Genomic DNA, 113,034 nt, shown 5'->3' on the forward strand with positions numbered 1-113,034 from the left:
GCATTCCTATTTTATCGCTTTTGAGGAAGTGTGATTAAAATATCTAAAAGTTCATGTGGAAAAATCCAGCATCCAAGAATAGTTTTTAAACCTTGTGTGGGTGTGTGTGGTTCTACCAGGAGGGTGAAACTTGCCTTGCTCATTATTAAAACTGAATTTTAAATCTGCTGAATCAAGAAAATATAATTAAAAAAATAAAAAATTAGAAAAGAAAACCCCAAATAAGAAATTTTATTGTGTGTACCAATAGGCAAGTAGATGAATGGATCATAATCGTTCAGAAATAGACTTGACTTTTTTGTCTGTTCAGTGGGAAAGGATGGCTTACTCAGTAAATGGTGCTGCCATTATTGCCTGTCCATCAGGAAGAAAATAAACTGGGCCTATATTACACTATGTAAAAATATCCACGGGGGTTAAAGACAGATAATACAAAAGCATTAGAAGAATAATTAGGATAATAATTATACAACTTTAGGGTAAAAGAGGCCTTCCTAAGCAAGCAAGACAGGAAACCTGGAAATCAAAAAAGAAAAGGTGTGTATACTTGACTACATCAAATTAAATTTAATTAATTTAAATAAATAGGGAATTTAAATTAAGTATTGAATTAGTAACTGTTATACAGTGCAAATAACAACAAACAAAAAAGCAAAAGATAGAAGAAGGCATTTTTTTCAGCCCTTCCTTTGGGTCGCTAGTTTGTGCGCCCCCTTGCCTTCAGCTCCCACCACTCTGTTGTTGATCCTGTGTTTCAGAAGGGGCCTCGGTATCTGGGGACAGGACCCAGGCTCCTAGAATGAGAGGCAAGGGGTAGAACACCCCGGCGCTGTTGTACGCTGTTGTACGCTGAGTCTCAGTGGAAAGGGGAGGAGTATCTTACCTCCGCCTGCACCCGCACACGGAAGAGGCGCAGTGTCCTGGTGAGGCCCACAGAATTTGAGCTGGGTCCAGGAACTCGGAGTAAGGCTTCTCACAGTACCTCAAAGGTCAGCATCACTATCACCAGCAATGAATCTAAATGCAAATAACACTCCTTAGAACGTGAAAAACCGCATAAAGAAATGAAGTGCTCTCAGGCAAAGGATCGAAGTCTTTACTGCAAGAGCTAGTCTGGGAAGTTGGGGCTGTTCCAGACAATTCTATATGATGGGGTGTTTGGAAGAGGATCTTGGAGGCTGAACCGACACTTCTGGCCCCTCACAAGGGCCAGTCCAGACCCTTCAGGCTTCGCTCGTAGATCAGCTCCAGCTCTCAGGTGACCATTGCTCCCTGGGAGTGCTCTGCTGGTGCTGAGCTCACTCACTCGATCAGCAAACATCACTGAGAAATGCAGCAGGAGGACTCAGATGCTTCCACTGCATTTGGTGAGGAAGCAGCGAGGCAGGTGTTAAAGCTCAGCCTCAAGCCTTGCCTCAGTCTGTGGCCTGTGAAGAAACTCCTCCCCTCTGGGAGCTGACTAGAAATAGGATAAAGAAGGTGTGCATTCTGGGGAGCCTTAGCCTTACCTTAGGAGCAATCCTGCCAAAACTTTAAGGAAGTAGAAAAGAAATTCTAACTAGATTTCCAGGAATAGTCTCTCCTTAAAGTCTGCACTCCCTACACACTCAAGCAAACCCAAAGATCCTCTAAGTAAAGGTGCAGTAGAAAGAGAAGAGACAAGCGGGGCGGGTGGTATAAAGGTCAAACTGAGTATTTCAAAAAGGTGGGTGTGATTAACAGTATCCAACGCTGGCGAGGCTCCAAGTAAGGTGATGTCTGAATTTTGGACATTCTGAATTTTCAAAATTTTGCTGATCTGATAGGCAAACCCCCCCCCCCCGCAGTAACATTGTTTTAATTTGCATTTGCCTAATACTGTTTCAAATGTTTATTGGCTACTTTTATGAAATATCTATTTATGTATTTTGCCCATTCTTCTATTAGGTTGTTGTCTTCTTCCTATCAATTTGTATGATTCTTTGTATAATAGGAGTGTAAACCCTTTTTCTATTATGTGGGTTGCATTTTTCCTCTTAGTAATTTGTTTTAAATTTTGTTTACAAATATCCTTTAAATTGGAAGTTCTCTGACTTCAATTTTGTCTTAGGTTTTAACTTGCTTAGTAGTGATGGAGGATTGACTGACTGGTAATCTTCACCTTTTTAAAAAGACTTTATTTCTTTATTATCAGAGCGAGGGGAAGGGGGGAGAAAGAGAAGGGGAGAAACATCGATGTGAGAGGGAAGCATGAGTCAGCCGCATGTGCACCCTGGAATCAAACAGGTGACCTTCCGCCTGTGGGACGGTGCCCAGCCCACTAGGCCACACGGGTCAGGGAGTGACCTTCCCTTCTTGACTGAGACGGTCAGACTAAGATGGAGGCTCATCTAGAAGTCGTGCTGGGGGAAGGAAGCTGGAGTCCTCAGGCCCTTCAGAAGGCAACTAAATAAGCCTTTGATGTACAATAAAGTTTTCTATTTCTTTTAAAGAAGACTTTGCAATGTTTAGGTGAATCTGGAGATATCTGGATCTTAAGACAATTATTATGCTAATTAGAATATTTAACTCACAAAGAATGCAAACTATAGGGCACAATATACATTATGAAAATTTAATATTGAAAACCAAGAACATCTAAGAGCAGTTGCATTTTCTTTAATGTATGACCAAATCTAAATTATTTCGTTACTGGGTTATCAACAAAAACAATGGAATGTGACATGTAGGATTATTCTTTCTTTTTCAGTAAAACCTCAGACGAGTTTGTCCATCGACTCTACCAGGGACTTTTTCATACACTAGACGCCGTTTTTTGAATTGTAGTTGTTCTGAGCATGTGGACTCTGTTAAAAAGATAAAAAGGAAAACCATTTTATTGCTGATAATAATACAGTGTAGCTGTTTTCTACCGCTATTCAAATGGATCCTGTCTCTTTATCATCTATCTACAAAGTTTAAAATTTTCCAACTGGCATAAAATAGTGACTATTAAATTATATTTTAGCATAAATGTACCTATACCTAATGATCCATTAGTAATCGTGTTATAGACACATATCCATATGCTCATACCTTGCACAAATAAGTAAATCTCCCTTGATTTCAGATTCTTGCTTTTAAGTTTTCCCACAGTCAGCCTGCTTCTTAACCTATATCTGTGATGTTGTAGAATTTATCCTGACCTCTATTACATGATAGGTGGGATGATGTATGGATTCACCTTAAAAAAACTGTATTATATATGTTATATTATATGTTAGTCTGAAATAGCCTAGATTTGAATATTTAGAAAGGTCAGGGATTAAGTCAGTAAAAAAAGAAGGCTAAAAATTTAAAGCCATTTTAGTAATTATTCCTGGAGATAAAGTCTCATAATTGCAAGAGTTGGATGTAATTATAAGCAAATTTAAAGAAGATGATGTAGTAGATAATTTCATGGTAGATATCACAAATGTACATCTATTGGACAAATGGAAATTATATTGAGGTTATGCCAAAGGCTTTGGATAAATTTTCTAGAGCTGCATCAGTACGAATTCAAAACATGTTATATCTGAAACAACACATTTGGAGGTAATAATGTGCTATGGAAGACCACAGTAAAAACATCAGAAGTTGCCATAGTGATAATGAAGATACTAACATCAAAGATTTATGTGAACCATTTGAGTAAAATTATTTTATGGAAATAATGGGAAAGTGGAAAAAAATTAATGTATTTAAAAATATATTTTCAATATTTTTAACCAACATTACTTATTTGATTTAAAAATACATATTTATAACTAAATTAATGAAGAAAGTGGGTAGATATTTGATTATTCCATCTATATTTCTAAAGCTTAAACATTAAAACATATTTTAATGTATTTTCTGAAATCTCATTGAGAAAATGGGAGGATTATGCTATATTGGGGCTCTATGTTCAAGAATAGGAATTTGCATGCTTATTTTGTTCCAAGGTGAATAAAGATGAAATTTTCATCCAGTTCATTTATGAGGCTGGAATAACCTTCATATCAAAATGTGAGTGTACAAATAACAATAATTTCATTATGAATGTAAGAAAATCATAAATATTAGCAACCATGTTCTACAACATATTTTAAAAATCACTCCTCAAAAGCCAATTAGGTTATTACAGAAATGGCAAAAATGATTTAATATTACTAAACTTGTAAATATAATCCTTGACACGAATAGGTCAATGGAGAAAATATGTTTGATTTTCACCGATAGGTGTCAAAAAGAGTTTGGATAAAATTCAGCACCTATTCCTCACAACAGTTCTTACAAAACTAGGAATAGAATACTTTTCATTAAAATCAGGAACAAAACAAATTATAACTGTTGAAAGGGACCCAGCCCAAGTTTTGTGGACCCTGGGGCTTATCCAGTTTGGGAGGTCCTCTTTTAATAAAGAATACAAGATTTTCTGGGTCCCTCTCAGGCCTCCCAAAAGGGCCTATACAAAAGAGGAGCTTTGAATCATGAGCTTCTCTCTCCTTTTTTTTCTTATCTTGTATGACCATTAAAACTTTATATTTTGTTCTAGATGTTCAGGCCAATGAAATAAGTAATGACAGAAAAGAAATATATAATTACCAGAAATGAGAAAATAAAGTTGTCCATCAAAAAACTGATATTATTAGATGTTCAGAAACATCAACTGCACAGTAGAGTTAAGGGTTAAGTATCTGTTTAATAGGATTGTCATAATTAAATAATCCACATAAAGAGCTTAGAATGGCACCTGGCATATAATAAACTCTTAATAAATCTGAGCTCATTAAATATCCCTGCCTGACAAATAAATTAATTTTCTGTCCTGGCTAGTGTGGCTCAGTGGATTGAGTACTGGACTGTGAATCAAAGGGTCACGGGTTCAATTCCCAGTCAGGGCACATGCTTGGGCTGTGGGCCAGGTCCTCAGTATGCGGCACGTAAGAGGCGACCACACATTAATGTTTCTCTCCCTCTCTTTCTCCTTCCCATACCCTCTCTCAAAAATTAAATAAATAAAATCTTTAAAAAATTAATTTTCTAATTCACTGTTTCTCTGTTTAATCTTTGTTAATTTTAGTCTTCTGCTTTATTTAGAGTTGTTCTGTGTTTTTCACTTCTGAAGTTGAATGCTTAGTCCATCTCAAGCTACCTCAGTTTGACATATTTTCTTTACATTTATTTTCTTAGATATCTATAATTAGAATTTTGGTTTTCTCTTTGAACCAAAAGTTATTGAAGATTCTTCAAGTATAGTAATCAAAACAAAGAGAAATTAATTTGGAGATGATTATATTATTTTAAATTACATTTGAAAATATCATCTACTGAATTTATCATCTACTGAATAATGTTACCTGTTAATGATTTCTGGTCTCCTGAGTGAGATGGAAATTCAGCATGCCTTTTCTGTCCTAAACATGTTCCATCTCTTTGGTGGAAATAAAGACTGTTGAATTCTTTTTTATTTACATTAGAATCGGAAGCACAAAATAAATCCAAGCTGGGGACAGATGGTAATTCTTTCCAGAAAGTCTCTTGAGTCCCAGCACTTGAACTTTTGCCTGTGGAGCCTTCTAACTCATCTAATAGACATTTTTGCTGAATGGTGTACAGGTTTTCTTTCTGAGAGTACCATTTGTCACACATAGTCTGCTCTGCATTGTACTGTAAATTGAAAGAGTGCTTCTCTTGTTCCCATACATTTGTCTTATAGTTCCAATGAGGAGGAGATTGAGAGTACTCTAATGAAAGCACAGGGGCAGATACTTCTTTACTTAGAGGTCTTTTTGCTTCATGTGTTCCCTTTTGCTGAGAATTTATAAAATTAGGGGCAGCTCTCTTTTGAGTGTTGATTGGTGATATTCTGGTTTCATAATTCATTTGTGTTAGACCCAAAGGAAGGACATCTGTCTGTGAGTCATTCTGGTTTAGAAAGGAGTTACCAGCTGAGTTCCTGGATTCCATGTTAATCAGGAAGGGACTATTCTGTACCATGTCAGGGTTAGAACTGGAGTGTTCCCAATAGCTGGTCTGTCTGTAAGAAGTCACAGATGGTAAAAGGTGTGGCATTTCTCTTTCCCTTAGTTCCGCAAAGGAAGAGTTGTAATTTGAAGTGGTGTTTGTGTCTTTCTGCACTGTGTCTTCTAAGTCTGGGTACTGGCAATATTCATTATGTTCTTGGATGACAGAGTATGAAGAGTCAGAAGCTAAACTCTGAGGAGGGAAGGTTCTAGTCTGATTCCTATTTTCCCGAGGTGATGAAATTCGAGGTGATGTTGTGGAAGAAGAACTAATCTTGAATAAGGAAGTGATGTCACAGAAATGCTAAAAATATTAAAAATGAATTAATGCAATACAAATATGAACATCAGTCAAGTAAATGTAGATAAAAATGCTTATCTATATGGAAGGGAAGCTAAATATAATTAAGTAGTTCATTCATGAGTATTATATTGACCCATGTAATAACAACATAATTAGTCTACATTAAAAGAAAAAATAATTGTAATTTGCATCTATGTTCTAATCAGTTATAATAGAATTTTTAGTTACACAAGTTATACATGAAAAGTTAAAAATTTTACCAATAAGGCTCTTTTCATAATAAAGTTCTCTTTACTATTATAATGAAGGGTATCAGGATTGTTTGGAAGAGATTATGTAAACTAATATGAATAAAGTGTATAATTGAATATTTGGAGCACAGCAACACTTCAAAATGATTTAAAGTGTGATAAATTGACTGTACTGAATTATCTATATAAGATAGCTTTAAAATGTATAATTCAATTGACAGTCAATGGGAATTCTATGTAAAATTTAGGTCAAGTAAATTATTTCTTTGCTGTGTGAAGTCCAAAACAATTATACTTGGATACTTTCATTTTGAAAACCTTATGGTAAAAATAAATACTCAGATGGAAAGGAAATAAACCTATGTAAGAATAAAGATCTCAAGTAACTAACCTTTAACACTTTTTCTGGAACTTCAGGTAGGAGTTCCTGAAGCTGACAAAGAGTTGCTAATAATATCCAGTGAAGAGAAGGTCCTTTATTTAACATGAGCTGAGCCACCAATGGATTAATACATGGAAAATCAAGTAAATACATTTCTTCCTAGAAAAGAGTTTTAGGAATTATAAGCCAGTGGTCTTTTGAGAGTGACTCATTTTTTTTTTTTTTTTTTTTTGTACGCAGTAAAGACTCGTACACTCTCAGAACTGGGCAGGATCTGAAAGTTTGTTCAGTCTCCTCACTCATCCAAAAAAGACTGGTTCACCTTCTTCACATGAAAATTGTTTTAATTAATGCTACATTACCTAAAGAGAAATCTTTTGGAGGACTTAGTGTAGGACCTCCCTTTGTAGACCATATACTATCACTGTTTGACTAAGATGAATCATATTTATGGTATTTAAGAGATGTTATAATTTCAGGAAAGTCTTGTGAACAGTATATAAGAACTTCTGTCAACCAGAACTGACCTTGACAGTCTAAAAATGTGTGTTTTTAGAGATATATCATAAAAAGTCTAGAAATATAACAGCCATCTCTACTATTTCCACATTCCCTTTTTTCCTGGACTGCACTGGCTTTTTGCACCCTCTTGCATTTTTATCAATTGACAGATGTGAACATATTGGACATACCTTGGTAGGAGGGAAATTGCACACATACGCAATAGTTAATTTTACCCACACTTGCTGATAGTACTGAGATCTGTTTAAGCATGTAAAAGGTCTGTGATTTAGTATATATGAATATTTTATTTTATTTGTTTTTTAATTTTAGTTTTTGAATAGGTAAAAGAGTCACATGGTTCAACATTGTATAGGTACTGAAACGTAAAAAGTCTCATTCCCACCCCATTACTCCACTTCTCTTCTCTGAAAATAACCAATGTATCTTCTTGTCATCCTCCCAGAGGTATTTTATTAACTTATAAGCAAATATATATAAATATTAATTTCCCTTGTTTTATACAAATAGTAATATACTGCTTACTCTCTGTCCTGCAACTTTCAGTTTTCACTTAATAATCTATCTTGGAGATTATTCCATGTCAGACACAAAGAGCCTTGTCATTTTTTTTTATGGTTTCATGATTTGAATATATTTAAAAAATAAAGGTAATAGAAACACTGAGTTGGTATGAGATCTTGGAAGTATTTATGCTCAAACAAAAATTTCTAAAAATTAACAAGTATTTCACAGCTCTACTTTGGGTTACAATTCTGTAATTGAATTATTGACAAATCATGAAATAATAAAATGTTGTTATTCTCTTAATAAATTTACTATTTTTAAATGTTTAAATTTAGGAACTATAAAAATAGTTATGTTTTTTAAATATTAGGAATTGGAGTTATTAGATCACCCTATAATAACTTAGGTTTGAAAGTTCATTATAAAAATCCCATTAAAAAGTAATGTGAAATTAAAAAGCACTGATGATTCTGGGAAATGATCTATGTAAATATTGTATATTATAGTTATTGTCATACATGCTCATATAATCATTAGAGGACAAAAATAGGCTACCAGAAAGAAAATTCAAATACATGTATTTATATTTGCTTTGTAAATATCTAATTTATTAATTTAGGAAATAAACTACCTTAGATGGTGAAACTTCAAGCCAGGATTTATCCAACCATTCATGAGGATCTCTCTTTGAGGTCATTAAATTGTGGTCAGCAATTCGTCGAATCATCAATGCAGTCTCTTCTACTCCAGGGGCAATTATAAGCTAAAAAAAAAAATTTAATGGTAGACTGTAGGAAATATTAGGAAGCAAAATATATCATTCAAAATGTATTTGTAATTAGAAGAAAAATAAAAAATGGCAGATTCTAATCTTTGAGCACTAATTTAGATTAATTTATTGATTTCTCTATGTGAAATCTAGGATATTTTATTCATAAGGATAAGCAATTTTCTCTCTTTAAGTTTGATATCCTTGTAGTTTCCAATTTTGGAACTAAATTGGTTTTCTTCACTCCATTGACATTTATTAATAAAATATTTTAAATATATTTGTTATATTTATCTCTACAGAGTAAAAGCAATTTGGAAATCACTAGTAATGTTTAATATTAAGCTTTTTCTACATTAACTTGATAGTTCTCACTAAAAACAAGAACTTTAAAAAATATAGTGTTATATTTTCCAAAAACGAAGTAAATTTGCAGATGAATTTCAAACTCTATTCAAAAAGAAATAAAGTACGGTTTTGATTTAGAGTAGCCATCACCAGCATTTTGGGAATTTCTCAACCAGTCTTACCATATTTAACACTAAGATACTCCTGCCAAAAATGTGTTTGTGTATTAAACTAAATGCTAAAAAAAGAATTTGTTTTCCTCTGCTTCATGTCTGTCACTTGTGTTTCCCTCCTGGCCCTTCTCTCTTTTGAAATGGCAGTCTTTCTCTTCCTCTTTCACTTCTATCTTTATCTACTTCTCATAACTTCGGTTGAAGGAAAGATAGCTCATAAGTTAGCAGTTTAATGTGGGCAGAGACATACCACCCTAAACAATCATATCTTAGAAATATAAATATCCTGTCCTGTGGTAGAAACTTAAAAAGCAAGGACTGTACAAATCTCACAAAATAATTATAACAATATTTTCTTTCAGAAGTTTCAAATATAAAACTGTTAGTACATACCTGGGGAATGAATATGTATATTCTAAAGAAGGATTTTCTTTCAATTATAGTAAATATGTATAGAGTGCACAGAAATATACTGTTTGAATCCAAGTTTATTTCATTGCTAAGTTTTGGATGTTTTGAGACTATCTCATATTCTTATTTGAATATAAACTTTATTTTAAAAGGCATAATTTTGTGATGGTGTTTATCACATTACTTTATTAGAGCAGAGCTTATGGCTGGCTAGACTTCAGCAAATTCAGGAATTCCCTAATATTGTTTTACAAATTTTGCATATGTGTGCATCTATGCATTTTTTGGAAAGACAGGCCATAACAAATTTAAAGAATTTTTTGAAATTAGAATAAAATAAAGCATAAAACTACTAGCAGTATTTTCTTTTAGTTTAAAAAATTTACTTAAACTTCCTAATACTTGGTTTATGGCTAAGCTCTTCAGATGCCTGAAAAAAAATCCACACTAATGCACTCTAAAAGGCCAAAAGCCATATTAGTAAATAAACTATGGTAAAGTGACAGTATACTCTAAAACAATGTATACTCTAAAAACAATGTATGAATGTAGGGAATCCTTTCTAATGTAATAGTGTCATTAAGTCAGGAGAATGGGAGGTTTGAGTGTTGGTGACATACAAGGTCTGTGTGGAAAAAGTCCAGCCATTGTAAATATAATGAGAACGGTTTGTGTGACATCGATGTGATCTGGCAGCCAAGGAGAGTAGACTGGAATGTGTGTGTGTGAACAATGATGACTTCACTGTACTAGTCAGTGGGGGTGTTAGATGCCACTGAGTGAGCATGTGTACTGTGTAGCCGTCACATTCAATATGACCGAGTGAGTAGGGCAATGAATTTGCCTCAGATTTGTGTTAAGCTTGAACATTCCTCTGTGGAAGCCATTCAGATGATTCAGAAGGCTGCAGCTATGGGCAAATGGTGACTGGAAGCTTCATCACAACAACGGACCTGCCTATGCATCACGTCTTCTACAGAGTTTTTTGGCAAAATATCAAATCTCCCAGGTGACTCAGCTCCTCTGTAGCCCAGATTTGGTGCCCTGTGACTTCTGGCTTTTCCCAAAACTAAAATCACCTTTGAAAGGGAAGAGATTTCAGACCATTGATGAGACTCAGGAAAATATGATGGGGCAGCTGATGGTGACTGGAAGAATCACCAACTGTGTGAGGTCCCAAGGTGTGTACTTTGAGGCATCATTGTCCTGTGTACAACATTTCTTGTATCCTGTTCAATAAGTGTCTATTTTTCATAGTATGCAGCTGGGTACTTTCTGGACAGACCTTCATATTTATAGTAGAGTATGAATAAATTGATCACAGCTGTTTCTCAAATTCTGTGGAAAAACTAACCTAGTTTTAGATTATGTAAAACTTGAAAAGCTTTTGAAATAGTTTGATCCAGGTGGGAGCAGACTTCCATTTGGAATGGATCATGCCTGGGCAGGGCCTCCTATTTCATCCCCAAATGCCCTCCTTGGAACATATCCTCTACAAGCCATGTCACTGTATCTGAATACAGTACCGCTCTCTGGTGTCATGTACTCAGTGCACAGAGGAATGAAATGACACTAAGCATATTTTACATATAACTGTTTGCCTTGAGCTGGGAAGAAAAGAGGCTGATTAAGTGGTAAAACTTCACTTGAATTAATAAATGAGACAAATTTACATTTATCATTCATTTATTTAGATACCTTTTCTAAGGATTTTATTTCTATGTTTAATATGGATCAAAATTATCTGGATCTTATTTCAAATAGATCATTTATTGACTTTCTTAACAGTTTGTGCTTTGATTTAATTATACTTAGTTGACGTTGAGTATTTTTCCTCTGTACAAAGTGCTGTGCTAGATACTATGGGTTTCACAAAGAAGAAGGGTCCTTCAGGGTTAAGGGTACATGAATACTATAATGCTATAGCAATACTCTAATTATGAATACCTCATACCATTACAAAGGGACAAAGTGTTATTGGGAGAAAGGGACAAGGGGAGATTTATCCTGAGAGGGTGTAATGGGGCAAATTTCTTAAAGGAAGTAGTGTTTGAGCTGGGAAGAAAAAGACAGAACAATAAAGGCTGGCAATAAGGAGATGGGGAATAGTATTCCCAGGGAAAGACAGGCCAGAATGACGTGTTTGTGCAGTGGCTGAGAGGTGACTGAATGGAGGCTTATTCAGGAAATGGTGAGTAGAATGATAAAGGAAGGATCACTAGGGGCCAAATTGTGAAGTTTGAGTCTTTCTGAGTTTGAACTCTATCTTGAATCAGATAGGAAGCTATGGGAGGTCTTCTGTGCAAGGAAAATCAACTCAACAACAAATATTACAAGAGCCTGGCACGTACTTGGCACTTGCACTGTACCTACTTGTACTGTGCTGGGTGCCAGGAATACAAAAAGGAATAAAGATGTTCTTGTTCCTTCAGAAGCTATTATCTAGGAAGCGAATATTTACAGGCACATTTCAAAATGTAACTGGTGTCAACATATATGATACACTAGAGTGGGAAAAAATAGAAAAGAGATTAGTTAGGAAGTTCCAAGTGAGAGGTAATGCAGGCCTGATTTTAGGGAAATGGCAGTGGGAGCAGAAAGGAGAGACTTCTAGAGAAGGCACTGCAGAGTTTTTTTAAAAAAAGAATTTAGCTTAGATTAGATGAAAATCCTAATACCATGGACTAAATCTGGGAGAGGATGAGAAGTTGCATTCAATACATGCAGAGTCTGAGGTACCTTGTGGGATATTTCAGTGGAGCTTTCCAGTAGAATGCTAGACTCAAGATGCAGACCTTAACAAAAGTGAGGAACATTTTATGGATTATAGCCAGAAATGGAAGTTAAATTTGTGAGAATGATTGAGTTTATTAAGGGAGTCTCTAAAGTACTGAAAAGTACTGAGTCCCAAGGTTGGAGGAGTGTCTAAATTCAGAGCAAGGACATTGAGAAATAGAACTAAGAAAGGAGACTAATTAGAGACTACCAAAATGTTACTGTATTCATATGTCATAAGATGTCCACTTTATAGAAGATTAGAACTTAGTATATCTTTCATAAGTGAGCATTTTTATTCAAGGGATATATTTATTTTTATTTATATCCAGATAATGTTTCAAAAAAACACACTAAGCAGTAGTTAAGAGATAAAATATGTTCAATTTATTAAACTAAAGGCTTTTCAGATAGAAGCTTAGATAGAAAGAATATTCATTAATTTGAAAACTGTTCTTTATTTGGCCTTTAAGCAGTTTTGGTTTGACTGTTTAATGCTTCTTCTTACTGGGCTTATGAGTCTGAGTACAATTCTGGTTTATGAAAAATACTTATGAACAAACATATAGGAAAAGAATACCTTTACATCCAGTTCTTCTGATTTTAGCCCAAATGAAACTAAAGCCGCATAAATCAGTGCTAGGTGATGAAGTGTCTTTTCTGTAAGATAGTACCTAAAAAGAATCATATTACTATACTTCCACTCATTTGATATCTAATTATACTTACTAAAAATTCATTTTGTTGTCCACATTTCATAATGTTCTTAGAATAACCTGGCTAGGAAAATATTAGTATGGCAGACCCATGTTTCTTTGTCTACTCAGCACTTTTTTGATTAAAAACATTTCCACCTCCATTTTTCAATAACACTTAAATCTGGGGGTGTGCTGGGGTTGGAGGAGCAGGAGAGAAATTTAACTCATCCCCTTACTGCTCTTGGCATGGATTTTTTTGGTGATTCTTCAATAATGCACATTCATGAAAGAGTATAGCAAGATGCTAGTTAGTTGGCGTATTTAATAAAATTTTAGAGAGAAGTAATTTAAGAATGACTTATCTAGGCCCTGACCAGGCACCTCACTTGGTTGGACCATTGTGCCTATATGCCAAGGCTGCAGGTTTGATGTCTGGTCAGGGCACATATAAGACGTAACCAATGGATGCATGCATAAGTGGAATAACAGATGGATACTTCTTTCTCTCTCTCTCTCTTCCCCCCTTTCCTCTCTCTCTATAATCAATTAAAAAAAAAAACACCTATCTTTTAACAGATAAGTCCAGAATTTAAAAGTGATAAGAAGCGAAACACTTAAAGCTGCAGTTCTTAGGAAGGTAGAAGAAGGGAGGACGATTGCACAGAATGTCCAGGGGATATTCTGTCCAAGATTTTGATTTGTTTTCTTCTGGGAACACCTCCATCATAAGAACCCCTGACTTAAATCAAATTAGATGAGCAAGTGGAGAATCTGCATGGCTACTTCTGTTTGCAGTAGAGGACTAAAAAACTTAAAAATATAGATGAATGTGACTTTAGATGAAGAAATGTTTACTTACTCTGAGCTTAATGTTTTCCTGGCATATAAAATTACCCAACAAGAGCTGTACTGGAATGACAATGCCATCAGTCGCATAATCATGTTGTCTGATGCCTTTTCACAATTCAGTTCTTCTAGGTCCTACCAGAAAATACATAAATAAAAAGATTCACTAGATTAATAGTTGTTATGAAATTATTGCTATTATATTTCAAGAATCTATGATATGTAAATTATAACTTGAGAAGAATAGTGGGTATGGGCTTCTATTTTATGAAAAAAATTAAAATCACGCTGGAAGTAGTAGGGGAAAAGCTACAAAAGATGTAAAAGAGCTAGTGGTAGTTTCAGCAAGAAAGGCTCACGAGTCCCCCGAAGTCCTAGACATGAAGAGAGCAGCCTACACACAGAGTGCCCCTATTTGGGTGAAGTCCTTTGTAGACGGGGATCTCGCTACTCCTAAAGGCAATAGAAAATATGTTTAAAATAGATAATTTGCTCCAAATGCTTACTTAAGGAAGATGAGAGCGCAGCAGTTCATGGACTTCTAGGAATCTCTGTGTAATGGTCTAGAATTCTCTTTTCCCTTTCACACAATTTTTCATAGAGTAAATAATTCAGGAAGTGCCTTACTCTAACAGTAATTTATGTAACTATGAACTAAAAGTTTTCCAAAATGATATTTCTCCCCAAGTAATTGTTTTTTTAAGAACCTTAAATATGTAAGACACAGTATCTCTTAAGAATCCCTCTAACAGAGCTTCGTGTTTCCATTGTATAATTTTTATATTGTTAGCATTTTATCTTAATAGTTGTCATTAATTCATACTCCATAACATCAAACTGGTTTCTGCTTCCCATTCCACCTTATTAAAATACTTTTTTTGTGATTTGTACTCCAATCAAGCAAACGTTGGGGAGATTCAGTCAAGAATTTATATATTTTAAATTCTAAGCTATATGGGTTTTTTAAGACAATTTCTCACTCTTTTAAAAACCAACTTATTTACAGGTACTCCCTACTTATCTCACAGGAAATCCCATATTACCAATCATGGGTTAACTTATCACCCCCCTTCAGGAAACATAATGGGTAGGATTTAGTTTTTAAAGTTTTTGACACTCTAATTATCCTATAAATATATTTAACAATAGGTCCATATACAATATTAAAGATTCTATATTTGCTTTGTCTTAAAGTATGTTAAAAATTATAAGGCACCAAAGAAACTTGGTAATAGGCATTTTCCACCGTGATGTTTTGGCACTTGTGACTCACTTGCAAAGTTTTGGAAGAAATCATAATAGATGAAGGTTAAGCTGTGTCTATAGTAAAGCTAAAAATAAATTACATGGGTATACATATATTTTAATTTATTTGATTTATATTTTTTACTGTATAGCTTTACCTGCAAAAGTATGGCAGTGTGTTCATCAACTGTCACTACTACATAGCACTCCGTCCCTCCAAAGAATTTCAAAGACTCACTGCAGAATCTCTCCACTAGGGTGATATTATAGCTGTAAAATACAATATTTTGGGGTGACATAATGAAATAGCTAAGAAAAATTTTTTGAGAAAAGCTGTATTGTCCTCCTACATATTAAATTATTTGAACTGTGCTTTTTCTTTTATACATCAATTTATTCTACTTTACAAATTTAAGGGATGAAATTATGATTTATTCAGTATATATAACAAATTAGTTAGCTATTTGTTGCCTTAGGTACCTTGCTAAGTATTACTGTGCCTAATACTATTACATATGTACTGACCAATTTGTTCTGCTCTTTAAATAATAATTAATGAAACCAAAACATCATGCTATTAGACTAAATATTTTGCATTTATCAGAATTTTCTCTTTCTCCTTAAAACTCTTAAATTTTAACTACCTTTTTGTAGCTCAGAAGTTTCTGTGACTGTCCCACAGCTTTAAGATATAAATACAAAAGCAGGAAAAATAAATCTGCATTTTAACTAAGGTCCATAGCATCATTATTCCTCCTTGAGATATAGCCCACCATCCAATATTCCTGTGACAATTGTGTGCTTTGGTAAAGTTTTATATGATCTTAAAATGCTCAGTGCTGGTATGATCTTAGAACTAAAGGTCTAAAAACTGGAAAATTCATTTAGACCTTTATAATCCTGTTTCACAGGCAGTGTTTAAAGACCTCTAAATGAGAACAGTCACACTCTTTTCTCAGAATAGTCATTCTCTATATTATCAGTGACTCAAGATGTAACCTAACCATGTAATTCACAGAATAAGCCCACATAAAATGTTCTTATTTGCTAGTAACAAAAGAAATGCAATTAAAATATAAATTTAAACAATGAAATATTTTTTTAAAGATTTAATTTATTTATTTTTAGGGAGGGAAGGAAGGGGGAGAGAGAGAGAGAGAGAGAAAGAGAGAGAGAGAGAGAGAGAGAGAGACATCAATGTGCAGTTGCTGGGGGTTATGGCCTGCAACCCAGGAATGTACCCTGGCTGGGAATCGAACCTGGGACACTTTGGTTCCCAGCGCGCGCTCAATCCACTGAGCTACGCCAGCCAGGGCTACAATGAAATATTTTATCCACAAAATTGATTTATCTTTTAAGTATATTTTATTTATTATGCTATTACAGTTGTACCATTTTTTCCTCCCCTTTATCCTCCTCCACCCTGTACAGCTCTCCCACCAGCATTTCCCCCCCTTAGTTCATGTCCAGGGGTTGTACATGTAAGATCTTAGGCTTCTCAATTTCCTCTACTATTGTCATCCTCCTCTTGTCTATTTTGTACCTGCCAATTATGCTTCTTATTCCCTGTACCTTTTCCCCCCATTCTCCCTCTCTCTCTCCTCACTGATAACTCTCTATGTGGTCTCCAATTCTGTGACTCTGTTCCTGTTCTAGTTGTTTGCTTAGTTTTTTTTTCTTTTTAGGTTCAGTTGTTGACAGTTGTGAATTTGTTGTCATTTTACTGTTCATAGTTTTTGATCTTCTTCTATTTTTTAGATAAGTCCCTTTAGCATCTCATATAATAAGGGCTTGGTGATGATGAACTCCTTTAACTTTACCTTATCTGGGAAACACTTTATCTGCCCTCCCATTCTAAATGATAGCTTTGCTGGATAGAGTCATCTCATCTTGGATGTAGGTCCTTGCTTTTCATGACCTTTATTATTTATTTTCAGCTCCTTCTTGCCTGTAAGGTTTCTTTTGAAAAATCAGCTGATAGTCTTATGGGAATTCCTTTGTAGGTAACTGTCTCCTTTTCTCTTGCTGCTTTTAAGATTCCTTATCCTTAATCTTGGGCAATTTAATTATGATGCATCTTGGTGAGTTTCTTCTCGGATCTAACTTCTTTGGGATATTCTGAGCTTCCGGGACTTGCATGTCTATTTCCTTTGCCAGATTGGGGAAGTTGTCCTTCCTTATGCTTTCAAGTAAGTTTTCAATTTCTTTTTCTTCCTCTTCTCTTTCTAGCACCCCTATGATTTGGGTGTTGGAATGTTTAAAGTTTTCCCAGAGGTTCCTAAGCCTCTCCTTAATTTTTGAATTCTTATTTCTTCATTCTGTTCTGGTTGAATATTTATTTCTTCTTTTTGTTTTAAATTGTTGATTTGAGTCCCGGTTTCCTTCCCTTCACTGTTGGTTTCCTGTATATTTTCCTTCATTTCACTTTGTATAGCCTTCACTTCTTTCTTTATTTTGTCTGTACTCAATCATTTCTGTGACCATCCTGATTACCAGTGTTTTAAACTCTGCATCTGATAGGTTGGCTATCTCCTTAGCACTTAGTTTTTTCTTCTGGAGTTTTGATTTGTTCTTTTATTTGGGCCATATTTCTTTGTCTTGGTGTACCTGTTACATTGTAAGGGGTGGAGCCTTATATATTTGCCAGGCAGGGCAAGCCGCTTCCTGAGTTGTGGTGCTGTATGTGGGGGAGGGGTCAGAGAGGGAACAATGCTGCTTGCTTGGCTTTCACCCCAGTTTGAAGAGACTGGCAGTTCCTCCTGCTGCCACAGCTCCCACAGAATTTTATAGCCAGAGGTTCTGAGGCTTTATTTTGCCAACGCTGAAACCCTGGGTTGCTCAGTCTGTCTCACTCCACAGTTGTTCCTACCAGTTTATCTGCATGCTAATGTGAGACTTCCCAGTTCATCAGCCACCACCTTGCCACATGTCCTCTCTGCTCCTGGTGCCTGTCTCTGCCCCTCCTAGCAGTCTGGACAACTGTTTCTTTAACTCCTCAGTTGTTAGACTTCCATACAGTTCGATTTTCTGGCAGTTCTGGTTGTTATTTGTTTTTAAATTGGTTGTTTCCTTCTTTTGGTTGTGCGAGGAAGTGAACCCTATCTTTCTATACCTCTATCTTGGCCAAAAACCACAAAATTGATTTATATTAACAAAAAATAACATTTAATAATTATGATGGTATACTAGAAAGAGAGCAATGTATGCTGACATAAGCTTTCTGGGAAACTTCCTGTGTAATATAATACCAGGCCTGAATCCAAGACAAATAGTGCCATATATTTAGCATATTGTTTAGCCATTAGGATATATATATATACCTTTGCTAAAGTTATGAAATCAATAACTTACTTGGATTCAAGCAACTGAAGTATTTCTGGAGTATTAAGAAGTCCTTCAGATGCAAAAAACACATAGGGAATCTGAATATCCAAAAGAAAACCACCAAAACTATCCGGCAAATTGCTTCCTAAATAAGAGAAAATTTATAAATATTTCTCTTTTTTCTCATCCCTTGGCTCTTTCTATTTTTTTATTAAACATGAGAATAACAGATATATCCAAGGAATAATATAAAAAATAATACATATTCATTGTAAACAATTAGAAATCGGAATAATGAAAGGACTGAAGAATAAAATAAAAGCCATATTTTATCCTACTACCTAGACATAAACAGAATTAACAGATTTACTAAAACTACCATATACTAAAAACAAAGTTTAGTACATACTTCCAGACTTTTTTCTATATCTTTGCTTATATATACTCATACATGTACACTCACTTAAAAAGAAAAAGAAAAAACAGGATAATAATATGTGTGGATGTTAAAATCTGCTTTATTCACTTAAGTGAATATTGGGCATTTGCTATGTAAATATAAACTGATCAAAATTTGAAATTATGCACAATAACCCATAAGGAATGATACAGCTCAATAAGGAAAGAATAAATGCCTCAAAAGACAATGGATATAAACAAGCAATTTACAAAAGAATGGCTATACAAGATCAATTCACATATGAAAATACATGAATAATCACCGATGTACAGATACACACAACTATAAAATGTTTTCTAACTATAATTTTGTCAAAGATTTAAAAGATTAGTGCCGCCTACTTATTGTAAAGATAAGGGAAAAATATCCTCTCACACTTTCTGTGTAAATATAAATTGGAATAGTATTTCTGGAAGGATATTTGGCAATATATAAATGTGTCTAGACCTTTGAGCCAGCAATTAATTTTATTTCTTGGAATTCTAATTTCTTAAGACATAAAACTACTTTATCTTACAGTATAATAGTGGAGAATTAATTGTAAATGTTTCAAATAATGAATTGGTTAATTAAGTTCATCTTTGAGAGAATGAATGAAAGAAGCCTCTAAATATAAATGAGAATGCTTATCTTTTATCTTTTCTTGGGCCTGTGTTTCAATTATTTAATCAATTTAGCATTTAATTCCAAATATCAAAGATTCTAAACAATAATTATGGTATATTTTAGAATTGGGTTGAGATGACTCAATTCAAACTTCCCACCCATGCTTGAAGAGGATACAAAGTAACTTATGACAACTGTTGAAAGAGAGATGTGCTGGGAGTAAACATCTACCTGCTTTTTAATTTCAATGGTCTGAGAATTCACAACCTCAGGCATGTGAGGTGAGAAACACCAAGAAACCAAAGGATATATGAAGTGGTTTTAGACTCTTTCCTAAGTACTTGTGTATAATACTTTGTTGCTTATTAAAACTTTTCTGAATCAATCAATATATTATTATATAATTTTCTCTAAAATGTAATAAAATATTATATAAAATAAAAGTACCAAATTGATATTAGATAAAATTGTAATAAATTTTGTTATTACAGGTAAAATTTAGAAGTTAAAGGGATGAAGATAAATATAATCAGTATAGTTTACTTTGCAAATGATAAATATGAAGTAAGAGATAATTAGAGAACTTGTTCAATGTCATATAGATAGTGGTAAAATTAGAACTGAAACTCAAGTCTTATGTCATAGCTTATTCTCTTTCCATTGATCAGAAACAGAAAACAAAAATTTTACATCCTGGTGGAACAAAAAATTTTTTGGTTTATATTCTTACTCTTTAAAACCGTGTCTGGAAGAATCACTTTAAAGGCCATGAATGGAATATTCAATTTTTCACAGTGTTTAGTCCAACAAGAGTTTTCTCCATGGTTGTATTCCACCACAAATGAGAAATTACTCCAGGGGAAATCTGCTCCAATACATTGATTATGTACTACTACACAGGAACTTGTACTGAAGACAAAAGAAAGCCAAGAAAATGGAATTATATTTGTACCATTATTTACTTAGAATGCTAAAAGATAACTGTTTTTGGTGTATTTTATTCTTCTCTAATCTATGCCTACTTATCTTAGAAAAGCACTGGTGTATTTGCTGTTGATTTGTTCTCCACTTGTGTTAATCTCTTTTATTTTTATTTTTTGATGGTCACACTTTTTTTAACCCAAATATGAAAAACTGTAGATTACTCCACATTCTCAAATGCAAGGGTCCTTAATATTATTATTACCTGAGTCTTATCCATAGCATATAAATCACCAGGAGAAATCAATCCCATTTTCCTACAAATGTAAGGGTTTAATCTTTGAGAAGCTATGTAATACCATATTATCTAACAACTGTGAAATGGGGATACTTTTTTCTCAATGGGCTTCATAAGTGATTTGACAACAACAAAAAAGATGGATATTTAATTTATCTTCACCATGTTTGAATTTCATATAACAGCATGTACTAAAATTAAAGTTCTCTACCACTGCTTTCTGCCCTGAGTAATCTAGATAGATAAAAGGTAAAAGGTTATCCATGTATAGCTTTTATGAACTTCTATTTGATTTACATCCTCTTTTTTTTATTATTTAGATCCAATATTAGAAATAAATAATTTCTAGATAAAAGAAGGCAAAATAAAAACAGTTTTAGACAAGTCAACACTAAATTTATCACTAGCAGGCCTCACTGAAAGAATTTGTACTTTTGTACTTCAGGATGAGAGAGAACCCAAAACAAATGAAGGAAATATAAGAAACAATGCTGAGCAAAAAAAAAAAAAAAAAAAAAAAAAAACCTAGTAAAATCTTGTAAGTCTAAACAAGCACTTTCTGCACTGACAATGAATGACAATAATAATGATTGTCTAGGGATATTGAAGCAAGATTGAACTAAAATTCTGGACAACAGCAATATATAACACAAGCCAATGAACTAAATTAAAATGCTCTATGTAAAGCATTTTTCGGGAAGAGGGAAGAGACATTGATTAACTTCAGATTTTATTGACGCTTTTATAAAGGTTAAATTCTAGGAGAAATTGTGCTTTTCCTGTGGAATTTGTGTGTTTGCTCCCCATAGATGAAGAAATACATTCTTACCCATCTAAAACATCTTCAGATTCCAGATAGTCTCTTCTTTTGTTTGAATGTAAGACAGTCAATGTTAAACCTATCAGAAAAAAATAGTAATGAAAGAAAGGGGTATTTTTTCAGTTTTTCTTTCCATTCTAACCCAAGGACATGCTTATTGATTTTTTTCAGAGACAGGGAAAAGGAGGGACAGACAGAAAAAAAGTCAATTTTAAAGAGAAACATCAATCAGTTGCCTCTCATACATACCCCGACCAGGGACCAAACCAGCAGCCTCAGCATGTGCCCTCACTGGGAGTTGAACACATGACCTTTCAGTTTATGTAATGATGCTCCAAACAACTGAGCCACACAGGCCAGGGCTTTCAGGGGTTGCTCATATGTAATTTTTAGATGCGTCATATATTTCACTACTACAAAAATGAATACAATCTGAGGGGTTATTTTTCTAGGTCTAGGGAGCAGAAAGTCTAAACTGTAGAAAATATTTCTGGTATGTGTGTATATTGTGTGTAGTATGAGCATGGGAGTTCTGAATTTTTTATGTAAAACAATAAAATGGATCAAAAACTTAATTTTAAAATGACCAGGTAAAACCCACTCACCAATTCTGTGCAGTTATTTTTATTTTGCTAAAAATCATGGTAGACTTTACCTTCTTTCTCTAGTAAAAATTTAAGTACATAACTAAACATCAAGAGACTGCATTTCAATTTATATTTCATGTTACTAATTTTTAAGAAAATATAATAAACAACAAAAAATTCTGTATCCACACATATAGTTAATTTTTTACAGATATAATTGATTTAAGAATAGCTAATTCTAGTTAAAATAAATTCTACACTCCATTAGTGTACTCTTTCGACTGGAAAGTTCACAATGGTATGATGTAGTAATGACCAAGTAGTACTTAATAATTTCATGGTTACTTGAATTGATATGACAAGTTTTAGGAGCAATAAAAAGGGAGAGAGTATGATTTCTCTTTTATAATTTATAAGGTTATATTTTTAGAAGCTAATCTCCTTTTAAATAATAATGATTTGTATTAGCTATGATTCCAAAGAAGATTCCTTGCTGAGGGCATTACGAAGATCTGGCAAACACATAAAATGATGGACCTAGCTTCTACCTGAGAAAGACACAGGGGAAGCAGTTATCATCTGGGGAAAGCTGGGTTTCACTTAAGATACGGAGGTGAAGAAGAGTTTACATATAAGCAATGGGTTCCACAGCACAAGGTGCAAAGGGCTGGCAGAGGGGGCAGTAGGGGGCAGAAGATGAACTGAAGAATGACAGTGGAACAAGAGAGACCTGGGTTCGAATTCTGATTCCCTCACTTAGTACCTATGAGACTTGGCATACTACATCACCTTTATGAACTTTAGTTTATTTGTGAAATAGAGTTAGTAAGACCTATTCATAGAGCTGTTGTAAATAGTATTGTTTAGCAACTAGTAGATAGTCAATAAAAGATATCAATTGATAATAATATACACATTATTTAAATTTAGCATACATTATAGCATATTTATATTGCAGATGTATAGTCCAGATTGACTGAAAAACTTGTTACATACTACTGAGTTATTTACTTTTAAAGGATACATTTTATGGTATGTCAATTATATCTTAATTTTAAAACTTGGTTTAATCAGTACATTTTTATGTTCAAGAATGTTATCAAATGATGCATGATTAAAAACTGCCTACCTTCCATTTTGTTAAGGATTTCAATGAGCAAATGTTTTTCACCATCTGAGTCCATTCTTATTATAATCAGCACCTGACCAAACATAAGAATTTCTCATATATATATATATATATATATATATATATATTTGAATAATTATTCTTTTCCATGGTTTTGCTACAGTGACAAAATAAACTTAATTGGTTATATGAAACTAATGGCAATAAGATCACAAAGTAAATATTTGTGTTGTAAAAGATATCATGCTGAAATACAAAGGAATAAATTCTGCTAAGATCAAATATTAACTAGAAAAGAAATTTGCAGTAGGACATTCTTAGCATTCTTCAAGTATTCCCATACAGGTGATTCTATCTAGACATAAGTTGTCTCTCCCTGTATTATGTGAATTTGTTGGAGAAAACCAATGATTTGCTGCTATACTTTCCTATCCACCATTGCAGTTTTTCTTTTTGGTGGGGCGAGGGGAGAGTGGAAACAACAAATCAATTTCAAATTTAAATTTTTTACCGATTGTTTTACTTTATATTAATGACTTAAGCAAGTTACCAAGTAACCTAAAGTTGGGGATTAAAATATCGGAGGGCCAGAGAGAAAAAAAAAAGGCCAATTTGTAACCATATTTTATGTAAAACATCTGAAATGCTTTTGTGCTTGAAAAGATTTTAAAAAGCATTTTCCCTTAAATAATTATGAATGCCACCATCATGTACTTGAGGCCAGGTGAGCAAAAATTTCCAATATAATCCAAGGCATAAAATAAGTGTTTTTTTTTTTTTTTTGTAGAATCACATCAGATGAGATTTTGGCTCAATATCTAAAGATAAATTATTGTAATTTTTGATATTTGGAGAAGCAATCCATAGAAAACTGTGTATAATAAAAATTACTTTTAAAGTCAAGACATATGAATAATGACACAAATCATCCTTTCTCTGGGTCTGATTTTCTTCTGTTCACTTAGTTAAGAAGAAAACTGTCAAGGGACCAAACAGTATAGACTATCTTATAATTTCAAAATTAAGTGCAAAAAAGTATCTGACATTCAGTTCTTATTTAAGCTAAGTACTGTTGTCTGCTTTATTCTAGTACTTGCCTTCATTTGCTGTTCACTTTGCATCCAATTTAGTATCTGACATTGTAATTCTTGTATTTTGTAGTTGGTTTCAGGCTTTCTTCCTTTAATAAATTGTACAATCTCTAGCTGTCTCCAAATGTCATCCAAATAGGAAGCTAAAATGCTTTTGTACACATCTTTTGCATTTGACAAATACCCTGTTAAAAACAAAAGTTAGGGGGAGAAAACATGACTTTTTGTTCCTTGAGAAACTCCATAGTAAAAACCAGAAAGGAAATAACAGTCATAACACAGACAAAAAAAGAATGAAAACTTCCTTCAATCCTTTTCTGATTTTGAAACGGTATCTTAGCCTTGAAACTTGCAGTTTGCAAGCTTGGGAGAAGTAGCAAACACAGCTTGGACAAGATACAGAATTCTGGAAGGGACCAGGGCAGGCAGCCAGACCCCCACAGGCCTTTCTTCTGCACTGGAGAGAGGGAAGGAAAGGAGGACAAATAACTTGCTCTTTGATTTCGGGAGGTTTAGAGGAGTAAAAAAAGCCCTACACTAAAAAATGTCTAAGGCAGTTAGGCTATTCATTATGGCTTGGCACCTAGGGCTTAAGAAGTTAGCTTTCTCACAAGGATTTTATTTTTATAATATTCTTCAAGGTAGTCAAATAGTAATGCCAAAGTTTAATTTAGTAAATGCATTTCTTTGAGGAGCAAAAACAATTCTAGTATAAGCTCTCTGGTCTCACTTAATCCTAGGGTAAACTGTACAGTACTTAAAGGTGAATATGTTTCAAGCAATCCTTCTACTATTTCTCTAATTCAAAGTTTTGATAAGTATTGAGCAGAAGTAAATAACAAATGTACTCTCTCTATAGCACAGGGGGCTCAGATATGCTAGAATCTGATATTCTGCCTTACTATTATACTTTAACATCAGCCTAGCTGTTAGCAGGGCTAACAATCTTTTATGGAAGCCAAAAAGTCTAATGAAGACAGGTGACTAAATACGCAGAAGGGCATGTGACACTATACCCTTATACTAAGTCCAGGTACTGTAAATGAGAGATATAGCTCCCAATCCTTACTGGTCTGGGGATGAAGATAAGAAAAACTGATCCAGCATCAACACCCAGGTGGTTTAATTGGCAAAGAAAGGAAAAACACCATGCTGGACTTTCTAAGAGTAGCTGTAGTTTAGTTATAATACTTGGCTAGATGACATAATAGTTAGCCAAGTGTTATAACTCCTAGTGTTATAGAGGGAGTATAATTATAACTCACTGCTGCTCAATAGTTATGTTTAGAGCCATGGGTTAGAGAAATAATATTTGTCTGGGTTACAGATAAGAAGAAATGCCTGGGTCAGAGATCAGAGAAAATTATTTTCACTTTATATTTGAAATAGTTCCTAAAAACTCTAAATTATAAAATAATCCTATAAGCATACCATTACTAAACAAGTCTCAATAATTCTGTGATAAGGGGCTAAAGTGGTAATGTAGTAAGATATTTTAATGATTCTGATAGTTTAGAAAAGATTTCCAGAATCATAAAATTGTCAATAATTGAAGTCAGTTTTAATCACTCAAGTAGTTTATATCCTCATTTACATACACAACCAAAAAATGCAAAAGATCTTACTAATAATTTAGTCATATTTCATCCAGCAAAGATTAAAAGCCACAGACATTCAATAAGGGCCTAAAATGTATATGGCAACATGTCATCTTACACTAAAAATTAATGCATGATAATGATTATACTATCAAATATGCTTAAAGCTACCAGGACTCTGTAATTCAGGACTAGATGAGGGAATCCTAAACCTATATTTTAGGTGATGATAGTTGTTATAATTAATTCCTTTTAATGAATAGAAACAAAGTAAAATATCTATTTCATTAAATTATGTTAAAATGTATATAATATTTAACACAGAAGTAAAAGAAGCTATGTAGTTTCTTATAAGTTTCATCTTTTTTAGAAAATTTAAAGTTACTTTGGATAAAATATTTCAATAGGAAGAAAAGGAAAATTGAAAATTTCCCCCACCGACCCAATGCTGCGTCCAAGCTACAGGTTAAAAGGATATCGCGAATCGTGACCAGAAGGTGTAAGAGACCTGCGTGCTTGAATGTCATTTCTCTGTCATCATTTGTACCTAAGTAATCAAAAACAAATTTAAAAACATAGGATATATATTAGAATTTTAGAATATGTATCATAATGTTTAACATAATAGCTAATATTTATTATGGAGTGTTTACTATGCCAGGCTGTGTATAAGGTGGCTATTTCATTAAATTTATACAATAACCCTATCAGGCAAGTTTATTATGGTCCTTATTTTATGGGTGAGGAACTAGTTTTAATGACATTAAGTAACTATCCAAGGTCAATTTGTGAATAAATGGTGGGGCTAGCATTGAAACCCAGTCAGCTAACTTCAGAGCTCATAACTCTTTTTGCTTCCAAAGAATATTTAATTATTTCTACTCTCGGTAGGAAAAAAGGTCAATGACTTCTAGTTACAAAACAAGAAAAAAAAATTAAACTCATAGCTTGCCAACTGGTTAAACTAAAGGTAAAGAATCATAACCTAAAGCAATACCTTTGAATGGAAGTAGACACCTGAGAATATTTGTCTAAAGATATGACTTAAAAAAGAGACGTATTCACAGGGACAAGCCAATTGTCTTCTGATGAAGACAGCTTGAATTTCACTGTGTACAGAAGTAAGGGCAAGAAGACAAGATTCTAGACCCACTGCCCCAATTTAACCAGAGAAACTCTGGTTTTATATAGTTGGATCCCGTGAAATATTTAAGAGAATTCTGCTACAACATTTGAAAATTGATGATCTAATCAATAAAGATAAGGAAAATATGTAGTAGTTAACTATTGGGTATCAAAGGCAACAGAAAAACTGACTATGGGTAATATATCCATCCCTGGGAATGACCTGTGGAAGCAAATCAATCATCACCTGGATGGGATGAGAACAGAACAGAGAAACCAGATTTGATTTTTTTATTCTACCCTTAGGAGAATATTTTTTACAGTGTAAGTCTGCACCTGATGAATTCTTCCAGCTTTAGTATGTCTGAAAACATCTTTATCTCACCTTGTTTCTGTGATATACAGGGTCCAGCAGAAGTAATGCCTGTGTGAGTGTGGTTCACAGGGTAATAATATGGGTGTAATAATTTATAGTTTTAATTCGAAAATTTCACTTAAAATATCATATGGCATGCTTGAGTGTGATATTGTTATGTTACAGAATTACATGCTTATGACTTTGTAATTAAAAAAGTGGGCTATATTTGTGCTGGACTCTGTATTTTTACCTAGTATAAAAAACTAGGTTGACAGTTTTTTTTTCTTCCTTGGTATTTTAAAAATGTCACTCCACTGTCTTTTTCACTTGCATTATTTCTGATGAGAAATATGATGTCATTCTTATCTTTGTTTCTCCAATGCAATATAGTTTTTTCCTGTGGCTGCTCCTACAAATTTTCTATTTATTACTGATTTTGATCAATTTGATTATGATATGCCTTGGTGCAGCTTTATTATGCTTCTTGTCCTTAGGGTTCATTGAGTTTTTTTGATCTGTGGGTTTGTAGTGAAATTTAGAAAGCTTGTGGTCATTATTTCCTCAAATATTTATTCTTCTGTTTACCCTTATTTTGCATCTTATTTGAGAACTATAATTGATAGTATGATAAAATATTTGAAATCATTTCGCAGCCCACTGACACCCTTTTGTTTGTTTCTTTTTGAAAATTTTTTTATCACCCTGGCTGGCATAGCTCAGTGGATTGAGCGTGGGCTGCAAACCAGGGTGTTGCAGGTTCGATTCCCAGTCAGGGCACATGCCTGGGTTGCAGGCCATGGCCCCCAGCAACCGCACATTGATGTTTCTCTCTCTCTCTCTCTTTCTCCCTCCCTTCCCTCTCTAAAAAAATTAAATAAATAAAATCTTAAAAAATTTTTTTTTATCTACCTGTGTTTTATTTGGGTGTTTCTATTGCTATAACTTCAAATTAACTAACATTTTCTTCTGCAATATTTAATCTGCCATTAACCCCATCCAGTGCATTTTTCATCTCATACATTGTAGTATAGTCTCTGGAAGTTTGATTTGGGATACAGTTATAAGTTTCGGTGTCTTTCTCTGGTGATGCTAACATCTTTGTCAGTTCTGAGTTTGTTTTGATTGATTAACCTCATTACGGGTAGTGTTTTCCTGTCTCTTACTAAGCCTGATAATCTTTGACTGAATGCCAGACATTGTGGATTTTACCTTGTTGGGAGCTACATATTTTTGTATTTATATAAATAATCTTTAGCTATGTTCTGGGATGCAGTTAAGTTCCTTGGAAATAGTTTGATCCTTTGGGTCTTGCTTTTATAATTTGTTAGGCAGATCCAGAGCAGTGCCAAGTCTAGAGATAATTATTCCCCACTACTGAGGCAAAATTTTCCTAAATACTGTACTTAATACCCCACAAAGTATGAGTTTTTCTAGACCAGCTGGTGGCTTATTCTTTGCTCTGTGTGAATGCACAGTGCCATTCCATCCAGCCTTTCAGATGGTTTTGTTTCTGCAAGGTCAGATAGTTCCCCAACCTCGCATATACTCTGTGATACATATTTTGCTGAATACTTGAGGGAGATGGAGATTCTCTGTAGATCTCCAAGACTCTGTGCAAAGCTCTCTGCTCTAATACTCTACTCTTTTAACTCTAGCTGCCTTGGTCTCCCTGGCTTCCCTGTTCTGTTTCCTTAACTTGGTCTGCCCACTGGCTCTGCCACAGACACCTGTGTCTTGGCCTGGCAACTCTTTCGAGGCAGTATCCTAGAATGATGGTAGGACTTGCCTCACCTGTTTGCCATGTGTCAGGAGCACCTGTTCTTCATTGCTTGATGTCTAGGCTCTTAAAAGTCTAGTCTCATGTATTTTGTCTTTGTCATTTTTTTTTCTGTATTTCTGAGAGGGGGTTAAATCTAACCCCTGTTACTCCATCTTGGCCAGAAGCAAATGTTCAGAATTGACTTTAATATGATTTTTTTTTAACCTCCCTCCCTTTTTTGGAAGGAAACTAGGTGGTTCAGATGCTACCATTAATAGGGTTAATTTTGTTTCTGTAATAAGACTCTGTCAAGTAACAGTACAGGGCAAAAGTAGGTTTACAATTTTGAGTGTGTGAAGCACAGTTTATTTTTGTATTATTACTTATTAGTTATTGTATTATGTTCCATAAAAACAACTGTGAACTTACTTTTGCCCCACCCTGTATATGTCAATGGAGCTTCACTAGGAAGCAACAGCAGATGATATCTCTTACCCTTTGCTCTTTACTTAGCTGATTCTCCAGTTTGGGTGTGTGGGTGCCATATGCTGCCCTCATCCATTATTAATTTATGCATATTATATGTATTTTTTATTAATTTGATACATAATCTATAAATATATATTTTCAATAGGGTAACTTATAGTTGCACTCACCTTGATGAATAGCATCACTTACTACTTTTTCTTGTTCCTTTAAGAGGAATCTTGTTTGGTCAAAAATAACAGTGGCAAATTTCCAGTTAGCAACAGGGAGAGTACAGAGGCACCCAAGTTTGTTTAAGATAGGAGTAGCTGCTGCTTCTAGGACACAGTATGCTTGGCACTGGCTCTCTGTAAAAATAAAAGCATTAAAGGCAGTATTTTTATAAAGACTGTGTACTCTCTTTGACAAACCAGTTTAACATATAACTCTATGGAAAACTGAACTCTAAATTCTTTACTGAGTTAAAAACCATGATATTGTACATAAGATTATATTAAAGCTACTTTAAGATGTTTATGCTGAATAAACTAGTAAAAACAAAACACCTTCCCTATACAATTAGTATAATTACATGGCTACCTTATTTATTAGAAAGGATTTATTCAGTAACTAACAACATGACAACTATGAAGAGCCATATAAAGAGAAATGAACATTTTTTCTCTCAACTATTAGCTTTCAACCATAAGCCAAACAAATTTATAACAACGAATTGTTTCTGATTTTCACCAGAATATCAAATTTTAAAGACTTGTATAATCACCTAAAGATCATAAGTAAAACTGAACCAAAGGAATGAAAAAATATTCAAGAACTACCATCGTATTTCTTACTGACTTTAATAATGACCATGATATTCTGAAGCAGGCTGCTCTTTCAGAGTCAAAGAATATTCTTCTTTATAGCAGAACAAAAAGTTTAATCAGCAGAGGAATCAATAACAGCTTATTTACAACACTCTCGTCGTGGGTGAGGGAATAGAAAAGGCAACCATTAGCAGATCATTTTCTAGACTGGGCACAAGAGCCTGAATTGTTTCCTCTTCCCTGTTTTAATGTAGGGAAGCAGCAGTTTCAAAGAAGAAATAACACGTAGTGGACTGGAGTAGGGTGAAGGGGAAGGCAGAGGCAGTGAATAGGGCCTTGCAGGTTGGGAAATAACTTGAAAGTAGAAGTGGAATAAAGAAATATCTGAAACAAGTAAAGAAAGTTACCTGGAAAATTAGGTATATCCTAGATACCCAGGAAAGGGCTTTCAAATTTACTTAATTTGAGTGTATCTTAAAAGCATATACTGTATTTTTCAGAATATAAGATGCACCCCCACCATTTGGGAGGAATAATGGTAGTTAATGCTGCTGCTGAGTTCTGTTTACATTTACATTGGTGAAATATTATGTTATTTATGTTATTAAATATTTTACCACATTTTTTGCTTCAAATTTTTTTCCTATTTTCCTCTTCTAAAACCTAGGTGCATCTTATGGTCTGAAAAATATGGTAATATCACAATTTAAGTCTTTTATCTGTTTTGAGTTTATTCTGGTATATAAGTTGGTGGTCTAGTCTCATTTTTTTGCATGTACCAGTCCAGTTCCCCCAACATTTTTTATCAAAGAGGCTGTCTTTACTCCATTGTATGCTCCTGCACCCTTTGTCAAATATTAATTGACCATAGAGACTTGGGTTTATTTCTGGGTTCTCTATTCCTTTCCATCGATCTATGTATAGCCAAGTGCTGGAAACAACCTAAGTGCCCATCAGTACATGAGTGGATCAAAAAACAGTGGTACATTTATACAATGTAATACTATGCAACAGAAAGAAGGGACTCTTACCCTTCATGACAGCACAGATGGAACTGGAGAATACTACACTAAATGAAATAAGTCAGTCAGGGTAAGGCAAATACCATATGATCTCACCTATCAGAGGAATCAAAATAAACTAACAACAACAAAAAAATAGAACCACAGGTATGGAAACATGGAACAGACTAAAAGTGACCAGAGGGGATGGGGGAGGGATATAATGGTGGAAGGACGGGGAAAGGACTAGACAACATGTATGAATGACTCATGGAAATGGACAATGGCGTGGGGATTGACTGTGGGAGTAGGGGGTGGGATGGGTGGAGGAGGGCAAAGGGGGAAATTGGGACAACTGTAATACAATAACAAAAAATGATTTAAAAAAGTATATAGCATACCTGATGCTTGAATCTCAATGACATTATCTGCTCCCCTTTCCTGATTTATTTTCTCTAGAGTTTCATTAGTACAAACAATAGGACTTTCTTCTTGAACAGTCAAAGAATCTTCTTCTTTATTCAGAAATTCTAATAAAAATATTAATTTGCATTGTTCAGAAGAAATACTGTTGCTCTGCTTAAATGCTTTTTTCTATTATGATCGACATTGTTAAAGTTCTTTGAAACACATCAGTAGTAAATTGAACAATTTGGGTGGATGAACCTACCACTGTACTGGGTAGAAAGTCAAATGGTAATAATGGAAAGAACTTTGACATTACACCGGTGTTTCATTCTCAGTCTGACACCAGCCTCATATGTAAAATATGGATAATATACCTACTTTGAATATTGTTGTAAGGATTAAACACCAAGTACAGTACTCAACATTTAAAATAACATGTACTCTTCTACTTTACTCCATTGCTCTGTAACTTTCCACATATTTTTATTTCTCTATGTCATGAATCTTTCCCAAGCAGTCCTTCCACCCCACCGTGGGGAATCCTGTCCCAGCCCAATATAGTTTGGGACTGAGTAGGTAACTCTGCCCAATTCTGGTGTTTAGCTAGCAAGCCATCTGACTCTCAAACTAAGCTCCTTTTTCTGACTTAACCTTCAGTAGTAAAGGAGATGATATTTTGGTATATATTTTACTTCTTGTCTTATTTTATAATTGATTCAAGGGCAAGATCTTGTGTACATGAATAGTATATAGAACAGTAAGACCTAAATATGCTCTCTTACACATATTTTTGCAGTTATTTCATCTGGGTATGTTAAACATATTCTAGAATACCAATTTTTAAACAGAAGTGAAATTATATGACATTATACTACTTCTGATATTGTTATAAGCAGAATGTAAAATAGTTATAACTCAGAAAGTCTTTGGTAAAGGTAAAAAAGACTAATAAGCAATCATTTGGGCAAAGTGTACTTAAGTATACATTAAAATATAAGTTAAAATACTGAGATAGAACTGTCAGCTAAAAGAGAAAAAAGAATGGCAGAATAATAAAAAAAAGTTTGAAATATTATAAATCTGTATGAATAAGTTATAGAAAGTAAGTTTTACAAACAGGGACTTTTCTTACAAGTTCAAACGTAATTTAAAAATTTTTTTTTGAAAATACACATCTACATCTATATCTATATCCGTATCTTTCTCCATGCACAATAAGTATCATGAATCAGTGACATTTTCTTTGACTTTGAAATATAATATTTTCTATCTGGAAGACCTTTATTTTCTTATTGTCTATAATAAATTATACATATAGTCCTTAAAGCTATCATAGCTATGCCAAAATATTACTAAATTACCTACCATCTTTTTCATCATTATCTGTAACTTCAGTGTTTGAGGTGAAAATTTTATGTTTATTTCGCATCATAATAAAGTCGTTCAACAGGTCCAAGTCATTTTCCCTTTTTTTACCATGTTTAAAAGAAGGTTTTTCAATTTTTGAAGATGATCCAGTGGATAGTATTGTGCAATCAAGTTCTGAGCAATCTTTACTTTCTTTATTTTGGATTAGTCTATAAACTAGTTCTGGATCATCCTTTGGTTTTTCTTCCTTTGTTGGACTTTTAGCAGAGATATATTCATCAGAAAAACACAAGTCTGGTACATCTTTTCCTGGAGATGGACTTTTTTGTGGAAATGATAAATTATTATTTGTAGAATCTTCGTCAATAAGTGCAACAGATGAGGAACAACTCTTATGGGCTAGCCATGCTGAAAACAGAGAATAAAAATATCCAAATGACTTCCATGCTTATATGAGTGTCCTACTAGGGTATCAGGGTAACAAATTATTGATATAATTTGATCCTTAGGAGTACTTTGTTTACTGCTTTGAAAATCAGTTTTTGGTCTGAATAAAATAAAAATTTTAAAGGATAAAAATACAGCATATCTCTCTCTCTACTACTACTACTACTACTACTGGGTGGAGGGGGGCATAGGGGCAAAAAATGGGGACAACTATAATAGCATAATCAATAAAATACAATTTAAAAAAGAAAATATCTTTTCCAAATCTGTAACTGAATATTGATTGTTGGGTTTTTCAGTTCTTGGCACTAAAAAAACAACAACTCAAAAAACAAATAGGGCAAAAGAGATGAAAAATACAATAAACAGAACCACTGAAAATTTCTTATGAAATAAATTTTCACACATTAGGAAAAAAATGAAATAAAGTTATATCTGGTATTTCATCTTCAAGAAGCCAATATTTACAAAAATCTAAAATACCAATAGTATTCACATAAAAGGTTTATTTCAATCTGTGGAAATATTATAAGGTTAAAATTATTCTAATATTTAGTAGGAGATGGAACTATTATTTGACCAGATTAGTACATTTGATAACATTTTGAAGAATTGATATGACTTATTCAATTAGAAATTCCAACTCATTATAATGAAGCTAAACAAGAAGATATATTTGATCAGATTTTACAATGACTGTCATCTTAGATATTTTGGCTCAGAGCTTTCTGCTTTAATACTGCTATCCTAAATGGGGACAAATCATAATTAATAGAAGAACTGAACTAGTATGACTATGTAACATTATTACCTGCATTATAAACACTAATCCAAAATTAGGATTATGAATTTTAAAATTCTAATTTTAGAGCTATGTTTTTTATAATGATGGTAATAATAAACACAATGAAACTGATAATTAAATTTCTACTTACTGTACATTTTGTGTATACATTTTATTTAGCATTCAAAATCAATTAATCTTTACCTGGAAGCAAAACTGACTTCAAGCCCTGGCTGGTATGGCTCAGTTGGTTGGGCATTGTCCCATGAACCAAAGGGTTGTGGGTTCCATTCCTGGTTGGGGTGTGGGCCTGGGCTGCAGGTTCAGTCCCTTGGGGTATGTGTGGAAGGCAGCCAGTGGATGTTTCTCTCTCACATTCATGTTTCTCACTTTCTCTTCCTCCCTCTTCTCCCCTCCCTCTATAATTAAAAAAAAACTTGAGTTCAAAAAGCTTCTGTGGCTTTCTGATTGCCACAGTGTTTAGTATTCATTAGCTTATTTTTCAGAAGTAAGCAAATTACTGAAAAAAGTAAAAATTTAATACATTAATAATATTAGTTTTTTGTATAATAAAATTTCTTTTACGAAAAGTATTTTTCTCACTAAAAAGCAAAGTGAAATATTAACTATTTTATAAATGGGTAAGCTGAGGTAGAGACTTCCATAGACCAAATTTCAAATACTTCTTTCTCCCCTGGGAGGGTTTGGCAATTTGACAGCTCTTCAAATGCTCCTGCTTGTTTATAACTTACTTCTCCCTCAGTGAACCTGGAGCCAAAAGAGCCTGAGCTGAAAGGGTTTTGGCACTTCATTCTATAAAATGTACTAGCACCAACCCTATAAGTCACTCGAAATAAAAATACAATGCAAGTAAAATTACTCTCCTTGCCACACAAAATAGTAGTTTCAACACAAACTTTTACATAATTGCTATCCCCGAGTTCATTCTAAACCAAAATTTTGGAGCCTCTACTGGATGAGGATCAGACTATGAAAAAGTTCTGTCTGCTCTCCCTTCTCAGGAAGTGACAGGTCCTGCAGTTTAGTTCAGGGCTTCAATCTTGATGGGTGTGTGAGTGAGCGAAGAGTGTCTGTACATTTTGGGGCACTGAAGGGAGAACTATGCAAACAATCAATGTAAATTACAGCCTATTAACAATTATGGAGATACTAGCCTTGGTAGGGAAGTGGGCATTAACTCACAACCCCCTTTATCTAGTCCCCCAAACCTTCTATTCCCTTCTAAGTAAGAGTTGATGGTATGTGTCTCTGTTCATGTGAAACATGTATGAGCATGCTAGTTATAAGTACTGCTACAATTGACAGTCCTGGTAGTAGAAAGCTAGGTTTTATGTCTAAATCATCCAATTTACCCATATAATCCAAAATCTGGCATGCAGTGGCAAAACCTGAGAATCTAGACAGTCTTGAACCTTACCAAGGCCTTTGGCAAATAGACTTCTCAGATTGTAGGCAATTATTTTAAAGTAAAAGGAAGGGGAAATATTTAGGCAAGCCACGTCCAACAGGAGACCATAATATAGACAAATATTCTAATTCTTAATGAAAATCTTTGAAGACTTTCTGAATTTGACATCTTCTTTGGTCATACATAAAAATATATTCACAATTCAGTAATCAGTTGACAGGGAAATAAAATCTTATGTCATACAGACTTTTCTTTTTAGCCCCAGAAAATTGAGCGTAGAGTTTTATATGTGGTAGGCACTGAAAATATGTGTTAACTGGGCATGTTTCCATCAAAATGTGTTCTGAAACAAAAGTAATTGGGGCCGTAAAAGCAAGTAAAAAATACAACAATATCATGTATCACTTTTCCCTTCTGTTGTATTTTAATTTTAATACTTTCTGTATTTCATAGTTGAGGTATACACCCATTTTTAAAATAGGGATTTTTAACTTTTTATAGTTCACAAACCAAATGCAGGTGATTTGCCACTTGTTAGCGAAGGTAGTGGTGATGAGACAACTTCTTCAAACTGTTTCAAATGGCCTTAGTACCTTGGCTAAGTTAAGTCTTTTTCTAAATTTGGTAATTCCTAATGTATAGATATGACTTTAGTTTCAAAAATTCTCATTAGATACTTGAGTTATAACAATAAGTAGATATATAACCTGTGTGATTAAAAGTTTATTAAGTAAATATTTTTTATATCTGATTGAAATTCAAAATTACACTAATTTCTCCTAGTTTCTGTTTCAGTTTGCCAATCTGCTTGAACAGATGGATCCAGCAGTGTAGAATTAGAATAAATAAAACAGTAAAAGGGCATTAAAAATAATAGTGTAAGTTTTGCAGATAAACATCTGGCACTTTAGCAAAGGGACTCAAAGCATTTAGACAAATTCTAGGTGGTTTCTATACTTGTCCCATGCTGTTGTTTAGAGCTCACGTCTGCTATGGGCAGTTCTAATTCATGGTAGAGTTCTCTGTGTCACAGATGTACCCCCCAAATGACATAATTCTTTGCCAGAATATGAAGGCAAGTAGGACCCTTAATGTCAGCTTCCTCCATCTCATGCTGTGACACCTTCCGAAAGCCACTAACAGGAGCCTGAGCAGTGTGTGATGAATTGCCCCCAGTAACCGAACAGCATTCTCTTCTGATAGATCAGCAGATCTCAGGTAAGGACTCAAAACCCTGCACATAGCTGCTACTGTTCCCACTCTTGGGAAAAATTTGTTAAAGACTTGTAATTTTTTGGTACTTTCCCTGAAAATGTGCTATTTTAGGACATATTAAATTCCAGGATTACCATAAGGAAGAGGGGACCATACTAGTCATGTTCCTAATTTTGTAAGGGACATAAGAAGCAGAGGAATGGGTAGCTTTATTGCAGGACAGCAAATGAGTTGAACTTGGAAAATATTAAGTTACACATATGTCACATGGTACAAGATAGCAACCAAAGCTATCTCAGGCTTCTTTCAGAGGGCAAAGATGCTGGGTTGTTAAGCTATGCAACTTTGGCTCAACCTAGAGCACAATGGTACAGTCCTACTGTAACAGTTCCGAGATTACAGACCATCTGCATAGTAACAGTGGGGTACTGAACAGATTTATGGATCAATACTTGGTGCTGTCTGGTTCCCCCAATATCAACATCACACTGACAGAGGTAAACAAGATCTGCTGTTAAGTCATGGTATTTGTTATGGAAGCCCTAGCAAATTAGGACACCTCTACACTGACTTTCATGGCAGTGAGCGCCAAATGGAGGCAGTGCCATTGACAAGCATCCGGTGGCAATATCCTAAGCAGATTGTTCCAATGCCAGAATCTTTTAAACTTTTCAAGTTGTTTATTTTTAATGGTAATATATTCACATTCAAAATACTAAAAGTATAAAAGATCCTGGCTCTATCACTACTAGCTCCCATATTTCCAGGTTACCTGGTTCCCTTCTAGACACAACTAACATTACCTAATACTTCTGTGTCTTTCTAAAATATTCTATGCATATAAAAACAAGTATGTATATGTATATTCATATATTCCTTTCAGTTGCTTAATGTAGGCACTGTTCTATTTCTTAGACTTTTTTTTTTTTCACAGAGGTATCCTGGAAACTGCCTTTACATGGAGAGATTTAATTAAAAACTGCTTGATCTGAATTGCAATTTGAGTTCTAGGTGTAATCCTTACTTACATTTTACAAATAGTAGAAAATGGAAACATCTGAAGCTCTGTACATAATGAATTCACAGAAGAATGTTGGTTCATTAGGTGTAGAGGAGATAGTGGCATTTCTAATTCTTCTTCTAACTTTTCTGGAATACACAAAATTTTAAAAATCATAATATTACATAAACATTGAATAAAATTACATATAATGTAGAACTTTTTGTTAGCAGTTATATGTCCAACAAAAACTTTCAATAAAAACTTGGGTTACTTGAAATATAAAATAACTGTTTTACTTTTCCATCTACACAAGGAATTACACATATATCACCTGGTGTCTCAACTGTGATATTGGTGGTTTTCAAAAAATCCATTGACAACTAAACTTTACTGAGTTTGCTCTATGAGATAAATTCTAAGAGCTCCATGTGTGATTATGCTTTTAATTCTTATGACTTGTGTTGTCAGTACTTAGAGGATAGTACTCTGCAGAGTATATACTGGTGATGTTAAGTGAATAATATTAATGGCGGGTAATCCTCCACCTTAAAAAGTCTAGGTGACCTGGCAGAGATATGTATTTATAGGATGGGCTTGACAAACTGATCCTCATTTATTCATAAATAGTATGTTTCTGTCAACTTTCATAAATAAAGAAGTAAACTTCCAAATAGATGATTCATGTAATCTAACTGTAAATGTAACTAAATAAGAGTATCATCAACATAGTTAAGAAGCAACACAATTTGGCATTATACTGGATCAAAAGATGATGCTAAGATTCCAAATTTGATAAAATTATAATATTAACAATAATGATAGGATTACTTTGGGAGATTAAAAAAGTTAAATTTACAAAAATATAAAAGGGATTAGCAAGATTGCTTATTCTGAGAGAAAATATAAAATTTTATTTATTGAGTTATAATGTTATAAGATTTTTTTTATATTAATGCTATTTCCCCATTTTTCTTCCTCAGTCTTTGTAACTCTCTCTGTATATTATTCAGTTTTGATGCTAGAAGGCTAATGAGTTAATGATAGTACAAATGTAAAGGAACAGATAAAAGAAAAATATGACACCCTGGGTTATAATAATCAAATTTTAAACATGAAAACTGTCTCATAGACTTTGTAAGTAAATGCATTGTACTTTCACATCATATATAGGTAACCTCTAATAAACTCAATGATTTATCCAAAATTTCCACCTGGTTCATTGCTCTCTGTTTCGTATTGGCTTTGAATGGCCAAAATGTCTGTGGAGTTGCATTTTATATGCTCAATGTCAATTCCATGGTTAGTTGTAACATCTAGAAAGAAAAGGAAGAAAGTCTACTATCAGCCAAAGTGCTAGTATATTAGATTTTTTGGTAATCTCATTCACTCGTCTTTCCAGTAGCATTCCTAGATTTGTATACTGCTGAAAAGCCCATACCACCCTGCAACTTTGAGCTCTGCTATACTTTCAAGTCTTAGTATAGATTAGATTCATTTACTCAGGTCAGCTTTTCATTCCCTTGCTTTGATTTGTAGGCTGATCATTCCCCTGATCTAGTCTTATATTCAAGAATCCCTTCAAGTTTGTACTCTACAGATAGCAAGCACCCCTGTTCTCAATGGATATCACAAATCCCCTTCACTCCTCGCTAATATTATATGTCTTTCGTCATTTTGACTGCAATTTATAAGAGGGGAGTTAAATACTTGGGCTCAAATTGTCACTAAAAAGAATTCAACAATATTTACTAAGTCTATCTGGGATGAAACCATCTAAATTTTAGGTTATGACTCTACCAGCCATCTGATTCCATGCATCATAACCTTACTCAGAGTTTCTCTACCTAACTAAAGTTAGCATGTAAGTTGTTAGGCTTCATCATTCTATAAAAGAACAACTAAAAAATTAGTACAGTCATAAATGTCTTAGCTTTATTTGTATTCAAACAATTAGATTATTTTCAGTTTGTAAGCATATAAAAAGAAAGATGAGAAAAGAGTCTCATCAATAATTCTGAAATTTCACCATAGTAGCTGCAGAACACTCTTTAAAACTCTAGAGGCTCAGAAAAAAGTTTAATGAACAAGAATTTTTATAAGAAACATTATTAAATAGTTTTGATAAGTAATAAGTTTTTTAAAAGGTTTTATTTATTTATTTAGAGAGAGAGGAAGGGAGGGAGAAAGAGAAACATCAATGCGTGGTTGCCTCTCACATGGCCCGGCCCGCACTGGGGACCTGGCCTGTAACCCAGGCCTGTGCCCTGACTGGGAGTCAAACTGGCGACACTTTGTTTCACAGCCCGAGCTCAATCCACTGAGCTACACCAGCCAGGGCTATAAGTAATAATTTTTAAAATTAAGTCTTACCTCTTTTGAAAAGCTTTTCATTCTCATCTTCATAACTTACTACTTCTGGCATCAAGTTTAATAACTCCTTCAATTCTGAAAATGATGGAATATTAACTTCTTGTTTGAAGGTTGGAGGTACTACTTCCCAGTCAAGCAAAAATAATGGCTGAGATAATATATAATTTAAAAACGTTTTTAGTTAGGTTTTCCAAATAAAGATTTCTGAATTCATAAACAGACATGTTTGTTTAATTGGTATACCAAATTTTAAACTAAACCCACCCTCAAAAATTTTAATGCTATGCATATATTTAAAAAATGGAGGTACAGCAGCCAAAAATATATTATGCTATATAATAAGCAATGTTCTGAGTAATGTCCTTTATGGACACTGATTACATGAGTGATGTACAATATCCCTAGATGCAGAAATATCGCCTTTTAGGTTAATAAACTTTTAAAATTCTAAGTTAAAAACCATCACTACAGCAGATGAGAAGTGGTGAATGAGGAGAAGTGAAAAGGGGGAGATGGAATGGAATGGATTTTTACTGCACTCCCTGGAATGTTTCCCTTTCATTCCTACAGAACCAAATGCCTCAACTCTCAAAGTTAATGGGCGAGCAAGAGGGGAAATGGAGTAAAGGAGTTAATAGGTGAATTAATATTTTTACCACATCTGCTAACATTTTTAATTGTAAGGAGACCCTTTAAATGCCTTAAGACTTCTATATCTGTATCTGTATATCTTTATCTATAACTACTCTATATCTATATTTCCTTTGAATGTTTTAAGAAAAAACCCAAATATAAAACATTTGCAGTTTTTAAAAAATGTTTAAAGTAATTTTGTAAATGCATCTAATCTACCTGGGTCTAGTTTTTTTAGCTTATTACTGTGAAAAGTAATTCACACTCTCAACTGCTAGAATTCTTTACATGCAATACTAACATCATACAATGCTTTTGTGTGCAATTGGAACTGTATACTAAAACAGAGGGGCTGCCTTTGAAAAGATTGACCTTTAATGTGCAAGGATGCTATCTTCCTTATTAATCACTGGCAGCACCTAAAATGTACGCTCAGACCATCCTTATTCTTTCAATGAAATCAGCTCAAGTATATATTTCAAGTGTATAACTCACAAATAAACATTTTTAGCTCCAGTCTCCAATTTTTAAATAGAAAATGGTCACTTAATGTCCACACAATCACTTAATGTCCTATACCAGGTTCAATGATTAAAATGATTGGGAGAGGTTTTAAAATTCTCTATAACTGGGCTGGACACCAAACCAATTAAATCAGAATGTATCTGGGTAGAATGCAGGCTTCAGTATTACATTAAAATTACCCAAGTAATTCCAATGTATTACCAAGGTTTAGAACCACTATCTTAGAAGTAAATTTAATGTCTAAGCTGACATGCATTCAACCCATTATCAAGTCAAGATATATTACTAATTTTGTTAAAGTATGCTTTACCACTTTTATAAACATTACTGAAAGCAGGTACTATAGCTTCATTTAAACCTACCGTATCTTCTAGCTCCTCCCGACAAAAGTTCTCTTCAGCTATGTAAAAATCTTCTTTCATAAGATCTTTCAAATCTCCTTGGTAAGAGAAACACTCCCTTAACAAAAAATAAAACATTAAATTAGTGCTTACTAATAGCAACTTGCATACTAAATGCAGCCAATAAAAATACACAATGATTAAAATCAGAGTTAAAGTAGAATACTGATAAGATATTATTATTGGTAATATCTAGACCTGTAAGTATACAAAGAATATTTTCTCCTTTTAAAATATTTACAACACTGGGCAATTAAGTACCCGAAAAAATTAGCTTCTGTGAAGATCTGTTCTTTGAAGTCTAAAGGAGGGTCTTCTAGCAAAAACGGTTTTATCTTACTCAATAAAGTACGTGATGTTGGTAGATGACTTTTATAGGCAGTCAAATTATCTGCAAAAAGTATTTCTTCATGATCAAATAACAAATCTGAAAAGAAATAAGACATATAAAAGAATAAAATCTGAAAGTTATACAAAAGGATCTAGACACTATCAAGCCATTAGATAATGCTGGAGTTTTCAAACACATTTTTAATTCTTTAGCTCTTCCTTGTACTGAACATATAAAACAGATAGATAGTAGTGGTAAATAGGTAAAAGCTCAATAAATTTTAATATCATTTAGTACATTGAGTAGTAACTAAATATCCTGAAAGAGTTATAATGACATAGTTTTTTCAACAAAAATTAATCAATAGAGGGAAATCTCTTGTGGCCTTATACTTCAAAATAGCTAAGTGTAGCCTAGACAAATTGTAAAGAAATAATAGCATTTGACTTTTGATGACTATAGTCTTTTCTTCTCTGCAAGGTCTCTTAAGACCTCCAATTTATCCCCAGAGACTCTGACATAGCAAATGGAGATGGTCTGCAAGGGCTACAAGTGAGACTAACTTTGATTCTAGCACTCTTTTTAAAAAAATTTTTTTTAAATTTTAATTGTTGTTCAGGTACAGTTTTCTGCCTCCCCCACCCAAGCCCTCTCTACCTCCCTCCCATTTCCATCTGCCCCCACCCCGTTATTGTCCATGTGTACTTTATACTTGTTTCTGCAAACCCTTCACCCTTTTCCCCTGAAATTCCCTCCCCTCTCCCCTCTGGTCACTGTCAGTCTCTTACTTAAACATGTTGCTATAAGATTAGGTACAGTGAAAGTTATAGGGCAAAGGATCTACTTGAGAAATAGGATATATGTTACATATTAGGAAACACTACAACTAACAGTTAATTCCTAGAATAAATTTCTCCTCTCTATCTCCATCTTACCATGTTTGGGTTACTTTAGAAACTTAGCTAATTGCAGCAGGGCTTTAACAGTTTCTGAACCAAGGGAAGAAACAGAAAACCTGGACCCATTCCTTAACTACTTCAGAAAGCCAAGATCCCAAAAGCATAAGACACCTTGAAGGGAAGCAATGGTCTCTTGTTCTGGGCAGCAGTATTTCAGTTAAGTATTGATAATATTAGAATGCTATTAGAGAGGGATAGCATGGAGTGATGTCTCCCATGACCCATTGGTATGTATACACTTAATAAGTATGTAATGTACAGCAGCCGGGACCATCTCAACAGTGGAATTGCCAGGTCAATACAAATGAACCATCTTTAAATTTTCTCAGATATGCCCTGTTTAGATATGGAACTCATGGCTAGTTTTCTTAGTGTGTAAGGGGAAGCTCTGGACCACAAGATTGTCAGGAACTTAACAGGTTCAGATAAACAATCTCTTAGGAGGCTAGTTTATATAACAAGCTCTCCTCTGACACATCAAGTTAGCAGCAGGCAAAGGGATGGTCCTGGCTGCTGTACATTGCATATTTTGAGACAACTGTACTTGAAGAACAATGAAATAAAAAATAAAAACAAAAAAGACAGTTCATTTGTACATTCATTCTGTAAATATTAATGAAGTTATATTAATAGTAAAAACCCAAACAGCATTTGTTTGTATCCCCATTCTCACATTTCATTTTTAACTCAGGCCCTCTACTCATTTCCCTTCCTATAGGCTCCTTTTGGTGTTATTACTGGGAGTCCGTCTGGACATTATTTTCCAACCACCCTTTTTAGATTAAGCCATTAGATGGCAGCATAACACCACAATTAATGTTCTTTATAACTACAAAAGTAGTTTTTTTGTTTGTTTTTAATCAAGGGTACTACTTCCTTATATTCTTTTTAAAATTTAAACTTTATTGTATTTTTTCCATTACCATTTAGTCCACTTATAACACTTCCCCCTAGCAATCACCACTGTTGTCCATGTCCATGAGTCCTTTTCCTTTTTGCTCAGTCCTTCCATTCCCTAACCTCCCCCCACCCAAATATCATCCTGTTCTCTATCCACGGGTCTGTCCCCATTTTCCCTGTGAGTTCACTTGTTCATTAGATTCCACATATGAGTGAAACCATATGGTATTTATCTTTCTTTGACTGGCTTATTTCACTTAGCATGAAGTTCTCCAGGCCCATCCACACTGTCCCAGAGGGTGAAATTTCCTTTTTTTTTTTTCCAGTTGAATAGTATTCCATTGTGTAAATGGCCCATAGTAGTTTTATCCACTCATCTATTGATGGACACTTGGGCTACTTTCATATCTTGGCGATTGTAAATAACACTGCAATGAACATAGGGGTGCTTATGTTCTTTTAAATTAGTGTTTACATTTCCTTTGGATATATTATTCCCAGAAGTGGGATCGCTGGGTCAAAAGGCAGTTCCATTTTTAATTTTTTGAGGAAATCCCATACTGCTTTCCACAGTGGCTGCACCAGTCTGCATTCCCACCAACAGTGCAAAAGTGTTCTCCTTTACCCACATCCTTGCCAGCACTTATTGTTTGTTGATTTATTGATGATAGCCATTCTGACAGGTGTGAGATGGTATCTCATTGTGGTTTTAGTTTGCTTTTCTCTGATGATTAGTGACATTGAGCATCTGTTCATATGTCTATTGGCCATCTGTATTTCCTCCTTGGAGAAGTGTCTATTTAGATCCTTTGCCCATTTTTTAATTGGGTTGTTTAGGGTTTTTTTGGTATTGAGATTTGTAAGTACTTTATAAACTTTGGATATTAGCCCCTCATCAGATGTATCAGTGAACATGTTCTTCCGTTCTGTGGGTTGCCAAGAAACTACTAGAACTGATAAATAAATTCAACAAAGTAGCAGGGTACAAAATTAATATCCAGAAATCAGTTGCACTTTTATATGCTAATAATGAACTAACATAAAGAGAAATTAAGAAAACAATACCATTCACAATTGCTCCAAAAAGGATAAAATACCTAGGAATAAACCTAATCAAGGATGTAAAAGATCTATAGTCAGAAAATTATGACACTGAAGAAATTGGAGAAGATACAATTAAGTGGAAGCATGTACCATGTTCATGGATAGGAAGAATTAACATCATAAAATATACATACTACCCTAAGCAATCTATAGATTCAATGTAATTCCTATCAAGATTCCAAGGATATATTTCACAGATATAGAACAAATATTTCAAAAATTTATCTGGAACCACAAAAGGCCCTGGATAGCAACAGCAATCCTGAGAAAGAAGAACAAATTTGAAGGAATCACACTACCTAATATCAAACTATATTACAAGGTCATAGTAATCAAAATAGCCTGCTACTGGCATAAAAACAGACACATAGATCAAATGGAACATTATAGAGAGCCCAGAAATAAACCCACACCTTTATAGTCAATTAATATTTGACAGAGGAATCAAGCACATATGATGGGCTATATAGTTTATTAAACAAATGGTGTTGGGAAAATTGGACATATACATGCAGAAAAATAAAACTAGACCACCTTCTAGACCACGAGAATAAATTCAAAGACTTAAATGTTATACCCAAAACCATAAAAATCCTAGAAGAAAATACAGACAGCAAATTCTTGGACATGGCTCATAGCAATTTTTTAAATCAGATATAGCTCCCCAGGCCAGGGAAACAAAATAAAAAATAAACAAATGGGGCTACATCAAACTAAAATTTTTTGTACAGCAAAGGAAATCTACTTCCTTATATACTTACGGCTATACAGCCTTCCCTGGAGCTCTGACTTTATTACTTCTATTATACGTACCAGCACAAATATGGGGAGACTATTTTCCTCTATTGTAGAGGAATGTTAAACTATTTCAAGGAAAAAAAAGTTTGCCAGTTAACTGTGAAAAGAAGCAGAAAAAAAAGAGGTCTACTAATAGAAAAGAAGACAGGTTTATTCTTTGCAGAAGATACCTGAAAAAAACAAGGTAACTAAATAAAACCAAATAAAGAAGTTCCCTAAGGTGCTGGTCAAAATTATAAAATCAATGGTTTTCAAATATATATAAAAACTGAGTTTAAAAAATAATGGAAAAATTCATTATGGCTACTAATATACAAATATTGAGTAACAAACATAACAAAAATGTGCAAAAAGTATATGGAGGAACCATTTAATGAGGATAATTTTTTTAAAAAACCTTAAAAGGCAAGATAAACCCTTTCCTGGCTTAAAAAAAACTAAAGTAAAAATTCTAAGAAGTCCCAATAACATTAAATTTCTCAAGAGGTCTGTTTTGGAACTTAGAAAAGTGATTATAAAGTAAATCTGGAAGATTCTAGATATGAAAGTATGGAAAAATAAAAAGGAGACCATTAATACATGTTATAATTATATTAGACAACTAAAACTGTATGATACTGATACAATAATAGGCAAATCAAAGAATATAATAGAAAATCCAGAAAAAATCTCTAACGTGGAGAAAGAATTTGGCATATGATGTAAGTGGCATTTCTAATCATTGGGAAAGAAAAAAATATTCCATAATGATATTGGGACAATTGCCAAAACATTTGGAAAAATATTTCTTATTCTTATTTTTATTGTTTGAATCAAAAGCAGGGTTTATTTTTCTACCAAATCCCCAGTCCATGTTCCAGCCAATGGATGAAGGGTAAATCAAACCCCACATAGACTCTTAGTAAAAAGAATTATACTTTCTACAAGAAAAAAAAGTTCTGCTTAAAAAAAGTTACTAGGCATTTGGGAGACAAAAAAAATTCACATATTGAATGGGCTGTGCTCTCTTTTATATATTCAAATGTCCCCTCTCTGTGCAGCTACACTAATAGTCCTATCTTCATGTCAGTCTGGTTAATAACCTAGTACCATGGAATGCTTCCAAATTATACCAGCTCCAAGAACAGCTGAAAAGATCTGAATCAAATTCTTCAAACCTGGAGTGCCTACTATTTGCTGGGCATAGACTGGGTACTAGGCACTGGTTCTGCTGGTTTGGAGAAACATCAATAATGCTAGAGGTGAGTTTTCCTCCCAAGCAGCAGGAGGGTGCGTGCTGGGGATTAAGAGAACAAATTTCTCCTCTGCTTCCACCACCTGGGACAGGTATGGGACAGGCCCTGGAAGTAGATGCTGTGTCTATTCTGAGAGGTGCTGCCATGGAAGAACCAAGAGCAGTTTCTAAACACCTGAGGAATTTGTTCCACCATCCACATAGTGATCTATCTCCAAGGAGCTCTCGGTCACGTGGCCAATGTATGAAATTTTCACTGAAGTTCTCCTGAAGATCACTATGTTGTACACCTGGATATTGGGCAATATGCATATTCCTATGACACATAGGAAAATGGTCCTCCCATCTCTGCCTGCATGGTAAAATTGACCAGTTGCTTGCTCTGAGATGAAATGAGGGAGCTATTAGTTGTCACATGTGACTCAACCACCATGTTCATTTACTGAACTTGGTTGGGCAGGCTGGTCACGGCCACAGAGAAGAAGTTGGAATTCCTGATTTTCAGGGTGGCCTTGACAGTGAGGATTACAAGGGAGTCCCGATTATTAAATGTGACTTTCATCACTCTGATGCCGTCATCATCCACAAGGACTGAATGTGGAAACAGGAAGAAAGTCACCAAACCAAATTCCAGGAGACAGCAGGACAGAGAGGAGGACATACTGTTTAGTTCTCTGAGGGCGCAATCTCTAATCACTGTGAGGGATCAAAGCCACCAACTCATTTACTTGCTCTGTTGGAATGTAGTCTGTCCCTTGGCACGTGAGACAGGTGATGCTGTCACGCCTGGTGAATGCCACATATGGGAGCTGGGCAATGGCTTCTTCCTGCTCCCGTTCATCCAGTGTATTCTCTTTCATCTTTCTTTCACTTGTAGGAAAAAAGGCGAGCAGAGGTGGAATGCTGGGCCCCCGTGGCAGAGATGTGCCACCTGTGTCATGTCCTGCTTCTAGGGTCCTTACAGCTGCCCCTCTTATTCTTAGTTTTAAACTTAAACCAAAATCTTATAGAAAACATGAATAAATATTTATCTAATCCAAGGAAGAATTTTTTAAGTATAAAAGCAATGAAAGAAACCATAAAGGAAAAGAAAACATTGGCAGGACTGGTTAAATTCAAAGTAAACAGATTTGGAGTTATTGATATCTTTGATATATAAAGATAAAATATAAGAATAGAAAAATGACAAAGAGAATCATTTCACAAAATAAAAATGTGTAAATGGCCACTAAGCTCCAGTGGTTTTTAAAGTGCAAGTAAAAAAAATACTATATTTTTCTGATCATATTATATAAATATATTACTACAACATCAATAGTAATATACCTAGTAATTATAAGGTTGGTGTGAACAGGGTATTCTCATACCATGCTAGTGAACATATAGCTAAAAAAATACTTATATCAAATAATTCCTTTTCCAAGCATTCACCATAATGAAATAATTGGAAATGAAACATACATTCATGTACACACTTGAAATTAAAAACGTTAGTGTTCTCAAGTGTATGAATCATAAATGAGGCTAAAACCTTCAGTCATTAATGGAAACATACAATAGAAAAATTTTTTTTAAAGAAAAAAATTACCACAAAAAACTTCAGTCATTAAAAATCATGCTTTTGAAGAAAACTTAAGTATATGGTGAAATGTTCCCAAAATAATGTTAATATTTTAAAATAAGGTAATGCATACATAACATGATCATAATAGTAAACAATTTATGTTTAGATTATAGGACTATAAGTTTTTAGTAGATGGACACTCTGTAAAGATGTAGATAATAGCTGTAGAAAAACATTAGTAAAAGTCAATCCTCATTCATGATCAAAATCTCTCAGCAAACTCAGAACAAAAGGAAGCTTCCTCAACCCAATAAAGTAAATTCTCTAACATTTCACCATTGAGAATGATGTAAACATTGAAAATGATTCATCATTTAAAATGACATAAACAATGAAATGGTATTTACATCATTTTTAATGACAAAACATTAAAACATTTGCTTTTCTGTAAGAAACAAGACAAGGATAGCAACTACCGTTGCTTCTGGAGGTCCCAGTCAGCACAATGAGATAAAAAAATATATAAATGTTGTGAAGGAAGAAACAGATGGCCAATGAAATCACCATCTCAAAGAGATATCTGTATTCCCATGTTCTCTTGCAGCATTATAAATAATGGCCCATGTATGGGAACAACCTAAGTGTCTGTTGACAGATACGGATAAAGAAAATGTGGTGTATATATACACAAGGGAATAATGTTCAGCCTTAAAAAGAAGGAGATCTAATGAAACAAGATGCAAACAAAATACAGGATATGAATAATTCATATGCATTTTAAAAATATTTCTTTATTTTTCAATTACAGTTGACATTTAATATTATATTAGTTTCATGTGTATAGCATAGTGGTTAGACATTTACATAACTCACAAAATAACCCTCCCCCACTATAAGTCTAGTACCCACATGGCACCATACATAGTCAACATTATTGACTCTGGGCGAATATATGGATATGCTGTACTTTACATCCCCATGACTTTTTGTAACTGCTCATTTGTACTCAGTCCCTTCACCTTTTCTACCCAGCCCCCTAACCTCCCTTCCATCTGGCAACTATCAGTTTGTCCTCTGTATCTATGAATCTGTTGTTTTGGGAAACTCAAGCATATTTTCATTCAGTGAATTGTAATGAAGATTCTGATTCTAGGGGAAGTGGACAACAGATATTATTAAATTTGCCAACAGTAGCTTCTAGTTTGCCACATTAAAAATAATAGCTATATTTGGGTAGCCTGTTTTTTGTTTTTTTACAAACCATCTCTTTACGTGTGTGTATATAAAATTTGACCCACATAAAATTTTTATAAGAAATTAGAAGAATAAATAAAACGAAATTAGAGAAGAAAATTGAAAACCATAAAATTTTTAATAACTGTCCCCAACTTGGACAACTTTTTAAGGGTGGAGCTGGACAATGAAAATCTTCTAATTCCAAATTTAGATTCTTCCTACTATATCATGCTCTGAAGTTTAGTCTTTAATGCAATTGCTCTATCTCTCTTTTGAAACTATAGGAAGGATTTCACTCTTTATATATCATCACATACCTATTTGCCAACACTAAAAATTTATACACAATATATGTTATCTATATAAAATAGCAACAAAAGAATCTATTTTTCATGCTCAATCTATGGCATATCTTAAATGATAATAGCAGCTATATAACAGAGCCTTATGTTTTTTTATTTTAGCAATTATATAACAGAGTCTTAAATTTTTTTTTTATTTAAAAAGGGGCTAGGCAGTTATACATACAAGAAAGGTAATTCTTAGCAAGTTTTTATAAGGTGGTAAGAATTCCGCACCCTCTAGAAGTATGAAATATTTGAAATATATTTTGGATAAAATATTTAATTATTGCTTATGGTTAATTTGTAAAAACTGGACAAATTTCCTGACCTAATACTGAAATTAGCCATCTCTACTTTGAATTGTGATTTTACATGAGGGAGAAAAATTGAAAATCTTTAGGGTATTTTAGAAAATGAAATATAAGCACCACTTAATAATATACTAATTTAATGTTACACCAGATTGCTTTGTCATCAGATCCGTATACAGGTGCGGTGAGCAACTGTGATCAAATCTCTGAGGCTATTTTGATGTCCAACACATTTAAACTCCAAAAACCTAATTTACAATAAGGGGATTAATATAAAAGAGAAAAATATTTCTCTAATGTGGCAAAGCTTAGGAATTATAACTTTGTAGGTGAATATCTTTAATAAAATAAAAAATTAAATCTAGTAAAACAAACTCACTGGAATAAAACTGTACATTAGTAAAAAATGTTTTATAAAAATGGAAATAAATGTTTTACCTTGGATCTCTCCTGGAAATTCTGGCCATATTCCTGAACATCTAATAGGTGTAAAGACTTCATTGTAGTCCATATAAGCATGCAAGCTGGCTTCCTCGAATTCATTTTGGGAGTTTGGATTTGAACTTGGAACAATTTCTTCAAATTCACAGTTAATCTGAGTCACCATTCCTGTAATTGTTTTTCTATGACATTATAAAATTACTGATTTTGCATCTGTCCTATTTTAAAACATCTTTATTAACAAATAGCATGTATTCACAGTAGAAAAAATACCAAATTCCAACAAATACAGAGAAAAATTACAATAGCCCCACCGCTCAAGAAATGAATTGAAAAATTGTGTATTTTTAAAATGATTTTGAATATTTTTAAACCAAAGTGAATTCATGTATATAGTATTCTGTAACCTGTTCTCTGCTAAACAATAAAGCGAGTATATTTACATGTCAATTAATGTACATTCACTTCATTTTTGAACGGATGAACAGGATCCCACTGTGTTAGTAAATTATTATTTATTGAACCAATTTCCTTTTGATGAAAATTTAAATTTGTTGTGATTGTTTGCTATTATAATGCAAGGAATATCTCTGTGTACTTGTCCACTTGTTTTATCAAGGTACTTTTCCTGGGGGGTGGTGCCAGGGGCTGTGAGCAACAGGGGCGGTGCAGGATAAGGGCAGCCATGGCTGCAGCTCTGCTGTAGGGAGGATAGTGAGAAAGTACAAGTCATGCAGCACTGCAGTCAGGTGCCAGACCTGCTGCAGGGTCCATGGCCAGGACCACTAGCCAGCTGACTTCCAGTCAAGATGGAAGTGTAGGTAAACATGCTTTGCCTCCTCGCACAGCTACAGAAAAAAAATTACAACTAAACTACAAAATACATATCACCCAGAACCATCAGACAATCAAGCAGTATGGAAGTCTGACAACCAAGGATTTCAAGAAGCCACATTCATCCAGAAGGGTAGGAGGAGTGGAGACTTGGAGAGAGGTGGAGAGGCCTGGAGCCACAGAGTAACGGAGAGGCAGCTGAGCAGGCAGTCCACGTTCACATGTGGTAGATAAAAATCGCAAGGGATACCTCCGAAGCAAGGGATCCCAACCCCAAACCAGACCACCCAACAGCCCAGGGTTCCAGCACCAGAAATATAAATCCCCATAACTACTGACTATAAAAACTAGTGGCAGCTGGGGCAGCAGAGGAAACTGTCAATTCTCAACAGACTCCTTTTAAAGGGCCTGCACAGATTTAGGACTTATGCAGACCCACCCACTCTGGAATTCAGCACCAGGGTAACAGCCGAAAGGCCACAAGTGGCATACAGTGAGATAAGTAAAGTGACTGGAAACAGGGCAAATGCTGGGAGACAGCTTCTTCCTGGGCAAAACTCCAGAAGCCAGGCAAATGGAGTCCCCTCTGTGAGCCATCCCCCCACACTGAGCCACAAAGCATTGAAATGGGTTGCCCTGCCCTAGCAATCACCTAAGGCTGTGCCCTACACAATTTCCAGGTACACTTTTCTACAATAGGCCATGCTACTAAGATAGGCAGTCAAACCAGCTCTACCTAATACACAGAAACAAACACAGGGAGGCTGCCAAACTGAGGAGACAAAGAAATATGGCCCAAATGAAAAAAACAGAACTAGAAAAAAAACTAAATGAAATGGAGATAACCAACCCATCAGTGCAGAGTTCAAAACATTGGTTATCAGGATGCTCAAAGAACTCATTGGGTACTACAACAGCATAAAAAAGACCTAGGCACAAATGAAGGTTACATTAAGTGAAATAAAGAAAAATCTACATGAAATCAACAGTGGAAGGGATGAAGCCAAGAATCAAATTAACAATTTCTAATATAAAGAAGAAAAAAGCATTTAATCAGAACAGTAAGAACAAAAAAGAATTCAAAAACACAAGGAGACTAAGAAGCCTCTGGGACAATTCCAAATGTACCAATATCCAAATCATAGGGGTGCCAGAAGGAGAAGAACAAGAAATTGAAAACTTATTTGAAAAAAATAATGAAAGAAAACTTCCCTAACTTGGTGAAGGAAACAGACATGCAAGTCCAGGAAGCACAAATAAGTTGGACCCAAAGAGACCACACCAAGACACATCTTAATTAAAATGCCTAGGTTAGTTAAAGATAAAGAGAGAATCTTAAAAGCAGTAAGAGAAAAGGAGAGTTACCTACAAAGGAGTTCTGATAAGACTGTCAGCTGATTTCTCAAAAGAAACTCTGCATGCTAGGAGGGACTAGCAAGATGTATTCAGAGTGATGAAAAGCAAGAACCTACAACCTAGATTAGCCTACCCAACAAAGCTATCATTTAAAATTGAAAGGCACATAAAGTGTTTCCCAGACAAGGTAAAGCTAAAGGAGTTCATCATCACCAAGCCATTATTACATAAAATGTTAAAGGGAATTATTTAAGAAAAAGAAGATAAAAACTATGAACATTAAAATGGCAACAAATTCACAACTATCAACAAAAGCAATCTAAAAAAGCAAGCTAAGCAGACAACCAGCACAGGAACAGAATCATAGATATGAAGATCACTTGGAGGGTTATAAGCTAGGAGCAGGAGGGGGAGAATGGTGGAAAAGATATAGGGATTAAGAAGCATATATCGGTAGGCACAAAATAGACAGGGGGATGTTAAGAATGGTAGAGGAAATGGAGAACCCAAGGAGCTTATATGCACAACCCATGGACATGAACTAAGGTGGGAGAGCGGGGTGGTAGGGAGGATTGCTGAATGGAATGGGGCTATTGGGCAGAGAGGGGCAAAGAGGGAAAAATTGGGACAACTGTAATAGCATAATCAATAAAATATATATTTTAAAAAAATATAATTTTCCTAAAAATGGAAATGATGAGGTTAAAAGTACACAGATTCTTAGACTCTGCCATGCATTGCCCAAGTGCCCATGTGCTGGATAATCCATGTCTGCTTTTCTGTATTATTATCCAGCCTTTTATATTCTGTTCTTCAATCTCAGAGGCTGATCTCTAAGAACCTACTAAACTAGCCCTCTAGTTTCTGGTTGGGTTCAGCCAGGAGATCAAAGGTGAGGAGAGACACAGGATATAAATGCTTCCTTCCTAGTCTACAGTTTGTAAGTGGCTTCATTCTTTTATAAAGTTATATCTTTCATCATACAGCCCTTCTCCATAGCCGAAGTTCTTAACTGGGTTGTTACTGCTAAGTCCACTTACTCATTCAAGCTTAGGGTGTTGATAACTTCCTGCTGTTGCTAGTCTGGGCACTTTTTTTTTTTTTGGCTCCTTTGACCTTGCCCATACCTTGCTCATTTCCTAATTGGTTTAGGAAATGGGCAAGGTTGTCTATACAATTGGGATATTGAACTCACAAGAGATCTTTCCAATGAATTTCCCAGCAGATAAAATATTATTGGCATTTTGGCTACACATCCTAATACATCTTTTTTCCCTGATATCCTAAAATAGTTTAGCCTTAATAATTCCCTATACAGACTTAAATAACCAAAATCAATATAATTTCCCAATGTAACTGGAGAAGAAAATGAATATGCCATATTTTAAAAATCATAGATGTAAAAAACTCTCAAGTTTCTGCTTTACTCTTGAAGAAAATATAAGGTACAAGAAAAAATCACCTCAATTCACTCAGGTACATATTACTCATAAGAGCATTGACCCTTTTTGTGTTGATGAAAGTGCTTTAAAATTGATTGTGGGGATGGTTGCACAACTCTGTGAATACTAAAAACTATTAAATTGGACATTTAAAAAAGTGAGTTACATGAATATAAATTATATATCTATAAAGCTGTTACATAAACCAAACCAAATAAAAAAGTATAGGGTCTGCTGTCATACAGATTGGAACTTCAAGGGCTGGATAATAGCTCCAACTATTGACTGGCTGCATGACCATGGACAAGTTACTTAATCTGTCTTACTTTCATAATAATATTGGAATAGTAATACTGATCTCATGTAGTTGTTATGAGGCACACAAGAAGTAAATATATGTGCAACATCCTACATTCAACTGTATTGATCTGAATGCAACAAGACTCAGAGGAACAGAGAATATAAATATTGGTATATGTTCTTCCTCTTGCTCTATTTGGCCATTTGTTCTGTCCTAGAAGCTAGGAAGCTTACTGAATGGTTCTCCCAGATCTTTTTGCATTTTGCCATTGTCTCCATAATTCAATAGCCTCAACCCTTCCTTTAGCCTGTCCATCAAGGTATCTTCCTTTCTTTCAAAGTCCTAGATTTACTCTAGTATGTATTTATTTCTTAGAAATTTAGCATGTCTTTTTACTTATGCTGATGATTTTTAAAGAAAATTAGGATAGATATTATTTTTTGTTAATGCCCTTTTGCAAGTTGCATAGCTTTGACTGCGGAATCTAATTTTCCTGTATGTCCTGTTATTTTTATTGTGCAATTTTGTAGAACACAAGGTTTTTTAAGAACACATGGCAGAAAAATGCCCATATTGTTAAAACACAATATGCCAACAAATTAGTAAAAGTAAAAGACTTGAGGTCTTAGAATCAATATTAAGAAGTAACAGCCCTGACCAGTATGGCTCAGTTGGTTGGGTGTTATCCTCCAAACCAAAAGGCTGCTGGTTCGGTCCCCAGTTGGGGCACATAAGATCGTGTTTTTCTCTCACATTCATGTTTCTCTCACTCTCTTTCTCCCTCCATTCCCCTCTGTCTAAAAATAAAATCTTTTTTAAAAAAAGAGTGCCTGGAATTGAAATCTATAAAACAAAAAAGATTGACCAGGCAATGAATATTAAAAAAAGAAGTAACAAAGCCCTGACTGGTGTGGTTCAGTGGGCTGCACATCATTCAGCAAACTGAAAGGCTGCCAGTATGATTCCCTGCCAGGGCACATGCCTAGGTTGTGGGCCAGGTCCCTGGTTGGGGGCACGTGTGAGAGGCAACTGACCAATGCTTGTTGCATTTCTCTCTCACATTGGTGTTTCTCTCCATCTCTTTCTCCCTCTGTCTAAAAATAAATACATATAATTTTGAAAAAAAGAAGTAACAAAAGTACAAACAAGAAACAAAGACAGGTGAGACAGAGAGAAAAAGCAAGATTTAGGAAATCTACGTACTGCTAATGGTCAGGATGTTTGTTCTTAAGTTCCATTAAGTATCAAAACTGCAGTGGCTCCTGAATAATTCAAAATTAAACTTGATTATGGGAAATCTCTCTACCTCTTGCTCAATTTTGCTGTGAACAAAATATAGTATAAAAAAACAAAGTCTATTGAAAAATTAAATTTTACTGCCTGAAACAAAACTAAAATTAATAGTGGCTTAAACACACACAAAAAGTCTGGAGGTTCGAAGTTCATGGCTAGTAAGGCAGTTCCACAATTTGTCAGGGATTCAGCTGCCTTTTGATCTACTCTGCCATGCCTAGATTGAGTTCTCATCAGTATAGTCCAAGGTGGTTGCTGGAACCAGTCATTACATCTGTATTCAAGCATCAGGAAGGAGAGAAAAAACATGCTATTTCTTCTTAAGGACACTTCCCAGAAGTTACATAAGCCTCTTTTGCTTTTGTCCCATTGGGAAGAACTTACCACATGGCAACGTTTGGCTAATGGGAGGTTGGGAAATGTAAATCTTATTATAGGTGGTGCTATAGATTAAACCTGCTTTGCCTTGGACTTTAAGTATATTGATGCTGCAAAATGAATGGAAGGTCAGATGTGATAGGGTGTCCATTCCTGTAGGGCCTCTCATTTCTCTCATACATGAACCTTTGGTTTGAGCCAAGGTAGCCTGATCACTGCTTTTGTTAAGTACTTATTGCATACTCCTGCCTCTGGGATTTCAGACATGCTCTTTCCTTTGCTTGAAATGTTTTCTTTCAAGTAGTTTTTTCCTTCAATGTCCAGCTCTAGCTCAATTTCTTATAAATGTACAGCCCTACCAATCTAACTCATACAGTGAAAAGAAATCTTAGAGATCGTCTTGTATCTTGTTACTCAAAGTAGATTCTTAGACCAGCAGCATCAGCACACCTCGGAGCACATGAGAAGTGCAGAATCTCCAATACAAATGACTGAATCAGATTCATCATTTTTAATAAGATCCTCAAGTGATTTATATTGCATTAAAGTTTGAGAAGCACTAACCCATCATCATTATACTGACAGAGAAAGTGAGAGTTAGATAAAATGACTTGTCAAGTAGTACTTGAGTTCCCGAATCAAGACTTGAAATCCACATCCTTTAATTCACAATGCAGAGCTCTTTTCACTATACCTGTGTACTTACTCACTGCTTGGGAGTTCAGTCATGTAACAGATACTTTGCATTTGTATTAAGCCTTGTGATCTTATGACGGTTATCTTATGTTATCATTTAATTCTTATCTTATTAATTTTTTGTATGTTTATATATTATCTTCCTAGCCTACTGTTTAAATTTTTAGATGATGGAAATGGTATATGGGGCTTCTCTGTATTTAGAGTCTAGACACATTTAAATTGGCTCTTTCCTTCAAGTGCAACTAAGGCAAACTTAAATTACTAAAATTTGAAAATGTGAATAATAACTAAATCCTTCTTGGGTCTGATCAGCACTCTTTGCATGTATCGAAGCAATAGAATAAATTATTTACATTTGCACTGAAATCTCTAATTTGCATCTACATTAACAATGTCGAACACATTAGATGTTCTCTTATTATGCTCTGTGTTCCTATATCTCTCATTGTACTTCCCACACTGTATTGTAATTATTTATAAATTTCTATTGCATATTTTCTTGTGTTTGCGAGTAGAGGCTGTCTTACTCATTTTTGTATTCTGTATCCGGCACTCAGGATGCTATGTAGTAAATATCTGATGAATGACCAAACTAATAAAAAAATAACATTTAACAAACTATGTTAGAAAATGGTCTTAAATCTGCATTTATACTATAGTGGAAAAGACTGATTTTAATATAAAGGCCTCTCTATAGACACTTTCTACAAAAAGTTTACTTATTGAATAAAAGCATAATAACATTTTCTTTATTTTTGTATGTCTTTTGTAACACAAATGCATTGAGAATAGTTAGTATATGATAAATGAGGGAAAGATAAAAAGAGGATGTAAATCACTTATATTAACCTCTCTTTTGTGGTCAGATTAAGGTTTTTTTCTTCAGATGAAAAACAATCTGTGAGGATATAAAGGAAAGGATCTTCTCTCTTTAGTTGCCTGGAGAACTTCCTGTTTATCCTCTGGATGTAAAAGGAAAATCTGAGGTAAAGGACACTTACTTCTCAAGGAAGTCTTCCACATGGAGGCTTGCTTTCCATTGATCCAAGATTGAGCTGTCTGTCATTCCCCGAACTGAAACAGCTGAGACTAGAAAGGAGCATGGTTAACATTAGCTTCTAGAATTTTCTTTTACACTTAATACAAGGAAGCCAAACATTCAACTTTTACATTATGATGCTACCTTTATTTTTCATAATGCAATTTTCCTGAAGTTATACCAGATTTCAAATGTTTAAGTAATTATTCTCATTAATACAATTCCTCCTTTAATAACCCTTCTACAGTCAGAACAGTATCACCTGAACATCCTGTCCTCATTTTTACAGCCTCCCCTTGGAGGCTGGGTTACACAGCACTGCCATCCCAGAGAGTGTTCTTCGACAGCTCGCATGACTCCTCACAGAGCCTTTATTAGCCATTCCAGCTCACTCTAATGCACGCCCCTTGAAAGGCTATAATGTTGTCTGTAGCACTCCCTCTGGTACCTAATCACATACAGTCATATATTAAAAATGTATGTATCTATATTTTTGCCCCAAATTAGACCCTTGGTTCCTTAAGGAGAGGAACCATATCATATACTAGTGTCAGAAGAAGCAACTGAGTGAAGAGTCAAATGACTTGTATTTTACCACCAGTGTTACTTCTTGTTAGTTTTATTACCTTGAACAAATCACTTAAGATCTGAACACATGCCTCACTGAAAAAATATGAAAGTTTACTGTACATCTTTTATGTAGAATCACCCTGCCTGGATTTTAATATGTGTACTGCTACTTATTAACTATATGATCTTGGGCAAATCACTTAACCTCTTTGTACCTCAGTTCCCTTATCTACAAATTAAGAATAATAATGGCCCTTTCATAGTGTTGGTATAAATATTAAATGTGAAGAGACATGTAAATTGCTTAGAACACTACCTGACATATTGTAACAGCCTAATACATGTTGGGTGTTATTGTTATCATTGTTTTTAAAAAGATGAAAAGGAAAATAAGTAGGAAGAAATTATAAACTCATTTTTTCCTTTTGTACTTCTAGAGGAGCAGTTGGATGAAAGCTACTCCACCCTGACTGAGGCCTGCCATCCCCTGACCCTTCCATTTTTAGTCTTCATCCTCCCTCATGTCCTCACTTTCTTTCTCAGACAATGTAGGTCCCATGGCCATCCCATCTCCACTTCCTTACAAAGACTCTTCTGTTGCCCCTCCTTCTCTTGTATTAATTTAGGAAAACCCCTACTCTCCACTTCATGTAAGTACACTAGAATAGCTAAAAATGATTGGAAAAAAATTATCCAGCCATGCTGAATGAACTCATTATGACTATAAATTTCAAAAGGGCATCCAACACTGACAGATGATAATATTACACCTTCCTAACAAAATTGGCTTTCTCATTTTTGAAGACAACTATTTAACACTTTGCCCTCCTCAAATTTTCAATACTCACCTTCCTACCCTCTGTCAGTTTATGGCCTTGCCTCCACATAGGACATTGACATAAACCAAAAACCACCTGATCTTTCATCACCAATTCTACCATCACATTGGCTTAAGTACCTTCAAACCTTGTCTTTCTATCTATCACAATGGGACAACTATCCTAGCTTCTATCTAATACCATCTTCTCCACTTGTGCTCTTGATACTATCCCTTTTTTATTATTATCCTTTTTCTTGCATGCATCATCATTTTTTTCTCTTTTTACCAAGACTATTACCACTGGCAAACAAGCATTTATAGGCTCTTTCCTCATCATATAAATTTTTTAAAACTTACACATCAACAACAAAACTCTTTATCTCATTTCTCTCTTAAGCTAATGCCTCATTTTTCTATTTTCCTTCATAGCAAAATTGTTCAAAACAGTTGTCTATTCCACTTCTCATTCTCTTTTCAATATATTCTACTTAAGTTTTCTACCCACTATTCTAGTGAAATCTCTCTTACCAAGGTCATCAATGCCCTACATTTAGTCAAACTAAAGGTCAACTCACTATCCTTATCTTACTTGACCTTTTAACAGGGACAAAAACTTTTGACTACTTCTCCCTTCTTGAAACACTTTCTCTTTTAGAATTCTATGACACCACACTCATTTGGGTTTCCTATCTCACTTGTCTTCTTAGGTGGTTCCTTCTTTGTCAGCCTTTTAATTATTGGAGTTTTCCAAGGCTCTGTCCTAGGCTCTCAGCTCTGTGTATACCCATGCTTTCAGTGACTCCATCCAGTTCCAGGACTTTATATGCAATTTACATATCAATGACTCCAATTTGAAGCTCCAGCTGTGCTCAGTATGAATATAAACAATTGCCTTCTTGATGCCTCCATTCAGATGCCTATAGGCATTTTAACCTGGCCAAAGCAGAGCTACTGATTCCAGCTGAAAACTGGCTTCCGGGTGAGCCTTTTCCTATCTTGGAAAATAGCACTGCCACCCACCCAGTTGCTCAGGTCTAAATCCTAGAAGAAATTTTTCATTCTTCTATTTTTTTCAACCCTCTCACTGTTGGCTGCATCTCTAAAATAATCCCAGTTTTAACCACTTCTCACATCTCCATTATTATAAGACTAGTCTAAGCCCCACCATCTTTTATGTAGAATGTAGATTCACCTAACAGTCTAGATTCTGAACTATTACAAAAGCTTCCAGATAGACTTTTCTGTCTTCTACTCTTGCCTCCCAGCCCCTATCCCTTCCATCCCCTAGACAACCAGAATAATTTTTCTAAAGTATAAATCAGGTTATGTCACTCCGTGTCCTAAAACTGTCCATTGACTTACCACATTAGCCATATTATGGCCTTCAAATCTTTCTATCTGTCAGAAACTGCCTAGTTCTCAGATCTCCACCTTTTCATGCACCAATCACAATGGCCTAATTTTCTGACCCTTACACACATCAAGTTTATTCCTGAGTCAGGCACTTTGCATTTACTTGAAAGGCTTCTCCCCCATATCTTTTTGTGGTTGTTTCCTTCTCATTATTCAGGTCTCAACTCAAATGTCCACCTCTACATAGAATTCCTTCCATAATCATCAGAACTAGTGTTGGGAACTGCCCTGCCTGATATCAGAAGCTGTAACCCCACCAAGGCTAAGGCTGAGGGAGTGACCTTGGACCATAAGCCAGCAAGGAGACAAAAGCTTATCTCCCTGGCAGGAGGGAGAGAAGCAGAACTGCTTCTGCTGCTTCATTCATAACTGAACCCCAAAGCTTGGTTGGTTAGCCAATGATGGGTAAGATCCCCAAGGGGGGAACGACCTAAGATAGGCACAATCACATGGGAGGCCCCCAAGAAAGGACTTCGGGGGCTACAGCAAAAGGGGGTGATGGGCCCTCACTCCTCGGCTTTGACATAGCCTGAGTCCTCATTGTATGGGAGAAAACCTCCTTATCTCTTGGTTGCCTTAGTTCCCTTGCTCCACCTAAGCCTGAAACAACGACAGGGTGGTGCAGCTCTGTGCTGAAAAGCATGGGTTCCCCAGGTGATCAGTCCTAAGAAAAAATATGTAAAATCCTGTGAAACCTGCTTTGTTTAGAATGCTCTCAGTTGAATGATAAGGGTCCAAGGAAGAAGTAAGTTTGATCCTTAAAGTCTTACAGTTCTTTGACCCTGACTCAAAATAGACCCTCAGAGTTCCTTGTTACCTATCATTTGATCCTTACTTCCTAGCAATGAGTAATGAGCTTTTACCTGAATTCTTATGCAAACAAAACCAATAAAGAGCCTCTCCGGAGGGGGAACCTCGAGCTCTCTCCACCAGGGAGGGTGCCCAAGCAGCGCGCTCCCCATGTGAGGAGTGGCCATGGCGCCCTCCAGGAGAGAGGGTGGCCAAGGCAATCCCCACATGAGGAGTGGCTCTGCTGTTCCTATTCCCCCACAGGACCTGGTTGTCTCTATGTATGTTTTTCTCACGTGTTGATGAACATCCGCGGCCGAGATGGATACTGCAGGCCGGGATCCATCCACAAATTAGCACTCCTCACTTCTAAAATTTCATATCACATCACTCTATTATGTCTTCTCTATACATTTGTCAATAATGGGTATTAGTTTATGGATTTAGTGGCTTTATTGCTACATCCTTCTTACCAGTCTGAAAACCCACTGAGGGCAGGGACTATTTCTATGTCTTGTTAGTAACTGTGTCCTTAGCACCTGTAACAGTGCCTGATACATTATATATGCTAAATAAATGTTATTAGCTGACTTGACTTGTCCATGGAGCCTACCTCTTTCCTAAGTCAATGACATGATTAAAGCAAATGATGATATTTTGTACATATACATTTAAAATTAATGTTATATTCAGTGTATCATTACAATTTAAAGTAGCCCTCCAACAGTTGAGCAAAACCCTTTTATAATATAATAAATGTTTACAATGTTAAAATAGTTTAAGACTTCATCATCTACAAATCTTTCATTTGTTCTGTTCATATCTAGTGTTTTTCAATTCCTTGTCACATAAATAAATAAATGCAATGGGTTTTATTTAATGAGAAAAGCACTACATTTTCTTAATTTACTGTGCTAAACTCTACAATAATTTTTAAAATAGATTTTTAAGAAATAAAAAATAAAGCATACCTCTTGTCCATGGCCTCCTGTACGTATTATCAATAACTTGTACATGGTAATTTCCATCTTGATGTAAACATGAAGGGATTCGAAGCAATAAAGTATCTCTGCAAAACTTCTTCCTAACTACATTCTATGTAAGAAAGTAAGATTATAAAATCTGTTAATATGTTTAACAGATTTAACGTATTTATCTATCAATATTCAGAATATTAAAATTCTCTATTTTAAATTTATATATTTTTATTTAAAAGTAATATATACTCATTATAAATATCAAATAACATAGAACCACATACTGAGAAAATCAAGGTCCAAGTCAATATCGGTAACAGCTCAGTGTATTTTCCTACAGACCATTTTTTTTCTAAGTTAGGCCAAAATGTGTGCGCATGTGTGTTTAACAAAAATGGGATCACATCATGTATATACCATTTAACAATGTGCTTTTGTTTTTCACTTAGCATAATATAGCTGTCTTAACCTTTGTTTTCTATGTCTTTTCATTATTTCACTTATGACAACTATCAAATGTGATTCTATTTTTTAAAAATCTAACAAATAAAACTATTTTTTTAGAAGACTGTTAAATCAGTTAAGCAAATTTGTAATTCTATCCTGCCTTCACCTTCTAGCTTCATCTCTCACTACTCTCTAATACTAACGGTTCTCTTTAAATAGACTTGTCTCCTTACTACATCCCTTAACATTGAGCAGTCAGTTCCTCATTGACACCATGGTCTACAGTGTGCCCCTGAAAAATGCCCCGCTGCTCTTCTTTAACTATCAAAATCCTATTCATTTTTCAAGGCTTGTCTTGAGCACTAGCTCCTTTATGAAATTGTCCCTCAGTGACTCTCAACTTCCCACAGAGTTCATTATTTTAGGAACTTGGACAAACAGTAGTTTCCTGCATTATTTCCCAAGAGTTTTATGTTTGCTGAAGGTGTGAAACATATTAAATAAGACATCCTCATGATCCAAGAATAAAAGGTACAAAGAAAAGCTCAGTTAAAGTAATTTATATAAAATGAGAACCAAAGGTTCACAGTAAGGAAAAATAATGATTGATACTTTATTTAAAAAATAAAGTTATTATAATAGTTTTGTCATAATTTCCCCACAAACATATTACATGATAATATGTATATTAGACATTAGTTTACCTTTGATCATAAAGAAGATATTTTTAGAAAATATTAGAGGATTTAATCAAATGTTTCCAAGGCATCTCTGACTTAATATTCAAATCATTTTCTGCCTCTTATTTATTAACTAATCTAATTTTACAAGATCATCATTTGATAATAGCTTTACCTGTTATTTCAGTAGTTATTCAACACTGTTTTTGTGAAACTTACAAAATCCTGCACTTTTTGTCATTGATTAGTATCATACTCGTACTGTATTGGGGGTATGGTACACAAACAAGAAACTGACATATTATGGCAAAGGTAAAAGTTTGAGGATGCTTGAGTATAGACCAATTTTGCAAGCGGCCAATATATTCACAAATATATTTGTGTAGCAATGACTTCTCGTTCCCTACCATATATGTTATAAGGACACATTTGCCTTCTCATTTATGAGGGAATAATGAAAACTGAAGATGCCTTTAGGTATTTAGTTTCTGTATAATGTAACAAAGTTTTGGTCATAGTGGAGTAATTTATTTTAGTTTTTTATAACCTAAAATTAAAATTTAATGTGTCGATTAAGATCACGAAAACAGTGAACTGTTGTATGACAAGTACACCAATTAGTTCTTAACAATGTGCTTGGCTGGCTAGACTCTTAGCTTTGCACAAGCAATTTAACTTCTGTAGACATCAGTTTCCTCAACTGTAAAATTGTAAAACCTTTGCACTAGTATCTACTAGTAAAAATTGTAAAGGAGCAGTTGGAATGATCAAATGACATACTCCATCACAAGAGCAAATGATCAAATGATATGACCCATCAAACAAAGTACCTGGCCCGCAATAAATGGTCAATACATGTTGTCACCGTTATTTTATCATAAAGATAACTAAGATTGTTTTTCCCCATACTCCTTACAATAAAGATTACTCAAGATTATTCATGAGAGCAGCCCAAACTTGCCAAGAGTTTCAATTCGTTCCCTAAGAGCTTTAACTTCATATTAAATTGTCCATTATTTCCCTCCCAGACTGGCATTTTTAAGCTATATTAAAAGTAGGAAGTAATTTTAAATGAATCTGAAAGCAACTAGACGAAGGATGAATCCAAGGACAAGTGTAAAATGGTCATGATCATATAATGACGATAGTAACACTTTTCATATCACAACTCTTAGTAAATAGATGGTGGTCCAGTAACACCCTACCTCATATAAATAGTCTATCGCACAATATTTGAATACTGAAAACATATCTTCTTCCTTTGAAAGCAATGCAAGTTTCAACATCTGGGAAAATAAAAATTAAATGTTGGTAAAATAGCAAAGCCAGGGGCAGAAATATCATTCTTAATCACAAAACTTTGGTTCACTCATTTAAAAAAAAGGCTCTGAATGATCAACAAAATTAACTACAAACATAACACTTATTAAAGATTTATATCTAATATGTAATAATATGTCGATATAAAATTACTCACACAAGTTTCATATTGTTGAGTCCACACAACTTCCAGTTGAGGGACTGGAATATACTTAATGTAATCATTTTGTTGCAAAAGAGGCTCGAATTCCCAAAACCAGCAGAGTGGTTTTCTCAGGACAACTATTTAATTTATTTTTTATTTTTATTTTACTTCATTTTGGAGAGGGTAAGGAGGGTGGGGGAGAGGGAGAGAAACACAGATGTGAGGGAGAAACATGCAGCAGCTGCCTTCCCCGCCCCGCCCCCAGGGGTGGAGCCTGCAACCTCAGCCTGTCCCTGTGCTACAGAAACTCACAGCGTTTCTTTCCTCTGCGACTTTATTTCCTTGCATTACAGATATTTGAATCCATCTTATAGTGGTGGATAGACAGGAGGAGATAAAGAGGCCTTATGTCTAAAATCAAAGACAAGGGGGAGAACAAGCAAAATCACGGAAATGTGCTGTGGATTCCACGTGGGCTGCAAACCAAAGCGTGGCAGGTTCGATTCCCAGTCAGGGCACATGCCTGGGTTGCAGGCCACGGCCCCCAGCAACCACACATTGATGTTTCTCTCTCTTTCTTTCTCCCTCCCTTCCCTAAGAAATAAATAAAATCTTTAAAAAAAGAGAAAGAAATGTGCTTAAAATAGCCAACTTTTGAAGGGCAGCAATTCCTGAAATATTTTTCCTTACCTGTTTTTAAAGAGTTTATTTCTCCTGTGCTACCTGCTGACCTGTGCCTATTAGGCCAAAATGGAAACAAACACAGATAATTAGGTCAGGCGCTTACGTACAAGGCAGAAAAGTTAAGGTTTCCCAATATTGTTTCCTCCTAGCTTTACTGAGGCTAATTCACACATATTGATAAACGTGGTATATATTTAAGGTGTCTATAGACACTGGCATGTAATTCCAAGGTTACTGAAGACCACGCACGCAGGCGAGTGTGAATGTCTGGGCTGGCTTCCCCTCTCCTCCCGCCGGCCTGAAGCTCGATTCCTCCCCTTCCTCGCTCCCTCGCAGAACAACGCCATGTTAACCGTGTAAAACCGAGGAGGAGGCGAAGCCCCTGTATTTTCTCATCTCGTTTAACTCTACGACTTCTAGTCAGCAGATAGAGGTCCTATTGGCCTTTCTGGGTTTCCTTCCCACCCTCTATTCTAACCTAATTAGGTGGGGTGGACGCTGGTTCTCGGGTCTTGCCACCACAGAGCCACACGAATCTGTTTTCCAGAGGGTTCTGAGCTGCCAAACTCTAGCCCACCCTGAACTTAACTTCCCCTCAGCTCAGGAACACCTCCGCGGGGCCTCGCTCCAGCCTCTCGGACCTTTTACTAGAGGAAGTATCGCGATCTTCAGTGGCGGAAATTCCCGCTTACTGGACGGATGACCTTTGACTCTGATCTCAGCGTTTCCATTGGCCAGCCCAGCCAGGGTTGGCCCCGCCCCTCCCGGCCCCGCCCCTCCCGGCCCCGTCTCTGCCCCACCCCTCAGGCTTCTGGGTTCTGTCTCTTCTGGGTGCAGTTGCACATGTCCCGGGGCTGCCAAGCTTCTGAGGGTCAGAGGCCCAGGCCTGGTTGGCAAGGAGGTTCTCACGGGTTAGGAAAATCTTGATCGTACAGAGCAAAGGAGGGCGACAGTGGAGAAGGTGGTGGGGAAGCCACAAGAAGCCAGATAGGAAAGGTCGAGAAGGCCTGGCAAAAGAGTCTAAACTTGTTCGATGGTGGCAGCGCCAGTGTTATTAAATAATCCTGGTCAAATGCAACAGGTTCAGGAGGAGGGCAAGGGCAGGGGCATTCCAGAGGTAAAATTGAGAGGATTTTGCAACCAGGCAGTTTCAGGGAAAAAGCAAAGCAAAAGGGAGGAGGTGAACATGACTCAGGTGTCTGGCTAGGCGTTGGCCATGCCTTGATGGAGGAAGAACATTTGAGAAGCAGCAGGAAGAGGGGTTAGAACTGGGAGGTTTGTACACCTTGATTTATAACCCTCCTGCCACACACTCATTTGGGAGTCCTTAGACGCATCTGATAAGGAAAAAGGAATTGTCCTTTTCTCTGTGTTTCTTAACTCCTGTCTTCCTTTCCATAATAACATAGTTTGGTATTAAATTCTTCCCCAGAAGATTGCAAGAAGTAACATGCATTTATTGACTTTCCTAACACATAGTTACCTTTGAAGTTACTTATTAATAAAATACTAATTATGAAACATCAGTAGATAAACCACACGATTTTCTTAAGTTACATACTTTATTTTGTACAGGTTTGTGCAGTTTGCTTCAGTGATATGGATTTAATGTTTGACAATAATCAATTATGAAGATGTTAATCTTGCTCTGAAGTACATTAATTATTTTGCATTCTTGGAGTTATACCTTTTATTAAAGCCAATTTTAAATTATGTAAAACAAAAGCAACACATAGTTATACTCATTGTAACAAGTAAAACCATCCAAAGATGAATACAGAAAAAGGAATCCGCCCTGGCTCCCAAATAACCATTGTTAGTGTTGGGTGTATTTTTTCGCACCTTCTTGTATGTTCATACACATTTATACACAAAGTAGTTTGGCAAATTGTATAAAGATGAGCAATTTATTTTCCTCGCTAAACAATACATAATAAATAAACTTCTAAAGTATGATAGAAGTAATGTTTAACAGCTACATAATATTTCATAGAAAGGATATGCTTTAATTTATCCAAACATTCTATTACTGATGAATTTCACAGATTGTTTCCAGTTTTTTACACTGACAAATTATGCCATGATAAGAATTCTGAACATATGATCTCGAGTATTGCTGTTATTATTGCTTTTGTTTCTGTGGCATAGATGTGTGTTGCTTTGCTGTCTCAAATGGTAAGAGCATTTCAAATTTAAAAGATATTGCCAATTCACCTTCTGAAAATTTATAGCAATTACAGAAATGAATACATTGCTCTTTAAAATGTTTGCTAATCTGTTGCATGAAATACACTCTCTTGTTTTAATTCGCATTTCTCTGATTACTGCTGAGATTATCCACTTTTTAGTGTTTACAAGCTCTTTGGAATCTTATTCCATGAATTAATTGCCTAATTGTGTGTGTGTTTGTATGTATATATTGTGTGCATGTATGTTTGTGTGTGTGTGAAGCAGGCAATTTTTCTTTTGAGTAGGTTGTCTTTTGGAAGATCTTGTATATAGGTATATTCATATCAGGTTTGGCTAGATAAATAATAAACTTCTAAAATAATGTAAAATTTTTCTCTTTCATGTAAATGAAGTACAGAAGCAAAAGGTTCAGAATGGATGTGGCAGCTGTGCCCCACAGAGTCCTCAGGGACTTACCTTCCCACTCATTACTCTGATATTTCTATGTTGTGAGCTTTGCTCCCAGGATCTCAGGTGGCAGTATCTATGTTTCAGGCAGCAGGATAGAGAAAGGATTGAAAAGATAGGAGGCCAGGGACACAGTGTTTCTTTATATATCCGTAATTAAAATTGTGAAATATAATATTCACATAGAAAAGTACATGAGACAATGTGTAGTTTAAAATATATATTTTAAAGAAACATTCATGCAACCTCCACTCACGCAAAGAAACAGAGCATTGCGAGCATTTCAGAGGCTATTCCTTTTTCTAATCACAGCTCTCCCTGGAGGAGTTCTACCCCTAGACCTAGAGATTACTATAATCCTGACTTTATGGTAATCAGCTCTTTGCTCTTCTTTACAATTTCACCTAAGTGTGCATTTCTGAAGGATATAGTTTTGCCTATTTTTGAATCTTACTGTTTGTGTTAGTTTGATTCTTGCTGCTATTCAATGGATGCTAATTCAATTTCTCGCTGAATAGTATACCATTGTATAAATATACCTCAATTTATTTATCTGTTCTGCTGTGGGTGGACCTGTGAATTAGTATGGTTATAGCAGTTACCAATAATGCTGCTACTGATATCTTTTGACACGTATCCTGGTACACATATGTGTTTCTCTAAAATATAAGTTTAGGAGTGAATTTCTGGATTAATGACTATACATAACTTCACATTTATTCAATAATACCAAATGGTTTTTCCAAAGTGATTGTACCAATTTACACTCCCACCAGCAATGTTTGAGTTTCTGTTGCTTTGTATACTCACCAACCCTTAGCTATTTCAAACTATTTAATTTTGAGAATCTGATAAGTATTAACTTGTCCTTTTTTATTTGTTGAGGAGGAGTTTAAACTCCCTCCCTCCCTCCCTCCCTTCCTTCCTTCCTTCTTTCTACTAGTCTCTCAAGGAGCGTTCCCCTAAGCTGCCACATGACACTGCTACTTGCATATGACTGGCCAGGACCTAGTCACGTGGTCACTCTTACTATAGTAATGTCTAGAAGATCTGTGCTTATTCAGGAGAGTCATGTGCATACTACAACTTACAGATTCTGTTATTAAAATAAGCAGGGGAATAGAGACTTTGGGAAATATATAGTAGTCTCTGCTACATTAAGAATAATAATTTTAGCCCTGGCTGGTGTGGCTCAGTGGATTGGGTTCCAGCCTGTGAACTGAAAGGTAGCTGTTTTGATTCCTGGTCAGGGCATATGCCTGAGTTGAGGGCCAGCTCTTCATTTGGGGGTGTGTAAGAAGCAGCCGACCCATGTTTCTCTCCCTCCCTTTCTTCCTCCTTTTCCCTCTCTCTAAAAGTAAATAAATAAAGTTTATAAAAATAAATGGACTTCTTTTTAAAAACTTTAAAAGAATAATAATAATTTTAAAATAGCTAACTTTTACTGAGCACTTACTATGTGCCAAGCATTATTCTTAGTACTTTGCAACTACTTATAAACTAGATACTATATTACAAACCCCAGTTTACAGATAAGAAAACTAGGGCATTGAGAACTTAAATATCTTGCCCAAGATTAAACAGCTAGAAAGTATGCGGTAAAATTGCAAACCCAGGCAGCCTGGTTCAGCGCCCATGCTTTTAGCTCGTCCATACACTCTTTAAAAGGAATACTTGCTCTTAGTGTTTGGCAATTATGTTCACCCTGCTTCTCTTTGGAAATTTCTTAAAGTAGTTTTCTTTATTTGTCTATAGTGAGTTTTAACCTGTCTAAATCATCTCTATTTTGTCTCAGTAGCTGATGTTTCTGTATCATTTCTCAAATTATGCTTATGATGAGAATGTTAGAACAATTACTTTTTTCTGTAATTTTCAATTCACCATTATTTTCACCATTATTATTTTGAATGTAGGTGGAAATAAAACAAGTTGAGACATATTTGAATATGAACTCAAATGAATTGCTGTAAAGGAAGGGCAGGGGAAACCCCTCTACTATCCAGAACAATTACACATAATTGTGGAAATCTCTTGTAATGATATTAGGTTTCATTGTTGTATTCACATGCTGTGTTGCTGAGTCATAATACAGTGTTTATTGAGAACATACTTTTTACCAGGCATAGTCCAAGGCACTAAAGGTGCAAAAATAAGGAAAACAAATGTTTGACTTTAAGAAGCTCATAGATCCTTGTCTGAAGTTGCTCTAATTTTTAATATCTTCAGACAGCTCCATACACTGCTGCCAGAATGATATTTCTAAAACAGCTGAGCCCTGCCCAGTGTGGTTCAGTTGGTTGGGCACCACCCTGTAAAGTGAAAGGTTGCCAGTTTGATTTCCCCTCACAGTACATGCCTAGATTGTGGTTCAGTCCCCGGTTAGGGAGCATGCAAGAGGCAAGAAATTGATGTTCTCTCTCACACTGATGTTTCTCTCCCTCTCTTTCTCCCTCCCTTCCACTCTCTCTAAAAAGAAATAAGCAAACTCTTAAATATATATATATAACAACTGAGAATATCACTACTCTGCTTAAACTCTTTCACCTTTCTATCACATACAGGGTAAAATCTGAAATCTCCAGCATGGAACAACTCACTCAGCCCTATTTACTTTGCAGCCCTGAACAATTGGCCACTCTCTGACCATCTCCCAAAGTCTCCCACTTCCAAGTTTTTGTTCCTCTTATTTTATTTTGTGTTCTGATCACAGGTTGAAACTTTATTTATTGATTCAGTTCAAATGTTTTCTACTCCCATGGATACTCTTAAAATTCATTGTTACCATTTTGGCAATGGTACAATATTTGTCAGTATCCTACTTTGGGCAGTTTTCATGCTTTGTATTATAATTGTTTTGTTCATATCTGCCTCCCCCACTGCAGTCTTCTTGAGATAGTGGACTATGAGCCAGGTCTTATTACCTTTACATGCTTTGTAGCAGCACAATGCCTTGTCTAGAGTAAGCTCTGAAATAAGTCTTTAATTTACTTCTTAAAATATGGCACTAGGTTATTTTGAAATGATGTTATCACATTCTTTTGCATTTTCTACTACGTGCAGAAGTTCTAAAGTGTATGGAATATTACACATACACACACATCAGCCAAAGTGAGCATGGCATGAATATGGCAGATAATTAGCTTGAGATAGAATTACAGATTAGTCTGAACGAGATCATGCTGAAAATCTGGATATATGGAATGAAACAATATTGCACAAATGCATTGCATAAGTGACTTGTTGTCTTATGGTTGCTAATTTATGGGTGTAGTCTCACATGCTATCTTTTGATCAGCAAGGGACTATTTTACATCAATATATTGAGAGCAAACATTTCAGCAAAACATATTTAATATAATTAAACTACATAACACTGCTAGAAAAGACCTGTGGTAGCATTGCTATGTAAGGAAATTTTCATAAGTATAGAAGACAAAGCTAGCATTTCATATTCATGTAGCTTACCTCTTTTCAGATAAATAAGCCTAATGTGATTATAGCCTATTTTTGCACCATTTGTTTTTATAAACACTATGAATTTTTTCTGTCCCACAGGTTCAGCCCCTCAACATTTTTTCTGATTATGCACCATTTCATACCTTATGTGTTTATTGGATCTTTAACACACATTGGAAAATTCACTTGAGCTAAGCTTCTGGCCAGGATGAAAACTTTATCATGTTTGGACTTGACTCCATATCCCTGAAGAAGCCAGAGGCTAGAATAAACAGTTACACCTGAGTGGCTATTTCTTTGGGAAAAATGGAGGAGTTAACTCTATACTTTAACATTTCCCTGGGTAACACCCTAATATTCCTCATATTTTAGGGTCCAGTGAGGGTAAGCCATTTGCCTATATTTACATAGATCTAGAGCACAGGTCTTCTGACTTCCATCTAGTGAGGTGTAGTTGTTCATCACTGATTTATCCATTAGTTATTTTTAAGCACATATTATGTGTAAGGAGCTATGCTAGTTAGGGAGAACTAATGATTCAGCTCTGTCAGTGTGGCAGGGGAAATAAGATGTTTGCATAAATGACTAGCTATTCCCTGAGGAAATTAATGTCATGAGTGATGGAGTATAAAAAAGAAATACAGACTTGCAACCCTTCTTTCCCTTTCCCATAATACCTTGCACTCTTTCTCTGCAACCTGGGCCCGACATGATGCCTCTCACAAAGAAGGATGGTGAGAAGAAAGGCTGTTCTGCCATCAGTGAAATAGTGATCAGGGAATACACCATCGGCATTCACAAGGGCATCCATGGAGTGGGTTTCAAGAACTGTGCCTCCCCAGCACTCAGAGAGATCCGGAAATTTGCCAGGAAGGAGATGGGAACTCCAGATGTGCTCATGGACACCAGGATCAACAGAGCTGCCTGGGCCAAAGGGATAAGCAATGCCCCACACTGTGTCCAGGTACAGTTGTCCAGAAAACATGATGAGGGTGAAGATTCACCAAGCAAGCTCTGTATGTTGGTCACCTACAACTTGTCACTACCTTAAAAAATCTACGAACAGTTAATGTGGATGAGAAATAACTGCTGATTGTCAAATAAAGTTATAAAACTTCCAAAAATAGGAAGTATAGTTCTGGGCCACATAACATTGTGATCAGTGGCAGACCACATATACGATGGTAGTCCCATAAGACTGTAATAGAGCTGAAAAATTCCTGTCTCCTAGTGATGTTGTAGCCAGCACAGCATCATAGTACAACACCTCACTCCCACGTTTGTGATGATGCTGGTGTAAACAAGCCTATGCGCTGCCAGTGGTATGAAAGTATAGCATATACAATTATGCACGATATATAATACATGACAATGGTAATATATATCTATGTTACTAGTTTATATATTTACTACACATTTCATCCTTTGTAGAGTGTATTCTTTCTACATATAAAAAAAATGTTTGCTGAAAACAGTAGGCCAGCAGCAGCCTCATACATACCATGTCTGAATTGCATCATTGTCTCTTGTGCTTGATTTAATCTCATGCTGCTCAGGATAGTAACATGCTGTACAGGCTTGTAGCCTGGGAGCAATAGGCTGTACCATATGGTATGTAGTAAGCTGTACCATCAATGACGTTCGCAGGACAAATTCCCCTAATGACGCATTTCTCAGAATGTGTCCCTGTCATTAAGCAACGTGTGTCTGTAATGCTTCATTATTTTAACAAATGAGTTGTAGAGATACAGAAAAATAATTGATTATGTAACTCATTTACGCATTTCCTCGGGTTAACCACACTTATAGGAAATAAAGCTGCTTGAACACAACAATGGTAGCAGCCCTACTATGTCTCTAAAGGAAAATGAAGCAACTTGCAAACGTAGAACTTCCTAGGGTCCAAACTTGCCGAGTCAAGCTGTAAGTTTAACAAATGTTGCAAACATTCAGGGTAGCCAACATCGTCCTCGCAAAAGATGAGAAAAGTATTCACTTTTTACCTCCAAAAATTTTTTAATGTTGTTTGAGACATCCTAGATTGCATTTATTAAGCTTTATATATTTTTAAATGGAGGAGACAGAACATTGAGCTAAATTTGGGAAGGAGGATGTTACATTAATAATTTCATAAGCAGGAAAAGTATTTTATGAAAAGCTGAGGGTAGGCTTTTCCCATACATCAAAAAATTTTGTAAGCAGCAATTCTTGCCACTTTATATTTTAAACTCAGACCCAATCTTATACCTCAGAATATAAATTAATTTAACAAATAATTGTGAGCACTTATGTGCTCAATATGTACAAATTTAATAGGAAGTTGGATAACTTATATGGTCTCTCACCAGAAGGAAAGAAAAATAGAAGCAATAACATGTAACACTAGTGGCCACCTTCTCTTATAATATTCTCCTCCTTTGGCTTCTAGCTTCCAGCTTTCTCTCACCTGTTCTGCACCTGGAAGCTCCATAATTTTGGAAGAAAATAATAAAACCATAAAACCAGGCTCTTTGGTTTCACTACAGACATATGCTATGCAACTTTAGCTAGGCCCTCAGTGCCAATTGTCAATCATTTTCCCCTTAATTTCATACCTATATCTGTCTGTATGTTTATCTATCTACCTGGACAGAGAATCAGTTTGTGCCTGCTATATTCTAGATGTGAGAAAGAGTCTCAAACGAAACAATATTCATGTCTGTAGGCCCCTCATCGTATTCCAACAACATCTACACCAGTAGTTGTTAATTAGAGGTGATTTTGCCTCCCAGGGGACATTTGGGCATATCTGAGGACATTTTTGGCTGTCACAGCTGGGAAAAGGTGTTACTGGCCTCTAATAGCTGGAGACCAGGATGCTGCTAACATCCTAAAATGAAAAGGAAAGTCCCCTCTCGTCCCCTAAGAAAGAATGATTCAGCCCCAAACACTGATGGGGCCAAAGTTAAGAAATCCCAATCTAAACTAAAGACTGAACTATTTTCACACTCTCTGCACTCTTCTAGTCATGTATGTAAAACCTGTTCCGCTCTCTGCAGATGACTTCATGTGTTCCTTCACTTTTCTTTTTTCATCTCAAAATGTCTGTGTATCCTCTCTCTGTGGATAACTCTTCCTCCTTCTTCCCAAAACTGCTGTCTTTCAAAATTTATGCCCTATCTTATTCTCCAAATGGTTTATGCTACCTACAAAAATTCATTCTGTATCACAAAATAAAAGCAAATAAGAAATCATGCAAAAAGTATTATTCCCCTTGGAGTTTTAAAAAAAGATTTTATTTATTTATTTTTAGAGAGAAGGGAAGAGAGGGAGAAAGAGAAGGAGAGAAACATCAATGTGTGGCTTCCTATTGTGTGTCCCCTACTGGGGACCTGACCCACAACCCAGACATGTGCCCTGACTGGGAATTGAACCAGTGACCTTTTGGTTTTCAGGCCAGTGCTCAACCCACTTAGCCACACCAGGCAGGGCTTATTCCCTTAGGATTCTTTATCTCACCCCTACTCACCTCCAGAATTTAGTTCTTAGGTTATTTCTTTTCATGTATATTTTTATTCTCTCCCATATAATGTGTTTTCTCTCTGTGTTTAACAAGTGCTTAATTATAATCTATCCTAAAATATTTTCTCAAACTTTTATTTTGATGCTTCTGCTTTTCAACTTTTCTGTATCCCCTAGGACTCCTAGAGTGCTGGCATTTTTTAATTTTTTTTAAATTTTAATTGTTGTTCCAGTACAGTTTTCTGTCTTTTACTCCCATCCCCCACCCCGCCAGGTGCTGGCATTTTCTTCTAACTATTCTCTCAGCCTCTAATATAATCTTCATAATGCTGTAGAATTTAGAATATGTCCACTATACTCATTACAGTCCTTTACCAGTCAACCAATGCCTGTACATAATACGTTTGCCGAATCAACTTACAGTAATTACAAAAACTTGGTTTATGAGTAAATTACTATTAGTATCTCTAGCATATAGATGAGAAAGGAGGCTGAGAGAGGTTAAGTGACTTGCTCAAAACTACATAGTTAAGGAGCGAGAAGTCAGGATTCAAACCTAAGTCAGTCTTCTGCCGGTCTATATATTTTATACACCTCTTCATTTCCTAAGGGGTTAAGTCCTAACTCCTTGGTTTGGCACCACACACGTTTGTTAAAGTACTGTTGTTCTCTGCTTCCTGTCTTCGTTTTCCTTCTTCTGTTTGCTCCCCCTCATACCATACTCTCTATGCTATCCTTCTCACATGTCTTTAGAAGTCCAAACACCTACCCACCTTTCAAGCCCAATTCAAACTTCCCAGATGAATTCCCTGATCTTCTCTGATCTTTTCATCATTTTTCTTTTTTCTTTCTTGCCTTCAAACTTTGTTATTATTAGTAACATTTTTTAAAGATTTTATTTATTTATTTTTAGAGAAAGGGAGGGAGAAAGAGAGCAGCTGGCTGCCTCTCACATACCTCCAGAGAGAGACCTGGCCCACAACCCAGGCATGTGCTCTGATGGGAATCAAACCAGTGACTTTTCAGTTTGCAGGCCAGCGCTCAATCCACTCAACCACACCAGCCAGGGCTATTTTTGTATAGAATTTTACAAACACTTTCATATATGGTAAACACCTAACAAAGCGTAAAAGCTCAATAAATGTGCTTATTTGGTTCTAATCTTCATAGCAATTCTCCAAGGTATTATCATACTTGACTAACAGAGAAAGAAACTGAGGCTCAGAGAGGTCAAGTGGCCTACCAAAAGGCAAAATGTTCCAGGATGACCCAAGGCTTTAACTGAGGATCTATCCCCAGTTGAGAATTCTTTCTACCATACCTCCTATGACTTCAGAGGTTTGTTCCATACCCTAGCTGTATACCTTGGTGTTGGTAGTTACTGAATACATGTTGAATGAATGAGTAAATGACTGTTCGGAACATACTCTTTTAGGCTGAGAGTCATAAGAGATTTATTGGCCACCAAGAATAAGAGCACTTTAGGATGTGACTCATCCTCACACATAGTATTTAATTGCTTATTTGGGCCAAAGGAAAACAAACCCTCCCATCTGATAAAATATCTTAGGCAACATTAGGTTAAAGTCTGTACTATACACTCCAGGACACCAGTGCCACCCACCTTTAACAAACAAGTTTTTATATGTTATTTAAAGTCAGTAGGCAGACCCAGCCCAGCAGACTGTCTTCCTCTCACATATGTGCTTTAAGACAAAACAAAACACACAAAAAACGTTGATGGAGAGGTTCCACCCAAATCTGTCTTTAGCCAGCTGATCAAAGATGCTACAAAGAGAACCTTTCCTATCTCACGTTTACAAGCCTTTTCTAAGTATTTGGTTGTTTATGTTTACTTTGATGGCCCCAGGTCGTTGGTGCCCAGTCCCTGCCCCTCCGTTGATCCCGTGTTGCTTTGGTGTTGGTTTTGTTCCTGTTTTCAGTGAAGCAACTCGGGAACCCCATTGGGGCTGCTTTGCTTTGACAGGTTCTTGTTGGTGGGACCAGAGCTCTGAAAAGCTTTCTGCTGCTCAGCGGCATCTCTCTTGGAAGAACATCGAGGCTGCAGATGCTTGGACACCTGTGGTGGCAGGACCAGTACTGGCCAGCAGCAGTGTGCTCCCCTCCTGCATCCGGCAAGGCGGCCTTGTCCTTCTTACGAACTCATCTCTCAGACTTTCCCTCCTGCCTTCCACGCCCCCTCATTTCTTCTCCATCTGCATTTATCATTAAGGAATTCTATCTGGTTCATCACAGCCTCTTGGGTTCACGGTGATAACTAGTTCTGGGCAGGATGTTAAGCTGATGCACGCCATCGGGTCCTCTTTAGGTCCTGTACATAGTGACAGCCTTTACCAGTGCAATGTTTGGGAGAGTTCTTAAACTCTGTAGAGTGGGGTAGACTCATCAGCTCTTTTGGATGTGAAATGTTTCAAACTTTGAATCGAGAGTCTTCAGGGAAGCCTGATGATTAGTGTCGTCACTGTCAAAAAGCTAAAAAGAGAGTGGGATCTTTTAGTCCTGGTTACAGCACTCAAGGCAGGAGCAGTACTATGTGAGGATGTCTTCATGTGGGACTTGTTTCTTTGTTTGCACTTCTGATGCTGGATGTCTGTGGCCGAAGACTGGATGCGGTTCCTCCCTGAACTGTGCGTCTGTCTGGTTAACAGTAGGTTAACCAGTGTCCTGGGCTCTGTGTCAGTGTCACCGGGATAGGACCTATATTTTAATAGTGTTGCTAACTTTTTGTTTACTAGCAAAAAAAATATTTTTATTTCATTTTCTTCTTTGTAGACAATCCAGACACTAGACTGTAGTTTAGTTATACTGACATTTTTAAAAAAGGGATATGTTTTCTTGCCCAGTTCAAAAAGAGACACATTTCAGGCCTCAATGCTGTCCTTGGTTTCACAGGTACAAGTTTTTTCTAGCTCGGATGACTGAGACAAGCTGTAGGCTGCCTCGAGGTCTTGCTCGCATGCGCTGTGGGCTGTTTCTCTGAGTAGCAGACCGAGGGGGACTGTGATGGTACAGTGTGCCCAGGGACTGTTCTGACGGCCTAGGACTTCCTGTATTGAAACCTTACTTTGTTTCAAAAGGCAAACAGACTTTAGTACAATAAACAAAGGTTAATTTCTGTAAAAAAATAAAAAATACAAATAAGGTCAGTAGGAAGGAAGAAAATTGAATCTTTGTTCATATCACTCTGAACGCACCGATCTCGTCTGATCTCAGAAGCTAAGCAGGGTTGGGCCTGGTTAGTATTTGGATGGGAAGGAAGAAAATTGAGAGAATAATTTTTCAATTGTTTTTTTTATTTTTCTGTAGACAAGTTTATCATTCTCTTCCTTACTGTTCCAGCTTTTAGGGTCATGTTTGGAAAGGCCACCTAAATCCCAAAGATTGTATAGATATTTAAATGTATTTTCCTCTACTGATTTTTATCACATCATCTTTTACATTTGGAATCTCTGGGGTTATGTGTGTATACTGTGTGTGTTTGTGTGTATGTGTGTAAGACATGAAATAGTTTATAATTTAATATTTTTCTTATAGTTTAGTGAGTCATTTATTGATGTTTCCCTTCTGAGTTTAACTTATATCTTTGTCATATACTCCCATATGCTAAATTCTTATGCAGATGTAAATATATAAATTTTCTAGATTTGTAATTTGTTATATTGATGGTTAACTCCTGAGCTGTCTTTATTTATTTACTTATATTGTTTAAATTACCATATTTTGCCATTTATAATATGCACCCACATTTTTGGCCCAAACTTTCATGAAAAAAATCTTTCATTTTATTTTTTTAATTCAATTATTTACTTATTTATATTTATAAATAAAATTGATTATCATATTCTGAGGTATTATTTTGCATATGGATATTCTTATTCCTTTCTAGAGTTACACTTTTAGTGCATAAGCATAAATAAAAGAATTAAAAATATTTATATAGATAAAAAATTTTCTAGCTACCCTTTAAGGTTTATTCTTAAAAATAAACAAGAAATATTTTCACAAAGATTCCACTTTTTTTTAAACTGGGATTCTGATTGAGATGGAATAAAAGTTGTAATTTGGAGAATTGTCATATTTTAAAATACAGTCTTCAAAATCAGTGACCCTGATGTGGTTTTTTGTTCACTCGAGTCTTCTCTCATTTCTCCTAGTAGTTTTATAATTTTAGAATTCCTGTGTATTCGTGAGAATAGACATGCGCACTTTAATAGAGCATAGAGCTTTAAACTCAGCTGTGCCATTTACTACCCATGTCACCAGTTCCTTCACCTTCGTGACTGCATTTTCCCTCTTAGACTGTGGGGGATGATGATAATAATGCCTCCTGAGTTATTGTGAAGGTTAAATGGGTCATATATGTAAAGTGCTTAAGATAGTATCAGGCACATAGTATGATATAAGTACTACCTATTATTTTATGTGTGTATATACCATATGCAATCATGTTTCTTATTACATTTATTAAGTGTTTTATATACTGTTATTACAAATGGGATTTTTCTGTTATGTTCTTTTTTTATTATTATTATGGAGTACAATCTAATAAACACCAAACTTTGAAATTTCAGCCTCCAGAGGGCTCTCCTTTCTTGTGCATTACTCTCATTCCCCACAGCTTCTTTTGAAAGAATTTCGTGTTACTTAGAGCCAAGCAATTAAACAAAAATGCATGTCTGATTTCAAAATGCTTTTGAAAGGTCAAGTGAGATAAATAAAATCAACAGCTGGTCCACTGCGAATACTAACAGAACAAAAAATCCTTTTGCAAAACTGATGACAGAGCAACCACCTGAAAATGCACACACACACAAAATTAATAGAAGACTGTAAATATCCAAGACAGTTAAAAATTATAAGAATATTCAAAGTTTAACTTGTCAATGGAGTGAAAATTTTGACAAAATAGGATATTATCTAAGAAATATAAATTGTGGAAATTGTTACAAGAAGGGCAGACAACTTGAACGGATCAGTAACAGTAAAGGAAATGGGACACACCACCAAACTTCTACCTCTGAAAAAGACACCGTGTCAAGATGCTTTTAAACAAGGATTCTATCATAACTTTTAGGGATGATACTATTTACAGAACATTGAAAAAGATAGAAAACTTTGTAACTTACTCTACGACTAACATAACTATGACACCAAATATAGTAAGGAATAATAAAAGAAATGAAAAAAAACTGAAAAGTAATCTTAATAATGAAATAAATGCCAGCACCCTAAATAACACTAGCAAACTGAATAGAACAGCATTTCAATAGTTAAGTGCGCCATGACCAAATACATCATATTCCAGGAATGCAAAGATAATGCAGTGTATTAAGTTATGAACCTCTTACAATTTATAGCTAAACAACAAATAAATCTTTGAAGATTTTGTTATTTTTCCCTAAATAGTATCCTACTTTGCTACTCTGCTGATCATCTCTGCCTAGAGCATTTTCTTACTTTTCTTCTCCATCCAGCAAACTTCTGCTTTTCTTCAGAGATGCAACTTGTATGACCTCTGGGTCTCTTTCTCTGACCCCTCTCTGCCAGAGGCTAAGAAGCTGCTATTCTTGTGCACATCCACAATACCCTGTATTTACCTTTATTACAACAGCACTTATCATACTTTTAGTAATTACTGGTTAACTTGTTTGTGTCCCTACCAACCTGTGAGCTCTTGAGATATAGTCAATTTATTTGTTTTCTGGAAGCCCAGCATATAAAATCTGGCAGACTCAATTGAGAAGTTGACACAGAACTAGACTGAAGTAAAAATGTTAGCTAATTATGTACTGTAAAAGCTGTATTGGAGGACATGGCTTTGATGTATATCTAAACTGGACTTCCTCATGTGTCACCTTAAAATTAAATTTCCCTATCCTGTTAGAGGCAAATTGGGCAACTTCAGGCCTTCCAGAAAGACACAGCTTCTTACCACATGGCAGAGAACATGCCAGTGTTAACCTTTTCTGTAGAGAGCCTAGAAGATGCTGAACCATCCATATCCCATGATCCCATTTCTTCTCCCAAAGGTACTAACAATGAAGTCAGCCCTCCCCAGAGGTAAGCGGAAGTGAAGAGAGGAGCCAGGACTATTATTCTAGCTGAAGTTCTGCACGGAAATGTGTACGGGGTAAAGCCCCTCCAGTAATGGCTACCTGACTTATATTTTTCCTTTAGGACTTAGCTGCCTAACATTTCAGAGAGACATACTACTTGAGCAACTATATTTAACCTAAGTGTTCTAATTGAATGAGCAGATCTTTGTTCTTTCATTTATCATTTTATTTGTACGCATCCTCAAATTTCTTTTGAATAAGTGAGGTAAAATACACTAATAACCAAAACCACAAAATTTTGTCACAAATTTATTTGCATTCTGTTATGTTCTCCGGACTTTTTTTAAGTGAGTGCACTGAAGATTGCTTTCAAGGCACTCTTAGCCAGGTGAACTGTTCTCTGCATAGCCTCTCGAGATTGAATAAGAAGGAGTTGTCATCTTCTTGCTTCCTGAATCTGTTCGGCCTAATAACGTGCTCTGCTAATCCTGGCAGACAAGGAGAGGACCTGCAAAAGGAAGAGAATGAGGATGCTCTTGAAATATGAATTCACATTCACTTGGCATTTGCTATAGTAGCTTTTTTCTACTATTGATACAACTGCTAGATAAATAAATTCTAGGGATCTAAAGCACAGTGTAGTGATTATAGTCAACAATACTGTATTATATAGTTCAAAATTGCTAAGAGACTAGATATTAAAGATTCTTACCACAGAAAAGAAATAATTATGTGATGTGATAAAGGTGTTAGCTGAAACACCTCTATGTTGGTAATCTTGTTGCAGTATGTAATTATATCAAATCAACACATTATACACCTTAAACGTATACAATGTTAAATCTCAATTATATCTCAATTAAAAATATATCATAATTTGTTTTCACCTGTTGATGGACATTTAAGTTATTTCCAGTTTTGGGCTATTACAAATAAAGTTACTCTGAATATTTATATAGAAGTGAATGGCTAGGTCTTATGGTTTGTGTATGTATACTTTTTTTATTAAGATATAACTGACATATTATATTAGTTTCAGGGATACAACATAGGGATTCGATACTTGTATATAGGGTGAAATAATCACCTCTGTAAGTCTAGTAAACAGCTGTCACCACACGTAGTTACAATGCTTTTTTGTGATGAGAGCTTTTAATCTCTACTCTCCTAGCAACCTACAAGTACACAGTGCAGCATTATTAACCACAGTCACCGTGTTGTGCATTGCATCCCGTGGCTTATTGATTTTACAAGTGGAAGTTTGTGTCTTTGGATCCCTTTCGACCATTTCACCCCCTCAGCCACCCCAAACCTCATGCAACCCCTGCCTCTGACAACCACCAATCTATCTGTTCTCTATCTGTAACTTTTTTGTTTTGTTTTTTAGATTGCACACATACGTGAAATCATACAGCATTTGTCTTTCTTATTTCACTTTGCATAACGCCCTCAAGGTCCACCCATGTTGTAAATAGCAAGATCTCCTCCTTTTCTGTGGCTGAGTAATATTGTATTGCACTTTATATACACTTCATTTCCTTCATCCATTCATTCACGGATGTACACTTAGGTTGTTCCCATGTGTTAACTGTTTGTTGTAAATAATACTGCAGTGAGCATGGGGGGGTGCATATCTTTTCAAGAGGAAGGCTAGACATAAATAAAAATTCTGACTTGCTAAAATATAATCTTTTATACGGACATGAAACTGGAACTTTGGAGATTAGATTACAAATAAAGTAACCGTATAATTTGTTGTTCCAAATCTGAAATTTGAGAATGAAAGAAGCAAATAATCACCCTGGTAGGGCACCAGAAACCAACTGAGACCCTCCCTGGAGTGCACACCAGGGAGTACAGTCACCCTACTTAGGAAACCACACTTTGTGTAAACACAGGCAGGATTTCACAGGGAAGGAGTGCCGCAGAGTTTCTCCCTGGACATTTACCGTCTCGCTTTCCTTTCTCATTGCCTTCCTCATTTCCAGTGGCCTGGGGTCTCCTTCAATATCCCAGCCACCCTCTCATTCTTGCACACTACAATGCGAACTAAATTCAACAGAAACATAAAACATTAAATGTAGTTTGACACCGTTGAATTTCAGTGGCCCTCTATACTTAACAGCAAAACAAGTATCGTTTGCGGGGAATTCCAAAGTTGGCTACTACCAGTATGGCTGCTGGAGAGGTACAATAGGGTATTTATGTAAAAGCTAAGTCGGTACTTCCTGTTTTCCTTTAGAGAAGGAACTTTATGCCTCCCTTTTTATTGTGTAAAAAGTTCACAGTTGTTAGAACGTTAATTAGAAATTGAATGAAGTTTTATGCAGAGTAGCTTGCAGATCAATCAAGTACTTGACTCTTGTTTTAATTGAGATATAATTGACATATAACATTGAGTATGTTCAAGGTGTACACATGTTGATTTAATACATTTATATATCACAATGTGATCATCACTGTGGTGTTAGCTGACCCCTCTATCATAATTGTCATAATGTCATCTCTTGTGGCTGTGGAGAAACGACTGTTCCATGAAGCAGCCACTGCCTGAGAGCTGCTGGACCTGCCAGCTAGATCAAGGGCAGAACAGACATTGCTTTCCTTAAATGCCCTCAGAGATGATCTGATCTACCCCTCCCCTACGCCCCACTGTGTGCTGGTTTGTGCTGGTAAAGACGTTGTTGCCCTCCCAGGCAAGCATAGTATGCATTTTCCCCCTTATCTGGGGCAGGGCATGTCCCCAGTACCCCCATCCACCCTGCCTGTCCTATATAAGCCCTTAGCACCTGTCACGCTGCATGGAGGGTATCCATGGTGTCTCGCCGCTGCCCAGAATGTGCTTCCTCTCTAATCCCCCTAATGAACTATTTGATGCAATGACAGAGTTGTCAGTCTCTCCTCTGGTCTCTCAGCCCAGGGAATACTCCCAACAGTGGTGAAAATAGCCTTGGGTCCATCCTATGTGGCAATCACATGGGTTTTTCATATCTCCCCCAAGCAAAGAGAGCATAAGTCTTTCTTATTCATAAAAGTGCATATCTGTGCTGAATGCTTCAGATGTAGAAACCGTGTGTGTCACAAGACATAATCATGTCTTCATAAGTTTAAAGAAAGAAACCTGTGGTGGCCAGCCGAGTGCCCTCTGGGGACTTCAAGAAAATGTCAGCAATTTCACATCAGACAGAGAAGTCCTGGGGAGGGCAAAATATGGAAGTCAGATGTACCCTCAGACAACTTTTGCACACTGGCTTTCAAAGTGGGAAACAGTGTGTCTTTACTCATAAACTGGACAAATGTGTGATCTCGAGTCCTTGGTGTGAATGAGCTCTGGGAATAAAGTCCTCTTCTACTAGTGTCTCCACATTTGTTCCAGGCACATGGGCATCACTGTCAGAATAAAGAGTGGGCACTCTTTGGAGAAACGCTGTAATTAATACTAACAAAGAAGATCCAGCATAGGACTGCTGTGAATCGTGGGCCAGTCGAAATCCTTCTCCTGCGTTAGCTCAGGAAGAAACGGGGGCTTGGAGTCATATATGCTGAGTCTGAGTCCTGGTCCCGCGACTTTAGAGCTGTGAGGTCATAGGGAGAAGGTTCTGAAGTTCCAACATTAATTTTCTTCAAATGTAAAATACACCTGTGGCTGCCGTGGAAGCAGATGAGGTCAGGTATGGACCAACAGCAGTGGGGTGCCAGTACAGACCAGCACTTTTCCTCTGAGTGCGATGCCCTCCCAACCTTCCCCCTCACCCCATGAGCCTTCAGATGACACACACTGGTGTTATGTGAACATTGCCTGGGGGCCAGTGAGTAGTTACCTGTTCTGATATCACCTGATATGGGATATTTACATGAATGCCCATGAATTTTAAAAAGATTGTGTGCCTCCGAGCCTTTATGCATAAGGGACTCATGGATAAAGCCAAAGGGGGGGATGAATGAGGGTGGGAGGTGGGGGCCGGTGGGTCCGGGAGAGCAGTGGGGGAGAAATAGAGACAAACTGTACTTGAACAACAACAACAAAAAAAATGTGTGCATCCCTATGTTCATAGCAGCACTATTTACAATAGCCAAGTTCTAGAAACAGCCTAAGTGCCCATCAGTAAATGAGTGAGTCAAAAAACTGGTATGTTTACACAGTGGCATACTATGCAGCAGGAAAAAAAGAAGGAATTCCTACTTTTCACAACAGTGTGGATGGAACTGGAGAATATTATACTAAGTGAAATAAGCCAGTAGGTGAAAGACAAATACCATATGATCTCACTGTAAGAGGAACCTAACGAACAAAGTTAACTAATGAACAAAATAGAACCACAGGCATGGAAATATGGAATGCACTGAAAGTGATTAGAGGGGAGGGGAGAGCGGGATGATGATGGAAAGAATAGGAAGGGACTAGATGAAGAATGTGTATGAATGACCCACAGACATGGACGACAGTGTGGGGATTGACTGCGGGGGCGGGCATGGGCAGAGAGGGCAAAGGGGGGGAAAAGTGGAACAACTGTAATAGCATAACAATAGAAATAATTTAATAAAAGAAGAAAAAAAGATTGTGTGCGTCTTTCTGCTTGGCAAAAACAGTGCCTTTCTATGACGTGTTTTCTACAAACAGTGAGAGGTTTGGAGGCAAAGAGTCCGATAGGATTCACCAAAGCCAAAGGAGACAGTACAAGAATGGCAAAGGCTAAATATCTAGTACAAAGATGATGAAGTTAATTTGCATTTCCTTTCATGGTCCTGAGATTTAAGATTGCATTAAGATTGCATTTCTGGAGAGGTATCTAAATGTCTGGACTACACTACAAACATTTATTTCTTGTGAACTGGCACTTATTAAAAGAGAGTGACTCACTCCTGGTTTCCTTTTGTCAAAAAATTCTGATATGTGATATTTGCCTTTCCACCCAATTATTAGTAAAGAATGTAGATGGTTGGTGGTCATAATTCTTAGTGCTAAAAGACTTGCTGACTACAATAGTCAACGACCACAACTACTTTGAGAGTGAGGCTAGTCCTTATAATTAGCCTCATTTTGCAAGTGAAGGAAGGAACATGGGCCCAGAAATAGACATGACCTAGCCAAAGCCGCAGCTAGTTAAGGGCAAGTATAAAGATTAAAAATCAATGAGCCCTGAATCTCAAATCGCAAGTCCTGTTCAACCTTTGTGAACCTTTGCAGGCGTTCAGAAGGAGTCACCCAATTTTCCCTCTGTGGTATTGAGATACCACAGGATAGTAAGAAGCTAGGAAATTCCTGGGCAAGTGGAATGGGGAAACTAAGACCAGAAAATTAAACAAGGGCAAACAGTCTGAGCAACTTACAGCCAGCTAGTGTATTGCCAGACCTTATCTCTCCTAACCAAGGACACCTGAGAGTAAATGGTTTGCACCTTTCCTCCCTAACCACGGAACATATAACCTCCTGGCCATAAACCACGGGCCTCTGGGGAAGAGAGAATTGCTCATCTGAATGTAGAGATAACACTGGGCTGTGCACTTCCCTTGCAGCTCCCCTCCCAAGTGCACCTCCTACCAATTTCCCCCTCCCAAACTCCTACCTTTTTTCCTAGATAAACTTGCTTCTGAAAGCTCAAGGGAGGGTGGATGTTAGGATTTTAACCTGCCATCTTCCCAGACTGCTAGCCTCTGATATTAATAAAAGCACAATTATAATCCAATTCCTGTCTCTGCTTTTTGGCTAAGTGGTGACAGGCAGCACGAGGCCCAAGACCCAGGCTCAGTGGCCCTCCAGTTTCAGTGTGAGGATCCTTTTTGAGCTAAAGGCAACCAAGATCCTGTATGCTTAAGAGAAACTTCCCCCATCCCCCCACTCCTGCCCTACCCCACCTACACACACACACTCAACTACCTAGAAGAATTGGAATGGAGGGGAGCCTTGCCCGTAGTAACAGGTGATCAGAGATAACATTTTGTGACCTATGTACAGGGCAGGGCAAACTTCTCCTTACTGAACACCTCCTCCTACAGTCCTGTGATGGCCTTCCTCCCCTCAGAAGCCCCAAGGTGATCCTTAGTGCAGAATGTCATGCAGACCTCATTTTCCCACCCTGACTTCCAACCTCTTGTGTGTGTGTGTCTGACTTCCTTATGAATACTGGGTTCCCATGCATATGCTCGGAATGAAATTAGGTCATTGTCCTTGCTGTCTGTCTCCTGTCTGTTGGATTATTACACCATCCGAAAGAACTTTGAGGGAAGAGGAAAGTTCCTCGCCCACAATTTCAACAATTTTGTGGTTCTTTCCCATAGCTGTGCTTGTGGGTTCAGAGTGGACTTTGTTGTTCTTCTTTGGCATCTATAATAAATAGACAAAAAAATTGTAATTGAATCTCTTCCTATTTCTTTCACTCATACACACACACACACATGTGTGCACACACATTCTAATGAGAAAAAGTCTTCTTAAGCAAAGACTTTGCTGTCGTATGTCCCTACAGATAATAAAAGGAAAAGTACTTTGGTTGTTGACGGAAAGGGGCTGCATACCGACGAGCTCAGGGGAGGCCTGCACGGCAGCCTTACAAACTCAGAGACTGAAAGCAACCACATTAAATGATGTGAAATGAAAACTTCCTAACTGAAAGAAGTTCCTGGCTGGTAGTCATGTCCTAGGGCAGTATTTTTCTCTAAGAAAAGCCAGTCTTGACCTTCACTGAGCCTATTGTCCTTTTGGGTCGAGGATAACACACCTGATAATATGCCTTTGCAATAATGAAGTAATTTCCCTTTTCCTGATCCCTCAAAGCACCAGCGTGGAGACCACAAATCCCCTTGCTATTGTCGTTGTGTTAATTGTTGACTGTTGACCATCCCGTACACACCTTTGCAAATGAATTGTGTGTCTATCATTTTCCTTTTTAGCCAGTCCCAGAGGTTCTCCCTGTCCCTTCGCTTTCTCCCGCCACCCTTATCTATCACCAGTGGGTTTCATGTAACCTGCTTACACCTCCTCTTTAGATTGTCACGTATGAAATAAGGTGCAAAACTGCCATTTTCCGGAGCATTTTCTCAGCCTGTTGAAGTTTTGCATCCTGGCAATTGTCAGTTTGGTTCAAGTAAACTCATTAAAATTCTTACAGGCTTGGACCTTTCTTACACTGACACGGTCCAGCTGAGTCCCCCTGGGGGGACATGCAGGCTAAGCTGCCGTACACAGAGATACCAGGAACCCTTCAGGATGTGAGGTGGTTCGCTTACACGCTACGTGCATCTCTCTGTGCCTGGCCCGGGCGGTTTCGCTAGCCCGCAGAGTCAGTCAGCAGAGCCAGATCCCAGTGCTGGGGTCTGCCTTGGTTCACAGCCTCCTGAGCTCTCCGATGCTCCGCTACACTCTGGTTTTGAGGATCTCAAGTCGTCTTTGCTTCCATACCCCTAGAAACCCGAAGTAATAGACTTTGTAGCCATGATGAGTGCTGTAGCCAAGCTAACAGTTGTAAAATGTTTTTAGATATTGAAGGTTGTTTTCCTTTGGATCCTTGTGCTTTCTTGAACTAGCTGTCCTCTTCCCAGCCTCCTTGAGCAAGCTATCATATATGGCAGTAGTAGTTGGCAGGGGTGTCCAACGTTTTGGCGTCTCTATGCCACACTGGAAGAAGAGTTGTCTTGGGCCACACATTAAATACACAAACTCTAACAAAAACAAAAAAAATCTCAGTGTTTTAAGTAGATTTATCATTTTGTGTTGGGCCGCATTCATCACCACCCAGGACTACAGGAGGCCCACTGGCTGCAGGCTGGTCACCCCTGACAGGGATTGCCCTAGAGGGAGGACAATACAGCCAAGAACACAAAGTCAAATTCTTGGCTTTGAATGCTAAATTAGGCCCTTGAAACTGATAACATTGATACTAGGCTTGGAAGCAGAGACCTTAAATCTGCAATAGTCGGGCTGTTTGAAAGTGAAAGTATTTTTAAGTTCCGAAACTTGGCTTTGACAATCAAGAGCCAAAATCCAAGTGTGGAATTTATACTATAATTGTTAGACTTTGGAACAATATCGGATGATTTAAGAACAGTTTTCCTAGCCAGAAGGAAGTAAAATTCCCAGGACTTGGCAAGAGAGAAAGATCTGGAGAGGATATGAAAATAACTTGGCTTCATGGGCCTTTTTCCTACCCTTTACTCTTGCTTTTCAGGCTGAGTTCCAGGGGGGACACTGAGGAACTACCTCCCCTGTTCCGCTGAGGCACAGGGGCTCCCTGAGCAGGAGGGCCACCCTCCAAATTCCAGCGTGTAGCCTGGTGAGACAGCACGCCTCGTGGTGCAGGTTTATCTCCAGGAGAGAGCGAATGAACAGAGGACGGCTAAATGAGGCAGTCAGGCAGATGGGCCTGAGGCAGCTTCGGGGAGTTCTGAAGACCCCTGTGTGGTGTGGCAGAACTTTCAAAAGTTCCTATACAGGGTCTGACAGTGATACAGAGAGATCTGATCAGGTTAATGGGGAGGAGCCATAGGAGGAGGCAATGGTAAACAGTTTAGGAGAGGATTGGCTGAGAAGCTGAATGCCTTCTAGCCCATGGAATTATGGGCTAGAAGATTTAAAATAAAAGAGTTCCAGCTCTCTGGTTCGGGGTCTGTTGGACTGGCATGGACTTGCCGGCTTGCTCTCTGGCTCTCTTCTTCCTCAGGAATGCCTGGATAATCATGCTGCAGACACCAGCATTTCCCAATGGATGGTATTTTGGATGGGAAGGAACTCCAGGCACAGCCTAGGATCTGGCTGGCCTGGAAAAGGGTAGCAAGTTTATTCTTTGGGTGTTCTAGAGGGAACAGGCTCTGAGGTCGAAGACTGCCATTCTTCCAATATTGTGTAGCGTTTCTATCTTATGTTGTTTTAGTTTGTAAACTAACCCTATACAACAGGGAGGAATGATAGAACTCAGATAGTAAAGAGGTTAGCCTTGCCCTGGCTGGTGTGGCTCAGTGGATTGAGAACCAACCTGTGAACCAGAGGGTCGCTGGTTCGATTCCCAGTCAGGGCACATGCCTGGGTTGCAGGCCAGGTCCCCGGTGGGGGACATGTGAGAGGCAACCACACATTGATACTTCTCTCTCTCTCTGTCTCCCTCTCTTCCCCTCTCTCTAAAAAAATGAATAAATAAAATCTTTAAAGAAAAAAAGAAAATGTCCAAACCTGTAGAGAACTTTTGTAAGTTTGAGTCAAACAAAAGATAAGCATGGAAGCAAGATCTCAACACACTGAGAAAAATGCTTCCAAGAAATGGCACTTTGCAGCTTCTTTCATGCATTTGGGATTGCAGAGGGAACACAAGGAAGATTACATGAAGGTGGGAGAAAGCAAGGTGGGGATCTGATTATAGGGTAGTTAAGGAGATTCTGTGCTCTCTTGAGGGTGGTCCCCCATTAGAGGAAGGGGTCTGAACAGACGCTTTTCAAAGAGGCATTGACAAAGAAACACAGAAACAGTGGGCAGGGCTTGCTTAAGTTACAGTTCAGCCTTTTGCTAAAGAAGTTATGTGCCTGGGGCATGACTACCCACCAGGACCTGCCCAGTTAGGAATTCATGATCAGATCACCCCGTGAGATCACTTTCCATAGGACCCATTTTTTATCCACAGACTCAAACATATATTTTTATAACCATGTTCACGGCAGCATTATTCACAAGAACAAAAAGGTGGGAACAACTTAAATGTCTATCAACAAATGAATAGAAAAATAAAATGCAGTGTATACATACAATGGAATGTTATTCAGCCTTAAAAAGAAATGAAATTCTGATACATGACCCTACAAAATAAAATACTAACTGAAATAGCCAGATGCAAAAGGACACATACTATATGATTCTGCTTCATTTCTCTAACATGAACTTTTCTCCTTTCCTTTTGACTCAAGCTGGCCACATCCAGCACCCTGTCTCACCTGCCTCTTTCTCCCTCGCCTGTCCACTCCCTTAACATTAAGCCCTCAGGACAATGAGACTCTGATCAGCATCAAATAATGAGGAACAGAGTCTCTGGTCCCTTGACCACAGAGACAGAGTTTTGGTCAAACTAGAGATAACATCTAAGCCTTGGTTGTGTTTTAGCTCGGGACCCAGAAGAGCAGTGAAATCAGATGAAGCGACACCACAGCTGACATGAGGACCAGATGTAATGATCAAATACTCCCTGCCCTAGCACCAGCTGATCAGTAGAGACCACGACCCTAACTCCCGCAGCCACCGTGATTAATGATTTCCCCTGTATAACCTGTGCCCTGGAAGCTATCGGGAGCCAGGTCTTTGAGCACTAGCTCACCTGTGACTCCAGGCATGAGCCACTTCCTTGCCTACTAAACCTTTACTTTCTTTGCTGCAAACTCCTAATTGTGTCCTATTATTGGGCTTTGATATATGCAGGCAAATGGACCCCTTTAGTCAGGCAACCAGTCTGGGATGATGGAAAAGTTGTGGAAAGGGATAGTGGCGATTATTGTACATCAGCGTGAATATGAACAATAATCCCACCGAACAGTATGCTTAAAATGGTGAAGATGGAGATTTTTTCTGTGATGATGTTTACCATAATTTTTAAAAAAAATCAAGGGGGAAAAAGTTCCTATGCCCACAGTAGGAAAACAAAAATGAGTGCAAGTGAGGCCAGGGGACCTGGAGAAGTCAAGACAAGGAGCCTGTAGAGTGACTTGTGAAGTTTTGGTGACAGGTGAACCAAAGGGACACAGACATTTCAGCATGGTTATAGTGGAAACAGGCAACCAAAACAAGGGAACTGGATCGTTCCTCTCAGCAGAAGCCACCGAGGTGGTTTGCTAATGATGGTGAACCATACTCCTCTCTCCTACCGTCAGCATGGTAGACCACCAAGGGCTTAGATCCTCCAGAACTTAGATTTCTGCTCAGATGAGGCAGAAAGAGGTGAAGGGAGAAAATACTAACCTATTTATATAAAAATGCTTGAGTTTAAATTGGAAGTTACCAAGATTACTTTGGGTTAGGTTTTCCATCATCAGTGAAATGAGGGCTCTGGAACAAAGCTGAGTTATAAGAAAATCTTTTCCATTTTGCATGCATAAATGTCTATGCCTGTGGAATGCATTCCCATTACATCGCTATATGTCTTTTCCAAACGGAAAACTAAGTGCTCCTCAAATCTGTGGCAATCGTGAAGCCCTTCTGTAAGCAGCAGAGTTTAACTTGGCTCAAGATTCCTTCAACATCCTCGGGCTCACCATCTGAGATGGCCACACAGTTTCACTGATGGCCAACCCTGGAACATGGGTGTTCATGGGGCTGGATCCTTGGGTAACAACAACTAAAGCGATGAACAAACATGGCTCCCCAGGTCCCGTGTTGTATCTTAGCCTTCGAGAACACCTTTATGCTATTCAAACTTTTGGATAATCCTCCTCCTGTCATCTTCTGGTGGTTAATGGTAAGGATCCCGAAGGGCCTCCTGAACTATTAATAACTGCTGTTGATAATTGCTAATCTGTATTACATACTTATTCTATGCTGGCACTGTCTGAGTATTTTACATGATTATCTCATTTAGGCATCACAGTAAATCAGTGAGGTAAGTGCTACTATTAATCACATTTTGCAGGAAAGGCAACTGAAGGTTAGTAAGACAGATACCTTGCTCCGGGTCACACAGCTCGTATGTAATAGAGCTAGGGAGAAAGAACCCAGAAACCTGACTTCACAGCTCACACGTTAGTCATAACACTGCATTGCTCACGTTACTGGGACATCCTTATCTACTCTAAAAATCTAGCTTCACACGGCTCCCTGACACGGATATTCACGGATGCAAAGTAGTAAGAACTGGCTTACCGTTACATCTGTGTTTGAAGACTTGCATGTTGATTACTGGTCCACATAAACAAGGCATCCACATGATACTTAATAAGTTAACAATGGTTTTGAACTAGGCCTTTCTCAAAATTATGGAAAGCATTTAGCACATTTTGGGGTTTACTAGTCTTATGGGCAATTCATCTCCCAGACTCTATCCAAGCCACCTCATAAAAGAGAACATATTATGTGATCTTATCTTTAAGCCATGAAAACCCCCCACCACCATCCCAAGCCTTCCCCACACCCTATACCATCTGTCCCTCGGGTGTAGGGTTATCCTGTTCGTAGAGGAGCCAGACAACCGTGACTTCCACAACTACCTCACGTGGGAGTGAGAGCTGCTGGTTTTAAAGGCTGCCTTAGAAGCACGGAGGTTAAATCACAGGGAGTGAGCTTGGAGCAACTGGGATAAACCTAGAGACACCTCGTGTCATACAAATTGGTCCAGCTTTTTGTTTCTGCCCTGTAGGCACTGGGCCAGCAGGTAGATCATACCTTATCTCACACACAAGGGAAATAGAAGTACAAACCTTTCTTCATTCTTTATTCCCTCTGCCCTGGGATATCTCGGCAGTCCAGCCCCACTAGTGACCGGGCACTGTGTGGTCCAGGAAGCATGCAGGTGCTCTGCACCCGAGCTTGACTATGACCACCAAGCCATCCAGAGCTGGCCTGAAGAAACACAGATTTCAGAGGGGAGCTGTTGGAACTGGGAGCAGACTATTAAATCCAGGCCAGAGAAGCCCATCTCCAGGTGTTTTATCAACCTCTCCATTCTATCCCAGACCCTGAACACGCACCCTTCACGGAGACAGTTGTCAGCCCTACTTGTTCCTTTCTAATGCACGACACTAATGACAACTGAACAAGATGTAAAGACCACCAAAGGCCCAAGGAACTGCTCACCTGTTTCTGGTCCTGAATGTCCCTGGGACATCATCCAGAACATGTCCCTCCACATAAAAGCCTTCCAGAATTTTAAAGTTCTGAAATAAGGTTATTTTCAGACTATAATCCAACACTAAGCAAACTATTCATCAAGAAGGGTAAAGGAAGAAAATAGATCTTTTCACAAAAAAGGTTAAAATGTTACCTTTCAAGCACCTGTTATTAGAACTTACTGGAAGATGGACCCCAGCAAAATTACAGAATGAACCAAGGGAGATGAGACATGGAATCCAGAGAAAAGCATACCACTCTCAGTCAATAAAGCAGCGCAAGGAAGTTCCTGGGTGAAGCTAGTTAGCAAATCTTTAGAGCAGCTAGTCCAGATCGAAGCTGGAAAATTAAGGGCTTTTTGAGGAACATTTATAGAAATAATGGGAACCCAATATTGAAGAAAGTATTTTTATTGAATTTATTGGGGTGACATTGTTTAATAAAATTCCATAGGTTTCAGGGGGTACAATTCTATAATACATCATCTATATACTCTATTGTGTTCACCACCCGAATCACTTATCCCCCCTTTATCCTCGCCTACCTCCCCCAACCCCGCTTTCCCTCTGGTAATCACCATACCGTTGTCTGTCTAAAAGTATTTTTGACAACTTGGAAAATTTGAGGAAGATGTAAATACAAATAAATCAAGAGGAAAGAAAAGCCATTAGAAATTCCAGGAAAAGAATTATGAAATATAGAAAAAAAAACAAGAAAAATGACAGTAAACAGAAAACATAAGTTAAGATGGTAGAATTAGGTTAAATTTTGTCATTAATTACCAAAAATAAATAAATGAACTAAACACACCCAAATAAAGGCAGAAATTACCAAAGGGGGTTTTGAAAATTCTAGCTCTATGTGTCTGGGGCAAAACTACCCCCAAAAGATGAAAATAGATGGATGGAAATAGGTCATTTAAATACTAACCCTGTAGAAGCTGAGGTAGCACTGTTAACATAAGACAAATTTGATTTAAGGTAAATAAGAAACAAACTACAATGTAGCAGACTTTTCACTGGTTGATAGTATAAGAAAAGAAGTGCCTCAATTTGACCTGGATGTTGGAAACAATCTGTTGTAAGTAGCTGAAGGATCAGGACACTGGAGGAGAAAACGTAATCTTAACGTGCCGCCTGGCGCGGCACTGAACACTATTTACATCGCTATACTAATGTCAGCAGTTGTTGACTGGTTTGCAACTTTTAGATTCATCTAAAAAAAAAAAACCCCAAGGAAGTCTTGGTTGTAGTTGCAGGCAGAATGCATAGTCAACAACTCGACGAAGTGAAAATACAAGTGCGCCAGCAGGGCTGGACACAGAAAGGGAAGAACGCATACGGGAATTACCGTTCTCATGCAATTCCCGTAAGGTCTCAAAGGCCCTGTCAAAAGTGGACGGAATAAGAAGTGGAAGTTTAAGCATACTGTGTAAAGCTACACATATAATCAGCAAAAACATAGATCAATGAAAGAACTGAAGATGATAATTTAAAACTATCCAAGGGAATGGTGAACCGAATCTTCAACTTCAATAAATGACGGTCGATAGGTAATGACTAGATGGATAAGTCAAGAAGTAGAAGTAGAAGAATGTCTGTATAACACGATGGAGGCAGCAAAGAAAAGCTCCCCACTCGTAGGAAAGGCTGCCTGCTAAGAGCAGAACCGGGGATGGAGTGGGCGTGGTGTGTGAGACGTGTCTTTTATCGTAAGTAGAACTGTTTGCTACGTTACCATATCCATAAATTACTTCGGTAAGGGTAAAAATTAAAATGAAATTTATATAGAGGAGCTTTACTACAAAAGACCTCCCACCCTTTGGGCCTGGGCCACTCCGCACTTTCCCATCCGAGGGTCTGTGCAGCCAGAACAAATTATTGGCAGCACGTGCTGGAGCCGCTGGGGGTGTGGCTTGAAAGGAGCCCTGTGTCCATGGCCTCTCTGAGACTTTTTTGATATTGGCTTTGACACTGAAATTTTGGCTCTACCATTGTTAGTAACAACCACACATTCTCACCTCAGCTAACCCTGAGGTCCATGGCTTTGGGGCCTTCCTGTTTTAAGTGGCATATACAAATTGGTTTCCCTGCTGGGGGACAACAGTCAACAAACCATTCGGACTTTCACCCGCATGCTCAGAAAACACATCAGTGGCACTGCAAAGATGTTGACCAGGGTTCTTATTGTTCAGCCAGAACACTTCTCTACAGATAAAATTTCTCACAAAGAATGACGGTCTCTTTGAGGGGAATGACAGAGGTAGGGAGAAGACTCACTTTTCTCTGTGCCTTTCAAATTTGGGGCGTGGATTCTCCTTTTTATTCCAAGAGTCTATGGAAACCCACTGGCTTCGATCTCTAAAGCTTAAATTGACAATATTACTAATGTTTAAGGCTCTCTATGGGTTTTTTAAGAAAACCAGGGCTTTCAGGACCTAAGCCCAAAGATCCCATTGACAATTTTAGAGAGAAGGCACCCAGTAAATATTTGCTGAGCACCCAAGAAATATTTTTTGAACTTGGCGTTGTTAATGTTGATAGTGATCATGACAGTGTGAATGATGAGATGAGCAGGAACTCATCTTGTCACCACGCAAGCAAGAGCACTGGAGCTTCGTGAAGAGTCAACACTCGGGTGTCCCAAGAATGGCATCTCAGCAATGCCATCGCTCCTTTTCCTCAGGGCTGCGCTGTCCCCTTGACATGCTTATTACAAAGAGTCTCTCCTCTGTACTTTCTCACCACATTATTCTGACCCCCAAATGGGTTTTCCAATATCTCACCATCGAGCCTGACTAGGAATTCCCTCCACTCGGTAGTTGAAGCTGTGGTTGAGAGTGGCCCATGCATTTGGGAGGAAACTACCCTTCAGGAGGCCATAAGTGCTTACTAGTCAAGCCAGGCATCATGCATAGGAAGCATATTATTAAGTGGGGTATCCTTATCTTTCAGATGCCAAACACATCCACTAAAGCATCGTCCGGCAATTACACACCTGCAGCTTGGAGGCAAGGGGAGAGGCACCTGGAGATCATTGCCACCTAGAACATGCAATTTAGCGTTATTAATCAGGCATCAGCTGTCTGAATACAGTGTGGCCCAAGGCTGATCCTGGTATTCTACATGCTTCATCACATGGACATAATCTTTGTCCAGAGGATTCTCCATCCCTGCTCCTTCCTCTCTTCCTCTTTTCCTTCTCCCCTTTTTCCTTCCGTCTCTCACCAGATGGCCTTTGACTTATATGTGCCAAACACTGTTTCAGGAAAACAGTGCTAAGAATCACATGCCAGCTTTATATTTAGGAAAGTCTGAAAGACCCCAATATCAGTAGGTAAAGTTGGTTTTTGTCAGACTCTGACTCAGGGATAAGTGGAAAAAACTCCAATTAAAACAGAGTTGCATCTGCTTGAGTAACATCCTCTCCTACACCCACAACCTGATTTGGCTGCAAAGATTCTGTACAATTGCCCTTTGGCTGTAGGCAATTATGAGTACAAATGGATGGAAGTGTCTGGGCTCTTTGAAGGAGGAACAGAAGGGGCCACTGCCCAGGTGGGACACCTAAGACAGACCAGCAGGCTCAGAATGGCTGTGAATTCCTGATCACCAGTCTTCTATGCATTGTTGGTGTGATGGTCACGACCCAACCATCCCCTGGGCTCCTAGGCCATGGCCTTGACTTCAGTCTGCTGCTGGGAACAGTATATGAAAACTTGTGTCAGTGACCAAATACTTGGAGTACCTGATTGATGGAATTTCTTGAGGGCGGGGGCGGGGGGGGGAGCAAAAGAGATGCTCTTGGCTGTCTCATGCCTAAATCCTAACTGTGTGCTTGCTTTGGGTGCTGAACACCTGAGTCCTTAGGAAGGACACAGTGAAGAATCTGTTGGTAAGGGTGCCTCTGGCTTTTGGTCCACCCTGCCATGGGGGGAAAAAAAAAGGCAGGAACCAGGAAGTATTAGGATTACTAAGGCTTCCTGGCAGCCAGAGCATGCAATAACTACCCACTCCCGATCCTTCTCAACTTGCTGGACCAGCTGAGGAAATCCGGGATATCCACACCGTCTGAACTCATGGAAATGTGTAACTTCAGAATCTAGGAGGATGCCTAGAAGGCAGCATCCTACGGTGACTCAGACGATCTGAATACTGAGGGACGCCCTCCAGTTCCTGTACTTGAAAACACTAATATTTAGAAGGGCAGAGAATGAGGGATAAATAAAAACTGATTGGTGGGGCAATGCTCCCTGGAGGAAGTGGCCCACATCTTCTACTGCCACTTTCAAGACCAGCTTCCCACTGTCCCCTCACCCCCACCCTGATCATGGTAACTACAGTCCTCTACACCTATGACCTGTTCTCCCTACATAATTGACACAGGTTCTCCCTTAAGCACACTGCTTCCCCTACTGCCTTCCCATACCTCCACCTCCCACAGGCTGAGCGGAGAGAGCAGCATCCTTACATCCCAGTGTAATATGGAGACTATCATTCCTGTACCCGCAAGTAAAAAATTCTCCTCCAGTGAATTTTGGGCCACTAGGTTAACCATAGCTCCCTTCATTGACTAAACTGCTACCTTCCTTGTTCCTCCTCCACATTTACCTCTGACCCCTGATCCGCCCTCAGTCCCCAAATCACCACGGATGACCACAATATTCGCATGGCTGATCTACCCAACAGCTTCTTGACCATTCAGCCCCATGACCCCGCCATGTAAATAGTCAACCCCATTTATACACAAATCTTGGATTTTGTCAACTGCCCCAAATGACGCCACCCTCCACAGCCTTAAACTCTAGTAGCCCTCCTGCCCTCTGACTTCTGTCTTCCATTTCTCTCACTCTTTGCTCTTTCTAGACCATTTTCTTCCAGCCTATTTGTCTCTCCCCAATTGAACCTAAATTCTTAGCTCTTCAGATCACTTTCTGTGTCGACAGAACTATCTGTCTTGCATCCCTTTAACCTCTCATCGAACTGGCCCTGGAAAACCGCTGGGCCTCCCATCCACAACACAGCTCTCTCTTCCTCACAGCAGTTATCTCAAACTATCTCCTCAAATGCTCTGCCTCTTCTGTGTCTGCCCCACCTCGCCTCTTCACTCTTACAAGAGGGCCTCATTTAATACTTCAGAGAGACAACAGAAAATAGTAAAGAGGACCTTAAAAAACCTTTGTTCCTCATTTCCACCACGTAAAATTGCCTCGTCAGTCTATATGCTTTCCTCCTTCCTCTGATCTAGAGCTGACCCTGTGATCTGAAATCCTGCGCTCTGAGTGGCGCCCCTCTCTACCTGCTCCTGTGGCCTCTCCCTCCGCCAGTGTAACTCTGACACTGCCATCTCCCTCTCCACCCCGCATCTCAGAAGCTCCTGTGCTAGATTGGTCCCTGTTCGCTAGGCCTTTGCCTTACCTGGGAAACAGCCTCTTTGAGTGTTTCTTTCAGGGGCACCATTGATAGAAGTAAGAAAGTCAGGAAGGGGAAACTATTTCTTAGGTATAGGATTAAGAATTGGAACGTTAGTTTTTTTTTAAGATTTTATTTATTTATTTTTAGAGAGGGAATGGAAGGAAAGAGGAGAGAGAGAGAGAAACATCAATTGTGCGGTTGCGGGGGGGTCGTGGCCTGCAACCCAGGCATGTACCCTGACTGGGAATCGAACCTACGACACTTTGGTTTGCAGCCCGAGCTCAATCCACTGAGCTATGCCAGCCAGGGCTCGGAATGTTAGTTTTTAAAATACAGAGTATGATGGCCCATTCCAGTGGAAGTGTAAAGTGGGAGGTTTGGAGGTGCACACAGGTACCTTTAGGAGAGAGATCATTTTTAGACACCCCACTCCATTCCTTCCTCTGACATAGCAAAGCCATGTGACTACACACCAACTTGGGTGAGGTGGGAGTGTCCCTGAGCGTTTCTTTTCCCAGTGTTTTTCTCAAAAGGGCCTTTAAAGTTGGGCATGTTAGCACATTGCATTTAAATATATTTCAGGGTTGTTGAAAATGCAGATGTTATAACTCTGCATTCATCGCAATCTCTAGTCTTATGACTGAGTAGAAATGACTGTGTTACTCTGGGTCTTTTTTAGGGATTCTTATATTTGTGTGTAATTGAGGAACCACTTAGGGACAATGTGCAGCCAAGTTTATCAAAAGAAAGGCTCCCAAAACTCTTGTTTGAAAAGGATTGAGTGTTTCTCTGGGAGTCAAAGTGCACTATTGTGCACATGTCTCAACCTCCCCTTTTGAGTACCACCTCCTAACAGAGCATGTGCTGCACCGACAGCAGAAAGAAGCAGAGGCTGAGAAATGCTGATGAGCACTTGGGTAGCATGCCTTGGCCTTTGGTTGAAACCATTCCTTAGAAGAAGTTTAGTGTATTCCAAATTCCCTCAGAGAAAGTTGAGCTTTATTTCTCTGATTGATAATTGCTTTGTCAGTCTCAATGACCTCATTACATATTTTTATTTGTTTTATTTAATTGATGTTCAAGTACAATTTTCTGTCGTTTACTCCCATCCCGGCCAATCCCCCCAGCCCTCCCCACCTCCTCCCATTTCCACCCACCCCCCCGTAGTTTTTGTCCATGTGTCCTTTATCCTTGTTCCTGTAAACCTTTCCCCTTTTCCCCTGAAATTCCCTCCCCTCTCCCTCTGGTCAGCCTGTTCTCTATTTCAGTGTCTCGACCATATTTTGCTTGTTTCTTTGTTTTGTTGTTTAGGTTCCTGTTAAAGGTGAGCTCATATGGTATTTGTCTTTGACCACCTGGCTTATTTCGCTTAGCATTCATTACATATTTTTTAATCATCTTATGTAGTTTTGAACTACCACAATCATCACAGTCTTTTTTTTTTTCACGACAACACATGGGTTATAAATATCATCACAAAGTGCACTTGAACATTCATCAGAAATTTGAAGTTCGCCTTGAACTAAGAGGATGTCATTCATCAATGTGCATGAACATCTACAGTGCAGCTCTGCCAAATGTTCATCCGTCTTCTCTTTGAATCATGGGTCATTTATTCAGAGTTCCGATGGAAGAAATCTATAAATAAAAAGACAGGCTAGAATGATAAGACCGGAAGAGTCTTTCAAAGACCACCTACTCTTTTCAGGCACTTGACTGTAAAAGCCACCCATAGATGAGATTTTATAACCTATCCCTCTCTCCTTTCCTCCTTACCATCCTCTCTTCTTCCTTGTCCTCCTCTTTACACGTTTACTGAGCACTAGCAGTGGGCCAGGTTCTATGTTAAGTGCTGAGGGTTTCGTGATGAACTATAATCAGTTCTTGCCTTTAATACTCTGTGTGGTAGAGGAAGGGAGACTATGTCCCTCCATCCAGGAGCCCAGGTGACACACCTATATTCCTTAACTCACCTGAGTGACCAGGAAATATTTCCAGGGAGGAGATGCTTGAACTCATCCTTTAAAGGATTAGTTGCAATGAGCCAAGCAGAAAGGGGGGAAAGGACACTCCAAAGAGCAGAGATGCCATGAAGCAACGCCGTGCAAAAGTGAGAACGCTTGGCGATGGTGACTATAAATGGGTGGCCTGACTGAGCGTAATGTGCCAATGTGGAGAAAGGAGAGTCCTTGTCACCTATTCTGATCATGGCATTTCAGTAAAAATAAAATTAATCCTTCATTTTAACCCTCTTTAGTAGAATTCTTAGAAGCTGACAAAGATAAAATCTGATTGTGTATCATTTGATCAGAAGTGCCTCAGCATCACATACAGGAAGAGGAAAACTGAAAGGAAGCTTATCATCTCTTCAAGTTTCTCCTAAGAGTTACTTTTACTATTTGCTCAGGGCAGTAGCTATTAATAGGAAATAATTCCTCAATTATCCTCAGCTGATTTTCCTGGCAGCATTTCATGAAAAAGGATGTTAATATTATTTTTTGTAGACAGAGGAGCATGACTACACTTGTATCAGATAGAATCCAAGCTTTATTAAGAGTTCCAAGTCAGTTGGAATAGCCTCAGGAAATGCTGATGTAGGTCTAATTGTTATCCTCACAAGAGAGTTCTTTAGCCTCATTGTGCATTCAGAGGCAGGAAGTAATAAATCTTAAAGCAGGGTCACATGACTTTCAGTACTGATGTCACTGGCATCTCTTTCCATCTCTCCCACTTGGGATCTCATCTGTTCTTCCTTTGATCCCCATCCTTCCTCTTTGCCCATTTCTGTCTTTCTTTCTTTTTTGGTCTCCTCATTTTTTTCCTTTTAATTTATGTCTTATGCCTACCAGTATGTCTTTCAGTAGTACATTTTTCTCTAGCTTTCTTTAAAAAAATATTTGAAATAATTCTTCAGACTGCTTACTCCTCAATGAATGTTGAATGAGTTTCTCTTATGATCCCTTGCATAGTCATACTTTCCGTGCTTGACAGAAGCACACGTGGAAGGAGACTGCTGTCCGTGTTACTCAGGAAGAGCAAGTCTCTCGTGGAGGGTCCTGTTATAATCGTGCCCTGCCCTATTTGTCATTTTAACAGGGATGCGTATGAGGACATAGATGGCAGAATTACCAAATCTGCATGTGAATCAAAGGATCTATAAGACAGGAAGATCTATAAGACAATAAATGGCAGAATCAGATTCCACAGTGATCTCAATTGGCTGAATTCTCATATGAAACCAACAAGCTGAAATTTAAATCAGGCAAGACGTAAAGTCAAAAGTGTTAAATTTAAAGAGAATCTGTAGAAACTCAGGTCCTAGACTTAGCTTAGCTCACGTGGACTCAATTGGAGGACTTTAATAATGTATTAGCTTAGTATCAGCTCAAAGCATGAAGCAGCTGTTGAAAAGGCTAACACATTATTAGACTGTGAATTTAAAACCACGTCCACATCAAAGGAAGAAATTGTCATACTGCAGTATGCGTTGTCATACCACATCGGAAACTTGGTTTTTCTATGATGAGGCAGAACAGGCAAGATGGTTGGAAAGGGAAGGACAGTGAGGTCACAAACCTAAAAGAGGCTCTAAAATCGTGTCAGATGAAAGGGTGAAAGAGCTTGGAAAGAAACAAGGAGAAGGGGACCTGCTAGATGAGTTCACCTCTTCCAAGGTCAGTGTGAGCGAGAGAGCAGCTCAAGAGGAAGCTCGCAATAGTGGCAGTGGGCCCCCGTCTCTGCCCTGCCAGCGTCCCCTGCCTCTGCCCAGTTTCTCTCATCCCTGTGAGTTCTAAAGAGCCCAGACTTCTTCCATCACCATCTCTAACACCAGGTATACAGATTTTTGGATCTATTATGACCGAGGTATGGAAAGCACCAGCTTCATACCTAGATGGGTGTACAATCTGCGCAGTTGCGCAGGCCCTGCGCTTGGAAGGACCCCTTGCTCTGTTTAATGTCTCCTCCTTAAAATCTGTAACAATCTTTGAACAAGGGGTCTGGCATTTTCATTTTACACTGAGCCCTACAAATTGTGTAGTCAGTCCTGGGTACAGGGCCAGTCAGAGTTTTCTAAAAGGAAGTTTGGCTATGAAAATGAGCTAGCAAATAATGTCAGATCTCTGATCGCTAGAAAAGAATACAATTTCAAATTGCAGGTTAATCCCAAAGCGACTAGAACTCAGCCAAAAGTGCAGTTAGAACAGTTAGGAGAACCTATACCTTTGAACCCCTTTCACCTCATTATTATCAGCCCAGAGTGTTCAATTAAGATACGCACATAATCTGAAGTTGATACGGGTTGGCAACAAAACCAAACTGTAGGGTCTACAGCACAGGGTCCCTGCCAGGAATGGGCCCTCTGACACTGGCCCTGGCTTCCTCACCACTGGCCAGTCCCTATTTCTGACGCCCTCCTCCCACCTCTTTCTACCCATGGGCAAGCTCTGGGGCTCTGGCTTTTTCAGTTTGGCTTCATTCACTTCCTTTCTGCTTACTAGTCCATTGACAAGGCCAGTTAGACAAGATGGAGAACCTTGTCTTCCTCGCTATTATTGGCATCAGGCAACGATGTCAGATTTAGCAAATAAAAAAGTATAGGATGCCAGTTACATTTAAATTTTAGATTGCTAATGGATATCTTTAGTATGTGTTCTAACTATGGTGCAGCATATACTTATGCTAATGATTTTGTTTTCTAGCTGAAATTAAGTTTATCGGAATGTCTTATATTTTATCCCATGGACCCTGGGCTGCCCCCAGACATTGAGGAGATGCCCATCGTCTAACCCTGTTGGAGGTCATTGGCGTCTTCGGTTTTTCCGGACCAAGGCCACCCCTGGCCTGACCGCACGCCCTGTTGTGCTCCCACAACGACTTTGCTTCCTCTCCAGTTCCCATTTCAACAAGAGCAGAAATGACCAACGGATCCTGAATTATTGATCAACCGTGCATCTTTCCAAATCCACGTTACCGTTTCTTCTGATTTACTCAAATGTGTTTCACAATTCCATTTCCATGTTCCCTGAGAAGTCACTGTCAGTAAATTTTGCAACAGAGGTTGTGACAGGTGTTCTGACCATTATTTCCCCAATAGCTTTTATAGTGCACGACACCCGGTGGAGTTCAGTAAATGTGTATTGATGAGTACATTAAAGAATAAATCCTGTACAGAATGTTTGGTAGAACGGATGGACGGTGTTTTATTTTATTTCAGAGGTAGCTTTGTGACATCTACACCTATTTATGGATAGGATGTGCTTTTGAAAAAGTTATTTGATATGGACAGGTTTGTGTTTATGTTTGGATAAGGTATACAGAAAGAGGGTGTGCGTGTGCATTGGGGCAGAGTATATGTGTATTGGATAGAGCCCGAATGTGTTGGTGAGTAGTACACCAATGCACATGTTTCTGACAAGTGTGTATGTTTGGTGAGTATGTGTGTGGTGTGGGCCCGGTGGTTACAGTAAGACCTTGTAAGAAGGAAAGCCAAATCACTATTACACAGTAGTTCTGTTTGACTTGTTTGTCTTGTTTATGTTTTCTCCAGGTACCAGGAAGATACACTCTAGTGTGGGTACACTAAATCCAGGCTCAGAGCAGGCTGATTGTGAATGAAAGACCTCAGCCCCTCCCTTGGGTTAGTCACGCCGAAAAGACAAATGGGCAGTGAGATTCCAACACAGCGCTTCCCCAGTCATGCCCTGGGCATGGCCTTCAGTGTGCTCACCTAGAACTTGGGAAAAGGGTACACCAAAGATGTGTCCACCCTGAGGGCTCTGTGTGGTCCCCCTCTTAGCATGCCTGAGTCTGAGCCACATCCCTGAGACGGACACACCAGCCTCACTGTCTATGTACAGCATTAATATTTTATTCACCTCTGTCCTGGAAATGTGTATACCCATCATTGTTAGATCAGACATCCTCTAGCTAGGGGGTGTCATTATCCTCTCATTCAGGATAATGGGGGAGGTGGTAGTGACTATAATAGAAGATCAGACTTTGAGTGAGTGTGGGGATGGGAGAATGGTTCTGTGCTCCTTACCTAACCTGGATGCTACTCTTTCCTTCTCTAATTGAGACATACTGCTTGGGTCCAGTTCCTTCTTATCGTAGAGAATAGAAATCTAAGACCCAGAAAGGGTAAGAATCCTGTTCAAGGTGAAATGACATCATGATCAGCATGCATGTTGCCATCCGAGCTTCTCTGAACTGCAGTTAGAACATGAACCTTTTGTACGTGGTCTCTGTTTATTTAGCTCCATCTGCGCAAGCCTGAACATACATGTGAACTAAAGCATTCTTTGTGAAATTAATTAGAAAAGCATTTGTATGCATTCAAGTTTGTCTAGGAAGAGAATCTAGTCTTCTGAAATTAGGAAGCTTGTGCCTAGGAGATCTGTTTCTTAGAAGAAATCTCCCAAACTTATTGCCTTCACCCCTTACACTGGCCTTCAGATTTAGCTAGAGAACTTAGAGAAAAAATGATCAGAACCGCTTAAACTTATCTGTCATTTGCCTCTTGCTTTCTTTGATCTCAAGTTTGTCTTGCTTCCTGCTCAAAAAGAAGAACAAGAAAGAACTCGTAATTTAGAATCAAATCTCTCTGTCAATATTGGCTCCATCTGTGACCCTGGCTTCACTGAATATTGGCTTCACCGTGTGACCCTAGACAAGCTTCTTAAGTTCTCTGCCTCTCAGCTTCCCCAGCTGCCAAATAGTATGATAACGATAACTGTATATAGTTACAGAGATGAAATAGTTTGCACATATTAAATCAGGGCCCAGGCAGGCAATGAGCAGGAGTCCCATTTCCTTCAACAGATGCTTTTACCTTTGCCTGCTGTGCTGGCAGGTGCCTTTGCCCAGCAGAGTCGCCAAAGGCAGGAAATAACCCCAGGCTTCCTGTGCCAGTGGAGCCCAGCAAGGCCATGACTGGGGTAAGGTAAGTGAGCTGATTTTCTTGGGTGCAGAATTTAAGAAGAGGTAAAAAAAAAACAACTTAGAAATTAAGATAAATAAACTTTAAAGTAATATTTTAAAAATAAAAACTGATACTTTGGATGATGAACATTGTCTTAAATTAGATGGTGGTGATGGTTGTATGACTCTGTAAATATACCGAAAACCCACTTGAAAGGATGAGCTTTATGATATGTGAATTGTGTCTCAATAAAGCTGTTATTTAAAAATTGATACAAGACCGCCACAATGAACAAAATATCAAAATGTTAAAAGTAAGGATTAGCACGGGCTGCGAACCAAAGTGTCGCAGGTTTGATTCCCAATCAGGGTACATGCCTGGGTTGCAGGCCATGACCCCCAGCAACCGCACATTGATGTTTCTCTCTCTCTCTCTCTCTATCTCCCTTCCTTCTCTCTCTAAAAATAAATAAATAAACTCTTAAGAAATATATATTTTTTAAAAAAAGGGCTAATACATAAAATTTCATTAAAAAAAAAAAGTAAGGATTAGACCAGCTCCTGCCCAAACCCAAGACACGAGATTCCAGATTTCGGGAACACAGATGCTGCTGGGAGAAAGGTGCGACACAGAAGGGGGGTTCACATGCGGCAAAGCAGAGCAATGCACTCTGTGTCTCCTTTTTGTGTTACAGTTCGGGTTGCTCTTTCCTAGGCCACAAGCACTAACGTCCTCTGAGAGCCTCTTCCTTTTTAGATTAAATTTATCGGTGACATTGGTTAATAAACTCTATAATACGTCACTTATATATTGCATTGTGTATTCACCGCCCAAAGTCAAACTCTTTGTCACCATCCATTTGACCCCTTCCCCCCTTCACGCCCCCCCCCCACTCCCCGTTCCCTCTGGTGGCCATCATACTGTTGTATGTTTGTTTGTTTTGTTCCATTATTATTGCTTTCAGTGTTTTTAATTCCCACATACAAGTGAAACCACGTGGTTCTTGATTTTTTTCCATCTGACTTATTTCACTTAGCATAATATACTCAAGGTCTATCCATGTTGTTGCAAATAGCTGTATTTCATCTTTTCTATGGGCTGAGGAGCGTTCCATTGTATACAGAATTATAGTAAAAGAAGATGGGAGATCAGCAATGGAGTGGACAAGAATAAAGATACTTCCCATACCAAATGGTTACTTTTTTTTATACCACACATTACAGGGAGAAGATGGTTACTTCACACAGTTAGGAAAGGTTGCAGAATAGGATTTTGAAAACAATTTGGAAGGTACACTGCTGTTTGGTCAGTGGTATGAGTGGGCCACTTTATGCTTTAGGACTTTTTATATGAATTTAACAGGAGACACACTTTGTCCATAGTAAGAGAAAAAGAAACCGTATAAAATATTGAATACCCATAACGAGTTTACTTCTTCCACTTACATGAGTTTATTTAATATCACACTGAGGGTGGTGCATATTATTTGCTACATTTTCAAATGTAAAAGAAACTGAGGCTATAGGTGTTTCATAGGCTTGCCCTCAGTCATAATGTAAGCAGTGGAGATGGGATTTGAACCCGTGTCTCTGTGGCCCCAGAACCCTTGCCCCTTCCCTAACCCCTCATTTTATCCAACTAACCGCATGAAGTCATTCTCAAAAGCCCAAATACTGAATGAATATCACAGACACTGAGTGAAAAGGTTACACCACACACACACCACACACACCTATTGTATGATTCCACTTACATGAATTTTTAAAGTAGCAAAACTAATCTGGCCATAAAAGTCAGAGTCAGAGTTACCTGGGGGTGGAGTCTTCTGAGTGCCGGAGTGTTCTATGTCTTGATCTGGTATGCATATTTTAAAAAATAGGGCGGGGCAGAAGTAGGTTTACAGTTGTGAGTATGCAGAACACAGAGTTTATTCCTGCAGTATGATTTAATATTGTGTCATTTTCCATATGAACAATCATAAGCCTGCTATTGCCCCACCCTGTACATCGAGTCACAGAAGGCAGTGATTGCCAGGGATGGGGGGAGGGGAGGTGGAGGAGGGGCACAGGGGGATAAGTGGCAACAGAAAAAAATACGATAAGAAAATAAGTAAAAATAAACAAAAAAAGACTTGGGTACTTGACAAAGTTATACTTCACTTTGGGTACTTTAGCCCAGTTAATACCTTCAATAAGTTACACCTCCATAAAAATTAAAACAAAAAGAAGAGTGGTATAACAAGATCTGCATTTTGGAGTGACCAGTCTAGTTGTAGAATGGGTGGGGGCAAGGGAGAATTTGGCAATCGTACCAGTAAGAGAGTGTTAGCCTGAAAGAGGGGGCGGATTAGTTTTACACCTAAACGGTGAGGAAAAGGGGCCTTGGTGTTTCCTGCCTGTGGTAATGAGGGAGAGGAAAGCGTTAAGAATGATTCAGAGGAGTCTAACTTAGGCAACAGGAGGGATGGTGACGACATGCTCTGAGACAGGGCGCACAGAAGGTGGAACAGACTCGAGGTAATATTTAGTAACTGAGAAAAACTCTGCGGAGGAGAGGTGGGTGTGGCCAAGCCAGGCCCTCGGCTCCCTCCAGCTGGTCTGATGAGAGGTTCCTGATCTCAGCCGAATAACCTGCATTTTGTTGGCACAGGAAGGACAGGTTCTAGCTATTGAGACGGGTGGAGGGAGGTGTTAAGGAGCCACTGTCACCTGGTGAATAGGAATCTGTATTTTTAAAAAGCCTGTGAAAAATAAGGATGGATTTAAAGCACTGGGCCTCAAGTTTCCAAAGTGCCAGAAAACGAAAAAGTGAAGGCAGATTATACCAAAGAAAACAAATACACTGACCATCTGCAGACACGCGCTGAGGAACACAGATCTTGGGCTTTCGGAATGACTGTGTGGCTGGTTGTATGGATTAAGGGGTGAGGGCAGGGGCAAGGGCTCTGGGGTCACAGAGACACAGGTCCAAGTCCCACTGCTCACATTATGACCGAGGGCAAGCCAATTAAGCACCTATAGCCTCACTTATTTTTTTTTAAGTTTGAAAATGTAACAAATAATACGCACCATCCCAGGTATAATATTTAAATAATTCTATGTATGTGGAAGAAGTTAATTCATTATGGGCATTCAATATACTTTATATGGGTTTTCTTTTTCCTCTTACTATGGACAAAGCATATTTCCTGTTAAATTCATATAAAAAGTCCTAAAGGGTAAAGTGGCCCACTCAAACCTCTTTGACCAAACAGCAGTGTACCTTCTGCAAATTGTTTTCAAAGTCCTATTCTGCAACCTTTCCTAACTGTGTGAAGTAACCATCTTCTCCCTGTAATATGTGGTATAAAAAAAGTAACCATTAAGTGGTATGGGAAGTATCTTTATTCTTGTCCACTCCATTGCTGATCTCCCATCTTCTTTTCAGTATAATTCCATTAAAGACTGTTGTACAAAACCCAGAGGTTGAATAATTGGCCTTATTACTGTAGTATAAAATCATTAATTTGACAAATGTATTAATTAAGATTAGCATTTAACCAAAGCCCTAAAACAATGATGGCTTAAAAATACAGAAATATATTTTCCATGTAAAAAAAATTCTGGCGGTTGGCTTAGCAATGCCCTAGTAATATATAAGGACCTCAGGCTACCATATTTCTGTTTACCGTCTTAGCACATGACTTCCATCCGCAAGGCACCTCCTGGTTCAGGATGGCAGCGGCGGCTTCAGGCACCTTGTCTCAGTTGCAACCCAGAAGGAGGAAAAGAGGCATAAGGGCAAGAAAGGACCGCTTCCAGTGAGGCAGTTTTCTTTATGTGGCCTTCAAGAAAGTTCTACGAAACAGGTCAGTTTACATTTCATTGACCAAAACTAGCAGCAAGGGAAGCTGGAAAACACAACTCTGGGTGGCAATATACCCAGACAAAAATCCAGATGCTTTACTAAGGAAGGGAAAAATGCACATTGAGGTAGTAACTACTATTTCTCTTCTCATGGATTTCCTTCATCCTACAAAATTTATTGAATTACACTATTTATTAGATATCAGGCCCTATTTCAGAGACTGGGGGTTCATCAGGGGAAAAAAGGACAAATTCCTATCTTCATAGAACTTACATTCTAGTGGAATAATAATTGATAACATTTGTTAAGTGATTACTATATGCAAGGCATGGTTTTAGGCATTTTACTTATGTTAATTTATTTGATATTCACAACAATTCTTGGGGGTAGGCGTCATCGTTTTCCATGTTTTGTTGATAGAAGGAACTGAGGCACAGAGAATTTAATAACCTGACCATATTCACATGTCATGACTGATAGAGCCAGTACTTGAACCCAGTCTAACTCCCAAATGCATGCTTTAAACTTCTGTACTATATTGCTTCTCCTCCATATTTTTCATGTTTAATTTGTGCTCCCTTCTGGGCGTAAACAAATGCATACATGTTTCGGAGCACAAATAGTTGGGCCCAATTTCCCCTGCTTTTTTGCTAGTGGTAGAGGGGCCACTGAAAGGAGATGGTTAGCTGTATATTCCATCAGGAGTAAATGGGAGAAAGTCACCATGTACAGAACCTAGGAATTATTAAGATCCTTACAACTTACAGCACTGCTCAGGTGCTCTAGGAAGTAGAAAGTGTCCTCTTTTTTAAGAGCTATCATTTGAATTGGGGTCAGTGATGGTATCATTAGTTGCTCAATCCAGAAATCTGGACATCATTTCTAACTCTTCCCACTCTTTCACTCCCACGTACGATCAATTAGTCCTTCTGATTAAACCTCCTAAATATTTCTAGAATTTGCTGGCTTATCTCCAACTGTACTATCACATCTCCAAATTCATGGCATTATCATCTTTTGCCTGTACCACTCAATAGCCGCATATACGGTGTCCCTGCCTCCAATCAAGCCCTCCTGGGTCCACACTGTGGCCAGGGGGTCTAAAACCCACAGCAGATCACATCACCCTTCATCGACTGAAAACCCTCAGTGACTCCACCTGCCCTCAGAAAAACGTGCACACTCTTAACCTGATTTACAAAGTCTTTCATTCCCAAAGCAGGCTCAGAGATTCTTGCAGATTATGTTCCCCAGGAAGCACTCAGATGAAGATGAACATGCAGGAGGTTAATTAGGGAGCCCTTTTGGTGGCACATCTGTGAAAGGGAAAGGAAGGAAGATGAAATGGAGGAAGAAGTCCAACTGTAGTCTCAATGGAGGCCTCAGCTGCCATTATGTCCCCATATGAGTCTGGAGTGACCATCCCAAGTTGGAGTGAGAGAGCTGGGTATTTTATTTCCATATTGATCGGCCATTGGATGTGGGCTGCCCTGGGAAGGGGACATGACCTTGGATGAGGCTGTCCACACACACATCCTCTTACGCTAACTCCAAGCCTTCTTTCGAACATTGCCCCAAACTTAGCACTTCCATGTGCCACACCCCCGATTTTCCCAGTCTACAGCAGGGAGGGTAAGATCAACATGAAGCTGGCGTCCCTCGGGCCCACCCCCCACTCTTAGTGGGGGGCCTAAGATCATCCTCCCTCTTAGGCCCCCCACTAGACTGTTCACTTCATTTTGAAGCTGGCGTCTTCTGAATCCTGGAGTGTCTTAACCCTGTCAGTGGTTT

At 37.4% G+C, this 113,034-nt stretch overlaps 1 protein-coding gene and 2 pseudogenes across 1 annotated transcript; 1 reads left to right on the forward strand and 2 right to left on the reverse strand.

The window, feature by feature from the left end:
- Positions 1-2,220: 2,220 nt before the first annotated feature.
- Positions 2,221-65,747, reverse strand: SHOC1 (shortage in chiasmata 1). The gene is given in 29 exon segments (XM_036022049.1): positions 2,221-2,825; positions 5,343-6,312; positions 6,955-7,104; positions 8,606-8,737; positions 13,031-13,124; positions 14,008-14,129; positions 15,398-15,509; positions 18,591-18,708; positions 20,360-20,538; positions 21,678-21,747; positions 23,385-23,457; positions 24,482-24,660; positions 26,516-26,620; positions 29,972-30,148; positions 32,010-32,138; positions 33,382-33,804; positions 33,807-33,907; positions 34,043-34,139; positions 34,820-34,831; positions 35,053-35,135; positions 38,288-38,408; positions 39,474-39,575; positions 40,633-40,780; positions 42,153-42,249; positions 42,453-42,618; positions 51,411-51,595; positions 58,718-58,805; positions 63,319-63,442; positions 65,657-65,747. Coding segments are annotated over 29 exon segments (4,539 nt in total). The 5' UTR covers positions 65,738-65,747; the 3' UTR covers positions 2,221-2,724.
- LOC114503744 lies at positions 47,364-51,009 on the reverse strand (annotated as a pseudogene).
- Positions 65,748-73,405: 7,658 nt separating the features above from the next.
- On the forward strand, positions 73,406-73,817 carry LOC114510939 (annotated as a pseudogene).
- The last annotated feature ends 39,217 nt before the right edge of the window (positions 73,818-113,034 follow it).

The sequence above is a fragment of the Phyllostomus discolor genome, chromosome 3, assembly GCF_004126475.2.
Source record: "Phyllostomus discolor isolate MPI-MPIP mPhyDis1 chromosome 3, mPhyDis1.pri.v3, whole genome shotgun sequence".
Classification (NCBI taxonomy): Eukaryota; Metazoa; Chordata; class Mammalia; order Chiroptera; family Phyllostomidae; genus Phyllostomus; species Phyllostomus discolor.